We start from the raw sequence: 101,719 nt of genomic DNA on the forward strand, positions 1-101,719 counted from the left end.
CGTCCTCAGTTGGAGATTTATTCTGCATCTGGAGTCGGAATCGCCAGCTTCCCTGTAGGTTCTACTTGTCTGTCTGTAAACTGTCTGTCTGTCTCTCACCTGTCTGTTAACCTGTCTGTCTAACTTGTCTGTCTCTCACCTGTCTGTCTGTCTCTCATCTGTCTGTCTAAACTGTCAGTCTCTCACCTGTCTGTCTGTCTCTCATCTGTCTCTAACCCGTCTGTCACTAACCTGTCTGTCACTAACCTGTCTGTCTCTAACCTCTCTCTCTCTAACCCCGTCTGTTCTCTAGCCCGTCTGTCTGTAAGCAGTCCTGTCTCTAACCTCTCTGTCTCTAACCCGCTCTGTCTCTAACCCGTCTGTCTGTCTCTAACCCGTCTGTCTCTAACCCCGTTCTGTCTGATCTTTAACCCGTCTGTCTGGTCTCTAACGACCGTCCTGGGGTCACTACCTGTCTGTCACTACAGCTGTCTGTGTATCTAACCTGTCCCTGTCTGTAACCTGTGCCTCTCCTGTCTCCAGTGGAAGAGTGGTCCTGTGGTCCATCTGGGTTGGACGGTCAGTGATGAGCTGTTGTGCATTCAGGAGGACGGATCTGTTCTGATCTACGACCTGTTCGGGTCCTTCAAGAGACACTTCAGTATGGGACAGGTCAGTCTAGTCTCTAAGTCAACTAATCTGTTAACTAGTAACTAGTCTGTTATCATTAACTAACCACTAATTAGTCGTTGACTTGGTTAACGAACCACTAGTTAGTTGTTGACTTGTTAACTAACCACATCACTAGTCGTTGACTCATTAACTAACCACTAGTAAGTCGTTGACTTGTTAACTAACCACTAATTAGTCGTTTACTTGTTAACTAACCACTAGTTAGTTGTTGACTTGTTAACTAACCACTTGCTAGTCGTTTGACTCGTTAACTAACCACTCGCTAGTCGTTGATCATTAACTAACCCCTATTTAGTCGTTGACACGTTAACTAATCACTCGCTAGTCGTTGACTCGTTAACTACTTGTTAAACCTTGTCACATGCTAGTCGTTGACACTCGTTAACTAACCACTAGTTAGTTGTTGACTTGTTAACTAACCACTCGCTAGTCATTGACTTGTTAACTAACCACTCGCTAGTCGTTGACTTGTTAACTAACCACTCACGAGTCGTTGACTCGTTAACTAACCACTAGTTAGTCATTGACTCGTTAACTAACTACTAATTAGTCGTTTACTTGTTAACTAACCACTAGTTAGTTGTAACCACTAGTTTAGTTGTTGACTTGTTAACTAACCACTCGCCTAGTTGTTGACTCGTTAACTAAACCACTCGCCAGTCGTTGACTCATTAACTAACCACTATTTAGTCGTTGACGTCGTTAACTAATCACTCGCTAGTCGTTGACTCGTTAACTACTTGTTAACTAGTCACATGCTAGTCGTTGATCGTTAACTAACCACTAGTTAGTTGTTGACCTTTTAACTAACCACTCGCTAGTCGTTTGACTATGTTAACTAACCACTAGTTGTTGACTTGTTAACTAGCCACATGCTAGTCGTTGACTCCGTTAACTAACCACTCACTCGATCGTTGACTTGTTAACTAACCACAAGTTAGTTGTTGACTTGTTAACTAACCACTAGTTAGTCGTTGACTCATTAACTAATCCTCGCTAGTCGTTGACTCGTTAACTACTTGTTAACTACCACATGCTAGTCGTTGACTCGTTAACTTACCACTCGCTAGTCGTTGACTCGTGTCGTGTTCCAAACAGGAAGTGGTCCAGTCCCAGGTGTTGGAGGCCAAGGTGTTCCACTCTCCTTATGGCACAGGTGTCGCCATAGTAACAGGCTCCTCCCGCTTCACCTTGGCAACCAACATTGATGACTGAAGCTCCGCAGGTTACCTGGAAGTCCCAGGTAACACCTGTCTGTCTCTCCTACCTGTCTGTCTGTCTCTCCTATCTGTCTGTCTGTCTGTCTGTTCTCTCCTACTAACCTAGCTGTCTCTCCTACCTGTCTTTCTGTCTGTCTCTCCTACCTGTCTGTCTGTCCGTCTCTCCTACCTGTCTGTCTGTCCGTCTCTCCTACCTACCTGTCTGTCTGTCCGTCTCTCCTACCTACCTGTCTGTCTGTCTCCCTCCCAGGTCTCCAGGGGAAGCCATCCTGCTGGGTGGTCCTGACTCAGAGGACAGACAGACCAAAGTCCTGCTGTCCAACGGTCTGGACCTCTACATCCTGGACAACATGTCCTGCACCCGCTGTGGTGAGACACTTAGCGACAGAACAGGTGATAGGTGAGGCTGGTGTGGTCACCTGACTGCCCACCTGTCTGAACCACCTGTCTGTCTGTCCTCAGGTCCCTCCAGGTCTCAGTCCTCAGGCTGGCAGTGTGGTCCACCATGTCCGTGTCTTTCAGTTACAAGTACCTGGCCCTCTTCACTGACTCGGGACACCTGTGGACAGGTACCTCCAACCTGCAGGTGAGCAGCTGCTGCCCATCTAATCAGACCTTAGGTGTCTTAGCTGAGGGGGTGGGGCAAGATGACTTACAGGTTGATGGTGTGTCTGCAGGAGAAACTGAGTGAAGTGGACACCAAGAAGACGACGCCCCCCAAACAGATGGTCTGGTAGGTCCACCTGTCTGTCTGTCTACCTGTCTGTCTACCTGTCTATCTACCTGTCTGCCTGTTTGCCTGTCTGTCTGCCTGTCTGTCTGTCTACCTGTCTATCTACCTGTCTGTCTGTGTGTCTCCCTCTTTACCTGTCTGTCTGTCTACTTGTCTATCTACCTGTCTGTCTGTTTGCCTGTCTGTCTGCCCATCTGTCTACCTGTCTGTCTGTCTGTCTACCTGTCCAGGTGTCGCAGACCAAAGAGTCAGCAGCCATCTGTGGTTCTGATGTGGGATAGACTGCTCCTGGTGGCTGGAGTTTGTAATGACACCATCCAGTATCCTTCAGACCAGCCTGTTGGGGTTCTCCTGGAGATCTTTGCGGTTCTCCTGGAGATCTTTAGGGTTCTCTTGCAGATCTTTAGGGTTCTCCTGGTGATCCTTAAGGTTCGCTTGGAGCTTCTGATGGTTCTCCAAGATTTAATCATGGTAGTTTTGGTACCTGTCAATTAGGGGTGGGCGATTTGGTCTAAAAAAAAAATCTCCGATTTTTTAAAGAAAAATTCGAGTTTCGATTCGATTTTCGATTTTTTCTTTCAATGCACTTAAAAATTACTGCAGACATCAGATATACTGTCAAAAGTAACTTTATTGCTGTAATTGTCCTCAGAATAAAAAAACGCATGTAAACAATTTAATGAACAAGTTAATGACGCAAGTTAATGAGGCTCTGTAATTCAACAATTTCCCCAGGAACTGAGAGCATCTGTTAATCCGTGGGCAATTATTTCACCGGTGTGGTAATCGGGGAAATATGCTGTCTGGAGGCAGATGCTGTGCATGGTCCAGCTGTCGTTGCGCTGTGAGACTCATGTACGGCTGTATTGTCCGGCCACCTCCTCCAGCTCGTTGCGGATCTTTTGCAGAGTGGTATTCTACAGGTGAGGCAGCGCCACATCGGCGAAATACTTGTGACTGCGTACAACGTACCTTGCATCTAACGATTTCAACAGCTGCAGTCAATTCCAGCCATTTTCAGTACAAAAAATCGCTAATATTCTATTTGTAAATAAAAAATATGACGAGAAATACAGGGAATATTGGACGCGCACCGCGAGGTGCATTTCCTTGAAAAGAATCGATTCGTGGATTTTATAGCGACTTCAGGACATGTTTTGGACAAAATAGTTTACTGGCTTGTGTTGTCTGGATGTAAAAGGTTGGATTATGGCCGTTTTTTGTGGAATATTTTCATCTGTGTGTAATAATGAACCCGGAAATGTGAGTCTCGCTGTGTGCTTTGAAGCCGTGTACAGAGAACGGATGGATGGATATTCGTTGTTTGTTGGACAAATGTGTTTTTCTCACCCGCTGTGGTAATCGCATCTGAAAGTGGTTTATACCGGCGGATTCATGAGAATCTAAGCTTTCCATCAACGTATAGTGTTTGTATAATCGCGTTTGGAGCCTTCGGACATTCTTGAAATTCCTATGCAAATTAGTAGGTGTACCGCCGGCGGTACACTGAAGTTTTAAAAATACTTTGCAGCGAGGCTTTTTCTGTTGTTCGTCTGAAGCAGCAAAACCGAACCAGTTCCAAATGATTGTGTTAGCTGTGCCTTTCTTTTGAATGAGTTCTCTGTTACATGTTGCCGCTGCCACGGGGAAGGGGGCTGTGTTACACCGCGCTACGGAAGCCCACGAGGAATGGGCGGACGGAAAGCGAAAGATGCCGGAAAACTGCGGGGGAAAAACTCGAGTTTGCAAAATAAAAATCTTTTTTAGCAACAAATTCGATAAATCGATTAAATCGATTTTTTGCCCAGCCCTACTGTTAATGTTTTTCTGGAGCTCTCAAAGGGTTTTCTTTAGGGGTGTAACGGTACACTAAAATGTAATTTCAGTATTCGGTTCGGTTAATTTTCGGTACAAAAAAGGCAGAAAAAGAACGTGAATAAGAACGTAGTCCCGTGGCAATAAAAACTCCAATGCTATGTGTTATTGCTTTGGCCCGGTCCGAGTCGTGTGTTAGAGGTTGTTTAAAAGCAGACGTTATCGGTGTTTGCACCAAGCTGGTTTTCTTTCTTGTTGATGTAACATTTACTGTCGGGTGATGCCGTTTTAAGTGCGTTAACATATTAGACGTGTTTCCTGTAGCATACCCGATCTCCGTGGAACAGTGCCAACACACAACTTTGGTTTTATCCACTTGTCTTTGTCCATTGGTAACTGTAAAAGGAAAACCAAAATGTTCCCAAACAGGAGAGCGTAGTGAGCTTGGAGGGTCTTCCAGCTCAGGTTTGATAGTGGAAGAAGTGGTGTCCGACCAAGAAGTGGTGTCCGACACTCTAAAGCGTCCGTGTGAAAACACGTTAAGGGCTTTAGTTCCCGACGGAGCGCTTAGATCACTCTAGTCATAAATTTGAAGAGAAAATAATATGAAATATGAACCGAAACGATGCGCAAGTGGACCGAACCGAACATGCCGTACCGAAACGGTTGAATACAACCACATGAACTGTTACACCCCTAGTTTTCTTGGATCCTGTTCAGGTTCTCTTGGATCCAGTTCAGGTTCTCTGGGATCCTGTCGGGGTTCTCTTGAAGTCTGTTCAGGTTCTCTGGGATCCTGTCGGGGTTCTCTTGGAGTCTGTTCAGGTTCTCTTGCATCCTGTTGGGGTTCTTTTGGAGTCTGTTCAGGTTCTCTCAGATCCTGTCAGGGTTCTCCTGGGTTAAACTCCAGGTTCTTGTTGAGTCTTGCTCAGGTTCCACTCCTCTTCAGCAGGTAGAGTTTGATCCTTGACCCTGACCTCAGGTTTCCCATCGAGGATCCGTGTGTTCTGATTGGAGAACTGGACGGAGTTCGCATCATCAGCTCGACCAATCAGGAGCTGCTGCAAGAGGTTCCTCTGGTCTGTCAGGACATCTTCAAGATCGCATCCATGGCTCCTGGAGCTCTGCTGCTGGAGGCCCACCGGGAGTATGAGGTGACCTGTCTGTCTGTCTGACCACCTGTCTGTCTGACCACCTGTCTGTCTGATTACCTGTCTGTCTGTCTAATCACCTGTCTGTCTGACTACCTGTCTGTCTGTCTGACCACCTGTCTGTCTGATTACCTGTCTGTCTAATCACCTGTCTGTCTGTCTGACCACCTGTCTGTCTGTCTGTCCACCTGTCTGTCTGACAACCTGTCTGTCTGTCTGACCACCTGTCTGTCTGATTACCTGTCTGTCTGTCTGACCACCTGTCTGTCTGATTACCTGTCTGTCTGTCTGACCACCTGTCTGTCTGTCCACCTGTCTGTCTGACTACCTGTCTGTCTGTCTGACCACCTGTCTGTCTAATCACCTGTCTGTCTGTCTGACCACCTGTCTGTCTGTCTGTCCACCTGTCTGTCTGACTACCTGTCTGTCTGTCTGACCACCTGTCTGTCTGATTACCTGTCTGTCTAATCACCTGTCTTTCTGTATGATCACCTGTCTGTCTGATTACCTGTCTGTCTGTCTAATCACCTGTCTGTCTGACTACCTGTCTGTCTGTCTGACCACCTGTCTGTCTAATCACCTGTCTGTCTGACCACCTGTCTGTCTAATCACCTGTCTGTCTGACCACCTGTCTGTCTGTCTGTCCACCTGTCTGTCTGACTACCTGTCTGTCTGTCTGTCTGACCACCTGTCTGTCTGATTACCTGTCTGTCTGATTACCTGTCTGTCTGTCTGTCCACCTGTCTGTCTGATCACCTGTCTGTCTGATCACCTGTCTGTCTGATCACCTGTCTGTCTGATTACCTGTCTGTCTGTCTGTCCACCTGTCTGTCTGACTACCTGTCTGTCTGTCTGACCACCTGTCTGTCTGATTACCTGTCTGTCTAATCACCTGTCTTTCTGTATGATCACCTGTCTGTCTGTCTGACCACCTGTCTGTCTGTCTGTCTGAGCAGAAGCTGAGTCAGAAGGCTGATGAGTACCTGAGGGAGATAAAGGAGCAAAGCATGCTGGGAGAAGCAGTCAAACAGTGTGTGGAGGCAGCGGGTCATGAGTACGACACCAACACGCAGAAATCCCTGATGAGGGTGAGAACACGGAACCAGAACCACCAGCTGTGGGCCACATGTATGACTTGGCGTGTGCTGCGTGTATGACTTGACGTGTGCTGCGTGTATGACCTGACGTGTGCTGCGTGTATGACCTGACGTGTGCTGCGTGTATGACCTGTGTGTGACCTGACGTGTGCTGTGTGTATGACCTGACGTGTGCTGTGTGTATGACCTGACGTGTGCTGCGTGTATGACCTGTGTGTGACCTGACGTGTGCTGTGTGTATGACCTGTGTGTGACCTGACGTGTGCTGCGTGTATGACCTGACGTGTGCTGTGTGTATGACCTGACGTGTGCTGCGTGTATGACCTGACGTGTGCTGCGTGTATGACTTGACGTGTGCTATGTGTATGACTTGACGTGACCTGACGTGTGCTGCGTGTATGACCTGACGTGTGCTGTGTGTATGACTTGACGTGACCTGACGTGTGCTGCGTGTATGACCTGACGTGTGCTGCGTGTATGACCTGACGTGTGCTGCGTGTATGACTTGACGTGTGCTATGTGTATGACTTGACGTGACCTGACGTGTGCTGCGTGTAAGAGCTGACGTGTGCTGCGTGTAAGAGCTGACGTGTGCTGCGTGTAAGAGCTGACGTGTGCTGCGTGTATGACCTGACGTGTGCTGCGTGTATGACCTGTGTATGACCTGACGTGTGCTATGTGTATGACTTGACGTGTGCTGCGAGTACAGCCTGGCGTGTACAGCCTGGCGTGTGCGTGGCGTGTCAGCAAGTGTCTCGTCCTCCAGGCGGCGTCCTTCGGGAAGTGCTTCCTGACAGACTTCAGTCCCGACCAGTTCGTGTCGACCTGCAGAGAGCTGCGTGTGCTGAATGCCGTCAGAGAGAGCAGCGTGGGGCTGCCGCTCACACACGCTCAGTATCCTCCACGCTGCCCCGGGGCATCCTGGGAAACGTAGTGTAGCTGTGTTCAGTGTTACCATAGAAACCATTCCTTGACCTGTGACCTCAGATTCAAACAGATGACTTTACAGGTGCTTATCGACAGGTGAGTCATTTCATTTGACCTGTCTGTCTCTATCTGTACCTGTCTCTCTCTCACCTGTCTCTGTCTGTACCTGTCTCTCTCTCAGGTTGGTGTATCGACAGTTTTATCCGCTAGCGATTGAAATCTGTCGTTACCTGAAGATTCCTGATTATCAGGGAGTCAGCAGAGTCCTCAAGCACTGGGCGTCATGCAAGGTAACCTGTCTACCCGCCTGTCTCTCCACCTGTCTTACCTCCTCTCTCACCTGTCTGTCTCTCTCTTGTCTGTTGCCACGTGACCGGCTCACCTGTGTGCGTGTTTATGGGCGTGTCCAGGTGCAGCAAAAGGACCTATCAGACGAGGCCATTGCCCGGGCGGTGTGTGTGAAGGTGGGAGACTCGCCTGGCGTCTCGTACTCGGACATCGCAGCCAAAGCGTACGAATGTGGACGCACCGAGCTCGCCATCAAGGTAGGGATGTGACATCACACAGGTACGTTGGGTGACATCACAGGAGGTCATGTGACACGCTGCCTCTGTGCCCAGCTGCTGGACTTCGAGGCTCGGTCCGGAGAGCAGGTTCCTCTGCTGCTGAAGATGAAGAGGAGTCAGCTGGCTCTCAGCAAGGCCGTGGAGAGCGGAGACACCGACCTGGGTGAGTGTGGTAGCTCCGCCCCCTACCTGCCCACCATGCGCATGATGTCACACTGATCCTGATGTGTGTGTTGTCAGTGTACACGGTGGTGAACTACCTGAAGAACGAAATGAACAGAGGAGACTTCTTCATGACTCTAAGGAACCAGCCGGTCGCCTTGAGCCTCTACAGACAGGTAGACACACCTTTATCATAGCTCCTCCCCCTCTACAGACAGGTAGACACACCTTTATCATAGCTCCTCCCCTTCTACAGACAGGTAGACACACCTTTATCATAGCTCTTCCCCCTCTACAGACAGGTAGACACACCTTTATCATAGCTCCTCCCCCTCTACAGACAGGTAGACACACCTTTATCATAGCTCCTCCCCTTCTACAGACAGGTAGACACACCTTTATCATAGCTCCTCCCCCTCTACAGACAGGTAGACACACCTTTATCATAGCTCCTCCCCTTCTACAGACAGGTAGACACACCTTTATCATAGCTCTTCCCCCTCTACAGACAGGTAGACACACCTTTATCATAGCTCCTCCCCCTCTACAGACAGGTAGACACACCTTTATCATAGCTCCTCCCCCTCTACAGACAGGTAGACACACCTTTATCATAGCTCTTCCCCCTCTACAGACAGGTAGACACACCTTTATCATAGCTCCTCCCCTTCTACAGACAGGTAGACACACCTTTATCATAGCTCTTCCCCCTCTACAGACAGGTAGACACACCTTTATCATAGCTCCTCCCCCTCTACAGACAGGTAGACACACCTTTATCATAGCTCTTCCCCCTCTACAGACAGGTAGACACACCTTTATCATAGCTCCTCCCCTTCTACAGACAGGTAGACACACCTTTATCATAGCTCCTCCCCCTCTACAGACAGGTAGACACACCTTTATCATAGCTCTTCCCCCTCTACAGACAGGTAGACACACCTTTATCATAGCTCTTCCCCCTCTACAGACAGGTAGACACACCTTTATCATAGCTCCTCCCCCTCTACAGACAGGTAGACACACCTTTATCATAGCTCCTCCCCTTCTACAGACAGGTAGACAGACATTTATCATAGCTCCTCCCCCTCTACAGACAGGTAGACACACCTTTATCATAGCTCCTCCCCCTCTACAGACAGGTAGACACACCTTTATCATAGCTCTTCCCCCTCTACAGACAGGTAGACACACCTTTATCATAGCTCCTCCCCCTCTACAGACAGGTAGACACACCTTTATCATAGCTCCTCCCCTTCTACAGACAGGTAGACACACCTTTATCATAACTCCTCCCCTTCTACAGACAGGTAGACACACCTTTATCATAGCTCCTCCCCTTCTACAGACAGGTAGACACACCTTTATCATAGCTCCTCCCCCTCTACAGACAGGTAGACACACCTTCATCATAGCTCCTCCCCCTCTACAGACAGGTAGACAGACATTTATCATAGCTCCTCCCCCTCTACAGACAGGTAGACACACCTTTATCATAGCTCCTCCCTCTCAACAGACAGGGAGACACACCTTTATCATAGCTTCTCCCCCATACAGTCCTTCGGAGGAGCCCACGATGTCCTGATAAACTGTTGAAACATGGACACGTGAACACTTCTGGATTGTCCCCCCAACATGTTATTTTTTTGTTTATCTGTTTGTTTATTTATCCGTTTGTTTGTTTGTCAGTTCTGTAAGCTGCAGGAACAAGAAACTCTGAAGGATCTCTACAACCAGGACGACAACCATCAGGAGCTGGCCAACTACTACGTAACCGCCAGCTATAAGGAGAAGGTAACACCTGACTGTCTCTACCTGTCTGTCTCTACCTGTCTGTCTGTCTGTCTCACCTGACTGTCTCTACCTGTCTGTCTCTACCTGTCTGTCTGTCTGTCTCACCTGTCTGTCTCTACCTGTCTGTCTGTCTCACCTGTCTGTCTCACCTGTCTGTCTGTCTCACCTGTCTGTCTGTCTCTACCTGTCTGTCTGTCTCTACCTGTCTGTCTCTACCTGTCTGTCTGTCTCACCTGTCTGTCTCACCTGTCTGTCTGTCTCACCTGTCTGTCTCACCTGTCTGTCTGTCTCTACCTGTCTGTCTCTACCTGTCTGTCTCTACCTGTCTGTCTGTCTGTCTCACCTGTCTGTCTCACCTGTCTGTCTCTACCTGTCTGTCTGTCTCTACCTGTCTGTCTCTACCTGTCTGTCTGTCTCTACCTGTCTGTCTGTCTCACCTGTCTGTCTCACCTGTCTGTCTCACCTGTCTGTCTCACCTGTCTGTCTGTGTCGACCTGTCTGTCTCTACCTGTCTGTCTGTCTCACCTGTCTGTCTCACCTGTCTGTCTGTCTCTACCTGTCTGTCTGTCTCACCTGTCTGTCTCACCTGTCTGTCTGTCTCTACCTGTCTGTCTCTACCTGTCTGTCTCTACCTGTCTGTCTGTCTCACCTGTCTGTCTGTCTCACCTGTCTGCCTGTCTCTACCTGTCTGTATGTCTCACCTGTCTGTCTCTACCTGTCTGTCTGTCTCACCTGTCTGTCTCTACCTGTCTGTCTGTCTCTCCTGTCTGTCTGTCTCTACTTGTCTGTCTCTCCTGTCTGTCTTTACCTGTCTGTGTGTCTCTACCTGTCTGTCTTTACCTGTCTGTGTGTCTCTACCTGTCTGTCTGTCTGTCTGTCTCACCTGTCTGTCTCTACCTGTCTCCCTGCAGAGGTTAGAGAGCCGTCTGTCTCTCCTCCAGAGTGCAGTAGACGAGTACAACAAGGCCAAGAATGAGTTTGCTGCCAAGGTAACGTCCAGGAAACGTCACTGATCCCTAGAAGTACAAGTACACTCATGTACTACAACAGGACTGAGGACTACACTCATGTACAACGTACGCAGTAGAAGTACTCAGGAAATTAAACATCAAGTACTGAAGTAGTCCTCAGGCCTGTTGCTGCCAGCAGGAGTACGAGAACCTCAGCAGGTTATGAAGTACTGCATTCACTAGTAGTACAGACTGTGTACCACATTGACCTGCAGTATACAGTATGTACTGTGTACTACATTTACCTTTTTAGTACTTTGTCAGTAGTATTTTAGTACTTTGTCAGTAGTATTTTTAGTATACTGACAGTCAATATAAACTTTGAGGTAGAAATGTAGGCAGAATTCTACTTGTAGGGGGGTTGTAATGATTCCTTGTGGATTTACTGATGATCTAGTGCCCTGGTAGTGGAGATAATGATGAGTTGTCATTTTGTCATGATTCATTGCACATGGGTTGGTCACTTTGCAAAAGTGAACCAAATACACACCAAACAATACTCAGTGAGTATCTGCACAATGTGAGAATGGGTTTGAAGGCCTATATAAAGGCCCAAAAAAGGCCACCATTGTTAGTCCAGTGAACAGCATCATGTTGCGTCTATCACATGAACAACGTCTCCGGGCACTGGGTATGGTGGAGGCCGCTTTGGGCTACAGTGATGTATCCAGGCGTATGGGCTGTTCCCAACCCACAATCAGAAGCCTGGTCCAAAGCATGCGCCGACGGATTGCTGCCTGCATCCAAGCAAATGGAGGCCATACTCGGTATTGACTGTTGTGACTTTGTGTTTGGCAGGTGCCGTTTTCTTTTGTGAAATTCTTTGTTTTGAAATCATTCTTGAAACTTTAGATTTTTGTTTCTGTATGCCAATATGCTAAACAAATGATTCATATGAAGAAAATCCAGTTTGGGGCTTCAGAATAAAAATTATGTTGAAAAATATGGTCTCAAAGTTTTTAATGACTGTCAGTGTACTTTGTCAGTAGTATTTTTAGTACTTTGTCAGTAGTATTTCTGGTACTTTGTCAGTAGTATTTGTGGTTTGTATCGTCGGTTGTTTGAACACCTGGTGGACAGGTGAGGACGTCCTGTGACATCACTGTCTGAGCTTCTGTCTGATTGGTCCTCAGGCCACCGAGGACGAGATGCGTCTCCTCCGCTTCCAACGCAAACTGGACGACGAGAAAGGGGCGGGGCTTCTGGGACTGTCTCTACAGGTAAGGTCAGGTGTCGTCCTGGTGGCAACCAATTAGAGGCCTCCAGCGGTGGAGCGTCAGCTCGGCCATTCTCAGTTCTAAGTTCTAAGCAAGTTTGTTCTCTTGTACTTGGTGAGAACGCATCAAGGTTAAAGTCCATTTGGAACATCACCACCTCGGTTCATCCATAGACAGTCTCTGGATTCATCTGCTCCGGTTATTTTTACCGTGAAAAACAACGACATGGAACCGATATAATAACACTCCCCTGCATGTTCACATTTTAATATTAAAACAGTTACTGTGTGATGTCCCCTCGTGATGTCCCCTCGTGACGTCCCCTCGTGACGTCCCCTCGTGACGTCCCCTCGTGACGTCCCCTCGTGATGTCCCCTCGTGACGTCCCCTCATGACGTCCCCTCATGCTGTCCCCTCATGCTGTCCCCTCATGCTGTCCCCTCATGGCGTCCCCTCCTGACGTCCCCTCGTGACGTCCCCTCGTGACGTCCCCTCGTGACGTCCCCTCATGCTGTCCCCTCATGGCGTCCCCTCATGACGTCCCCTCATGATGTCCGCTCTTGACGTCCCCTCATGACGTCCCCTCATGATGTTCCCTCGTGATGTCCCCTCATGACGTCCCCTCATGCTGTCCCCTCATGGCGTCCCCTCATGATGTTCCCTCGTGATGTCCGCTCTTGACGTCCCCTCATGCTATCCCTTGATGTCCCCTGTGTCTTTAGGCCACCATGGAGGCTCTGCTGGCATTGGGGCTCCACAAACAGGCTGAGCAGCTCTACAGAGACTTCAGAGTTCCTGACAAGAGGTGAGACGATGACGTCACCGCTCTGCTCTGATTGGCTGACATCACGCTCTCATTTTAAACCGGAAACTCACCTGTTTCACCTCATTCCGCTGTCCACCTGTCTATCTGTTACCTGTCCTACTTGTCTATCTGTCCTACCTGTCTACCTGTCTACCTGTCTACCTGTCTAAATATCCAACCTGTCTAAATGTCCTACCTGTCTAAATGTCCAACTGTCTAAATGTCCTACCTGTCCTACCTGCCCTACCTGTCTATATGTCCTACTTGTCCTACCTGCCTCAATGTCCTACCTGTCCAACCTGCCCACCTGTCCTACCTGTCAAAATGTCTTACCTGTCCACCTGTCCTACCTGTGCAGATATTGGTGGCTGAAGCTGAAGTCTCTGGCAGAGAAGGAGGAGTGGGAGGAGTTAGAGAAGTTCTCAAAGAGCAAAAAGTCTCCTATTGGCTACCTGGTAAGGATTAGCCCTGCCCCCTCCAGACATTGTGCATAAACTACATTTCCCATGAGTCTTAGCTCCGTCTCCTCCCCAGGCCTTCGTTGAAGTTTGCATAAAGTGTAACAACAAGTATGAAGCTAAGAAGTACGTTTCCAAGGTGACACCTGAGCAGAAGGTCAAAGCTCACCTGGCCGTCAGGTAACACACCTCACCTGTGACATCACCTGTGACATCATGGGGCTGTTGAGCCAGTCAGGTAACTCTGCGTTTCCTCTTCCTGTCAGTGACCTGGAGGGGGCAGCAGACGCCGCCATCGAGCGCCGGAACGAGGCGGAGATGGGCGCGGTCCTCTCCAGATGCTCCGCCTCCGACCGCCTGGTGATTGACAGGTTGAACAGGGCCAGAGCTGGAGCTGCCAAAAAGTGATCCCCATTCAGAGTGTATGGAGGCAGACTGCTGCCAAAAGTGATCCTCAGTTCAATTAGTCATCGATACAACATGTTACCATAGCAACAAGACTGTCAGCACTGTTATTTATCAGCTGGTTGATGAATAATCAGTGGTTATCGATCAGTAGTTATTGATCAGTGCTTATTGATCAGTAGTTATCGATCAGTGCTTATTGATCAGTAGTTATTGATCAGCTGATTGATCTGTGGTTATCGATCAGTGCTTATTGATCAGTAGTTATTGATCAGCTGATTGATCTGTGGTTATCGATCAGTGCTTATTGATCTGTGGTTATCGATCAGTGCTTATTGATCAGTAGTTATCGATCAGTGCTTATTGATCAGTAGTTATCGATCAGTACTTATTGATCACGTGTTCCTGAATAAAGCCGTGCTCTGCTTCTCGTTCTGCATCTTGTGTTCAAAGTTTACATTTTAAATGTTTATTATTAAATTTTATTTCACATTATTTGTTGTTTGGTTTCTGTTTATTCTTTGTTTTTGCCCTGTGTTTCTCTGTCATGGCAGTTGCCATGGTGACAGTATGAAGCTTCTGTTGAGCAGATTTCTGCAGTTTTTAATGAGTCTGAAAATTGAATTGAATGTTTCCAGTTTAATAACTGGAATATTTACAGTTGATGCACACGGCTGGTCAAAAGTCTTAGAGCAACCCAGTTTGTCCATTTTTTTGTTGTAAATTCTGCATGTCGATGTCTATTTGTTTTCTGATATTAAAGCAGAGAACAAATAAACAAGTATCACTTTATAAACCAAATATATTCTAAACTTTTGACTCATCAGAGTACCACCTTTGGCAGATCTAACAGCTGAACTCATTCTTTCCACAACAGAAACCAGATGTTCTTCAGAAAGTTCTTCCAGCTCTGCAGCAGAAGTTCCATAAATGTGAGGCTCTTGTAGGTTCTTTGCTTTCTGTCTTCTGTGCAGTTCATCCAAACCAGCTCCATGGACTTTAAGTCTGGAGGCTGTGCTGCTACTCCCATGTTTTCAAGCTTTGAACGCTGATGTCACACAAAAGATGCAGAAATGACACTCAAAGATCCATTGTTGAGCAGTTTTTATTGAATTTTCCGTTTTCTTCATTGTAATATACTTACTTTTTTATGCGCCACGCACTACAGGTAGCAGAATAGGAAACAGAATAGAAGAATATATTTTCTAGCCTCCTTCAACTCCACCTTCAGCTGGACCAGGCGGAGCCCAGCACAGGAGGAGGGGTTTATTAGTTAATTCATTGGCTTTATTTCTCTGCCAAGGTCACCTTCACAAGGTCCCCTGATTTCCTGAATGATTGAGGAACACATTTACCTAAATAAGACAGAGGTCAGAGGTTTACAGTGTGGACATGAAGACAGAATGTCATCTGTTGTCTTTGTTTGGAGATCAGGGAAAGATGTCCAAAAGGTGCAGCGTTGGGTGGATTAAATGACAGAGAGAGCTGGTAAATGATCCAGATTCACCATGAACGTACAGCTTTGAGGTAGATTTAATACCATGCCTTAGAGGTTCCGTCTGTCAGGGAGGGTTGGAAGTTCTAATGGTTCTAATAAATGATCTGCAGATTGAACCGTCTCTTACTGGGACCAGATTCTAACAGTGATAAACCACCGGGTTAAGGTTCACTCTGTTCCTGCTTTTACACTTCGTAGCTCTGAAATATGGTCTCATTTTGGTGATTTTAAAAGTAAACGTGTCTTTCAGACATGCTGGAGGTCTTTTACAGATCCATAAATCAGGCTAAATTTTAATCTTTAAATCTAGATTTGTATAATTTTCCTGATAAAGTGACATGTGACAGATTATTAGTTCAGAGGCTGTTTATAAGGTAGAAATCAGAAGAATTTTTCTGTTTTCACAGTTTCTAGCTCTAAAATAGGGTGTAATTTTGGTGATTTTAAGAGTAAACGTGTATTTCACATGTCTTCCTGGAGGTCTTTTAGAGAGCCATAAACAGGCCAAATTTTAATCTTTAAGTCTAGATTTGTAGAATTTTCCTGATGGAGTCACATGTTATAGATTATTAGTTCAGAGGCCGTTTAAAGGGTATAAATTTGCAGAATTTTTCTGTTGTTACAATTCGTAGCTCCAAAAAAATGCTGTGATTTTAGTTGGATTTTAATTTTCTTTGTAAAATCATTAGTGTCGATACACTTTTCGGATGCGTTTGGTGGGAGTGATCCTCCGGGAGGGGCGGAGCTATCTCCCCAATAACAGCAGGCGCACCGAGAAATACTTCGGAGTACTTCAAAGTACTGCGATCCGTCCTTCGCTGCTTCAGGTAGGTCTGCTTTAAAGTTTATTTGTGCACAAAGTACACAGTTCGGTGAGTTCTACTGCGTAGACATGTAGTTTAACTCCAAACACAGTACTCTGCTACTTGAAGTTATACTCTGTTTTCTGCAGAAGCCTCAACGCGCGGGAGTCCATTAAAAGGAACAACAAAAAAACTACTACTTTAAACTTTAAGATGTGTGTACTGCGTGGACAAATCGTGCACTTGATGTATTCCTGCAAACCAAACTCTGTTTAACTTTCATCTGATTTTATGCGACTTTCTGCGGTCTTTCAGCGACAGACATCAGCCTGGTTTGCTCCTAAAACAGCTATTTAGGTATTTATGAGTGAAATGTGTGTGCCGAATGCAGCAGGGCAGCCTTTAGACCTGTAGTTAGAGTCCAGCTGCTCCGCCCGTTGCCGCTGAGCAAGGCAGCAGCACAAAATGGCCGAATGTCAACGGAGTGTGGTGGCAGAAAAACCTGCTGCGTCAACAGTTTAAACTTTAACTGACCTTGTTAATTAACAACAGGTCAGAAAAGTGCAGAGTCATGGAGTACTTCTACTGCATTATAGAGTATTTACACTGTCAATATGTAGTACTACTTTATATACTACTATATTAAGTAGTATTTATACTTTTAGTGTGTAGCATTACTTTATGTACTACTGTATTATGTAGTTTTTATACTATCAGTGGGTAGTACTACTTTATATGCTACTATATTATGTAGTATTTATACTTTCAGTGTGTAGCACTACTTTATGTACTACTCTATTATGTAGTTTTTATACTATCAGTACTGTATAATACTGTGTAGTATTCTGTTTTAATGTTCAGTAGTATTCCGTGTACTGTGATACGACATGTTTTACTCTGTTACTACCACAGTACAGCTTGAAGGATCTTGTATTTGTACACAGTGTAGTACTGCAACACACTATGCAGTACTATCTTGTATATGTTGTATAATATGAAGTACACAGACTAGTACTGGAACATAGTGAAGTATTTTGTTGTATATTGTGTAGTAGTACTATAATGTAGTACTTGTACATACTGTTTAGTATCACGTTGTGTCGTACCAGAATAATATGTAGTTTCCATGGTAACAGTGTGACAGTTTGTGAGGAGCTTCCTGCGCTGTGATTGGTCCAGACAGACGGCAGTGATGTCATCGGTGAAGGTGGAGAGTGTGGTGAAGACGAGCGCTCTGGTTGGTGAAGGGCCAGTGTGGGAGGAGTCAGACAAGACGCTGCTATTCGTCGACATCCCAGGTCGTAAGATCCACCGCTGGAACTCAGTGACCAATCAGATCCAGTCTGTGGAGACAGGTTGGCCAATCAGCTTCTTCCCTTGCCCCACCTCTCTGTCTGACTCCTCCCCCCTCTCTCACCTGTCTGTCTGACTCCTCCCTCGTGTCTCACCTGTCTGTCTCTCACCTGTCTGTCTCTCACCTGTCTCTCTCACCTGTCTGTCTGACTCCTCCCCCCTCTCTCACCTGTCTGTCTCTCACCTGTCTGTCTCTCACCTGTCTCTCTAACCTGTCTGTCTGACTCCTCCCCCCTCTCTCACCTGTCTGTCTGACTCCTCCCCCTCTCTCGCCTGTCTGTCTCTCACCTGTCTGTCTCTTACCTGTCTGTCTGACTCCTCCCTCCTCTCTCACCTGCCTGTCTCTCACCTGTCTCTCTTACCTGTCTGTCTGACTCCTCCCTCCTCTCTCACCTGTCTGTCTGACTCCTCCCTCCTCTCTCACCTGTCTGTCTCTCACCTGTCTCTCTCACCTGTCTGTCTGACTCCTCCCCCCTCTCTCACCTGTCTGTCTCTCACCTGTCTGTCTCTTACCTGTCTGTCTGACTCCTCCCTCCTCTCTCACCTGTCTGTCTCTCACCTGTCTCTCTCACCTGTCTGTCTGACTCCTCCCCCCTCTCTCACCTGTCTGTCTGACTCCTCCCCCTCTCTCACCTGTCTGTCTCTTACCTGTCTGTCTCTCACCTGTCTGCCTCTTACCTGTCTGTCTGACTCCTCCCCCCTCTCTCACCTGTCTGTCTCTCACCTGTCTGTCTCTTACCTGTCTGTCTGACTCCTTCCCCCTCTCTCACCTGTCTGTCTCTTACCTGTCTGTCTGACTCCTCCCTCCTGTCTCCCCTCAGCTGACTCGGTTGGCTTCGCGATTCCTCGGAAGTCAGGTGGTTACATAGCAGGTGTGGGCTGCAGCATTGTGGCTGTTGATTGGTCGACTAAGGTGATGACATCACTGGCCAGAGTTGATGAAGACAAACGGAACACCCGCCTGAACGATGGGAAGGTGGATCCCATTGGACGCCTTTGGGCAGGTCAGTCTGCTACCTACCTGTCCAGGTACCACCTGGTTACCTGTTCCTGTCCTCACCTGTGTTGCTATGGTAACGCTGTGTTGTGTCTCAGGTACGATGTTGGCTGAGGGCCAACCGGAAGAAAGGAAGCAGGGATCTCTGTTCTCTGTGACCGCTGACCACACTGTGACCAAGCACCTGAGCCAGGTATCCTCAACCTCTACCTGTAAATGTTCCTATCCCTGTGCCAGTACTTTAACCTCTACCTGTACTTCACCTGTCCCTGTCCCCTCCAGGTGGACATCTCTAACGGGCTGGACTGGTCTCTGGACCAGAAGACGTTTTTCTACATCGACAGTTTGGCTCTGACTGTTGACGCCTTCGACTATGATGCTACCACTGGAAAGATCGGTACTGCAGTACAACTGTACTATTACTGTAGTACAAGTGTACTATTACTGTAGTACAAGTGTACTATTACTGCAGTACAAGTGTACTATTACTGTAGTACAGGTGTACTATTACTGTAGTACAAGTGTACTATTAATGTAGTACAGGTGTATTATTACTGTAGTACAACTGTACTATTACTGTAGTACAACTGTACTATTACTGTAGTACAGGTGTACTATTAATGTAGTACAGGTGTACTATTACTGTAGTACAACTGTACTATTACTGTAGTACAGGTGTACTATTAATGTAGTACAGGTGTACTATTACTGTAGTACAACTGTACTATTACTGTAGTACAGGTGTACTATTAATGTAGTACAGGTGTACTATTACTGTAGTACAACTGTACTATTACTGTAGTACAACTGTACTATTACTGTAGTACAGGTGTACTATTAATGTAGTACAGGTGTACTATTACTGTAGTACAACTGTACTATTACTGTAGTACAACTGTACTATTACTGTAGTACAGGTGTACTATTAATGTAGTACAGGTGTACTATTACTGTAGTACAACTGTACTATTACTGTAGTACAACTGTACTATTACTGTAGTACAGGTGTACTATTAATGTAGTACAGGTGTACTATTACTGTAGTACAACTGTACTATTACTGTAGTACAGGTGTACTATTAATGTAGTACAGGTGTACTATTACTGTAGTACAACTGTACTATTACTGTAGTACAACTGTACTATTACTGTAGTACAGGTGTACTATTAATGTAGTACAGGTGTACTATTACTGTAGTACAACTGTACTATTACTGTAGTACAAGTGTACTATTACTGTAGTACAACTGTACTATTACTGTAGTACAGGTGTACTATTAATGTAGTACAGGTGTACTATTACTGTAGTACAACTGTACTATTACTGTAGTACAGGTGTACTATTAATGTAGTACAGGTGTACTATTACTGTAGTACAACTGTACTATTAATGTAGTACAGGTGTACTATTACTGTAGTACAGCTGTACTATTAATGTAGTACAGGTGTACTATTACTGTAGTACAGCTGTACTATTAATGTAGTACAGGTGTACTATTAATGTAGTACAAGTGTACTATTAATGTAGTACAAGTGTACTATTAATGTAGTACAGGTGTACTATTACTGTAGTACAGCTGTACTATTAATGTAGTACAGGTGTACTATTAATGTAGTACAAGTGTAGTAGTTCAGTTCAGTTCAGTAAATTTATTTCAAACCTGCACACAGCTCTTTTGACAACAGACATAAAATTATATCTTGGTTTGAAAAGGGGATAGATGAAGCAAAGGCTTTTAAATTTCCAACCCCCCACTCACCATCACAAAAACATTACAATACAACAAAACAAGAGAAAAAAAACTAACTACAGAGATAAACATACAAAGACAGACGGGCCCACCTTCGCTGACTCTAACCCCCACCCAACTCATCATCAACATCATCATCACCATCATCATCCAATGTGTGTAAGCACTTTTCCAGTGCCCACACACATCCACACAGCCAAAGGCATCAGTCTCTCTGTTGCAAATATTTCAACATAACATTCCTTTTAAATGCAGTACAAGTGTACTATTACTGTAGTACAGGTGTAGTAGTACTGCAGTTCAGGTGTACTAGTACTGTAGTACAGGTGTATTAATACTGTAGTACAGGTGTGTTCATACTGTATGTTGTGTTGTGTGTGTGTTGCCTAGGTAACCGTCGTGTGGTGTACCGGTTGGAGGAGGAGGAGGGGCTTCCTGATGGGATGACGCTGGACGCTGGAGGTCGACTCTGGGTGGCGTGTTATGATGGAGGACGGGTCCTCAACATAGACCCTGCTACTGGTGGGTTAGACTGGTTAGACTGGTTAGACTGGTTGGACTGGATAGTCCTACTGGTCCTAATGGTTATACTGGTTAGTCCAACTGGTTATACTGGATAGTCCTACTGGTCCAAATGGTTATACTGGTTAGTCCAACTGGTTATACTGGATAGTCCTACTGGTTCTACTGGTCCTGGTTCCTGTGTGTTCTGTGGTTCTCTGATCGACCTGTCGGTTGTCCAGGTGTGCGTCTCCAGACCATCCCCCTTCCTGCCACTAAGACCACCTCAGTCTGCTTCGGGGGTCCAGACTACACTGACCTCTACGTGACCTCAGCCAGTATGGGCCTCGACCAATCAGAGCTCAAGAAGCAGCCGCAGGCAGGACACACCTTCAGGGTGAGTCAGACGCTCACTTGTCAGCTACCTGAGGTTACTATGGCAACACCTATTGACCGGTCTGTGTGTGTGTGTGTGTGTGTGTGTGTGTGTGTGTGTGTGTACAGGTGACAGGACTCGGGGTCAAAGGTCGACCTCCACACTTCTTCTCTGGGTGACGTCCAGGAGGCGGAGACTCGACCCGTCATTGATCTCCATCCATCCAATCACAGCACAGATCACCTGCACTACAGGACCAATCAATAACTGGATCAATAGCTAGATCAATAACTAGATCAATAAGTTCATTAATGAGGGCTTCACCTGCTGTATGGGAAGCTAATGAGCCAATCAGAAACATGGAAAATCTGACATGATAGTGGACCAATCAGTGTCTGAGAACGGTTGGAACTTGATTCTGAAACTTTTACTGTGGAGGATTGTGGGTAATGTAGTGCCTCAATTAATAATAAACAGTCATGGAGGATTGTGGGTAATGTAGTGCCTCAATTAATAATGAAGTCATGGAGGATTGTGGGTAATGTAGTACCTCAATTAATAATGAAGTCATGGAGGATTGTGGGTAATGTAGTGCATCACTTAATAATAAAGAGTCATGGAGGATTGTGGGTAATGTAGTGCCTCAATTAATAATGAAGTCATGGAGGATTGTGGGTAATGTAGTGCATCACTTAATAATAAAGAGTCATGGAGGATTGTGGGTAATGTAGTGCCTCAATTAATAATGAAGTCATGGAGGATTGTGGGTAATGTAGTACCTCAATTAATAATGAAGTCATGGAGGATTGTGGGTAATGTAGTGCCTCAATTAATAATGAAGTCATGGAGGATTGTGGGTAATGTAGTGCCTCAATTAATAATGAAGTCATGGAGGATTGTGGGTAATGTAGTGCATCACTTAATAATAAAGAGTCATGGAGGATTGTGGGTAATGTAGTGCCTCAATTAATAATTGTCATGGAGGATTGTGGGTAATGTAGTGCACCAGTTATTGAGGCTTGTGGGTAATGTAGTGCATCACTTATAATTAATAAACAGTCATGGAGGATTGTGGGTAATGTCGTGCATCAGTTAATAACACACGCTCGTGTCGACAGGGTGCGCTTTATTTACACACCAAGTGCAGAATCACCACCAACATCCAACAAACACCAGACAGGACGAGCATGACTACACAGCTTCCTAGAAAACATCTGTACACGTAGAAAACTTTGTGCTGAGGATTCTTTTCTCGTTTCCATTTAAAATAAAGGGGTGAGGGTTGGGGTTTAAGGACGGGGAGGGTGGTGTCGACCCCTCGGACCGGACAGCTCCACAGCTCTGTCCTCCACGTGTTTTTACAGGTGAGTCCAGAGCCTCACCAGCAGACCCGCCTCCACACAGCCACACAGCGCCACCTCAGTGTGACGCCTCAAACTGCAGCTCTGGGCTTCAGCCTTCCAAACACAGTGATGAAGAACCCGACGTTCTGTATGCTGAAGTGTCTCGTCGTCAGTTTGTAGGTTTCTGCTGGTGCCGTTCTGCTGCTGACGGGTGCAGAGACGTTCTGAAGGGACTGAGAGTCACAGATATACAGAGTTTGGCTTGAAGAACATGCTGATGTGGTTCCATCAGTCACACGTGGTTCTGTCAGTCTGTCAGTGTTTCGTCAGTCTGGCACAGTTCCACCGGTTGGCCAAGGTTCAGTCAGTAGGACTTACAGTCGTGGTCAAACGTTTACATACACTTGTAAAGAACATAATGTCATGGCTCTCTTGAGTTTCCAGTTATTTCTACAACTCTGATTTTTCTGTGATAGAGAGATTGGAACAGATACTTCTTTGTCACAAAAACATTCATGAAGTTTGGTTCTTTTATGACTTTATTAAGGGTTAACAGAAAAAGTGACCAAATCTGCTGGGTCAAACATATACATACAGCAACATAAATTAGCAATTTTGGTAACTTAGAAAGTTGTGTCATTGAAATGAGCTTCATAGCATTGCGTCTTGACTTCTAATGAGTGATTATGAGTGACTACAGCTGGCTACTTCTGAGGCCATTTAAATAGGGCTCAGTGGATACAAATGCCCACAAACACTACAACAGGAAAGTCAAAGGAGCTCAGCACGGATCTGAAAAAGTGAATCATTGACTTGAACAAGTCAGGAAAGTCACTTGGAGCCATTTCAAAGCAGCTGCAGGTCCCAAGAGCAACAGTGCAAACAATTGTTTGTAAGAATAAAGTGCATGGCACTGTTTTGTCACTGCCGCGATCAGGAAGAAAATGCAAGCTATCATCTGCTGCTGAGCGAAAATTGGTCAGGAGGGTTAAGAGTCAACCGAGAACCACCAAAAAGCAGATCTGCAAAGAATAAGAAGCTGCTGGAACACAGGTGTCAGTGTCCATGGTCAAGCGTGTTTTGCATTGCCATGGACTGAGAGGCTGCCGTGCAAGAAGTCCTTGCTCCAAAAGCGACACCTTAAGGCTCAACTGAAGTTTGCTGCTGATCACATGGACAAAGATAAGACTTTCTGGAGGAAAGTTCTGTGGTCAGACGAAACAAAAATCAAGCTGTTTGGCCACAATGCCGAGCAATATGTTTGGAGGAGAAAAGGTGAGGCCTTTGACCCCAAGAACACCATGCCTACCGTCAAGCACAGTGGTGGTAGTATTATGCTGTGGGGCTGTTTTGCTGCCCATGGAAATGGTGCTTTAAAGAGAGTAAATGGGATAATGAAGAAGGAGGATTACCTTCAAATTCTTCAAGATAACCTAAAATGATCAGCCTGAAGGTTGGGTCTTGGCCACAGTTGGGTGTTCCAACAGGACAATGACCCCAAACACACATCAAAAGTGGTAATAGAATGGCTAAATCAGGCTAGAATTAAGGTTTTAGAATGGCCTTACCAAAGTCCTGACTTAAACCCCATTGAAAACATGTGGACAATGCTGAAGAAACAAGTCCATATCAGAAAGCCAACAAATTTAACTGAACTGCACCGATTCTGTCAAGAGGAGCGGTCAAAGATTCAATCAGAAGCTTGTGGATGGCTACCAAAAGCATCTAATTGAAGTGAAAATGGCCAAGGGACGTGTAACCAAATATTAGCATGGTAGTGTCTACAGATACGGACCCGTACCCGTAGCCTGTGGGCTACGGATACGGCACTTTCCATTTGCCAGACAGATACGGACCCGTACGCGAGTCTCGCGAGTCAAGAAGCTGCTAACCACTGCAAACTGTTGAAAGGTAAGCAAAGGTTAAGGTTAGGGTTAGTGTTAGGGTCAGGTTTAGGGTCCGTACCTGTAGTACCAATGCTATGGGTCCGTACCGCTAACGTCTACCGGGAGTCACGTGACCAGATCTCGCGTATCTGATTGGCAAATGGCAAGTGCCGTATCCGTAGTCCACAGGCTACGGGTACGGGTCCGTATCTCTAACAACAACCTATTAGCATTGCTATATGTATATTTTTGACCCAGCAGATTTGGTCACTTTTTCTGTTAACCCATAATAAAATCATAAAAGAACCAAACTTCATGAATGTTTTTGTGACAAAGAAGTATCTGTTCCAATCTCTCTATCCGAGAAAAATCAGAGTTGTAGAAATAACTGGAACCTCAAGAGAGCCATGACATTATGTTCTTTACTAATGTATGTAAACGTTTGACCACGACTGTAGTTCCGTCAATCTGTCTTTGTTTCGTCAGTCGGATACAGTTCTGTTAGTCAGATATGTTTAAGCCAGTCACACACGGTTCCATCAGTAAGACTTGGTTTCGTCAGTCGTACATAATTCTGTCAGGAGGGCCTAGTTCAATCAGCTGGACAAGGTCTGTCGGACGTGGTTCTATCGGTCAGACGTGGTTCCGTCGGTCAGACGTGGTTCCGTCGGTCAGACGTGGTTCTCTCTGTCAGAAGTGGTTCCGTCTGTCAGACATGGTTCCGTCAGTCAGGCGTGGTTCTCTCTGTCAGACGTGGTTCCGTCGGTCAGACGTGATTCTGTCTGTCAGAAGTGGTTCCGTCTGTCAGACGTGGTTCTGTCGGTCAGACGTGGTTCCGTCAGTCAGACGTAGTTCCGTGAATCCGAATGCTTTGTGTTAACACTGTTCTTGGTTTGTAAACTGCCAGACTCTGTGTATCCTGGCTCCATAAGGCGAAAAAAATACAGTAGAACACAGTAAAACACAATGTAGTGAAAGGAGTAGAACCCTGTACAAGATCCAGTTAAAGACACAGACCAAAGGAACCCAGAACAACAGGAGAACCGCAGATCTGCTGACCCAGAAACAGGACTCTGAAGCTGAAGTTTAGCCGCTGTTAGCCCTCATGTGGTTTAAAAAGGCGCGTCCGGGTTCTGGTCCAACATAGAACACCAGAACCCGACTCATGGGGATGCTGTTCTACGGCGCCACCAGTGGTGGGCTTTAAAAAACGAGGCACGATTTGGGCGCTGTAAGGAACGTCAGGGGTTTTAGCACCGTGATGTCTGAAGTTTCTCTTCACAGCTATCCTCAATTTACTGGTTGGTTAATTTCTATTATGTCAGAGATTTTTAAGAACCTGGGCTTTTGACCATGGACCACATAGTGTTCCTCAGAGGTCCGGTTGTGTTCCAGCTGGAGGTGTTCATGTTCCCCTTTCTTTCATTTAACGATGAACTTCTGTTTCTTTAAAGTGCTCTGAAAACTGGAAACCTGAACACCAGGAAGTCAAGAACAAACGGCACCTCTGAGTACAGAGGAAGATCATGTGGTCCGGTCAAAAGCTCCAGATGTTCAGCTTCAGAACTTCGGTTCTCAGCTAAGACACTTTATGTGGTTTGGATGGAGGGAGAGGTTCTGACCCGGGGCCCCGAGGTCCGCTGGTGTCTGGGTGCCTGGTCTGTGCACCAACTGACCAATAGAATAAGAGAGAAGACATGATGTCATCAGTTCACATCAATCATCAGAAAGTGCTAATTGGTCCCATCGATTTGAAGTGGGCATGGCCTCCCGCCGCTCTCAGTGATGTCATCAGTAGTGCTCCTCGGAGTGGGCGGGGTCACAGAAGAAGCGCGAGCTGCGTTTGGCCGACCGAGCCGTGAAGGGGACGGTTTTCAGAGCTGGAGACACAAGAACCAGTCAGCAGATACACAAATATACACACAAATATACACAACTACACACATAAATGCACACAAATACACATTAAAAGCTGTCTACAGTAGCATACAGAATGAGCCAACCCCCTATGAGGCTGTATCTTCAGGTTCTATGAGGCCGTATCTTCAGGTCCTATGAGGCTGTATCTTCAGGTCCTATGAGGTTGTATCTTCAGGTCCTATGAGGCCGTATCTTCAGGTCCTATGAGGTTGTATCTTCAGGTCCTATGAGGCTGTATCTTCAGGTCCTATGAGGTTGTATCTTCAGGTCCTATGAGGCTGTATCTTCAGGTTCTATGAGGCCGTATCTTCAGGTCCTATGAGGCCGTATCTTCAGGTCCTATGAGGCCGTATTTTCAGGTCCTATGAGGTTGTATCTTCAGGTCCTATGAGGTTGTATCTTCAGGTCCTATGAGGTTGTATCTTCAGGTCCTATGAGGCTGTATCTTCAGGTCCTATGAGGCCGTATCTTCAGGTCCTATGGGGCTGTATCTTCAGGTCCTATGAGGTTGTATCTTCAGGTCCTATGAGGCTGTATCTTCAGGTCCTATGAGGCCGTATCTTCAGGTCCTATGAGGTTGTATCTTCAGGTCCTATGCGGCTGTATTTTCAGGTCCTATGAGGCTGTATCTTCAGGTCCTATGAGGCTGTATCTTCAGGTCCTATGAGGCCGTATCTTCAGGTCCTATGGGGCTGTAGCTTCTGGTCCTATGAGGCCGTATCTTCAGGTCCTATGAGGCTGTATCTTCAGCAGCTTTTAGCTCCAATGACCTGCTGTAGATGGAGGTATCGTCTCTAACAAGCTTCTGGCAGCTCCTTGGGAATTTTAGTCCATTCCTCGTGGGCGATGGTCTCCAGCTCAGCGATGTTCTCAGGTTCACGTTTTGCAGCAGCTTTCTTCAGATCCACCACAGGTTCTCCATTGGATTTCAGTCTGGAGGTTGTGATGTCCACTCTAGAACCTTCCAGGCTTTCTTCTCTAACCAGCCTTTGTTGGTTCTGATGTGTGTTTGGGGTCGTTGTCTTCCTGGAACGTCCAATTAGCTTCAACTTTAGTCACAGTACCGGTGGATTTGAACTGACCAATGATGCTTCCAACAGCGTCTCTGAGAACATTCGAGAGCGTGGAGATCTTCTTGGACCCATTTCAAAGCGACTGTCTCCTCTCTAAACTTCAGGACATCTCTCTGGTCTGAACCATAGAGCTTATTGGCCCAAAGTGTCCCCATTTTATAGACATGGGTTTTACTCAATGTTCAGCATGTGTCCCCGTTGGATTCACTTCCAGATGTATTCATACAGGTGGATGGCATTTGAGTTTTTCTGCAGTTAACATTGTTTATAGGGGGCTGGATCATTCTGCAACCTGCTTTTTGTAAAAATGTCTACCTTTTGGATGGATCTTGGCTGTAACTCTACCTGTGATGATGTCCTCGATGGCGCCGTCCTTCCCCTCGTAAACGTGCCGGCTGTCCTTTCCTTGCCGTCGTCGGAGCTCCGTGATTAGCTCCTGCTGCTGCCGCTTCCCCCTGTGGGACGGAGACTGGAGGGGGCGGGGCTTTGCTTTAGTCCGACCAATCAGAGGCCGCATTGGCGATGATATAACGGGTGTGTGGGGACTCACCTTGGTCTCCTCCTCCTGCTGCTGCTCCTCCTGCTCCAGCTTCTCCAACAACATCTGCTCCTGACGCCGACGCTGCTCGTTCTCCTCCTCCGCCAGCTAAAAGTTACAACATCGTTATTCCTTGACCTGTTTTAAGTTCGATGATTGTGTTAAAAATGAATGCTGTGATCAGGATGTGGGAGGAGCCTCTGCTGTACAGGCCACGCCCCTTCTGGAAGGGGCGTGGCCTGTCTGTCACTCACCCTGTAGGCTTTGATGAACCGGACAAAGATGGGGAAGAAGACGGACGGTGGCATCGTCTTGGAGCTCTCTCCGAAAAACTTCACTGCATCCTCGAAGGCGTCCTGAGGTTCGTCAAAAACACAAAAACACTTTACGTGTGACCTGAGCTCACCTGTCTGGATGGAACAGGTGAGCTCAGGTGTGCCGTCTCACCTGAGCAATGCGGGCATCCTCCTGCAGTTTGCTGAGCCGTGATTCATTTCTGCTGATGAAGTCTTTGAGTGTGGCGTTGTGTGACACGCTGAACTCTCTCCAGGTGAGCTCCATCCCTCGTTGCAGCTCCTTCACGTCACACAGAACGTTCTCCAGACTCACTGAGCACAGGTAAACACAGGTAAGCACACAGGTAAACACACAGGTAAACACTGGTAAACACAGGTAAGCACACAGGTAAACACAGGTAAGCACACAGGTAAACACTGGTAAACACAGGTAAACACACAGGTAAACACAGGTAAACACAGGTAAGCACACAGGTAAACACTGGTAAACACAGGTAAACACACAGGTAAACACAGGTAAGCACACAGGTAAACACTGGTAAACACACAGGTAAACACACAGGTAAACACTGGTAAACACACAGGTAAACACACAGGTAAACACTGGTAAACACACAGGTAAGCACACAGGTAAACACTGGTAAACACACAGGTAAACACAGGTAAACACAGGTAAGCACACAGGTAAACACTGGTAAACACAGGTAAACACACAGGTAAACACTGGTAAACACAGGTAAGCACACAGGTAAACACTGGTAAACACACAGGTAAACACACAGGTAAACACTGGTAAACACAGGTAAACACACAGGTAAACACTGGTAAACACACAGGTAAACACACAGGTAAACACACAGGTAAACACTGGTAAACACAGGTAAACACACAGGTAAACACTGGTAAACACACAGGTAAACACACAGGTAAACACTGGTAAACACAGGTAAGCACACAGGTAAACACTGGTAAACACACAGGTAAACACACAGGTGGCTAGACAGCGATCTGTTTGGCCCACGGACTCACCTGCAGCAGCCTTGTCCACGTAGTGCAGCTCGTTGTAGAACAGAGACACGGACGAATATTTCTCTCTGACCACGTTGGCGATGTAATGAAGCAACGTCTGCTTTCTGTCAGTCGACTTGGTCTCCAGGAGCTACACACACACACACACACACACACACACACACACACACACACACACACACACAAACTAGTCAATCAGTGCTGTGCTGACAAGCCGAACCAATCATGGATCAATATCTGACAAGTGTGTGTGTTACCAGGTCTAAGCTCTGCAGTTTGAATCCGTACACAGCTCCTCTCTTGCTGCTGTTCATGTAGTTTCCCAGAGCCAAGATGATCTGCAGCAACAACACATAGAGTCAGACCACATAGATGTGGATCAATAAAACATAGAACCAGATCACATAGATGTGGATCAATAAAACATAGAACCAGGCTTCATAGATGTATCTGTGTGTTCCATGGCAGCACACTGACCTCCAGGATCTTCTTGAGCTTCTGGGACGATTTTATGGAAACTGAAGCAGCGATGATGGCGTGGAGTTGCTGTAAGGAAACACAGCATGGTGAGAAGGCTCACATCTGTCTGCCTGTCTGTCTGCCTGTCTGTCTTACCGGGGTTAACATCTGGACGTTGCTCTTTCTTACCGGGGTTAACATCTGGACGTTTCTCTGTCTTACCGGGGTTAACATCTGGACGTTTCTCTGTCTTACCGGGGTTAACATCTGGACGTTTCTCTGTCTTACCGGGGTTAACATCTGGACGTTTCTCTGTCTTACCGGGGTTAACATCTGGACGTTGCTCTTTCTTACCGGGGTTAACATCTGGACGTTTCTCTGTCTTACCGGGGTTAACATCTGGACGTTTCTCTGTCTTACCGGGGTTAACATCTGGACGTTGCTCTTTCTTACCGGGGTTAACATCTGGACGTTGCTCTTTCTTACCGGGGTTAACATCTGGACGTTTCTCTGTCTTACCGGGGTTAACATCTGGACGTTTCTCTGTCTTACCGGGGTTAACATCTGGACGTTGCTCTTTCTTACCGGGGTTAACATCTGGACGTTGCTCTTTCTTACCGGGGTTAACATCTGGACGTTGCTCTTTCTTACCGGGGTTAACATCTGGACGTTGTCGGTGAAGTTGCCCATGAAGGTCATGATGCTCATGCGCTGGCTGAGCCTCTCGATGCGGCTGAACTGCATCATGAAGCGGTCCTCGTCGCTCAGAGCCTCCAGAGGTTTCCTGTCTCTCTCATACTGTCGCAGCAGCTTCACCTCAGAGTCCGTCGGCAGGAAACGCATAAGACACTCTACAAAGTCCACCCGGACCGTCCGGAGGTCGAACCTGCAGCGAACACATGGACCGCCGGGATCAGGTTCACCATAAAGACTCTGTCTGATGGGACAGTGTCTGGTACTGGTGCTATTGGTGTTGTTAAGGTGTCTGGTACTGGTGTTACTGGTGTTGTTAAGGTGTCTGGTACTGGTGCTACTGGTGTTGGTAAGGTGTCTGGTACTGGTGCTACTGGTGTTGTTAAGGTGTCTGGTACTGGTGTTACTGGTGTTGTTAAGGTGTCTGGTACTGGTGCTACTGGTGTTGTTAAGGTGTCTGGTACTGGTGCTACTGGTGTTGGTAAGGTGTCTGGTACTGGTGCTACTGGTGTTGGTAAGGTGTCTGGTACTGGTGCTACTGGTGTTGTTAAGGTGTCTGGTACTGGTGTTACTGGTGTTGGTAAGGTGTTTCTACTGGTGTTACTGGTGTTGTTAAGGTGTCTGGTACTGGTGTTACTGGTGTTGTTAAGGTGTCTGGTACTGGTGCTACTGGTGTTGTTAAGGTGTCTGGTACTGGTGCTACTGGTGTTGTTAAGGTGTCTGGTACTGGTGCTACTGGTGTTGTTAAGGTGTCTGGTACTGGTGTTACTGGTGTTGTTAAGGTGTCTGGTACTGGTGCTACTGGTGTTGTTAAGGTGTCTGGTACTGGTGTTACTGGTGTTGGTAAGGTGTCTGGTACTGGTGCTACTGGTGTTGTTAAGGTGTCTGGTACTGGTGCTACTGGTGTTGGTAAGGTGTCTGGTACTGGTGTTACTGGTGTTGGTAAGGTGTCTGGTACTGGTGTTACTGGTGTTGGTAAGGTGTCTGGTACTGGTGTTACTGGTGTTGTTAAGGTGTCTGGTACTGGTGTTACTGGTGTTGTTAAGGTGTCTGGTACTGGTGCTACTGGTGTTGGTAAGGTGTCTGGTACTGGTGCTACTGGTGTTGTTAAGGTGTCTGGTACTGGTGCTACTGGTGTTGGTAAGGTGTCTGGTACTGGTGCTACTGGTGTTGGTAAGGTGTCTGGTACTGGTGCTACTGGTGTTGTTAAGGTGTCTGGTACTGGTGCTACTGGTGTTGTTAAGGTGTCTGGTACTGGTGTTACTGGTGTTGGTAAGGTGTCTGGTACTGGTGTTACTGGTGTTGGTAAGGTGTCTGGTACTGGTGCTACTGGTGTTGTTAAGGTGTCTGGTACTGGTGCTACTGGTGTTGTTAAGGTGTCTGGTACTGGTGTTACTGGTGTTGTTAAGATGTTTGGTACTGGTGTTACTGGTGTTGGTAAGGTGTCTGGTACTGGTGTTACTGGTGTTGGTAAGGTGTCTGGTACTGGTGTTACTGGTGTCGGTAAGGTGTTTCTACTGGTGTTACTGGTGTTTTGTGGCTGTACCGGTGCAGGTTGACCTACGTGTGAATGGCCCGGCAGATGACCTCTGACCCCTGGCCGGCCTTCCTCAGGGTGATGGCCAGGTTCTTGGCCCTGTTGGCCTCCAGCAGGGAGACTTTGGATGGAGCTTTCTGAGGAAGCTTCTGTCTGGACAGAGTCAGGTCCACAGCCGGACCCTGAGCCTTCGTCTTAAACATCTCCTCAAATTCCTCGACGTCCAGGTCCTGAGAGACAGACAGGTGGGAGTCAGACAGGTGAGAGTCAGACAGGAGGGAGACAGACAGGTGGGAGACAGTTCTTCAGCCCTGGTTTCAGTCTAAAGCATCCTTCACCTGCAAGATGGATTCGTCGTCGATGTCGTTGAAGACGGTTCCATTGATCTGACTGGGCTTCAGAGCGACCCAGTTCAACACCGGCATCCTGAACTTGGTCTGGATTGGCTTCTTGATCTTCACAGCTGCAGGGGACAGGTGTACAGGTGAGCAGACAGACAGGTGGACAGGTGAGCAGACCGACAGGTGTACAGGTGAGCAGACAGACAGGTGGACAGGTGAGCAGACAGACAGGTGGACAGGTGAGCAGACAGACAGGTGGACAGGTGAGCAGACAGACAGATGAACAGGTGAGCAGACAGACAGGTGTACAGGTGAGCAGACAGACAGATGAACAGGTGAGCAGACAGACAGGTGTACAGGTGAGCAGACAGACAGGTGGACAGGTGAGCAGACAGACAGATGAACAGGTGAGCAGACAGACAGGTGAGCAGACAGACAGGTGGACAGGTGAGCAGACAGACAGGTGAGCAGACAGACAGGTGGACAGGTGAGCAGACAGACAGGTGGACAGGTGAGCAGACAGACAGATGGACAGGTGAGCAGACAGACAGATGGACAGGTGAGCAGACAGACAGGTGTACAGGTGAGCAGACAGACAGGTGGACAGGTGAGCAGACAGACAGGTGTACAGGTGTGAATGGATGGACCTCAAAAACGTTAATTATGTCTTCTTATTAGTACATTGGTTTTGAGTTCTTTTGTTCAGACATAGAATAATTGGGTAGATGTTGACTACCTTGCTTCCTTGACAAATGCCGGCCGTCAAAATCTGCCGGCTGACATGTCACAGGCTGTCAGTGAGACGCCTCTGAGGAAGACGAGAGTGTTTGCCGAAACTGTCAAGAAGGTAAGGTAATCGACATCTACCTAATTATTCTGTGTCTGAACAAAAGAACTCAAAACCTGTGTGAATGGATGGAGCTGTGTGTTCAGGCTGACGGCAAACATCGTCGCTCTGTGTTCGACCTGTCAGTCTGAACAGGCATTTGACCCTGGTACCTGGACACCAGCCAATCAGAGCTGGCTTCCAGGTAGCAGGTGATGGAGGAGGTAGAGGAACGTGGACGTACAGAATAGCTTGAGTGGACCCTCTGTCAGCAGCAGGAGGAAACAGAACACACATTAGAATCACAACAACAGCAAGTTTCTTTGCAGGATTCTGGGATTTCCACGCCGCCCCTGAACACACCGCAGTAACTCACCTGCCAGTCCGGAGGTGAAGATCACTGTTGGTGACCCCCCCGACCCTGGAAGGGGTGGGGCCACGGGGGGAGGAGGAGGGGGCATGGGAACGGAGGAGAGCTCACTGGTCCGACAGGGTGGGGGAGGGGGAGGAGGGGGGGGAGGGGGACCCGGAGGGGGAGGGGCGGGGTAAGGTCCATTGGACACTTTAGAGATGAGAGAAGAAGAAAACTACCAATTAGTACACACATTTAGCAGTACTCAGTACTAGGAGCAGTATTTGCAGTGTGTAGTACTCGTTGTATGTAGTAGTACTACTCCATACTGCAGTACTCGCGGTATCATCAGCTTGTACTGCAGTTCAAACTAGAAATTGATCTGATTGGTCGAGCAGAAACTCACCTGAGCCTGGCATTGGTGGAGGAGGAGGAGGGGGGGGAGGGGGCGGCATATCTGGAGCTCCGCCCATCCCCGGTCCCATGCCGTGATAGGCTACCGTCTCCGGGCTGCAGATGTTAATCAACAACAGACCAGTCAGTGACGGTTACTGGTTTAACTGGTTTAAGTGGTTTGACTGGTTTAACTGGTTTAACTGGTTTACCCCTCTGAGAATGTGATGGTTTAACTGGTTTGACAGTTTACCCCTCTGAGAATCTGATGATTTAACTGGTTTAACTGGTTTAGCCCTGTGAGGGTCAGATCACTCACCTGGGGGACAGGGTGGGGATGGGTGGAGGTGAGGGGGAGGCAGAGTCAGCCACGCCTCCGTCCCCCTCCCCTCTCTGGGGCTGAGGGGCTCCAGGACCTCCGGACTGCTGGGCCTCCTGGGCCTGGCGCTCCAGGCGGCTCTGGCGTCGGATGGTCTGGTCCTTCTCGCGGACCATCCTCCTCAGGGTGTGCACCTGAGAGTTGGCGCTGGCGTACACGTCCTGCAGGGGTGAAGGGGCGGGGCTTATTAACAGCCTATCCGTCTCCATGGTAACCCTTTGTGTTGACGGTAACTAACCCGCATCTGGTCCAGCTCCTTGTTGGTCTGCATCAGCTGCTTCTCCAGTTCCACGATCTTCAGCATCGCTTCGTTCTCTACATCCAGGAGACGCTCGGACATCTGAGGACAGGGAGACAGGTCAGTATCTGTCTGTCTGTCTGCAGCTGGTTGGTCTGCTGAGAGACAGACAGCTGTCTTACCGTCCCCAGGTTCTCCTCCAGTTCCTCCACTCTCTCCAGAGCAGCGGTTTTGGTCTCAGCGTCCTCCAGCAACGTCCCAACGTCAAACACGTTGTCCAGGTAGGCCTGGATCTGGACCTGCAGCCTGTCGCTCTCTGTGTGCTTCAACCGCTGAGGGGAGACAGGTGGAGAGACAGGTGAGGAGACAGAAGGAGAGACAGGTGGGGAGACAGGTGGGGAGACAGAAGGAGACACAGGAGGGGAGACAGGTAGTGCGACAGGTCAGCTTGCTATCAGTAAACATCACTTTAAATGTTGGGGACATCAGACGTGTTGTGTGATTGGCTGAGAGCCCTCCAGGTGAGCAGGTTACCTCCAGGTGGTCGTCCAGGTTGAGTTTGGTGAAGTCGTACTGCAGATGGACTCTGAAGTTCATGTCCTCTACAGAGTGCACCACAATGTTGATGAACTGCATGCAGGCCACCTGACCACCGTTTCCACGGCAACAGAAAGCTCGTTAGCAACCAGGTGTGGACCTTAATTATGCAAATTAACTAAAATTAAATAAACGTTACCAAGAAGTCGATGTTGTCGTCTTCATTCTTAAAATGTTCCATCAGCTTTTCAAAACGCATCGACTCAGAACACACCTGCAACCAATCAATCAATCACTCAATCAATCAATATGTATGTATAGTATTGTATCAGTGTGTTGTTTACAGTATGTTGTCATAGTTGTTTACAGTGTGTTGTTTTTGTTTACAGTGTGTTGTTGTTTACAGTGTGTTGTTTACAGTATGCTGTTGTTGTTTGCAGTGTGTTGTTGTTTACAGTATGTTGTTGTTTACAGTGTGTTGTTGTTTAGAGTATGTTGTTGTTGTTTGCAGTGTGTTGTCATTTACAGCATGCTGTTGTTGTTTACAGTGTGTTGTTGTTGTTTACAGTTTTAAAGTGGTCGAAGGCTGACAGGATGATCTCATGTCCTCCTCTGACCAAACAAACGGCCGCCAACAACTCCAAGACCAGAGCCTTCGTCCTGAAGAGAGGACAGACAGGACAGACAGGTGTAGTGTCAATATGTTCAAAATATGTTTCTATTTCTCAGGTGTACTTTCAGCAGTAGTTTGTAGTTTTATATCTAGTAGATTTGTGTCTGCCGTTGTGGTTGTAGTAGCAGTAGTAGTATTTGAAGTAGTAGTAGTAGTATTTGTGACAGCAGTAGTATTATCATTGGTTGTATTAGTAGATGTACTATTAGTAAGTAACACCATTTGCAGCAGTAGTAGTAGTATTTTTGGTAGTACCTGGGGTTGCGGTTGTTGAGGCTCAGAGCAATCTCGTTGACGGCGTGTGGATGAGACATCACCATGTTGAATCCATACTGAGGATGACAAGGACACGTTTCAGTACTAGTACTAGTCACAGTACTGACCAGATGTATTAGTACTAGATAAAGTACTAACCAGGCAAGTCAGTACTAGTTAGAGTACTAACTAGGTGAGTCAGTACTAGTTATAGTACTAACCAGGTGAGTCAGTACTAGTTAGAGTACTAACCAGGTGAGTCAGTACTAGTTACAGTACTAGTCAGAGTACTATCCAGATGAGTCTGTACTAGTCAGAGTACTAGTTGGAGTACTAGTTAGTACTAACCAGGTGAGCCAGTACTAGTTAGTACTAGCCAGGTGAGTACTGTGTTGTGGGGTACCTGGTAGTTCATGATGGCTCTCAGACACATGACGCAGACGTGGACGTCGTCCTTCTTACAGACGAGTCTCGAGTTCTTCAGTGTGCGGCGACTCGGCAGCGTGTTCGATCGAGTCACCAGAGTGGAGCTGAGGACAGACAGACGGATCAGAGATCACCTGAGCGGGTCAACAGGTGAGCTTACCTGGTTCTCCTCTACTTCCTGCTACCTGATGGAGTGTCGAGCTGCTCGCGGCGCCGAGGAGGACGGGGAGGGGAGACTGCAGTCGCCATGGAGATCCTCTATGGAGCGGCTCCAGGGGGAGTCGATGGACGACACCTCTGATCCGGCCTCCGACGGTTCTCCATCAAACCTGAACATCACACAGGTTCTAGAAACACCTAGTGGAGGTTCTAGAAACATCTAATGCAGGTTCTAGAAACATCTAATTCAGGTTCTAGAAATATCTAGTGGAGCTTCTAGAAACATCTAATGCAGGTTCTAGAAGCATCTATTGCAGGTTCCTACAGGTTCCTACAACAGCTGATCATTAGAGTCTGTCTGTAACCATGGAAACAACATTCTGGACTCACGTGACGGCGTACTGAGCGAACGACAAATACTCCACCAGAACATCAAGACCTCGGTTCTCCTCATTCAGGAACTCCCTGACCCACCTGCAGACAGACAGGTAGAGAGATAGACAGGTTAGGGACAGACAGGGTAGAGACACACAGGTTAGAGACAGATAGGTTAGAGACAGACAGGTTACAGACAGACAGGTTAGAGACAGACAGGTAAAAGACAGGTAGAGACAGACAGATTAGAGACAGATAGGTTAGCGACAGATGGGGTAGAAACGGACAGGTTAGAGACAGACAGGTGAGCGATAGGTGAATCATTGGGGTCAGGTGCTGGTTTTTGGGGCATTTCTGGTGCAGGAGGTGATGGAATCAATCAGATCTAGTTGGGTCGACATCAACACATTTCAGAGGTTCTCTAACCAGAATCCTGGAGAGGCGTTCTCCTCCTGACCCATGCTGAAGAGAACATGACTGAGTGCTGCCATGATGGAGACCTCCCTGGAAAACCTGATGGTCTCCTCACGGTTCAGAGGGAAAACGTCCGACTGATTGTTGGAGTGGGATTGGATTGTCCTTTGGCTCTTGGTCTCCTGAAGCAGCAGATGGGACCAAGAAGAACCACAGGAACTGCAGCTGTGGTTGAAGGATGGCCTTGGAGAAGTATTAGGTGTCCTGTCCTCAGCACAAAGTCTTACACATTTGTAGTCCTAGACGTTACTGCATTCATTTACCCTCTACCTGTAAGGACCTGTTGCTGAGGAACACCATGAACACCACCAGGCTCCACCATTGTTGACCCTCGTCTCCAGTATCATTCGTGATATTCACTGACGGGTTCACAGGGCACAATCGGGGTGAGGAGGACGTCCATATCTAGATCTTCCCAGTCTGAAATCCTGGTTCTCTGACAGAAACCAGTGGATTGCTGCTCTAGGTTGGGGTTGAAGTGCTGCTTCAAGAGAAGGAGTATAAATATCTTGTGATTCTGTTCACAAATGTCAGGAAGTCATCTGTGAGATGGACAGGGGTCAAGGGCTGGCCCGAATAGTGGCGTCTGGCTTCTGAATATTTATGCTTTCGTTTTGTGTTGAGTTAAACTGAAGAATTCCCAAAGAGTGGAGATCTTCAGCATCTTGCCTTGTGTTTATGCAACGAACTGAAGTGTGACGTCAGAGTTGGCAGCCACCCGGCCATTCAGGTGGTGGTAACAAACATGAATGGATGAGCAGAGATGAGCCGAACACTGCGGGATGAGCCGAAGTGGACTGAAGGTGAAGGGAAGAGACGAGCTCTGAATATTTTCATCTAGGGGGAGGAGGGGGTGATCACATATGAGTTTATGTGGGCCGAAGGCAGAGGGAAGACAGTAACGCCGCATATTCTTTCCGCCCGGTAACGTCCGACCGCGGGGGTGGGGAGTGGGGGGGGTTAAGGAAGGAATATTCTGATATCGGATATGTGGGATATTCGGGTCCAGCCCTACAGGGGTCATTGGGTGACATAGCAGTGATGCAGGTGTTGTACCAAACTGTTGCAGCTGAGCTGGAGGTCAAAGCTCTATATCTCCTAGTCCATGTTCCAGTGCTCATCGATGGTCTTCAGCTCCGAGTGACGACCAAACAATGAGACCTGGGATTAAAGTAGCTGATCCATTGTACTAAAAGAAGCCAGTTAAACGGTTCAACATCTGATCAGGATTGACGACTTCCTGTGGAGGTTGTCCAGGTTGGTCCAACTAGGAGGAGACAACCTGAGGGGGATGGAGGGATCACATATCTCATCTGACCTGGGAATGCTCCAGGATCCCTCAGGAGGAACTGAAGGTGTTGAGGAGAAGAACATACCACAACCCGAGCCCGGATAAGAAGAAAAGGATTGATGAGGGGTGGAGAGAGAGACAGACAGAGAGAGACAGACAGGTGTTCAGGCAGACAGATACCCGATGTGGTTTGTGCGAAGAGAAATCTCCAACTCTCTGAGCATCTGAGTCGACTCCTGAACTCTCCGTCTGAACTTCTGTGGACAGACAAATAGACAGGTTAATACCAGACAGACAGGTTGATGAAAGACAGACAGGTTAATGAAAGACAGACAGACAGACAGATAGACATGTCAGTAACAGACAGACAGGTTAATGAAAGACAGACAGACAGACAGATAGACATGTCAGTAACAGACAGACAGGTTAATAACAAACAGACAGACAGACAGACAGACAGACAGACAGGTTAATGAAAGACAGACAGACAGATAGACAGATAGACAGACAGGTAAATGAAGGACAGACAGACAGACAGGTTAATAACAGACAGACAGGTAAAGGACAGACAGACGGGTCACCTTGCGGGTCACGGCCGGGTCTAGGAACCCTCTCAGCTTCTGGATGTAGGTATGAGGAGGATTCTTCACCTGGAACCTCTCCTGCATCACACACAGACACACAACGTGATTGGACGGTGTCAGACACGAGGACCCACCCCCCTGCACCTGCAGGTGTGGACAGGTTGAAACAGCGACCTCATCAACACCACCCACCTGGTCACAGATCAGCTCCCACTTCTTCTCGTTGTCATAGGAACGCAGCAGACGCACCTTATCAGGAGGCAGGTTCATGGAGTTCTACGAACACAAACAGAACAAAGAAATGGAAGAACATAGAACCTGAATACATCTGAGACTAGTGAGGGAGGCCACCAAGACTCCTATGACTCCTCTGAAGGAGAAAGAGACGAGAGAGGGAGGCCACCAAGACTCCTATGACTCCTCTGAAGGAGAAAGAGACCAGAGAGGGAGGTCACCAAGACTCCTATGACTCCTCTGAAGGAGAAAGAGACTAGAGAGGGAGGTCACCAAGACTCCTATGACTCCTCTGAAGGAGAAAGAGACTAGAGAGGGAGGTCACCAAGACTCCTATGACTCCTCTGAAGGAGAAAGAGACTAGAGAGGGAGGTCACCAAGACTCCTATGACTCCTCTGAAGGAGAAAGAGACTAGTGAGGGAGGCCACGAAGACTCCTATGACTCCTCTGAAGAAGGAAGTGACTAGTGAGGGAGGCCACCAAGATTTGTAGACACTAGCTATGATGAGTGCATCACTTCATCCACCTCTCTTTTTACCCTAATGCCCCCATCTTCTGGTTTCTCTTTAACTCCTCTGGACTCTATACCTACCATCAGGCATGGAAGTGGCAGTATCATTACACTATCAATTTAATTGACTCAAGTCTGAGACAGAAAGACGACAAATGTATTGGAACCAGTTCTGGTGTCGTTCATCTACATTTGTTGTATTACTGACTTGGTTCTTCAGGTTCTTGATGGTTTAAGTCACTTTGGGGAGACCAGTCTAGAACCTTCATTGTATCCTGATGGAACCATTTCTTTACCACATCTGATCTGTGTTTGGACTCATTGTCTGGTTGAAACATCCAACTGTGTCCAAGATCAACCTTCTGCTGATGGTTTTAGGTTCTCCTGAAGAACGTGGAGGTGATCCTCTTTCTTCATTATTCCATTTACTTTGTGTAAAGCTCCAGTTCCACAGAGCATGATACTGCCACCTCCATGGCTGATGGTAGGTTTGGTGTTCTTGGGGTTAAAAAAAGTCCAAGACCTGCCTAAGACAGTCTGAAACCAGTCCTCACAAAGTTATAAACCAGGACCAAGCTCAAACATAAACTACTCCTAAAACTGTCCAAGACATTGTAAAACCAGTCCGAAACCACTTTTAAACCAGTCCTAAACCAGTCCTAAACCAGCTCTAAACCAGTCCTAAACCAGCTCTAAACAGTCCTAAACCAGCTCTTAACCGGGTCTAAACCAGTCCTAAACCAGTAATTAACCAGTATTAAACCAGTCCTAAACCAGTCCTAAACAGTCCTAAACCAGCTCTTAACCAGGTCTAAACCAGCTCTAAACCAGTCCTAAACCAGCCCTAAACAGTCCTAAACCAGCTCTTAACCAGGTCTAAACCAGTCCTAAACCAATATTAAACCAGTATTAAACCAGTCCTAAACCAGTCCTAAACCAGTATTAAACTAGTCATTAACCAGTCCTAAATCAGTCCTAAACCAGCTCTTAACCAGCTCTAAACCAGTCCTAAACCAGTCCTAAACCAGTATTAAATCAGTATTAAACCAGTCCTAAACCAGTATTAAACCAGTGTTAAACCAGTCCTAAACCAGTATTAAACTAGTCATTAACCAGTCCTAAATTAGTCCTAAACCACTTTTAAACTAGTCCTAAACCACTTTTAAACCAGTCTTAAGCCAGCATTAAACCAGTCCTAAACTTAAAATGTTCCTTCAATCATCTCAGAGTTTGTTCCTGAAGATGAAGGTTCTCCACCATCCTTCAGGTTCTAATGATTGTTGGATGGCTCTTAACCTGGTTTTCGTCGTTTCATCTCCTTAGTTGTTTCTTTGCCTGAAGCAGTCCAATCATGTGACCACTCTGAGATGATTAACATCCCTTATGACCACAGGACATGTCTACAACACGGTGGCTTAGAAATGAGAATCAGCTACAGTTAAAGAAGATGTTTCATCACTGCAGTCATTATTCAATGGGAGGATCTCACCTGTAGGCTCAGGTAAATCCAGGTGTGTGTATGTTGTGTGTATTTATTGTGTCTATTGTGATGTGCTAGGACTACAGAGGACTCGTCCTGTGTGTATAGTGTATATATAATGTATATATTGTTTATTTATAGTGTATTTCTACCTACCAGGCCTATGGAGAACCTCTCTTGTCTATATTGTGTATATATTGTGTGTTTGTTGTGTTTATTGTGTATTTGTTGTGTATTTTTACCTACCAGCGCCATGGAGAACATCTCCTGTGTGTGTGTTGTGTATCTGTTGTGTATTTGTTGTGTGTTTGGACCTACCAGCGCCATGGAGAACCTCTCCTGTGTGTGTGTTGTGTATTTGTTGTGTGTTTGGACCTACCAGCGCCATGGAGAACCTCTCCTGTGTGTGTGTTGTGTATTTGTTGTGTGTTTGGACCTACCAGCGCCATGGAGAACCTCTCCTGTGTGTGTGTTGTGTATTTGTTGTGTGTTTGGACCTACCAGCGCCATGGAGAACCTCTCCTGTGTGTGTGTTGTGTATTTGTTGTGTGTTTGGACCTACCAGCGCCATGGAGAACCTCTCCTGTGTGTGTGTTGTGTATTTGTTGTGTGTTTGGACCTACCAGCGCCATGGAGAACCTCTCCTGTGTGTGTGTTGTGTATTTGTTGTGTGTTTGGACCTACCAGCGCCATGGAGAACCTCTCCTGTGTGTGTGTGTTGTGTATCTGTTGTGTATTTGTTGTGTGTTTGGACCTACCAGCGCCATGGAGAACCTCTCCTGTGTGTGTGTTGTGTATCTGTTGTGTATCTGTTGTGTATTTGTTGTGTGTTTGGACCTACCAGCGCCATGGAGAACCTCTCCTGTGTGTGTGTTGTGTATTTGTTGTGTGTTTGGACCTACCAGCGCCATGGAGAACCTCTTCTGTGTGTGTGTTGTGTATTTGTTGTGTATTTGTTGTGTGTTTGGACCTACCAGCGCCATGGAGAACCTCTTCTGTGTGTGTGTTGTGTATTTGTTGTGTATTTGTTGTGTGTTTGGACCTACCAGCGCCATGGAGAACCTCTTCTGTGTGTGTGTTGTGTATTTGTTGTGTATTTGTTGTGTATTTGTTGTGTGTTTGGACCTACCAGCGCCATGGAGAACCTCTTCTGTGTGTGTGTTGTGTATTTGTTGTGTATTTGTTGTGTGTTTGGACCTACCAGCGCCATGGAGAACCTCTTCTGTGTGTGTGTTGTGTATTTGTTGTGTATTTGTTGTGTGTTTGGACCTACCAGCGCTATGGAGAACCTCTCCTGTGTGTGTGTGTTGTGTATTTGTTGTGTATTTGTTGTGTGTTTGTACCTACCAGCGCTATGGAGAACCTCTTCTGTGTGTGTGTGTTGTGTATTTGTTGTGTGTTTGGACCTACCAGCGCCATGGAGAACCTCTTCTGTGTGTGTGTTGTGTATTTGTTGTGTATTTGTTGTGTGTTTGGACCTACCAGCGCTATGGAGAACCTCTCCTGTGTGTGTGTGTTGTGTATTTGTTGTGTATTTGTTGTGTGTTTGGACCTACCAGCGCTATGGAGAACCTCTCCTCCAGCTCCGCCGGGTCGGGCATCGGGAGTCGGACCGGGGCGGCTCTGGACCGGATCACGGCCAGCTGGCTCTCCATGCTCTCCGCGTTCCCCATCACACACACGCGGACACACACGCCGACACACAGGGACACACACACAGCGAACACACCCACCAGCAGCGCACACACACACACTCAGACACACAAGCAGCGGAACATGTGGTCGGCCATGACGGAGAGAGAAGGCCTGTCTGTCTGCCTGCCTGCCTGCCTGTCTGTCTGTCTGTCTGTCTCTTTGTCTCCTCCGGTGCCGGTCCTGGTTTCGGTTCTGGTTCAGGTCCCAGTCCTGCTGCTGCTGGTCCCGGTCCTGGTCCTGATGCTGATTCCGGTCCTGGTCCTGATGCTGGTCCAGATGATGCTCCGCTCCGCCGCCGTGTTGTTGTGTGTCCGCGTGTGTGTCCGTGTGTTGTGTGCGTGTGTGTGTGTTAGCATGAGATGTGCGTGTAGCCGGTCTAATCCTCCCCCCTCTCCTCCCCCACACGAAGAAAGAAAGCGAGTCTGCCTCCCCCCTCTTTGTCTCTCTCTGCAGCGATGCTCGGCTCAGCTAGACCAGACCAGACCCTCCCTCAGACAATGGAGGAGCTGCTGGAGCTGGCCCCGCCCCCAACACATAATACACACTATAATAAACACACACTACAGTGCACACTCTGTAATACACACTCTGTATAACACACTACAGCATAGGTTACATGCTGGAGTCTTCTGGACAAACTCAGGTGGTTTCAGCTTAAACTTCAGCCTTCCTGGACAAATTTGTTCCATTTATGACATTTTCATCTTATTTTGGACACATTTTAAATGTTTTTGGACAAACTTAAAAGTCATTGTGGGTAAAGATTGAATCTTCTTGGACATTTTTGACTCTTATGATCAGGTTTATGTCATTTTGGACAACAATTCAGTTATTTAAGGTCTTTTTGTGCGTTTTTGAGTCTTTTCGTCAACTTTCAGTCTTTTTAGGACAATTTAGACTCATTTAGGCCGGTCTCAAGTCATCTTGGACAATCTTTATCTCATTGTGAACAGGCTTAAAGTCATTGTGGGTCAAGTTTGAGTCATTTTAGACAATTTTCATCTCATTTTGGTCAAATCTTGAGTCATTATGGGCAACAATTCTGAGCTATTTCGGTTCTTTTAGGACATCTTTGAGTCTTTCTGGACAATTTTAAGTCTTTGGGGGTGAGTCATGTTGGACATCTTTTAAACTCCTAATTTGGTCGAATCTGGAATCATTGAGGACAATTTTTATCCTGTATTGGACATCTTTAGAGTCATTTTGGACATATCTTGAGTGTTTGTGGTAAATTTTTGAGTCATTTTGGACAGTTTAGACTCCTTTAGGACGTTTCAAGGCATCTTGTACGATCTTTATCTCATTGTAGACAAGCTGAAAGTCATTTTGGGTAAATTTGAGACTTCTTGGACATTACTGCCTCTTTTGGTAAAGCTTATGTCATTTTGGGCAACAATTCTGAGTTATTTAGGTTCTTTTTGAACATTTTTAAGTCTTTTGGACAGTTTAGACTCCTTTAGGACAGTCTCAAGTCATCTTGGACAGTCTTCGTCTTCTTGTGGACAAATTGAAAATCATTTTTGGGGCTCTTTCGGACAAATTTTGAGTCTTTTTGGGCAATTTTAAGTTTTTGAGGTTAATTTGGAGTCTTTGCGAACAGTTTGGACACATTTAAGACGATGTCAAGTCATCTTAGACTATCTTTATCTTACTTTGGACAAATTGAAAATCATTGTGAGTAAATTTTGCTTTTTGGGACCATTTTAAAAATCTTATTTGAATAAATTTGGACTCTTTTGGACATTTTGGAGTCTTTTTTGACAGTTTAGAGTCCTTTAGGATGCTCTCAAGTCATCTTGGACAAGCTTTATCTCATTATGGACAAGCTTCAAGTTAATGTGAGTAAAATTTGAGTCTTCTTGGACATAATGGACTCTTATTGTCAGGTTTATGTCATTTTAGACTGCAATTCTGAGTTATTTAGGGTCTTTTTTGGACAATTCTGAGTCATTTTGGACAAATCTTGGGACACTGAGGACAGGTTTAAGTCTTTTGGATAATTCTGTCTCACTTTCAGCTGGTTCCAGGTCAACTCAGGGAAGAACCAGTGATGGTTTGAAGCAGGTAAAAGGCTTCTTCATCTTCTTCACCATCAGGCTCCCTCTGGTGGACGCTGCAGCTCAGAACATCATCTGACCACGTTAAAGAAACCTGAGGAGACATTTTATACCTCCAGAATGAAACCAGCGGTCATGAGAGGTGGACCAGGGTGGTCTAGTGTCTCCATGAAGGTCCTGCCAGTGTCTGGTGCTATTGAGAGTCAGTTTGACTCATTTTGAGTCATGTTGAGCAAGTTTCAGGAGATTTTGATCAAGATTTGAGTCATGTTGACCTAATCTGAGTCACTCCACACTGATTTTGAGTCAAATTGGTCAACTTTACAGTAATTTCAGACACATTTCGAGTCCCGTTGACCTATTCTGAGTCTTTATTTACTAATACTGAGTCATGATGAGCAAATTTCCAGTCATTTTAATCTAATATTGAGCCATTTCTGACAGATTGTATGTGATTTTGATTTAGATTTCAGTCATGTTGGGCTAATTTGAGTTATGAGTTATTTTTGGATAATTCTGAGCCATTTTATGCTGTTTTTTTTTTTTTGTGATTTCTCACAAAATTTGAGTCAGTTTGGACACATTTAGAGTAATGTTGGACTCATTTGAATCATTTTAGACTAATATTGAGTCATGCTGAGCAGAAATTTTCTATCAAGATTTGAGCAGTTTAGGACATTTGAGTCATATTGACCTTATCTGAGTTTTTTTTTTTTTTTTAACAAATATCAGATCATGATGGACAAATTTTGAGTCATTTTGGAAACATTTAGAGTAATTTTGGGCTAATTTGAATCATCTGAGACTCATTTGGAGTCATGCTGAGCAGGTTTCAAGACATTTTTTATCAAGATTTGAGTTGGAGTCACACTGACCTAATCTAACTTGTTATTTCACTAATTTTGTTTCATGATGAGCAGCATTCAAGACATTTTGGTCAAATATTGAGTCATTTCTGACAGATTTTGTGTCATTTGGGTCCAGATTTGAGATTGTTTGGGTGAGTTTTAAGTCATGTCGGACTAATTTGAGCTATTTTTCAATAATTTTGACTCACTTTGTTCAATTTTTAGTAATTTTTCACAAAATTTGAGTCATGCTGACCTAATCTGTGTCTTTCTTTGACTAATGTCAGGTCAGATAGACAGATTTTGAGTGTTTAGGTCTAATCTGAGTGTTAACTGACAGGTTGTGAGTCATGTTGGTGTATCAGAACGACAGACAGGTGAAGATGCAGACAGACAGGTGGACAGCCTCCCCCTCCCCTCCTTCCCTTCCTCCCCCCTCCCTCCTCTTCCTCCTCCGTTGCTGCTGCAGAGGCTCGCGCCGCTCGGTCCGGTTGTCGTCATGGGAACGGTGCTGTCTCTGTCTCCGGGCTCGCGGAAAGCCGCGGCTCGTGGACCGGAGAAGCTCTCGGTGCAGGAGCCGCCGGAGGAGGAAGAGGAGGATGCTGAGGATGAAGAGGAGGAGAAGAAGAAGAAGAAGAAGAAGCGGCACGCGCTGCTGCTGCACGCGCTCACCTGGAAGAAGCGCCTCGTGGCCGCGCGAGCCAAGAGGAAGGGCGGCAAGAAGGTGAAGCCGGTGACCGAGCAGCAGCGGCGGGAGCAGCCCGACGCCGACGCCCGGCACAGAGCGCCCAAGGCCGGACTCAGGCACGGACCCATCCCGGTGCCCGTCCCCACCGTCCCGGAGCGAGGACACCGGCAGAGGCAGGGCCGGCCGGAGCTCCCCGTGTCCCCGCGGAGGGTGGTGGTCCAGGTTGGTGCTGCATGGTCCGGTTCAGAGAGTCAGGATGAGAACCAGATAGAACCAGAGAAACCCAGTTAAAACCAGATGGAACCAGTTACAAGGATTTAAAGTTTAAAACATCTGAAAGAATTTAATTGATTCTGTTCATGAAACATCTTTACTGTCTGTCCTCTTCCCTCCTTGTCTCCTTTTCTCCTCCCTCCCTGTATCCTCACTTGTTGCCACCTTGCCTCCTCTCTCCTTGTCTCCTCCCTCCTTCCCTCTTTGCCTCCTTGTCTCCTCCCTCCTCGTCTCTTTGTCTCCTTCCCTCCTTCCTTGTCTCCTCCCTCCTTACTTCCTTGTCCCATTGTCTCCTCCCTCCTTGTCTCCTTGTCTCCTCGTTTCCTCCTTGTCTCCTTGGCTCCTCCCTCCTTGTCTCCTTGTCTCCTCCCTCCGTATTTCTGTCTCCTTGTCCCCTCTTCTCCTCCCTTCTTGTCTCCTTGTCTCCTCCCTGTCTCCTCCCTCCTTCCTTCCTTGTCCCCTCATCTCCTCCCTCCTTGTCTCCTCCCTCCTCATCTCCTCCCTCCTTGTCTCCTCCCTCCTTGCCTCCTTGTCTCCTCCCTCCTTGTCTCCTTGTCTCCTCATCTCCTTGTCTACTTCCCTCCTCCCTTCCTTGTCTCCTCCCTCCTTGCCTCATTGTCTCCTCCATCCTTGTCTCTTTGTCTCCTTGTCTCCTCATCTCCTCCTTCTTTGTCTCCTCCCTCCTTGTCTTCTCCCTCCTTACTTCCTTGTCTCCTTCCTCCTTGTCTCCTTGTCTCCTCCCTGTCTCCTTGCCTCCTCCTTCCTTGTGTCCTTGTCTCCTGTCCTCCTTGTCTCCTTGCCTCCTTGTCTCATCCCTCCTCATCTCCTTGTCTCTTTGTCTCCTCCCTCCTTGTCTCCTTGTCTCTTCCGTCCTTGTCTCCTCCCTCCTTGTCTTCTTGTCTCCTTCTTTCCTTGTCTCCTCCTTCTTTGCCTCCTTGTATTCTCGTCTCCTCGTGTCCTCCTCAGGCGTCCACAGGTGAGCTCCTCCGATGTCTCTCAGATTTCCTGGTTCGTCGTTGTGTCAAGCTGAAGGAGTTTTCGTCCAATCAGATTGTGGTTTGGTTCCGGACCGTGGACCGGGCGCTGCTGGTTCAGGGCTGGCAGGTAACGTGTTGTTGTTGCTGTTGTTGTTTTTGTTTGTCTGTTTGTTTTATGGCTGAAGGTCACATGACCATATGTTGGTGTAGAATCCTGATTTATTCTGATCAGGTCAGTATTGACCCCCACAGAGTAGAATGGTAGAATGAATGAAGGAATGAATGAATGAAGGAATATATTTTATTTAAGTGTCATGACCCTATATAAGTGCCCAGCCTGTATGGGCTTATATGACCCTGGTCATCAAACAGAGAAGATGGCATACGGTTCAATGAATCACTATAAACATCAGGTTGTATACATGGTTTTCAGTCTCAAAGTCCATGCCTTCTCTATGTAGGTTGCAACGGAAAATATTTTGTTTTCAAATAACCATTTTAACATTTCTCCCTCGGACATCCAAAACAATCAGGATTAACATTCTGGATTTTTGCAAACAAAACAGTTCTCAAATTCATATACAAAGGACAGTCAAACATAAAATGAAATTCATCTTCAACCAAAGACACACCACACCCAATACATAGTCTTTTATCCTCGGGGATCCCTTTGTAACGACCTACCTCAGTCTGTAGAGGCAGAACTCCAGCTCTGAGCTGAGCACACACAGACCTCTGTCCTCTTTTTAAGTAACAATTTACATAAGGCTCTACAGAAAAACAGTCCTTCAACTGAATGTACGTTCGTAGTTTTGGTTTACAAAGCAAATCAAAGTGCCACTTCTCTTTATAGATCTCAAACAATATCTTTCTCTGGTCTCGTAATTTACACTGCAAATTATTTTGAAACAAGGACTGCAAATTCATACTAACAAAGATTTCAAGGACACCCTTAGTCCAGGGATATTTATGAATTCTATCCCAGCTGAATACCCTCTTGGTGAGCCTGTCCTCAGGGAAGCATACAAGGCGGTTCCAGAGTCTTAAGACTTCAATCCTCTGCTTCACCACACAAGGCTCCCAGCCCATGTCTCCCTCTATGGCTGCCCGAGGGGTACATTTGTGAACTCCTAGGAAGTATCTTATAGCCCTTTGCTGAACAGTGTTACACTCGGTGTCCTCCCCCGATCCCCATACTCCTGCTGCATAAAACAGTATAGGTGCAACCATGGAGTCAAACAGCTGAGTGAACGTAACAGAAGTCAGATCCGGGCAAGCTTTCATCTTATTACTTACAGCACCTAGGGCCCTCCCAGCAGAGTCTGCTAGAGCTCTTTTGCCCGTACAGTAACTCATATTTTCATGAAACATAAAACCAAGATACTTATAAGTTACGGAATATAACAACAATGTTTGCCCACAATAAAATTTATAGTCACTTAAGGCACCAAAGGTTTTCTGAAATGAAATATTTGAGTTTTTCTTGATTAATAGCAAGTCTCCGTTTTATACACCAGTCATTCATCATATTCAGCATATTTTCTAACTTATTTTCTTCCTCTGCAATCAAAAGAATATCATCAGCATATAATAAAATACTGAGATTAAACCCCTCAATGTCTATTCCACAGTTAGCCCTCTTTATTTCCTGAGCCAAATCATTAACGTAAAGAGCAAACAAAGTAGGAGAGAGGACATCTCCTTGTTTTACCCCAAATGGAGTAGGGAACCAGTCCGTCCTCAGACTGTTCACCTGCACACATGCTTCTGGTGCTTTGTATAAGGCTTTGATTGAATTATAAAAAATACCATTAATACCATGCTTAATTAATTTATATTCCAGGAGATCTCTATGTATCCAATCAAATGCTTTTTTAAAATCGACAAAGCAAGCAAAAGTGCTCTTTCCCTCTTGCAGTCTGGCTTTCACGACAGAGGATAGAACATAAATGTGGTCAATACAGGCTCTGTTTTTCCTAAATCCATTCTGCTCATCTACCAAAATATTATTTACGTAAATAAATTCACAGAGACGATTATTCAGAAGAAAATATTTTGTAAACCGTACTCAATAAACTTAAGTAGAAGTAGTCCTATCTGTCCTGTCCTCTCCTGTCCTGTCCTCTAGTCATACCTGTCCCTCTAGTCCTACCTGTCCTGTCCCTGTAGTCCTACCTGTCCTGTCCTTCTAGTCCTACCTGTCCTGTCCCTGTAGTCCTACCTGTCCTGTCCCTGTAGTCATACCTGTCCTGTCCTGTCCCTGTAGTCCTACCTGTCCTGTCCTTCTAGTCCTACCTGTCCTGTCCCTCTAGTCCTACCTGTCCTGTCCCTGTAGTCATACCTGTCCTGTCCCTCTAGTTCTACTTGTCCTGTCCCTCTAGTCCTACCTGTCCTGTCCTGTCCCTGTAGTCATACCTGTCCTGTCCCTCTAGTTCTACTTGTCCTGTCCCTGTAGTCATACCTGTCCTGTCCTGTCCCTGTAGTCATACCTGTCCTGTCCCTCTAGTCCTACCTGTCCTGTCCCTGTAGTCATACCTGTCCTGTCCTGTCCCTCTAGTCCTACCTGTCCTGTCCTTCTAGTCCTACCTGTCCTGTCCCTCTAGTCCTACCTGTCCTGTCCCTGTAGTCATACCTGTCCTGTCCTGTCCCTGTAGTCATACCTGTCCTGTCCCTCTAGTTCTACTTGTCCTGTCCCTCTAGTCCTACCTGTCCTGTCCTGTCCCCTCCAGGATCAGTGCTTCATCAGTCCTGCCAGTCTGGTCTTCGTGTACCTGCTGTGCAGGGACGTGGTGGACGAGGACACGTCTTCAGAGCAGGAGCTCCATGCCACCTTCCTGACATGTCTCTACCTTTCCTACTCGTACCTGGGCAACGAGATCTCGTACCCTCTGAAGCCCTTCCTGGTGGAGTCGAGTCGTGATGCATTCTGGGACCGAGCGTTGGAGACGATCGAGCGTCTGAGTGGCGACATGCTGCGCCTCAACGCCGACCCGCACTTCTTCACGGAGGTGTTCCAGGACCTGAAGAGACAGGGGACGAGGGAGGAGGACGAGGACAAAGACGCCCAGGAGGGAGGAGGCCGAGACGACCTGGACCGCTGAGAGAGAGAGAGGAGACGCCAGTGTTCGTCAATGAGACTCGCCCGGCGGCAATGCTGAATGTAAACCGGTGGCTGGTCGCTGCCGTTACCATGGCAACCGACGAGCGGCAAACCCCGAGACGTGGACGCCCACTCGCCCTAACTGCATGCTGTCAATCAAAGCTAACACACCATTGTGGAAGTGTTACCATGGCAACCGCACACGCGACCAACCGCCAGCCTTATTTTTAGTTGACTTCGTTCCTGAACTTTAATTCACATGACATGTTGGATTTCCTGCCTGAATGTAAATGGTTCCTTTCAGAATAAAAGTCTGAACAGTTGGTCATGATGTAGAGTCAGTCAGAATGAGAGTCTGTCCTCTATTTCCTGTTCTGTTGTCCTCGGAGACGCATTACGACTGTAGTTCTGACTGTAGTTCTGTATGTTATGAATTAATAAATGTCATATTCATGATTGAAGCTGGAAGTTCTCATCCTGATCCATGAATCTGGAGAATAAAATAGAATATTTTGTATTTTTATGATGACATTATGGTAAAAAACATTCACATTTCAAACGGTGTAACCACAGTAAAATACAACATAAAATACCAATTATTTTAAAGATATATTAATGGTCTAACAACATTTTTTAAAAATTAATTTCTTTAATGGTGATTCTTGTAAAAAATTTATTTTACGCTTTTAAACAGAATATATAAATAGTAAAACTAACAAAGTATTTTCTAAAATAAAACAATAAAATCAACAAAAAACAGAATTTTCTGTATTTTAATCTTCACTTTATGTTTAAAAAATACTTTTTCAGTGTTTTAATGTTGCACAAATGGTAAAAAAAAAAAAAAGCACCAGTAAAAGTTCAATAAATGGATAAGAAGTGATAAACAATAATATCCTGACAGCTGGTTATGGACCAGAACTGACCAACAGTAAAAACTAAACCAAAAGGGACACTTTCTAGTGTTTTATGAAGCATCTAGGTGGTGGACCAAGGGCAAAAAAAATATGTAAAATACATTTTTTAAATAAGTAAATGTTGAATAATCTCTAAAATACTAAATAATAATGGTGACATTTTCTGCTATTTGTGGTTGGTCTGCTGGTGAGTAAAACTGCAGCTTTCCGTGAATAATAACGGAGCTGCAGTGATAATACAGTTCTTTAAACATGAGGACATGCTGATCTCCCTGTGATGAGAGCGGCTCCTGTCCAGATGTTGCAGCTGTAATCCTGCGCTGACTCTCTGCTGCATCGCTGCTCCGCTGCATGGGAACAGCTCAGATCGGTCACATGGTGCGGCGCTGCTCGCTGCTCATTGGTCCAGATTTGCTGCAGAGAGAGAGAGATGACGGATATGAAAAATCAAAGTTTGAACAGAAACCTGGCGATGCTCCAGATGTTCCAGATGTTTTCAGGCGTGAGGTTTATCTCCTGACTCCAGAGGATGGCTTTATTTCCCAGGTATCTACTAGAAAATGTCCAGAGGTTCCACGAAACAGCAGAAATCAAATGTTTCACAATAAATCCTCTTTAGAACGTTAATATTCTTCCATCATGTTCTGATCTAAGTCAGCTCACACAGAGAACCTCCTTACAGGTCCAGCAGACAGGTGGTGCTGTTCTCCAGCCACCAGAACCAGACTTCTGACTGAGGAGAACCAGGCTAACATCTGGATCAGGAAGAAAACAGAAACAAGCAGCAGAATGATGATGAGGGACATTCAGACCATTCTGCACCGGAACCTGAACCAGAATCTGAACCTGAACCTGAAGCTGGACCAGAACCAGAACCTAAACCAGAACCAGAACCTGAAGCTGAACCTGAACCTAAACCAGAACCAGAACCAGAACCTGAAGCTGAACCTGAACCTCGACCTGAACCAGAACTTGAAACTGAAGCAGAACCTGAACCACATCCAGAATCTGAAATAGTATAGTATAGTATAGTATAGTATAGTATAGTATAGTATAGTATAGCATGGGATAGTATAGTATAGTATAGTACAGTATAGTACAGTATAGTATAATACACAGTTGTTGTTTTACAGCAGTAATTTAAACGCAGTTAATAACAGTCAGGATGTTTATAAGTCCAGAGAAGAAGCATGATGCGCAGTACACTCCTGCGCAGCAGCGGTCGGTATCTAGCTTCCAGCTGCTCGAAGCTCAGAAGAGAAGAAGAAGCGTTGCTAATGCTAACAATGGCAGCTTCCCCGGAGTTACGGATGGACGAGCTGCCCTCAGACCCTCTGCTGCACATCCTGTCCTACCTGGGCTTCAGGGACCTGGTCCGGTACGTACCCCGGGACTCACGGTGCGAACGCCGCTGTTACCTGGAGAACAGAGAATCGGAGAGGAATGGGAGGAGGCTGCGCAGCTAGCAGTCGGCTAACAGCCCCAAACTCCAGCAGCTAGTTAGCTCAGTTAGCTGCTGTGTTTGTTGTCATTTCTAATAAAGACAGAGAAAAGAGCTGCTGACAGCTGTTTACAGAGAGTGCTGGTTAGATGGAGACTCTGCCGGTGGCTGTCAGGGAGCATCGAGCTAACATGGCGACTTTAAACCCAGATAGAGATCTTGTTTACAGTTAGCCGCATGCTAAAAGCTGCTAGCAGCTTGTTTGTTTGGCTGCAGTGCAGCTGGTTTGTTCCTTTAAACTCAGAGTGTTCTGTAACTGCTGATCAAAGTGGTGGTCTGAGGTACGTGTACTGTCATTATGTAGACCTTTGAAGGGTATACTGCATGTCTTGTAGAAATACTGCATCATCTACTACCAGTCCTGCATGTTTTTACTTCATATAGTTTGAAGTGTACAAACTGGTTTTACATGTAGTGTACCAGTGGCTGGTTTGTGTCTCTGGTTTTCTGGTTGTTTTGGAACTTTTTATCATTTCTTTTTGTGAAACTTAAAGTTGAATTTATTTCATTGTTTATTTTTCAACAATTCTGGAATCAACATGTTACTGGATAAATACCAAGTTTATCAGATAGCCATCATTCCACCATCAGCTGTAGATGTTTCACCATCAGCTGTAGATGTTCCTCCATCAGCTGTAGATGTTCCACCATCAGCTGTAGATGTTCCACCTTCACCTGTAGATGTTCCACCTTCACCTGTAGATGTTCCACCATCAGCTGTAGATGTTCCACCATCAGCTGTAGATGTTCCACCGTCACCTGTAGATGTTCCACCATCAGCTGTAGATGTTCCTCCATCACCTGTAGATGTTTCACCATCAGCTGTAGATGTTCCACCATCAGCTGTAGATGTTCCACCGTCACCTGTAGATGTTCCACCATCAGCTGTAGATGTTCCACCATCAGCTGTAGATGTTCCTCCATCAGCTGTAGATGTTCCTCCATCAGCTGTAGATGTTCCTCCATCAGCTGTAGATGTTCCACCGTCACCTGTAGATGTTCCACCATCAGCTGTAGATGTTCCTCCATCAGCTGTAGATGTTCCACCATCAGCTGTAGATGTTCCACCGTCACCTGTAGATGTTCCACCATCAGCTGTAGATGTTCCTCCATCAGCTGTAGATGTTCCACCATCAGCTGTAGATGTTCCACCGTCACCTGTAGATGTTCCACCATCAGCTGTAGATGTTCCACCTTCACCTGTAGATGTTCCACCTTCACCTGTAGATGTTCCACCTTCACCTGTAGATGGTCCACCTTCACCTGTAGATGTTCCACCATCAGCTGTAGATGTTCCTCCATCAGCTGTAGATGGTCCACCTTCACCTGTAGATGGTCCACCTTCACCTGTAGATGTTCCTCCATCAGCTGTAGATGTTCCTCCATCAGCTGTAGATGTTCCACCTTCACCTGTAGATGTTCCACCATCAGCTGTAGATGTTCCACCTTCACCTGTAGATGTTCCTCCATCAGCTGTAGATGTTCCACCTTCACCTGTAGATGTTCCTCCATCAGCTGTAGATGGTCCACCTTCACCTGTAGATGGTCCACCTTCACCTGTAGATGTTCCTCCATCAGCTGTAGATGTTCCTCCATCAGCTGTAGATGTTCCACCATCACCTGTAGATGGTCCACCATCAGCTGTAGATGTTCCACCATCAGCTGTAGATGTTCCTCCATCAGCTGTAGATGTTCCTCCATCACCTGTAGATGTTCCTCCATCACCTGTAGATGTTCCACCATCAGCTGTAGATGTTCCTCCATCAGCTGTAGATGTTCCACCATCAGCTGTAGATGTTCCACCTTCACCTGTAGATGTTCCACCTTCACCTGTAGATGTTCCACCATCAGCTGTAGATGTTCCACCTTCACCTGTAGATGGTCCACCTTCACCTGTAGATGTTCCTCCATCAGCTGTAGATGTTCCTCCATCAGCTGTAGATGTTCCACCATCACCTGTAGATGGTCCACCATCAGCTGTAGATGTTCCACCATCAGCTGTAGATGTTCCTCCATCAGCTGTAGATGTTCCTCCATCACCTGTAGATGTTCCTCCATCACCTGTAGATGTTCCACCATCAGCTGTAGATGTTCCTCCATCAGCTGTAGATGTTCCACCATCAGCTGTAGATGTTCCACCTTCACCTGTAGATGTTCCACCTTCACCTGTAGATGTTCCACCATCAGCTGTAGATGTTCCTCCATCACCTGTAGATGTTCCTCCATCACCTGTAGATGTTCCACCATCAGCTGTAGATGTTCCTCCATCAGCTGTAGATGTTCCTCCATCAGCTGTAGATGTTCCACCTTCACCTGTAGATGTTCCACCTTCACCTGTAGATGTTCCACCATCAGCTGTAGATGTTCCACTGTCATTTTTTTAAATGTTCCACCATCAGCTGTAGATGTTCCACCATCAAACTGAGTAATTTGGGAGAATTTCTTCATAGTTTCTGACAAATTTGTCATTTTGGAACAATTTCAATTATTTTGGTTGACTTCTATTATTGTTTCGGTAGGGCTGGGAAAAAAATCGGTTTTGTTTTAAAATCGAGTTTGGAGGCCGAATCGATTCATATTTTCACAAAATCGAGTTTTTCAAGTTTTTTCCCCCCACCCCACACATTTTGCAATCGCCAACTGGCTTTCCGTAGTTTTGCGGAGCGGGAATCTTGAGCGGCCCCCTCCCCCTGCGCGCGCAGCACTTGTAATGACAACAAACAAAATGGCAGAACAACCCGGTGCAAAAGAGCAGCTTCTCCCCAAAAAGGGTACAACGACGTCGATAATCTGGAATTGGTTTGGATTTACGGCTTCAGATGAGGGCCAAACAACGCCTCGCTGTAAAATATGCCAGAAAGCTGTTGTTGTGGCGTGCAGCAGCACCACGAATTTATTTCAGCATCTGAAGAGAAAACATGCTCCGGAGTGGGAGAAGTGTCGTCTTCTTCGACGTGAGAATCAGTCAAGCACGAGCAGCACAGACAGCACCCAGGCTGTAAAGCAAAGTACTCTTGAGCAAAGTTTTTCACGCGGTGTCCCATACGAGAAGAGCGGAGCCAGGTGGAAAGCAATTACGGAGGCAATAACTTTTTATATAGCCACGGACATGCTCCCAGTGTACAGTGTGGAGAAGAGAGGGTTTAACCACATGCTTAGTGTTTTGGACGCTCGATATACTGTACCCAGTCGCAAGTACTTTTCTGATGTTGCACTTCCACAACTCTACAATACGACTCGGCAGAAGATAAACCGTGAGTTGAAGGACATTGACTTTTATGCAGCAACCACTGATCTTTGGTCAAGTCGAACCATGCAACCGTACATGTGCCTTACTGTTCATTATATCAATGAAAGTTGGAATCTACGAAGCGTGTGTCTCCAAACGTCATATTTCCCCGAGGACCACACTGGCGATACGATTGGTCAAGAGCTAAAGGATGCTCTCAACTCGTGGGGCCTTTCAGAAGAGCGTCTAACATGTATGACAACTGACAGTGGCACCAATGTAATCAAGGCTATGAAGGACAATAACTGGCCAAACCTCAAGTGCTTTGGGCATCGACTACACAATGCCATAGGTACGTTTTTGAGAAGATAAACAAACATGTATGTACTGTAGTATGATCATTATGAGGTGTTGCAAGTATTAAATTTATAGTAGACTTCACTTTTATTAATAATATGATTCTGGTAAAACAGGGTTTTATGAGTTATTGTGTTGTAGTGTTTGTTTTGTAACACAATTAGATTTAAAACTAGATGTATTTGTTAAAAAATGGGGGTTTAGTTGTCACCATCTAAATTTAGAGAGCATATTTATGGATATATGTAGTTGTAAATTTAAGGGGTAACTTTTTTTCAGTTCAGTTAACCTAAGCTGTAAAATGCAAATACAATTATGTTTTTTTGTTTTGTTTCATCTTTTACAGTTAATGGTGTGAAAGATGAACGCATAGACCGGGCGATAGGAGTGTGCAAAAAGGCAGTTTCAGCCTTTTCCTACAGCTGGAAGAAAAGAAGGGACATGGCTGAAGTTCAGGCAGAGCTCGGTCTTCCTCCTCATCAGCTGGTTACAGAATCCTTAACAAGATGGGGATCACGCCAAAAAATGATTGACCGTTTCCTGGAACAAGAAAAGGCGATCGTCCGGGTTCTTGGTGCAGATAAGAAAAGCAGGCATCTTGTACCAACGTGGCAAGATCTTGAAGTGCTGGAAGCAACAAATAAGGCGGTCAAGCCCCTTCAAGACTTCACAGATGCACTGAGTGGGGAGGCTTACGTTAGTGTTAGCTATATTAAACCTGTCCTCCATTTATTTAGAACTAGCCTCCTGCAGCCACAAGAAGAAGATGTAGCTCTTACTGCTACAATAAAAAGAAACATCATGAGCTATCTTGACAAAAAATACAGTGACCCTGAAAATGATGAGTTATTAGACATGGCGTCGCTTATGGATCCACGTTTTCGCAGCACCTACATTGACCCTAGCAAACTAGACCTCATTAAAAAAAGAGCTGTGACTGAACTCTCTGCTCTCTACTCACAGAATAGTTCTGAAACATCAGTGTGTGAAAATCAACGCTCAGACTCTCCACCAAAGAAGAAAACTTTAGCTGCCTTCTTCAAAAAAGCAGTACCAACCTCACTACCCCACCAGACAGAAAGTGACAAAATTGAAGCAGAGCTCAACTCCTATCTTTTGAGTCCTGTGGTGGATCCAGACACTGACCCACTAGAGTGGTGGAGGCAGCACCAACCCAACTTCACAAGACTCAGTCGTCTTGCAAGAAAGTACTTGGCCATTCCTGCAACCAGTGCCCCGTCGGAGAGAGTCTTTAGTGTAGGTGGGGGTATTGTCACCTGTCACCGAGCTTGCCTTAAGCCTGCTGTTGTTGATCGGCTAATTTTTTAGCAAAGAATGTTTAATGGAACTTTTCATGTTTAATGATGTTGTTCACATTTTGAACAGTGGTATCTCAGGAAATGATTTTGCTTTATTTGCTGATAATCAGTCCAGATCATTTTTAGTTACTTACTAAAATGTTTCACTTATTTTCCCTCAGTTGCGAGGATGCACAAACAAGATACTATTCAGTGTCACTTTGTTTAGCTGCTGTTTTCAAATGATGACCTTTCCTTGGTCTTGTTCAAGGTTTGTTGTTGCACTTTAACAAAAACAATAAATTTATGTATTTTTCATATTTTTGCTGTCAGCACTTGTTTTTCTGTGATCGAAAAAAAAAATCGAATCGTGAATCGTGAATCGAGTTTTTTTGTAAAAAATCGAAGATTTTTTTTTTAGGCAAAATCGCCCAGCTCTATGTTTCGGGTATTTTGTGATTCGTTTTGAATGTTAACAATGAGACACAAAACAACCGCAGAGACATAAAATGACCACAAAGAGACACAAAATGACCAGAAAGGGACACAAAATGACCGCGAAGACACACAAAATGACCAGAAAGGGACACAAAATGACCGCGAAGACACACAAAACAATCAAAAAGAGACACAAAACAGCCAAAAAGACACACAAAACTGTAAACATCCTCTTCAGAAGGTCAGAGTGATGTCATCATTTCAATGTTTTGATTTGATCTGTGTGTCTGGCCCCGCCCCTCCACCTGACGTCGCCCCCTCCAGGTGCAGCTACGTGAGCCGCAGGTTGAACGATCTGTCCAAACACAACCCGCTGTGGAAGTCTCTGTGCTGCAAACACTGGCTGCTGTCAGAGTGAGTGGAGCTCATTTACCACACCTGGAAGCACACAATGCTGCAGATTAACTGTGTGTGTGTGTGTGTCTCTGTGTGTCTCTGTGTGTCTCTGTGTGTCTCTGTGTGTCTCTGTGTGCAGTGCTGACCGACTGCAGAGTGGGGTGTCCTGGTACTGTCTGTTCAGGCAGTACTACGGGGATCTGGGCCGGTACATCCAGTACTACCCAGTACTGAAGAGAGCCTGGGAGCAGCTGAAGGATTTCCTCCAGCAGAGATGTCCTCGCATGATCGCATCTCTGAAAGGTGACGACGGCTAATTTTTACTCACTGTTAGCTCATTTTAACTCACTGTTAGCTCATTTTAACTCACTGCTAGCTCATTTTAACTCACTGCTGGCTCATTTTTACTCACTGTTAGCTCATTATTAATCACTGTTAGCTCATTTTACTCACTGTTAGCTCATTTTACTCACTGTTAGCTCATTTTAACTCACTGTTGGCTCATTTTTACTCACTGCTAGCTCATTTTTCACTTACTGTTAGCTCATTTTTCACTTACTGTTAGCTCATTTTAACTCGCTGTTAGCTCATTTTAACTCACTGCTAGCTCATTTTAACTCGCTGTTAGCTCATTTTAACTCACCGCTAGCTCATTTTAACTCACCGCTAGCTCATTTTAACTCACCGCTAGCTCAGTTTAACTCAGTTAGCTCAGTTTAACTCACTCTTAGCTAATGTTAACTCACCGCTAGCTCAGTTTAACTCAGTTAGCTCATTTTAACTCAGCTCATTTGAACTCACTGTTAGCTCATTTGAACTCACTGTTAGCTCATTTGAATTCACTGTTAGCACGTTTTAGCTCACTGTTAGCACGTTTTAGCTCACTGTTAGCTCGTTTTAACTCACTGTTAACTGATTTTTCCTCACTAATGGCTCGTTTTTTTCTCATTGTCTGCTCAGACGGAGCATCGGAGGTGGAGCTGAACGACATCGAGGCCCAGATCGGCTGCAGACTTCCAGACGACTACCGCTGCTCGTACCGGATCCACAACGGCCAGAAGCTGGTGATCCCGGGGTGAGTACCGGCGAAGGGACCGGGTTCCTCCGGTCCTTCCTGGTCTCACCTCCTGTTGTGTCCTCAGGCTGATGGGCAGCATGTCTCTGTCCAACCACTACCGGTCCGAGGTGCTGCTGGACGTGGAGACGGCGGCTGGAGGCTTCCAGCAGAGGAAGGGCATGAGGCGCTGCCTGCCGCTGACCTTCTGCTTCCACACCGGCCTGAGCCAGTACATGGCTCTGGAGCCGGCCGAGGGACGCCGCATGTTCGAGAGCTTCTACCCCTGCCCCGTACGTACCCCACCGCTGCACAAAGTAGGACAACAGCACAGCCAGGAGGGAGCAGAGAGAAGTAGGAAATCATGTAAACATCAAGGAAAAATATCGCATACTGCACAATTAAACATGCAGTATGACAAACATTAGAGAGAAAACAGCAGAAATGAGACACAAAACTACTAAAAGGAGACAGAAAACAACATAAATGAGATAAAACGACTTAATCGAGACAGGAAACCACTAAAACATGACAGAAAATGACAAAAATGAGATAGAAAACAATGAAAGTGAGCTACAAAACAAATAAAATGAGACACAAATTTACAAAAACTATACAGAAAACAACTAAAATGAAAAACAAAACTACTAACATTTGACAGAAAACACAAATTAACGAAACGAAACACAAAATGACAAACATTTCACTGAACACAACACAAATGAGACAAAACCACTAATTCAATACAGAAAGTAAACAAATTGGACACAAAACTACTAAAATTGACAGAAAACAACATAAATGAGATAAAACAACTTAATCGAGACAGGAAATGAGTAAAACAAGACAGAAAATGACAAAAAATGGATAGAAAACAACACAAATGATAGAAAACTACTCAAGTTAGAAAATGACAAAATTAGGCAAAACTTAGCTTTGGTCTACATTCAGAGTCCTTGTAGGCTCCTGGATCGTTCCTAGAGGGTTCCTGCTAGGTTTCTAGACTTGATGTTCAAGTTTCATTATGACAGATCTACAGCGCCTCAGTAAACATCACAGACTACACCACACACATCAGTGATACAGTTCTGATAGAAGTCTTCATGAGGACGCTGTTTTGTGCCCCGCTGGAGGCAAAGTGTACAGGTGAGGACATTTTCACTGAAGCTGACACAGACTGAAAGAAGAGGGGCTGTCCTGGGATCAGGGATGGGCAAGGGCGTCAGTTTGTTTTTGAAAGTGGGGGGGATGGAGACCACAGCACTTTGAGAAAATGTCGAAGAACGGCGGCAAAATGCCACAAGCTGGGCTCGATCTCACAACCACTGCACCAAAGGCGGAGGCTCAACCTGTTGAGCTATCGGTACATGCAGGTAGAGGGGTCTGTGGGCCGCTATAGTACTAATTCTTCCGGGCCGAAATTTTGCCCCTGTACGCCTCTGGTCGGAGCTTCCACTTGGCACGGGCACAAATTTAGCATCTGCGCATTTTTTTTTAACCTCACGAAGGTGTGCTGCGTGTCTGCGCAACTCTCAGCCGAGTGCGGATGGTGCGTTCAGGAGCGTCGGAATTTTCTATACTACTGAAAATAACTGGGTTTGCAACGGCTTACATGTGAAGAATTTGAATGTGTTGGAGACAAAATGACCCCTGACAAAAAGTGGGGGGACACATCCCCACCGTCCCCCCCTAAACTGACGCCTATGGTGATGGGTGTACAGACGATGCTGCTGCAATGCTGGGGGAAAAGAAAGGAGTGAAAGCCAGAGTTGCCACACCTTATGGCTGTTACTCTGACTGCTTCCATGGAAGTTAAAGTGTATAAATCAGTAAGTTTGCACATGACAGCAGCAGTGTTCTCTGATGAACTCCATGGAAATGACTCTGACTGACGTGTTCTGCTGTCATCATGGAGTAAACCGTTAGATGTAAAATCATATCACGGTGGTCAGGCTGTTCTCTTCCTTCTTTTTGTTCAGCCTGTGTTTATTCATGCCCATCAGTATGTGTGTCGTGTGCACGTTTTGTTGGGTTTCTGTCACTGAGGAGGACAGTGTGGGTCACCAGGCTCAGGAACCGTTATTTTGGGGGTCGGGCTGAAAGGTTTGGGAAGCCCTGCTCTAATGAAGCCGTTTATTGATCCTTCAGGGTGAAAGCTGCTTCTCCTTGTAGCTCTGATGGTGAACTGTTCTGTGACGGGGAGTTTATTGTTGAAGATCAGGGTCTCAGTGAGACATCTGACAAGTTCTTCTGTCTTTCAGGATCAGACGGCTCAAGATCCGTCTGCCATCGACATGTTCATCACAGGTCTGTTTGTTTCTGCCACACATGATGAAGACTTCAGTGGAAAACCTGTAAACCTGACCCCAGTGTGCGTGTCTGTGTTCAGGCTCCTGTTTCCTGGAGTGGTTCACGACTTACGTCCACAACGTGGTCACCGGAGAATATCCAATCATCAGAGACCAGATTTTCAGGTAACGCACACTCCCGTCATTACACAATTACACAAAACTGGTTTTTAGTCTGTTAGGGTTGTTATTTAAAAATATATAGAAGATCAGCTGCTGTTTAAAAAGTTATTCATGAAAGACACAAAATCACCACAAAGAGACACAAAACCACCAAAAACAGACACAAAACCACCAAAAACAGACACAAAACCACCACAAAGCGACACAAAGCGACACAAAACCACCACAAAGCGACACAAAACCACCACAAACCATCAACAAAGGCCCCTCATCACTCTTCCTGTGTGTATTTCAGTGATTCCACCTGTTCTTCTGTCTCCAGGTACGTACACGACAAAGGTTGTGTGGCGACCACCGGTGACATCACCGTCTCTGTTTCTACCTCCTTCCTGCCTGAGCTTTCGTCCGTCCACCCGCCACACTTCTTCTTCACCTACCGGATCAGGTACGTGTCCGTCTGGCCTTAGGGTTCCACCTCATCGTTCTGTTCTAACCGCTGAAATGTGCTTTTACAGAATAGAGATGTCCAGCAGCGCCTCACCTGAAGCCGCCTGCCAGCTGGACAGCCGCTACTGGAAGATCACCACCTCTGACGGCAACGTGGAGGAGGTCCAGGGGCCTGGGGTGGTCGGTACGTCACACAGAGACACCAGAAAGACACACAACATGGCCATAAAGACACACAACATGGCCATAAAGACACACAACATGGCTGTAAAGAGATGCAAAACCACTGGGGACTGCAGATGTGTGTGTTTGTGTGTCTGCAGGAGAGTTTCCGGTCATGACACCTGGAAAGGTGCATGAATACGCCAGCTGCACCACCTTCTCCACCCCATCAGAGTACATGGAGGGTCACTACACCTTCCACAGATTGGGTAACAGTAACACAGACACACACACAACGCCTTTCAAACCACACCTCCATGTTTGGTCGATGCTCTGATGTCATTCTCTCCTGCAGCCAATAAGGAGGAGGAGGTTTTCCAGGTTGCCATCCCTCGCTTCCACATGGTGTGTCCTCCCTTCAGAGAGCCGGTGACTCGAACGGTAAGAGTACAAAGAGACACGAAACGACCACTGAGAGACACGAAACGACCACAGAGAGACACGAAACGACCACAGAGAGAGACGAAATGACCACAGAGAGACACGAAACGACCACAGAGAGAGACGAAACGACCACAGAGAGAGACGAAACGACCACAGAGAGAGACGAAACGACCACAAAGAGACACGAAACGACCACAGAGAGAGAGACGAAACGACCACAGAGAGAGACGAAACGACCACAGAGAGAGACGAAACGCCCACAGAGAGAGACGAAACGCCCACAGAGAGAGACGAAACGCCCACAGAGAGAGACGAAACGCCCACAGAGAGAGACGAAACGCCCACAGAGAGAGACGAAACGCCCACAGAGAGAGACGAAACGCCCACAGAGAGAGACGAAACGCCCACAGAGAGAGACGAAACGCCCACAGAGAGAGACGAAACGACCACAGAGACAGACGAAACGACCACAGAGACAGACGAAACGACCACAGAGAGACACGAAACGACCACAGAGAGAGACGAAACGCCCACAGAGAGAGACGAAACGACCACAGAGAGAGAGACGAAACGACCACAGAGAGAGAGACGAAACGACCACAGAGAGAGAGACGAAACGACCACAGAGAGAGAGACGAAACGACCACAGAGAGAGAGACGAAACGACCACAGAGAGAGAGACGAAACGACCACAGAGAGAGAGACGAAACGACCACAGAGAGAGAGACGAAACGACCACAGAGAGAGAGACGAAACGACCACAGAGAGAGAGACGAAACGACCACAGAGAGAGAGACGAAACGACCACAGAGAGAGAGACGAAACGACCACAGAGAGAGACGAAACGACCACAGAGAGAGAGACGAAACGACCACAGAGAGAGAGACGAAACGACCACAGAGAGAGACGAAACGACCACAGAGAGAGACGAAACGACCACAGAGAGAGAGACGAAACGACCACAGAGAGAGAGACGAAACGACCACAGAGAGAGAGACGAAACGACCACAGAGAGAGAGACGAAACGACCACAGAGAGAGAGACGAAACGACCACAGAGAGACACGAAACGACCACAGAGAGACACGAAACGACCACACAGAGAGACGAAACGACCACAGAGAGAGAGACGAAACGACCACAGAGAGAGAGACGAAACGACCAGAGAGAGACGAAACGACCACAGAGAGAGAGACGAAACGACCACAGAGAGAGAGACGAAACGACCACAGAGAGCGACGAAACGACCACAGAGAGAGACGAAACGACCAGAGAGAGAGACGAAACGACCAGAGAGAGAGACGAAACGACCACAGAGAGAGAGACGAAACGACCACAGAGAGAGAGACGAAACGACCACAGAGAGCGACGAAACGACCACAGAGAGCGACGAAACGACCAGAGAGAGAGACGAAACGACCAGAGAGAGAGACGAAACGACCACAGAGAGAGAGACGAAACGACCACAGAGAGAGAGACGAAACGACCACAGAGAGCGAAACGACCACAGAGAGAGAGACGAAACGACCACAGAGAGAGACGAAACGACCACACAGAGAGAGACGAAACGACCACAGAGAGAGACGACCACAGAGAGAGAGACGAAACGACCACAGAGAGAGAGACGAAACGACCACAGAGAGAGACGAAACGACCACAGAGAGACGAAACGACCACAGAGAGAGACGAAACGACCACAGAGAGAGAGACGAAACGACCACAGAGAGAGACGAAACGACCACAGAGACGAAACGACCACAGAGAGAGAGACGAAACGACCACAGAGAGAGACGAAACGACCACAGAGAGAGACGAAACGACCACAGAGAGAGACGAAACGACCACAGAGAGAGACGAAACGACCACAGAGAGAGACGAAACGACCACAGAGAGAGAGACGAAACGACCACAGAGAGAGAGACGAAACGACCACAGAGACAAAACGACCACAGAGAGAGAGACGAAACGACCACAGAGAGAGACGAAACGACCACAGAGAGAGAGACGAAACGACCACAGAGAGAGACGAAACGACCACAGAGAGAGACGAAACGACCAGAGAGAGAGAGACGAAACGACCACAGAGAGAGACGAAACGACCACAGAGAGCGAAACGAAACGACCACAGAGAGAGAGACGAAACGACCACAGAGAGAGACGAAACGACCACAGAGAGAGAGACGAAACGACCACAGAGAGAGACGAAACGACCACAGAGAGAGAGACGAAACGACCACAGAGAGAGACGCGAAACGACCACAGAGAGAGAGACGAAACGACCACAGAGAGAGACGAAACGACCACAGAGAGAGACGCGAAACGACCACAGAGAGAGAGACGAAACGACCACAGAGAGAGACGAAACGACCACAGAGACGCAAAACGACCAGAGAGAGACGCGAAACGACCAGAGAGAGAGGGGAAACGACAATCGAGACGCGAAACGACAATCGAGACGCGAAACAACCACAGAGAGACTATTATTTCAGACTGTATTTTCAGGTCTTGCGACGTTTACATCCTCTAAAGTCGTACTGTCGGTTGTGTCTCTGCAGCAGAAGGCTTCGTCCTCCAGCTACAGCGCTCGGTTCGACGACCACGACGATGACGGCGAGTACTGCGACGGAGACGGAGACGACTTTGGCGACCTGAGAGGAATCAACATGGCCGCCCTGGAGGGGGCGTGGTGCCCTCGACACATCTGACCTCTGACCCCCGCAACAGGGGATTATGGGACGGACAGGGACCCAATCACCTTCCAGCTGCCCAGGACACAAACTATCGGGGTGCAGTTTTATAGGAAACGTCTTTTTTGTTTGGTGTTTTTGTGGGACGGCGGTGCTCCAGTTTTCAGTTTTATAGAACACAGAGGAAGCTCCGCCCACTGCTCAGGCTTCAGAGGAAGCAGGAGGGTAGACGGTGTTTAGTGGAAGGTCTGCAGACCACCTCGCTGTGTTTTCAGGACGGACTCACTCTTCATGGCGTCCGTTAGCATCTAAACAGTGATGAGATCATTTCCATTCCACAGATTACAGACTACAGGCCTGTGCAGTAACACTTGAATGTCAAATGATTCTCACCTGTAGCAGCTCACAGTAATCAGATTACTACTAAGTGGAGTAGTATAGTAAGTAAAGTAAGAGACAGAAAATGGCCGTAAAGTGAATTAAAAGTAGTAGCTTGTCGTCACACACCCTCTTCTGTTGTTCGTTGTCAGGCCTATGCATTCATTGTGGTTTCATGGAACCAGACTCCTCCTCTACCTGCAGCTCTGATTAGTGCTGCTATGGTGGGTCCTACTGATCTTCTTGGATCTTTTTCCATCTTTGTTGAGTCTCACAGATTTTTCACTTCCTGTGTTCAAGCCTTTTTGTAGAAAATTCGAGCTTTTTTTTCATATTTTGGATCATTTTTACTCGATTTGTTCAGATTTTGAGTCACTTTTGACGAGTTTTGAGTCGTTTCGGACAACCTTTAAGTAATCTTGGGTGGATTTTGAGCCGTTTGGGGACTGATGTCATCAATGTTTGACCAGTTCTAGTCTGTGGTTGCTTTGGGTTTCTACTTGGGCTCCTGAGTTATAAACATAGGGTTTGTTTTTGATTGTCTGCTGATACAGTTTCGGATCATTTGACATGAAGCTGATGTTCCACAGGGCTGTACGTTTGTTAATCAGATATGTGATTTAATGAAACATTCTCGGTTTGTTCAAGAACAGCCTGAAGATCTCGTCAGATGCTGAAATCCATGAGGGATTTCTGCTTAAAGATTAATTATCTCAATTATTTAATATGTTTTTCATCAGGACTCAGTTGTTAGCGCCCCCTGGTGGACAAACGTGGCGCTGCAATTGTTGGAAAAGAGTTTACATTTGACCAGCAGGTTTCTTCAAGCTAAAGTCGAACTACTTCTATGGTTTTGTGGTTTCTGTGATGGACAAAGTGACTAAAACTGTTGTAAAGATGCAAAGTGGCCACATAAAGACAGAAAACAAAAGTTCTGGTCCTCATGAACATCTGAAGAAACCTGCTGGTCTGAAACAACTCCAAACCTGAAGTTCACCACCAGAAGAACGTCCGTAGCTTCCAGAGGATCCGAGGACGTCTTAAAGACACGACGGAGACGCTAACGGAGTGAGCGATGGTGGGTTAGTGGTGGTGTTAGTTCATTAAAGTGCAACGGCTAACATTGTGTTGTTTTGTGGTCTTTGTGTTGCACCAGAGTGTGGACTTCTGGAAGGACTCTGGGTTTATATAGCTTCCAGCGTTTAAGTGTTTTCCTAAACTTAGCATCATGGCGCGGGTTTGTTTTGTAAGTTTGGACTAAATAAACAGATGTTCATGCAGACGCTCTGTTTCCTGTTGTGTTGAAGGTTCTGGATCTAGTTGGTTTGTTTAAGATCTCTGTCAGGTTCCAGCAGAACCGACGGACTTTCACCTGCTGGAGCTCCGAGGTCTCAGTCGACTGCATGAAGGTGAGTTTCAGCATCAAACGCGTGACATTTAGACAGAGGAGACGTTTCACCTCCGATCAAACTATAACCGACTAGTTCAAGCTGCTGTACGGCATCAGTGATGACAGACACGCAAAACTACTTCAGGGAGACACAAAATGAGACCAGGACACCACAAAACGACTGAAAGATGCACAAAGACACAAACTCTGCCAGAACGTTTGGTTTTTATTTTAAAAAAAGTTTGTAATTGAATCTTTGGGTCCCATCGCTGACAATAAAAACACAGTTCAGTTTAGCTCCTGGATGTGGTCTACTTCCTGGATGTGGTCTACTTCCTGGCTGTCCCCCGTCAGTCTTCGTCGTCCTCATCGTCCTCCTCCACCTCCTCCACCAGCCTCTCTGTCCTCTTTCGTTTCCTGGCTCCTCTGGTCTGCTTGGCGTCTTCGTCGTCGTGCTCCTCCTCCTCCTCCCCTGCTCCTCCTCCTGCTGTTTCTGCTGCTCCTCTTTCATCCTCCCCCTCCTCCCGGGCGTTGCAGCGGCTGCAGTGCCTCATGAATCCTCCCAGGAAGTGGGACCTGAAGCAGCAGAAGGGACAGGCGTAGCGTCCGGGCCGGTGGGACGCCCTGACATGCTGCTGCAGCCGGCTGGGCAGGAAGAAGCTGCGATTGCAATCCTTGCAGCCGTAGGGACGCTCAACGTCATGGTAACGCACCACATGACTGATGGCGAAACCTAAAACAAACGCACACTGCGGTGAGGACCACAGGAACAACAACAACAAACTGTCGCAAGAAGAGCTAAAAGAAACGACAAAATGGAGACAAACATACAGCCAACACAAAGAGACACAAAACGACCTGAAAAAGACGCAAAACAACGACAAAGAGACACAAAAATATGCAAAACAACGACAAAGAGACACAAAAAGACGCAAACCAACCACAAAGAGACAAAGACTGGTACCTCTGAGTTTGGTCTTCCAGCCACAGATCAGGCAGACGAAGCGGTTGGAGGTGAATCTTATAACTTTGGCCATGGCCTCCATCTCTTCCTTCAGCAGCTCGCCACTCAGCCCAGCCACCTCGTCATCCTCTGGCAGCTGCATCTGATTGGCTGCGGCGGCGTCCCGTGTGACAGCCTGGGAGGCGTAGGCTTTGGGGATGTCGTGTTTGCGGACCACGTGGTTGACGCCCAGCGCCTTCAGCTTGTTCCTGCGGCCACAGATCAGGCAGCGGTAGCCGCCGCCGTCGAACATCAGCACGTCCTTCTTCACCTCTTCCTTTGCCTCCTCTTCCTCCTCCTCCACCTCCACCTCCTCCACCTCTACGCTGCTCTTCCTGTCAGCGGCATCCTTCCCCCTGTCGTCCCCTCCATCTCCTCCGTCCTCGGGAATGCAGTGCTTGGTGACCAGGTGCTTGTAGAGCTTGGTGAAGTCGCGGCTGGTGTAGAAGCAGTCACAGCAGTGGAACAGCCGGGCACTGCTCTGGTACATCAGGATGTTGCCGAGGCGACCGACCACCACGGAGTCCAGGCAGGCGGGGTGGGTCGCCGCCATGTGGGTCAGCTGGTGGGCGTGGCTTCTGGAGAAGTGTCCACAGTGGGGGCACTGGAGGTGGGCAGCGACGCCACCGCCAGCCTCACCGCGAGTGTGTATGAAGACCGACATCCTGAAGAAAAACAGAGACAATCGCATCATGAGACAGCTGCTGCACAAAACTAACACAAAGAAACATAAAAGTACAACCACAACCAACCTGCTCCTCCTCCTGCTCCTGCAACCACAAAGAGACACAGAGACACAAAAAAACCCCACAAAGAGACATCCATCCATCTATTCTCTATACACCGCTTTATCCTCACTAGGGTCATGGGGGGTGCTGGAGTCTATCCCAGCTGACTCGGGTGAAGACAGGGGACACCCTGGACAGGTCACCAGTCTGTCACAGGGCTACATATACAGACACACAATCACACCTACGGACAATTCAGAGTAACCAATTAACCTCAGCATGTTTTTGGACTGTGGGAAGAAGCCGGAGTACCCGGAGAAAACCCACGCATGCACAGGGAGAACATGCAAACTCCATGCAGAAAGATCCCGACCCACTCCGGGATTTGAACTGTGGATCTTCTTACTGCAAGGCGAAGGGGCTAACTGCTACACCACTGTGCAGCCCCCACAAAGAGACACGTGATGTTTTGTTTTGTTTTTTACTAAATTGATTTAAAAATAATACACAAGAACAAACAGACTCCGGACTGTCCTCTAACTTTTTATTTCAGGTGTAAATTACCGGTTTCGGTCGTTACAAACCTGCTCAGATGCAGTAACGGACCGCAGCTAACAGGCTAAAGGGCTAATAGCCGCAGGTGTAATGCTCCGGTTCCGCCTCCTACCGGCTGGACTGATCCGTCCCGGAGCTCCCGGACCTGCGGACCTCAGCGGCGGCTCCGGCGGAGGAATGTGACCCGGTTTAAAGCTCCATGTTAGGACTGACCACACCGAACAGCCTCCACCGAACTACAGACACACGCTGACTTCCGTGTTTTCCTCCAGCACAGCCAGTCAGCTCGCTGCAGCCTCCCGCCACAGACCAATCACAGTCGTTATTCTGTTCTCGCCCGGTCTTTTTTTATCGCGAGATTTCAGGTTCACTTAGTTTTCAGCGGTTTCTTTGTGTTATTCGGAGCGAAACGAAAAGATGAAACAAACAGAACTGTAAATATTTAATATATTAATTTAATTCACTTCCTGTCTGCCTTAATTTTCAACAATGAAATAGTTTCTGTCAGAAGCAGAGCAGATCCATGACCCAGATATCTACCAGCCAACATCCAGCCCGAAAAATATCTGAAAAACACAATAAGACACAAAACAACCACAGAAATACAGAAAGACCACGAAAACGAGCATAATGACCACAAATAAGACTAAACAACCACAAAACACACAAACTGGCCACAGAGACACAAAACCACAAGAAAAACACACAAAATGACCACAACATGATCATAAAACACACCAAATAACCACAAAAGACACAAACCGACCATAAAAAAACAAGCACAAAAGAGACAAAAATGACCAGGAAAAGACAAAAACACCACAACAACACAAAACAGACACAAAATTACCGCAAAGACACAAACCAAACATTCAAAAAAACAAAACAACCACAGGATTACCACAAAAGACACAAAATGACCAGAAAAAAACACAAAACCACCCCACAAACACGTAAACTAATACAAAACAACCACAAAGACTCCGAAAATGTCAACAAAAACACAAAATGACGATAAAATATCACAAAAACACACAAATGACCACAAGCAGACACAAACTCATTATAAAAACAAACAAAACAAGCACAAAAGAGACAAAATGACCAGGAAAAGACAAAAACACCACAAAAATCCAAAAATGACAACAAAGAGACATAAAACAACCACAAACATTCAGAAAATGTCAACAAAAACAAGCAAAATGACTGTTTTTTTTCTTCAGACTGCTGGATTAGTTTTGTTGTGTGTTTTACTTTGTGTTCATTAATTGTTTATCAGCATGTGTTAGTTTGTGTGAATCAGTGTGTGTTTTCCTCAGTGACCACCAGGGAGCTCCATGTCATCATAGTCCATCCAGACAAACAATCACACTCACATTCACACCTATGGACAATTTAGAGTAACCAATTAACCTCAGCATGTTTGTGGACTGTGGGAGGAAGCCGGAGAACCCGGAGAAAACCCACGCATGCACAGGGAGAACATGCAAACTCCATGCAGAAAGATCCCAGGCCCACCCTGGGATTTGAACCGGGGATCTTCTTGCTGCAAGGCCAAAGGGCTAACGACTAGACCACTGATCATCATAGTTATACGAGTAAACTTCCTGATCCAGCTCCTGTTGACGTCTATAAACACAGCTACTAAACCACTACTGAATGGTGACAGGTTTTAGACGTTCTCTCTGCTGTCTGGTTGTTTTCCTCACACTGCTGGGTTGTCGGTCAGATGAGGAGATTGTGTGCGGCTCAGAAACTGGGTGACACTGAGGTGATTAATGAAGCTATTTCTGTCTGCAGAGACAAATACCTGCTGAGGAGATGCCAAACTACATCTCCCATCATCCCCTGCTGAAGCCGGTGTTCCATCACAGCATCCAAAGATAGAAAATACAACAAACAACCACAAAGAGACACAAAACAACCACAGAGACACAAAACAGCCACACAGAGGCACAAAACAACCACAGAGACACAAAACAGCCACACAGAGACACAAAACAACCACAAAGAGACACAAAACAGCCACAAAGAGACACAAAACGGCCACAAAGAGACACAAAACGGCCACAAAGAGACACAAAACGGCCACACAGAGACACAAAACAGCCACAAAGAGACGCACAACAATGCCAAGCCGAGGGGAAGGATAAATGAGGATTGGTCTGAGATGAGAGAGGGAGGGGAGACCCAGAGAGGAATCTGGAGTTACTTCAGTCTGTGGACTCACAACAGACACACAACAGACTCACAACAGACACACAAACATGTCGATGGACAGTGGGCGAGCGAGGGCAGCATGCTGTATGTAAAAGGTGAGAGAATTCATGCAGACGTTCTACGTTCTCTGTGTGTGTGTGTGTGTGTGTGTGTGTGTGTGTGTGTGTGTGTGTGTGTGTGTGTGTGTGTGTGTGTGTGTGTGTGTGTGTGTCGTCCTGATGCAGTGTTTTCAGATTACAGCTGTTGCCGTCTCTTCATGCAGCCGTTGCTATGGTTACTGCTCCTAGTGCTGGGCAATGACTGAAATATTTAATTGTGATTAGTCTCACTGTTAGAAGCTTAATGAATCCAATAATTACAGCTGGATCAAAAAAGGAAACATCGAGTTTAAAAACATAAAGTCCTTTAAACCAGCAGCAATCTGTCAGGATCAGCTAAATGTTTGTGGTTGTTTAGTGTCTCTTTGTGGTGGTTTTGTGTCTATTTGTGGTTGTTTTGTTTCTCATTTTGGTCGTTTTGTTTCTCATTTTGGTCGTTTTGTGTCTCTTTGTGGTCGCTTTGTGTCTCTATGTGGTCATTTTGTGTCTCTGTGGTGGTTTTGTGTCTATTTGTGGTTGTTTTGTGTCTCTGTGATCGTTTTGTGTCTCTGTGGTCGTTTTGTGTCTCTTTGTGGTCGCTTTGTGTCTCTTTGTGGTCATTTTGTGTCTCTGTGATGGTTTTGTGTCTATTTGTGGTTGTTTTGTGTCTCTGTGATGGTTTTGTGTCTATTTGTGGTTGTTTTGTGTCTCTGTGATCGTTTTGTGTCTCTGTGGTCGTTTTGTGTCTCTTTGTGGTCGCTTTGTGTCTCTTTGTGGTCATTTTGTGTCTCTGTGATGGTTTTGTGTCTATTTGTGGTTGTTTTGTGTCTCTGTGATGGTTTTGTGTCTATTTGTGGTTGTTTTGTGTCTCTGTGATCGTTTTGTGTCTCTGTGGTCGTTTTGTGTCTCTTTGTGGTCGCTTTGTGTCTCTATGTGGTCATTTTGTGTCTCTGTGGTGGTTTTGTGTCTATTTGTGGTTGTTTTGTGTCTCTTTGTGGTTGTTTTGTTTCTCATTTTGGTCGTTTTGTGTCTCTTTGTGGTCGCTTTGTGTCTCTTTGTGGTCATTTTGTGTCTCTGTGGTGGTTTTGTGTCTATTTGTGGTTGTTTTGTGTCTCTTTGTGGTTGTTTTGTTTCTCATTTTGGTTGTTTTGTGTCTCTTTGTGGTCACTTTGTGTCTCTTTGTGGTTGTTTTGTGCCTCATTGTGGTTGTTTTGTGTCTTTGTGGTTGTTTTGTCTCTTTGTGGTTGTTTTGTGTCTTCTTGTAGCCTCTGGTGACTTCTTTCTCATAAACTTTTTAGAATGTTGAATTTATCACCTAAACGGGAAGTAGCGGTGTGTTTCCTGGGGTCTATTTTCAGTGGCGTATGAATCCACCTGTCGGCTGCTACCTGGTTTGTTTCCAGCAGCAGAATGTGAGCAGCTGTTCAGGTGAAGTTTAATTAAGCTGCGACCTTCTGTAGTTAGAATCCTCCTCCTGACAGAGTGGGAGGCAGCATGTGGTGTAAATACCTGCCATCTGCAGACCTGGATAATCCCGTAGATTAGAATCCCACAGAGGAGACGCAGCGCCACAGAAACATCCTCAACCAGGAGCAGCTCCGGGTCTGGATCAGTTTACTGTTTTAATGTGGAGAAAGGGGAGCAGCAGGAATCTGGCTTCGTGGAGTCTTTTATGCCATGTGGAGGTTCTTTTATTGTGAAATGTTTGGAGCTTTGGGTGAAGATGTGTGAGGTTGGTTTGTGAAGGACCACAAAGGTGCAAAATGTCTCCAGAAGTTTAGAAAAATGTCTTTTTGTGGAGTTCCTCTGAAGGACGTCTGAGAAGGAGACACAGGAAGTGTTTTTATTTTATACAAGTCAGACATTTTTGGAGTTTTACTGCAAGAGTTTGATCTTTTGCAGATATGTTGTGAAAGTCTTGACATTTTTGGGATTTAATTTTAAAAGTCTGACCTTTTGGGGCAAAATGTCTGATGCTTTTTCGGCATTTTAATGTGAAAGTGTAAACATTTTATTGGGAAAATCTGATCTTTCAGGGACCATTGTTGTAAAAGACTGACATTTTGGGAATTTTATTTTGAAAATCTGACCTTTAGGGATGTTATTGGGAGATTCTGATGTTTTGAGGGATTTTTTTTGTGAAGGTCTGATGTTTGGAGCAGTTTTATTGTGAAATTCTGACATTTTGGATTTTTATTATTGTGACTGTATGAGGATTTAATGTGAAAAACTGACCTTCATGGGATAATTTTGTGAAAGCCTGACATTTTGGATGTTTTATTGTGAAAGTCTGACAATTTGGATGTTTTATTGTGAAAGTCTGATATTTTGGATGTTTCATTCCGAGAACCTTGCCTTTTGGGGATTTTATCAAGTTTATTTTATTTTGAAGTGAAAAAACGTCATTTCCTCTAAAGGACAGTATAACTAAAGTCTCTCCAAACATTTATTTTGAAAAGTCTGGGCTTTTATTGTGAAGTGAGTTTTTTTTGAGTGACCAGCAAAGATTTAACACTATTCGAACTTTTATTGTGAAGGGAAAGAAAATGAGAAAAGTTAGAAATCTTCCAAGGGTTTTATTGTGAAAGATGACGATACAAAGGAGAAAGTAGCAGATCATCTCCCAGCCAATCAGCTCTCAGGACAGGATGATTTCGTATGTGGAGTGTCTGGGCGGTGAGGGGTGGGGCCTGGCGTGGCGTCTCGCTGCTGGAACACGAGTCCCGACGACGAGCGCGATGAGCTCCTCCCACGTAAGATGGCTGCTCTGCAGCCGAAGACAGAGGGCAGTCTGCGGCGGCGCCTCCTCAGCGCCAAAATCCACCAGCACCACGACGCCATCTGGGGGGACAGGAAGCCCCTTCCACCGCATTTGCAGTCCAACAGCTCCTGGTATCGCCCCCAGCACCTGCCCCCGCGGCCCCACGTCCACCCATCCTTTGCCCCAGAGACTCATGGGAAGCTGTTCCTGGCCTCAGAGGCTCATGGGAAGCCGCCTCCGCCTCCGCCGCCGCCCCTCCAGCTGCAGCGCCCCTCCTGCCCCGTCCTCGGTCAGCGCGCCGGACCAGCTCTTGCCCCCCGACACCAGAGCCTCGCCCCGGGTACGCCCTTCCGGTCCCGTCCCCGCTCAGCATCCCGCCGGGCTTCAGGGAACCAGAAGTACCGCCACAGTACCACTACCGACCCAGCAGGCGGCACCGCACCGGCTTCTTCTGCTTCAAACGTCAACGAGGGCAGAGCTCCGGACAGGAGGCCCGGCAGACCACGCCCCTTCTGCTGAGAGGTACTGCTAGGAATTTTGGGTAGTTGAACGGTTTCTAGTAGAACCTTCACGAGAATAATCTGCTGCTGATTGGCCAGGTTTGGTCCAGAATAGGTGGTCTGGCTGGGCCATATGTTCTATGGTCCAGGGTTTGGTCCCAGATGTCCTGGTTCTGGTGCCAGCTGTCAGGGTTTTGACCCAGTTTGGTCCTAGACGGTGCCATATATGGTGTTGGTGCCAAATGTTGGAGTTTTGGCGCCAGATGTCAAGGTTTTAGTTCAGTTTGGCCCAAGATGGTGACAATTATCTAGATTTTGGTGCCAGATATTAAAGCGTTTCATTTCATTTCATTTATTTATTTAGTTGACAGGGACAGTGTACATTAGTGAACATTTCTGTCAATGCACCAGAATTAGCCAAAAGGCTATTTTTCATCCGTAGTCCCTGGACAGATGTAAAATAGTCATCCTAAAAAACAAACAAAACATGTCAAATGATAAAACATACAGTTCAAAGTTTACAATAACACAATACATTAAAAGCATATAGTAAAACTGTGAGTACATTTCATAAGACCAGAATAATCTATAGAAAAATAAGGTAATTAATACACATTTAGAAGATAGTACACAATAGAGACAACATAACAAAATGTCATAAATGACACAGGCAGGTAAGACAGATCCTTAATGGTTACAAGTCTGTTGTGTTAATAACCAGTTATTGAGATATTTGACTAAGCTTGGTCCTAGATGGTGCCAGATGTCCTGGCATAGGCACTATATGTCCTGGTTCTTGTGCCAGATATGGTGTTGGTACCAGTTGTCAGGATTTTGACTCAGTTTGGTCCTTGTTGGACACATCTACATTTTGGCACCAGATATTAAAACTTTGGCTTAGTTTGGTCCCAGATGGTGCCAGATGTCATGGTGTTGGTGCCAAATGTTGTCGTTTTGGTGACAGATATCAAGGTTTTAGCTCAGTTCAGCCCGAGATGGTGCCAAATGTCAGGGTTTTAACTCAGTTTGGCCCGAGATGGTGCCAATTATCTGGATTTTGGTGTCAGACAATGAAGCTTTGGCTCAGTTTGGTCCGGAATGGTGACAGATGTCATGGTACAGGCACCATATGTCCTGATTTTGGTGCCAGATAGGATGTTGGTGCCAAATGTTGTTGTTTTGGTGCCAGATCTTAAAGTTTTGGCCTAGCTTGGTCCTCAATGGTGCCAGAAGTCACCGTGTTGGCTCCATTTGGTCCTAGATGGTGACAGTTGTCCTGGTTTTTGTGCCATATATCAAGGTTTTAGCTCAATTTGGCCCGAGATGGTGATGGTGCCAGATGTCATGGTAAATGTCCTGGTTTTCGTGCCAAATACTGCAGTTTTGGCTTAGTTTAGTCCTAGATGGTGTCATATATGGTGTTGGTGCCAAATATTGTGATTTAAGTGCCAAATAGCAATGCTTTGGTTTGGTCTTGGTGCCAGATGTCCTGGTTTTGGTCCCAGATGTTAAGGTGTTGGCTTAGCTGGGTCCAAGATGGTGACAGATGTCATGGTACAGGCACCATATGTCATGGTTTTAGTGCCAGGTTTGGTGTTGCTGCCAAATGTTGTTGTTTTTGTGGCAAATATCAACATTTTAACTCAGTTTGGTTCTGGTTGGTGACAGATGTCAATGTTTTAGCTCAGTTTAGCCCAAGAGGGTGCCAGATATCTGGATTTTGGTGCAAGTTTATCAGTTGAGCTCATAGGACTAGATGGTACAATCCCTTAGATTAATCAGCACTTGGTATTGAGTAGGGGGAGTAGGGGTGCAAAGGGACCATCCAGGGGTAAACACTTCACTGTGGTCTTCAGGTGGGCACCCCTCTTGACTGGCGTTTCTTTAATTTAAGCCCACGACACCTCCAAAGGGCTTAACGGCGACACCCAGCGTCCCAGATGTGCCCCCCTCCTCAGTTACCCCTGGATGGTCACTTCGCAGCCCAATTGTTGTCCTTTCTCTTGATCCATATCCATCTGCTGCTTCGTTCGGCAGCCTCTGATATGGACTTGACAGCTCGTCGGAAGGCCTGTCCTCACACTCCCATTCCCTTCAGAAGCTTGGTTGTAGACGTAGCATATGCTTCACCAACTGCTGCCTCCCATGGTACAGTTAGTTCCACAATGTGTACAGACTTCTGGGAGGATGACCAGAAGTCTGTATTAAAGATATTAAAGTTTTGACTTAGTTAGGTTCTAGATGATGCCATATACACACGTGGACAAAATTGTTGGTACCCCTCAGTTAAAGAAGGAAAAACCCACAATTCTCACTGAAATCACTTGAAACTCACAAAAGTTACAATAAATAAAAATTTATTGAAAATTAAATAATCAAAATCAGCCATCACTTTTGAATTGTTGATTAACATAATTATTTAAAAAAACAAACTAATGAAATAGGGCTGGACAAAAATGATGGTACCCATAACTTAATATTTTGTTGCACAACCTTTTGAGGCAATCACTGCAATTAAACGATTTCTGTATTTGTCAATGAGCATTCTGCAGCTGTCAACAGGTATTTTGGCCCACTCCTCATGAGCAAACAGCTCCAGTTGTCTCAGGTTTGATGGGTGTCTTCTCCAAATGGCATGTTTCAGCTCCTTCCACATATGTTCAATGGGATTCAGATCTGGGCTCATAGAAGGCCACTTTAGAATAGTCCAACGCTTTTCTCTCAGCCATTCTTGGGTGTTTTTGGCTGTGTGTTTTGGATCGTTGTCCTGTTGGAAGACCCATGACCTGCGACTGAGACCAAGCTTTCTGACACTAGGCAGCACATTTCTCTCCAGAATGCCTTGATAGTCTTCAGATGTCATCGTACCTTGCACACTTTCAAGACACCCTGTGCCAGATGCAGCAAAGCAGCCCCAAAACATTACTGAGCCTCCTCCATGTTTCACCGTAGGGACAGTGTTCTTTTCTTCGTATGCTTGGTTTTTGAGTCTATGAACATAGAGTTGATGTGCCTTACCAAAAAGCTCCAGTTTGGTCTCATCTGTCCAAAGGACATTCTCCCAGAAGCTTTGTGGCTTGTCAACATGCATTTTTGCAAATTCCAGTCTGGCTTTTTTATGAGTTTTTTTCAGCAGTGGTGTCCTCCTTGGTCGTCTCCCATGAAGTCCACTTTGGCTCAAACAACGACGAATGGTGCGATCTGACACTGATGTACCTTGGCCTTGGAGTTCACCTTTAATTTCTTTGGAGGTTGCTCTGGGCTCTTTGGATACAATTCCAACGATCCGTCTCTTCAATTTGTCATCAATTTTCCTCTTGCGGCCACGTCCAGGGAGGTTGGCTACTGTCCCGTGGGTCTTGAACTTCTGAATAATATGAGCCACTGTTGTCACAGGAACTTCAAACTGTTTAGAGATGGTCTTATAGCCTTTACCTTTAAGATGTTTGTCTATAATTTTTTTCGGATGTCCTGGGACAATTCTCTCCTTCGCTTTCTGTTGTCCATGTTCAGTGTGGTACACACCTTTTCACCAAACAGCAGGGTGACTACTTGTCTCCCTTTAAATAGGCAGACTGACTGATTATGAGTTTGGAAACACCTGTGATGTCAATTAAATGACACACCTGAGTTAATCATGTCACTCTGGTCAAATAGTTTTCAATCTTTTATAGAGGTACCATCATTTTTGTCCAGGCCTGTTTCATTAGTTTGTTTTTTAAATAATTATGTTAATCAACAATTCAAAAGTAATGGCTGTTTTTGATTATTTAATTTTCAATAAATTTTTATTTATTGTTACTTTTGTGAGTTTCAAGTGATTTCAGTGAGAATTGTGCGTTTTTCCTTCTTTAACTGAGGGGTACCAACAATTTTGTCCACGTGTGTATGGTGTTGGTGCCAAACATTGTAATTTTGGTGCCAGATGTCTGGATTTCGGTGCCAGATTTGGTGTTGGTGCCAAATGTTATGATGGTTCTGATGCCAGATATTAAAGTTTTGGCTCAGTTCAGTCCCACATGGTGACAGATATCAAGAATTTGATTTGATATGAGTTGAGTCATGAACAGAGCCAGATGTGGTGGTTCTGATGCCAGATGTGGTGGTTCTGATGCCAGATGTGGTGGGTCTGATGCCAGATCTGGTGGTTCTGATGCCAGATGTGGTGGTTCTGATGCCAGAAGGAGTGTTTCTGGTGCCAGATGTGTTGGGTCTGATGCCAGATGTGGTGGTTCTGATGCCAGAAGGACTGGTGGTTCTGATGCCAGATGTGGTGGTTCTGATGCCAGAAGGAGTGTTTCTGGTGCCAGATGTGGTGGTTCTGATGCCAGATGTGGTGGTTCTGGTGCCAGATCGGGTGGTTCTGATGCCAGAAGGAGTGGTTCTGATGCCAGAAGGAGTGGTGCTGGTGCCAGATGTGGTGGTTCTGGTGCCAGATGTGAGGGTGCTGGTGCCAGATGTGGTGATTCTGATGCCAGAAGGAGTGGTTCTGATGCCAGATGTGGTGGTGCTGGTGCCAGATGTGCTGATTCTGATGCCAGATGTGATGGTTCTGATGCCAGATGTGGTGGTTCTGGTGCCAGATCTGGTGGTTCTGGTGCCAGATCGGGTGGTTCTGATGCCAGAAGGAGTGGTTGTGATGCCAGAAGGAGTGGTGCTGGTGCCAGATGTGGTGGTTCTGGTGCCAGATGTGAGGGTGCTGGTGCCAGATGTGGTGATTCTGATGCCAGATCTGGTGGTTCTGATGCCAGAAGGAGTGGTTCTGGTGCCAGATGTGGTGGTTCTGGTGCCATATGTGGTGGTTTTGGTCCGGACGTGGTGGTTTTGGCTCAGTTTGGTGTCATCGATCAGTGATGTTATTGTCTGATCAGAGACTAAACAGAAACACAGCAGCTCTCCTCAGTCTGTCTTAATTAGCATAATCTCCTGTGTGTGTGTGTGTGTGTGTGTGTGTGTGTGTGTGTGTGTGTGTGTGTGTGTGTGTGTGTGTGTGTGTGTGCGCAAGGATTAGCAGCCGCTCCATACGCTAGGCTAATGGCTAATTCCTGCATTAGCAGATGAACAGGCTTTGGAGTGGCAGCAGCTGCTACCTATTGGCTTCACCTGTCACCTGCAGCTAAATGTTGGCCAGGTGAAGCACACCTGGAGTGGTCTGTTAGCCCCCATTAGCTTCCGTTAGCCTCCGTTAGCCGCTCCTCCTGTGTGGATAACAGCATGAAATAATGATGGCCTACTTTCTGTCTAATTACTGGAGCTAATTATGAGCGTTGTAAGGTGGAGGCAGTCAGACTGATGGTAATTAGCTGCTCCACTGGCCCACATAGTCGACACACTTTCACTTTCACTTTCACCATGAAGGTCACATGTCACCTCCATCAACTATCAGCGTTCTACATTCAGGAGATCCAAGGCCACGATCCAGACCCTCATTTAGATATGGAACGACCACAAAGAGGCACAAAACCACCACAAAGAGATACAAAGCAACCACAAAAAGATACAAAACGACCACAAAGAGGCACAAAACCACCACAAAGAGGCACAAAATGACCACAAAGAGACACAAAACGACCGCAAAGATACACAAAATGACCGCAAAGCGACACAAAATTACCTCAAAAAGACACAAAATGACCGCAAAGAGACAAAATGAGACACAAAATGACCGCAAAGATACACAAAATGACAGCAAAGAGACACAAAATGACCGCAAAGATACACGAAATGACCGCAGAGACACAAAATGACCGCAAAGAGACACAAAATGACGGCAAAGAGACACAAAATGACCGCAGAGACACAAAATGACCGCAAAGACACACAAAATGACGGCAAAGAGACACAAAATGACGACAAAGAGACACAAAATGACTGCAAAGATACACAAAATGATGGGAAAGAGACACAAAATGACCGCAAAGATACACGAAATGACCGCAGAGACACAAAATGACTGCAAAGAGACCCAAAATGACCACAAAGATACACAAAATGACCGCAAAGAGACACAAATTGACCACAAAGAGACATAAAACAACCACAAAGAGACACAAAAACAACCACAAAGAGACATAAAATGACCGCAAAGATACACAAAATGACCGCAAAGATACACAAAATGACCGCAAAGAGACACAAAATGACCGCAAAGATACACAAAATGACCGCAAAGAACACAAAATGACCGCAAAGAGACACAAAATGACCACAAAGAGACAAATTGTCATGTGTAACTCTGCTGAATGTTATTTTCATGGAGTTAAACCTGTCGTTGGTTTAGTCCTCAGAAATACAGAAACGTGTAGATGAAGAGTGGACACACACACTTATACAGACACAGTGTGTGTTCATTCAGTGTTTTTTGTGTCACCTTCATCACCTGAAGACACACACGAAGGACACACGTGTGCTGGCAGGATGCCAACATAGTGTGTGTGTGTGTGTGTGTGTGTGTGTGTGTGTGTGTGTGTGTGTGTGTGTGTGTGTGTGTGTGTGTGTGTGTAGATTTAAGGAGGAGGATGGAGGGGGGGCGAGCGACACCGTCAGAGAGCAGAGAGAGAGCAGTGGGAGGAGAGCAGCAGCAGCAGCAGCAGCAGCGTTGCAGAGAGTCGAGCTGCATTACTGCTGCTGTCTGCTGCAGCGGCAGGACTGTGGGTCTGCTGTGTGTCTGTTGTGTGTCGGTTGTGGGTCTGTTGTGTGTCTGTTGTGGGTCTGCTGTGGGTCTGAGCAGCATCGTCATGGTTCTGATCGGAGCAGCCATCAAGTCCGTCCTCAGACTCCTCAGCCAGAGTCGCGGTGAGTCTAAAACCCACAGATGACCTCATTGTCTGCCGCTCTGTGATTGGCCGTCAGCTGCATGTTTCGCTGTTCAGGTCGCCGCGGTTACCTGTATGAGAGCCATCCTGTTGTTCACTGCATGTTACCATGGCAACATGCTTTCAAGGACCCTCCTCAAGGACTCCAGGACCCTCCAAAACCCTGGAACACCTGCAGAGCACTAACGGTACCTCTGGCACATGCTCAAGCACCCTGGAACCTATTTAAGGACCTCTGGAGTCTCCTTAAGGACCCTGGCACCATTTTCGAGACTCCCACAACCTCCAAAGGTACCATTTAAGCCCAATTAAGGAACCCATTACCAGTCAAGGACTCCTGGAATCTTCCTTTGGACACCAGGACCCTCTTCAAGGCTTCATAAGTCTCACAGCCTCCTTAAGAACCATTTAAGCTTCTCTAAGGAAACATCACTTCTCAAGGATGGCTGAAATCTCCTCAAGGACCCCTGGGGTCTCCTTAAGGACTCTGGCATCCTCTTCAAGACTCTCAAAACTTCCTCAGGTACCATTTAAGCTTTTCTGTGAACCCTGTTACTTCTCAAAGACCCCTGGAATTTCTTCACGAGACCAGGAATATTCTCAAGGATACCTGGAATCTCTTCAAGGACCCAAAAAATGTCCTTGGCAACCCCTGGAATCTCTTTCAGGACCCCTGGAGTCTCCATGGACTCCAAGACCCAATTCAAGAGCTTTCTACCTCTCAGAACCTTCTCAAGGACCCTTGGAATCTCTTCAGAGGCCCCTTGAATCTCCTCAAATACCCCTAAGGATCTCCTTTTCTTCTCAAACACTCCTGGGAAACACTGAAGGATCTGTGGTAACTTCTCAGTGCCCACTGGACTTCTTAAGGGGACTTCAAGACTTCCCTCAAGGACCTTGACATGTCTTTGTAATGCCCAGAATCTCTTAAATATCAATTTAGGCTTCTGACTTTTCTACCTTCTGAATGGTCCCTGGAAACCAAGGAACACTCTTTGGACATGTCAAAGGACATGTGGTACCGCCTTCATGGTTCTAGAACCCCTTCAAGGTCTCCTGGAGCCATTTCAAAGGTTCTTGTATTTCACTGTGGCCCTAGAACCATTGAAGGACCATTTTGGCCTCTTTAAGGACCTTCAGTATCTGCTCAAGGACAACTTCAAGCTTCTCAATGCCCCCTGGATTCACCTCAAGGACTCTTTAAGGACATGTACCTGTTCTTAAAGGTCCTTCAAAACTTCTGATCGACACTTACTGCATACTTAACAACTTGAGGTACCTTCTTCATGACCCAGAATTCCTTAAAGAACTTCAAGACCTTAACTGAGAAGCTGTGTGATTTCAGAACCTCCTACAGAACCATCTAAACCTCTTTAAGAACTCATATTACCTGCTGACAGACAAATGGAGGCATCTCAAAGGTTTTTTATACCTGCTTGATGATTTCTACAAAACTTTCATCTAATTTTTAGACGTCACCAAAGTGACGTCAAAGTAACCTCCTCAAGGACAAACTACAGCTTCTCAAACATCTATTTCATGCTACTGATGATTACAGAGAATATTTAGATAACTTTGACACTTCTACAAGTGCCATTTCAGTGAAAAGTACTCAAAAAATCACCTCAAGACTCTGAAAGGACTCCTCAAGGACATGTACAGTTCTCAAGGACCTCCAGAAGCTCTTTGGGGACTCCTGTTCAGAAACTTGTGTTACCTTCTCCTTGGCTCCATCACTGATTTTTGACAGTGTTTCAGATACCTTAAGGATCATCTCAGCATGTTTTCAGGACCTGTGGTACCATGGCCCCTAGAATTCCTTTATGGAATTCAGTATCTTCTTGCTTGTGACCCCAGAACCTCCTCTAGAACCATTTTAGGCTCTTCAGGAACTTGTAGTGCCTGGTGAAGGACAAACTGTGGTTTCACAACATGAAGGATCATCTCAGCTTCTTTAAGGCTTTGTGCCACCTTCTTTAGAACCGTGTCACAAACTATAAACCTGCAGTACCTGCTCAAGGACATAATGAGGCTTGTCAAGGACCTACTATACCTTTTTGGTGGTTTCCTGAAAACTTTCCAGTCCTTGAGGATCATTTCAGGCTCAAAGAATCAGAACCACCTCAAGACTCTGCATGGACTCCTTAAGGATCTACATTTTAAGGACCTATTCAAGGTCTTGTGGTATCTTTTCTTTGGCTCCTGGAAGTCCTTCATGGACCCCAGGACCTTCCTCAAGACCTTTGTATATCATATTGTGATGTATATCCTTTGCTGACCCAGAATGAGCTCTAGAACCATTTTAGGCTCTTTAAGAACTTCTGGTACCTGGTGAAGGACTAACTGTGGCTTCTCAAAGATCTATTAGACCTTCTTGATAATCCGTAGAAATATCTTGTACTTGTAGAACCTCTTCAAGGACCTCAGGTTTTTCTAAAGAACCACTTAAAGCCTCATCTTTGATCTCTAACCCTGTATGTGGACCCTTAAGGTTCGTTTTAACCTCTTTAGGAGCCTGTGGTACCTGCTCAAGACCAAATCAGGGCTTTAGGAACCTGTTCAAGCAGCACTCGTACACTCTCAAGGATGGTTTCAATCTCTCTAAGGACCTCAGGTTCTTCTCAAGAACCACCTCATGCCTCATCAGACATGTCTGACACGTGATCAAGCACCTGAAGGACCACCCGAGCCTCTTCAAGGACCTGTGGTACCCCTTGAGGATCCCAGGAACCTCCTGGAGTCCAGTTCTAGTCTCTGTAGCTGGTATTTGTTTGTGTGTGATGAACTTAAAAGCAAATACAATGTGTTTTTGTTGTTGCTTTGTTAAAGTTTTTGCAGAAGATGAAGTAAAAGTGTATGAATTTGAGAGTATTGTGAGTATTTCTGAGTATAGCTACCTGCAGCGAGGTGACGTCTAAGGGGCAAATGATCTAGAGTCAGAATGCTGTGTGTTAATGAGATGCCTGTCTCCTTCACAATAAAGGCCCTGTAGAGGTAACCTTGAGGAGTGCCGAGGCTGCTGCTGGATGGATTCACGAACTCTTCTTCTTCTTTGTGCTGCAGGAGATGGTGAAAGCAGGTGGTCTGTTCACTACACTACCCAGAAGCCCCGGCAGGGTCTACGCTTCATCGCCGGGAAGAAACGAGCAGGAAGCGCCGATGACCTGCGAGGTGAGCATCAAAAATTTACCTAATCTGACCGATCCTGTCAGAGCAATAAGTAAAAACTATCTTTTGCTACAAGGTTTAAAGCAGGAATATCCGACGAAACATTTCTGGTTGGGAGATTTCTCATGAACCCCAAAATGTATGACCAAAAAAGTGACTAAACATTGGAAGTGTTAACAGTATTCTGTGGTCATTTCGTGTATTTTTGTTCATCATATTTTGTGTTTCTGTTTTAGTTTTGAGTGATTTGTTTAGATTTTGTGTCTGTTTTTTGCTTTTTTTGTGGCTGTTATGGCTCTTTTTATTATGGTTTTGTGTCCTTTTGTGGCCGTTTAGCAGCTTTTTGTGTGTGTTTTTTGTCTCCGTGCTTATTTTGTGTCATTTTGCATCTTTTTGTTCATTTTCAATGTTTCTTTGTGGCTGTTTTGTGCCTCCTTGTCACCATTTTGCATAATTTTCTCATTGTTTTGTGTCACTTTGAGGACATTCTGTGGTTGTTTGTAGTTGTTTTCTCTCTTTTTCTATTTTTTGGTGGTTGCTTTTGTCTCTTTGTGGATGTTTTGTGTCTCTTTGTGGTTGTTTTGCGGTTGTTTTGTGCCTCTTTGTGGCTGTTTTGTGTCTCTTTGTGGTTGTTTTGTGTCTCTGTGGTTGTTCTGTGTGTCTTTGTGGTTATTTTGTGTCTCTTTGTGGTTGGTTTGCGGTTGTTTTGTGCCTCTTTGTGGTTTTTTTTGTCCCTTTTTGTGGTTGTTTTGTGTCTCTGTGGTCATTTTGAGTCACTTTGTAGTCATTTTCTGCCTCTTTGTGGTTGTTGTGTGTTTCTTTGTCGTCATTTTATGTCTCTTTGTGGTTGTTTTGTAACTTTCTGGTTGTCTTGTGTTTCTTCATGGTGGTTTTTTCATCTTTCTGTGGTAATTTTGTCTATTTTTGTCCATTTTCTATGTTTCTTTGTGGTTGTTTTGTATCTCGTCATCATTTTTGACCTTTTTTCTCATAATTTTGTGTCTCTTTGTGGTCTTTTACCATGCTTTTGTAGTACTTTAATATCTCTGTGGTCATTTTGTGTTTGTCTGTGGTTGTTTTGCTTCTTTTTGGGTGATTTGACTGTTTGTGTTAGCTCCGTGTGTTTTTATTGTTTGTTTCTTTGTGGCCATTTTGTGGTTGTCTGTGGTTCTGTTGTGTGTTTTTGTGGTTGTTTTGTCTGTTTTTATTCATTTTCTTTGTTTCTTTGTGATCGTTTTATGCCTTTTTGTCACCATTTAGCATATTTTTCTCGTTCTTGTGTGTCTGTTTGTGTCCATTTTGTGTTTGTGGTCGTTTGGTCTGTTTGTGCTCATTTTCCGTGACGTTTTGGAGGTTGTTTTGTGTCTCATTTGGTTGTTTTGCATCTTTCTGGAGTAATTTTGTCTCTTTGTGTTAGTTTTTTGTGTTTTTACCATCCCTTTGTGTCTCTGTGTGTCTCCATTTTGTGTTTCTCCATAGTGGTTTTTCATCTTTTCGTGGTCGTTTTGGCTCTTTATGTTCATTTTCTATGTTTTTTTGTGGTTGTTTTGTGCCTCTTTGTCACCATTTTGCTCATTCTTGTCATAATATGTTCCAGCCACCTTCTGCAACACACTGTGGATGTGATGATCAGATTTCCAACATTGTGTTTGTTTTCTGATGTTCTCCGTAGAACTGACTGAAGGCAGCAGACTGCAGCGCTGCAGGGTTGTGCATGCAGCACTGCAGCTGCATGTCGCCGCAGTAGAACCCAGTCTGATCGATGGTAACCTCTGGTTCTCTCTCTGCAGCATGTCCCGGACTAGCTCGGCCCCGCCCACAGAGCCCAGGCCTCGACCAATCAGAGGACAGCTCTCGGCGGCGCTTGAGGGACAAAGGCAGGAGTATGGTGAGACGCAGTGCTGCTGCCTCATGAATATTAATGAGCCCCCACGGACTGCACAGCCAATCAGGACGTCTGGAAGGCCCCGACCATTCAGAGCACTCATTTAGTCTCTTTAAAGTCCCTTTCTCATCTTCTTGTGATCATTTTGTGTCTCTGTAGTTGTCTTACTTCATTTTTTTGTCTTTTCAACCTAATTTTGTCCCTTTCTGATTGTTTCGAGTCTTTTTCTGATCCTTGTGTTTCTTTACGTCGTCACTTTTAGTTTTTCTGTGGTTCAGCTTTTGTTTGTTGTGCATCTCTTTGTGTTTGTTTTGTGTTTATTTAAGATAATTTTGTCATTTTTGTCTGTTTTTACTCATTTTCTGCTTTTTTGTCGTTGTCTTGTGTTATTTTTTGTTTGTTTTGTGTGTCTTTAGCCTCGTTTGATCTCCTTGTAGTCACTTTGTTTTCTTCTTCTCGTCGTCATTTTTTGACTCGTCATTTTTACACCTTTTCTTGGTTGTTTTAGTCTGTTTGTGCTAATTTAGTCTCTTTCTTGTCACTTTGCATGTTATTGTTTGACTTTCCATCATAAAATGAATATAAATGAGAAGAAAAACTATTTATTAATCGATCCACGTTATTGGCAGCGTATTGATTAAGTGTTTCTAAAAAAGGGACAGTCATAAATACTCCATGGTTTCAGATTCCAAAATCAGATGATGATTATTCCATGACTTTATTCTTTATATTTATTATCTAAACAAACAGATGTGCCGCTTTAAGTCCGTTTGGCTCAGTTCTGGTTCTGGTTTTGGAGAATCGATGTGTTTTAGTGCCACCTGCTGGTCAAACTGGAGAACTGACACCATTGCTTTTCTTCTTTATTCTGTTTCTCACCCTTCCTGCCTTCATTCATGTCTCTTCTCAGAGGTCCAGGGTCTTGGACTTTCTCTCTCAGTCTTGTTTTTCAGTTTGTTTCAAGTTTTCAGTTTGGAGGAGGAAGGTAAACATCGATCGAACCTCTCTAAAATAGATTAGAACCCCCTGAAGTAGAGTTGTAATGCCCACCTGACTAACTAGACTACTGAGGTACTAGAACTCTTCATGCTAAGCTAATGAGGCTAAAGGTGACTCTACATAAAGTTTGAACCCAACCAGTCCAGACTAGATCAGAGTCCAGGTAGTTTAATTTTAACTGAGCTGTATCTGGACTTTACCTGGTTTAACGAAGCTTTTTTTCTGTTTGTCAGTCGTCGGCATCCTCAGATGAAGACGAGAGGTTCATCTTGAACAACACGCGCCCTCTGACTCCGCTGGTCCTGAACCCTGTCCAGCTCACCTCTTGCTGGGACGTCTTCTCGCCAGCCTACGAGCCGACGGTGGGCATGGAGATGGAGCTGCCGCCTCGACTGCCGACGCCAGAGGAGAGGATGAGGCAGCAGGCGAAGGCGGTCGCTGCTGATGTTGTCCCCATCAACGTAACGGGTACAGCTGGACTTCAAAGCTCCGACTCAAGATTAAACTCAGAATTCAAGATTAAAGTTAGGATTCAACTTTAAACTTGACATGGAACTCTCAGTTCATACTCAACCCAACTTGAGATTTGATCCAGGCTTTTAATATAACTTTAAATTAAGACTGAATTTGGACTTGGACATGACTTTCAACTGAGATTTGACTTTGGTTTAAGATGTGAATCTGACTCAGGATTAATCTCAGACATAAAACCTGCTGCAAAACTGAGACTTGATTACGACTCGTTATCTCTACTTGAACCTGAATTCAGGGCTCATACTTTGGGCTCAAGACAAGCTTGAGTTTTGATCCAAAACTGGGGTTTAACTCGTACTTCTGAATCATCTTGACCTACACTTTGACTTGGTTTGTGACTTGCGGTAAACTGGGATTTGACCTGGACTTGGGACAATACTTGAAACTAAACTTGAATCTGGGACAAGACTTGGATCTGAGCTTTAACTCAGACTTTTACCTTCAAACTCGACCCTAGCATTTGACTCAACTCGGTTCCAAGGCTAAACTTAGAGCTGGATTTAGAACTTGTCATGGCTCAGTTGCTCATGCTGTATTTTCATCTGTTTACAATTCAGGTGAGAGTTTTGATCGTCAGGCCAGTTTTCGAAGAACTCTTTCCAACGCTGACTCGCTAACCAGGCGACCCCGTAACCTCAACCGCCGAAAGACGGTTACTGGGATACCAAATGATGTCAGCCCCAAAACTTCAGTCTCTACGGTTCTTCCCGGTCAGTTCTCCACCGTGGGTCGACCTGCTTCCGCCTCCTGCAGCTCCTCCAACCAATCAGAGGCCACAGAGGTGGAGGAGAATGGAGGAATCCGGAAGGACGGACAGTCGAGGAGGATCCGAGCCCCTCGAGGAGAGGGGATGTCCAGCCTCATGGCCTCCCTTACTTCCTCCCCCCGTGTCCAAAACCACTCCTCGGAGTTCCACAGTCTCCCCCGTCCAGCAACCAACTCCTCTCTGAACTCTGAGGCCAGCTGTACCAGCGCCTCCTACAGGATGCTCAGCGCCTCCTCGTCCTGCTACCAGGTCAGTGAAGTGGAATTCAGTAAAGTTGATTGAAATAAAAAATGACAAAAGTTCACTTACCGTTGTTCTTCTCGTCTCCAGTCACAAGATCTCCAGGGTTTCCCCAGCGACCTCCAGCCCCTGCTGCCATTTGACTCCACAGCCAGAGTCTTGCCGCAGTCTCCTTTCTCCTCTTCGTCCGTCCACGGTTCGCCCCCAACATCAGAGTGGTCTTACTCAAGAAATAAGCCCCTGAATGAGGGTCCTTCCTCCACCCACTACCTCTCCTGCTCCTCCATCACTGATTCAGAGTCTCAGTTTAGCTACCAGGCTCTGGATGAGCAGACCCAGACCCACCAGAGCACTCAGCATTTCTACGATTGTGACTCTTACAGTGGGGACAGATGGAGCCACCAGCCCCTGTCCCCCAGCTCCAGTGTCCACAGCAGTGCTGTCCAGGACACAACATGTGTTTCTGAGGAAAGTTGGAACTGCAACCCCCTGCTCTCCTCTGGTCGCTCCACCCCCTCTTGCACTGACAGCAACTCCTTGTGCTCTGAGAAGATGACCTCCTCTCCCTCGCTAAGCCGAGAGAAAAGGAGGTCCAGCACTTCTTCCTCCACCTCCTACTATCGCACTGCCACCCGCAGCATTTCCCTCCGCAAGTCCAAGCGACCACCTCCTCCGCCGCTACGCTCGGACTCTCTGAGACGACGATCTGGTCGGAGCAAACCCTCCCGCTATTCGACCAGTCCCCGCCTGGAGCACACCACCAAGTGCAAGTCATCTTCCCAGACCTACCACGATCCCTGGGTGCCCCGGATCAAAAGACGCCAGAGTGGATTGAACTGTGGGACCGTCACAACCTTTGAACCTCTAAGTCCAGACTGCCAGGCATCTGCTGAGTCTCCTACTCCTGATCACCAACCAACCACCCCGGACCACCCTCCTGTCCGCACCCCGGCATCTCCACATTCAGGAGAGGGAGGCCTCAGACTTACTCTCAATCCCCAACCTGCTGGCTCCTCTGTGTCTGGGCTCCAGCGCCTCGCTTCGCCCTCCAGTGGTTACTCCAGCCAGTCCAACACCCCAACTCCTGGCACTCCACTGTCTTCCCCCCTCACCCCTTCCTCCCCTCTCACAGCCAGTCCTGGAGCCTTTTCCCTCCCCCCAACCTCCCCTTTCTCCACTTCATCCTCTGTCCCCCTTTCACCCGTCGCCTCCTCCTTGCCCAGGACAAGGTCTCGGGCCGATGGGAAGCCGAAGCCACTGGTGCCAGAAAGGAAGTCATCACTCCTGTCCTCCTTGTCGTCCTCCTTTTCCTCCACCTCCTCCCTCTCATCCTGCACCTCCTTAGAGTCTTCGGCCAAACTTCCTCTCCTGCCGCCTCCTCCTCCTCCTCCTCCTCCTCCTACTCCTCTGCCAGAATCGTCCTCCTCTTTGCCTCTTGCTCCTCCTCTTCTCACCAAACTCTCTGTAGCTCCTCCTCCACTTTCATCTCTTCCTCCTCCTCCTACTCTTCCTCCTCCCCCTCCTCCTCCTCCTCTACCTCCTTTCTCCCGACCTCCTCCTCCCCCCTACTCCTTTGCTGTGAGACACAGCAGCTACCCTCCTCCTCCAGCTTCTCCACCTCCTCCACCATCTTTAGAACTCCCAGACATGCCAATCGCTGACCTTCCTCCTCCACCGCCACCTCCTCCGCTTCCTCCTCTCTCTATGCCCTCTGCCTCCCCCCTCCCCTCTCTAAATGCTTGTGCTAAAGTGGCCACGCCTCCCTGCCCTCTGGTCACCGCCAAAGCTCTGCAGGGCGTCAAGCTTCGCTCTGTGAAGAACCTGGATGCCCTGCAGGCCAATGCTGCATCTTCTGATGGTGCAGTCCAAACCCATGCTGACATGTCATCAGCTAATTCTAACCATGCTAATGCTAACCAGGACCAACCATCTGCTATGTCCGATAAAGTAAATCGTGATTGCCTGGCCAACACCGATGTGGGACTTGCTGGACCGGGATCACAACATGCTTTCTGTGATGTAGCTCCCAATGAAGCTAACATATCTAGTGCGTTAATGGGTAATGCTAGCCCTAAAGACCCAGCCGATGCTGACGCAAAGCACCCGGAACTCAAATCAAATCACAATGATTACAGACAAGCAGGAAGTGAGATGGCAACACCCAACAGTGAGTCAGCTTATTCTCATCTTCAGAACTTAAAAGGCATTATTTGTAGCCCTGCTAATCAGAGAAGCTCTGGGCCTCAGACAAGCAGTGATGAAACTCCTCAAAACATCCAGTCTGATGAACGGGGAAGTGAAGACTCACACATGTATGCTACACATACGAAATACACATACGTAAGCAATCAAGTCATCAGTCCTGACAGTCCTTGGGTAAAAATGCCTGATGATGAAAATCACATTGACACAATTATCCAACATGCGCATTTACAACAGCAGGTAAAAGATACAGTGCTAACAGATGCTAAGCTAACAGAGCATGCAGAGACACATAGAGTAAGCAAAACGGTACCATCAGTAGAGAAAAATGACAAGATCAAATCTCGAATGCAGAATCTTGGTGCTGCTGATCTGGCCTACGCTGATATGAAAACCATTAACAGTAACTTCAGGACAAGCAGCCCCAAGAAGCTCTGCTCACCAGAGAAGCCAGTTCCACCAAAGAAGCCTGATCTTTGTATCCTGGGTGTCATGGGTTCCCCCAAGACCAGGCGAGGACAAAGTGGAGGAAAGAGCAGGGAAAAAGTTTCAGCTCTTTCTTCGGAGCCCCCTGTGGACTCATTGGACATTTGTTTGCATACACATGTGACCCATGATGCACCTTCACCGAAGCACTCCACGTGCACCGCTGACAACTCGGTGAGGCCTGCACATTTGATGGATGCAACAACTGCAGACATTGCCACACTTTCACCTGCCAGCTCCCCTCAATGGCAGAAACCACCAATTTTGCACAAGAAGCCAGATCTCTTATTGACCTCACCCCAAACAACCGAACCTCTCTTTGCATCTAAGAATAAAAAAAGGGCCTTCAAAGGAACCTCCAAGACCAGTAGTATTTCACAGACTCAGACCACCACAGGGACCAGTAGCACCCTAGAAATAGTGGGCACCGCTGGGTCCATGGGCACCGCTGGGTCCATGGGCACTGCTGGGATCATGAGCACCACTGAGTCCATGTGCACTTCTGGGTCCATGGGCCCCTCGGGGATCATGGGCACTTCTGGGTCCATGGGTACCTCGGGAATGATAGGCACATTGGGAATCATTGGTACCATGGGGATGATGGGCACCTCGGAAATCATGGCTACTACAGGGGCCAGAAACACTGAGACCAGTAGCACCTTCAAAACCATCTATGGAACCCATCACCCATCAGGGATTATAGGTCATGGTACCTACAGCAGCTTGGGGAGCTCAGGGTCCCATGCAGCTGCTTACACCTGGACAGGGGGCTCCCAAACTGGGGTAACGAGGATCACCAAGACAAGACTTTATCAGGGTGATGAGAAAACATTTCAAAGGAGGATGATGAGGTCATCACTGGCTGAAGATGATGAGGAAGATGAGAAGGAAAGGGCATTAGAGAGAGGGATGAAGGCAATGATGATGATGACGGCATCATCCAGTACAAAGATAAAAGACAAAGCAAGGAAGAGGAGAAAGAGGAGACCAGGCAGGCAACTGCTGATGATGTCATCAACAATGGCACCCTCTCCCTCATCATCATCCTCATCATCATCGTCGTCGTCCTCTTCGTCCTCATCTGGAGATGAACGAGACGTGACAAAAGACAGGATAATGCAAGCGATTCAGAAGAGAGCAACGAAAATGTGCGATCAAGAGACGAGTGACTCTGAAAGCTCCTGCGTTCTGATTGGTCAGAGCAGGTACTCGCTCAGCAGCGCACTGTCCACTGACAGCCTGCGGGGGGAGCTGTCACTTCCAGACCTCCTGATCCAGGAACCAGATGAGGGAGAGGTGGAGCGAGGAAATGAAGAAACCCAGAGGAAAGGGAAGCAGACAAAGGAGGGCAGTGGATCTTCAGATGGCAAGTCGGGTTAGTAGTAGCTCTGGAACTGGTTCTGTTGTCTGGAACCAGGTAGAACCACCAAGTGAACCGGCCAGCATTTTAGAATCGTTACCACTGGCTTTCAAAAAATAAAAAATAATAAAAGATAAGACAGTTGATAATGGAGCTCCAAAAGGCCAATTCATGCTTTCCACAAGCATACCTGAGACATAAATTTGGTCATCCTCACCTCAGTGCTTCACTCTAGTTGGTGACTGTTGTTGTGTTTAGTGTTGTTGTTTTTTAAGTGTTCAACATAACAAGCAACATGTAACTGTAGCAGACCGACGTCCACATATTGTAGACCGAATAGGATGTTTACTGTTTGCTTCAAGAGTCCACAGTGGTCCATGAGCAGTGACTTGAACGCATGGCAGGCATAGATGACTACATGAATAATATTACGTTTGTTTTCCACTGCAATATGTTGTAGACCAAAGACTTTATCCAGCAACTATTTGTTGTTGTTTTGTTGTTGATTAAGAGCAGACTTGTACTTAAGCACTATTTACAGCCTGAGTTTGGCACCTTTTCCATGGGGGTCAAGATGTTTATGCAGGTGTTTTCTGTAGCTGTACCTTAAAAGTACCAGCTGTCCTTAAACTGGGCTCCTCTGCTGCCTTCAGGGCCACCGTGATAAATGTCAGTAGGCCTGATGTATTTGCAGGTGTGTGATAAAGTAGGCCAAGTTTCTGCTCAAACAAGCTGTAAGAGGAAATAAGATATCCAGCATGGTCCAGTTGAGTCAGAAAGCTGCTGAATAAGAGCTTATATTCCTGCTATAAATGGTCTGTGGACTAAAAATCAGTTTAAGAATGTATTATACACGCTGACTTCACAGTCTGGTACTAGATTTGGAAAGAAGTGCTAGTTTAATCACCTCTCTGACTCCATTTGAGGACAATTTAAGACAAATACTTCAATTGTTGAAATGACAGTGATCAATCTTCAGTTTTCTCTTTGGTTGTTTCCCAGCCGAGCTGTTCATCAATGTGTCGGCAGATCAGATGTTCGTCCCCGTTCGGCCCCGAACCACAGAGGATCTATTCGCTGTCATCCACAGGTAGAAACACACAAATATTAACGGACACTGTTACTGAACCAAACCTTAAAACACATCCTCACATGTCTGCTTGGTTCCTCTGTCTGTGGAGCAGTGCAGTATGGGAAGGAACGGCGTGAAAGCTCTGCTAGTTGGGGTTTGGCTGCAGGTAAAGCTGTAAATGAAGTTGTAGCAAGTGGAGTTTAAGTCCTTCACCAGTATCCTTGGTTTTCTCCTCTTAGATCTAGAATCTGTCCCCGGTTTATTGTAGCCTAGATGGAAGATTCTGGTCTTTAAATGTTCCCCAACGAGCTACTGTCTCCTTTTCAACAGGAACCTTCTCCGTTTAGAGCCTGTAGGGTCCTTCTCCACCTTCTAGTAGCTCAGTGGATGCTTTATCTTTCATTCTGATCAGTGATGAACAGGAAATAATCGCAATGATGTCCATGTAAAGTCTTTGGTGGAGTTGCTACCCTAGAAATAAACAAAATGGAGGCTTGTAACATAAATACTGTATTTTAACCAAACCATGAAGATTTTAACAAAGTAGTTTTAGTCACTAAACTTAACCAAGCAGTTTCAAGACCTAAAATTAACCAAGTAATTTTGGTTCTTAAAATATACTGGGTGGTGTCAGTGCCTAAACCTCACCAAGCAGCTTTGGATCCACAAACAAACCAAGAAGTTTTGGTTCCCAAACTTAATCGAGTAGCTTCAATGCCTAAATTCCATTAAGGCCCTGTGTTGCCTAAATCTAGCCAAGTAGTTTTGGTTCTTGAACTTAACTGAGTAGTTTTAGCACCTAAACTGTTTAAGGACTTTTGATGCCATAACTAAACCAAATAGTTTTGATTCTTGAGCTTAACTGAGTGGTATCAGTGCCTAAATCTAACCAAGCAGCTTTAGTTCCACAACAGAATCAAGTAGTTTTGGTTCTTAAATGCAACCAAGCACCATCCTAAAACCAATGAGTAAAAATGTAAGTCAAAACTATTGGCTCTTGAAGTCACGACGGTAAAAGTACGCTAGCTTTTGCCTCTTCCAACCAACAAATCACCACAGTTTTTCCTCTTTATAGGTGTAAATCGCACCATTAAATATTAAGATAACTGAGCTCCATCAATGGGCTGATGATGTCCGAATGAGGAGGCGGAGCCTGATGTACGAAGCCTCTGCCTGAATGTTTTGACATCTTGTCTTTGTGCCTCAGGTCTAAGAGGAAGATGTTCGGTCGAAAGGATTCAAAAGACGTCAGAAACCATTCATCGTCCTCCTCTTCGTCCTCTCCGATGACCCCTACCGACCCCCTGACTCGCCCGACTCGACCTGCTGCCCTCCGAGGCCAAAGGTGTCAGAGAAGTGAAAGCTTTAAGGCTCTCCTGCTAAGGAAGGGGAGTCGGACTGATGCGTCGTCTCGGGTCTCGGCCGTCGAGCAGCTTCGTAAAGTTGCAACTTCGTCTATCGCTGAGCTCCAGACGAAGCCTCCAGACCCAGTCCAACCCTTCATCCTGCCGCCCAGGTCTCCGAGTGTTCAGGACTTCTCCACGATGTTCAGCGATGATCTGACTCGCCTCCTCCTCACCTCCTCGTCCTCGCCCTTCTACTTCCTCACCTCCCCCTCCCCCGTGCGACCTCGCTCCCTCACCCCTCCCTGCTCGGCGAGCCGACGCTTCGCTGCCCGCCGACGCCTCTTCGCCACTCCCATGACAGCCATCTCTGAAGGGGATGGCGAGGAGGAGGAGGAGGAGGAGGTTTTCAGAGGTGCCAGAGAATCGAACCTGAGATCGGTTGAGATTTCATGATGGACCGGGAGAAAAATCTCACCTGAATGTATTCAAACGGACCAACTTGCACCTGAAGCATCAAACTGAATGTACCGAAGCACATCTGGTCAAGCAGCCGGAAAAAGACGTGAACAGTGAGCCGATTTAACATCCAGACGGGATCTGTACTGCCGATATCTGTCATTTATCTGGTCACAAAAGAACATTTGAGGTCTGCACAGCGTTTTCCACCTATCCATGTTCTGCAGGACCAATAGGAAACCTCGCATGATCATCATAGCTAGTCACAATGACGTCTGAGATTTGACTGGTCACGGCGTAATTAATCAAAACAATGCCGCTGATATCCGTAACTGTAATTCAAGGCTGTACTCTGTGCATCTGGTAAGTGGAATCTGTGATTATCAACACAGAGCTCTCTAACCGGGATCTGGACTCTTTAGAGTTACGTTGAGATATTTGTAATAAAACTCTTAGTCATGGTGTAATTAGTCAAAACAATGCTGTTGATATCTGTAACTTTAATCATGGGAATTTAAACTCGCATATAAAATGTTAAAACTGCAGTTGTAGTGTTAAAATGTCTGACGATGACTGTCAGGATTGACCTATAAGCATCTGATAAGTAGCGTCTACAACTATCATCCAAAACTAAACTGAAAAGATCTTGAACTGTGGTTCTATGGGTCAAAACGACATTGCTGATATCTGTAACTATAATTGAAGGCTGCATTCTAAGTGTCTGATAAGTGGCATCTCAAACTTTCATCCAAAAACTAAGTTACAAAGCTCTTTAACTGTGGTTCTTACGGGTCAAAATGATGTTGACGTCAGACTCAACTATAAAACATTCTAACTGCTGGTATTGTGTTGAGAGAAGTCTAACGAGGGACGTCAGGACTTAACTATAAGTGTCTGATAAGTGGTGTCTATCAACTTGGAAGAAATGTAAAACTAAACTAAAAAGATCTTGAACTGTGGTTTCTGTGGGGTCAAAAAGACATTGTTGATATCTGTAACTTTAATTCAAAGCTGTATTCTGTGCGTATGGTCAGTGGTATCTGCGATTATCAACCGGAGCTACAGAGATCTCTAACTGGGATCTGGACTGTTCAGAGTTACGTTGAGATATCTGGAATACAGACTCTTAGTCATGTGGTAATTAGTCAAAACAATGCTGTTTATATCTGTAACTGTAATCCCTGGTAGGTAAACTCGTCTAAAACGTCCTGACAAAGGACATCAGGATTGAACTATAAATGTCAATGATAAGTGGTGTCTTTAACTGTCCATTGGAACAAACCCCAAAACTAAACTAAAAACATCTTGAACTGTGGTTCTTAAGGATCAAAACAATGTTGCTGACGTCAAACTCAACTCGAAAATGGTTAAAACAGCTTGTCACACCTGTTTTTCTACTTTTTCCTCATGTTTTCTTTCTAATGGTTGAGGAACTAATTTGTTTTAATCCCAAAAAAACAACTTTAAACACCAAATTAATTAAATTTGTATTGTGTTCACCTGTCAGAGGATCTTGTAGTTCATTAAAAATTATTTTAGTTTTTGACCAGAAATTGATGTTTTTTCATTCTCATGAGGGGCTTTGTGTTTTTTTCTTGGGATCGCATTTTAGAATGTAACAGTATAATTATAAAGAAATGCAGCAGTTAAGTGTTAAAGATCCCCCGAACAGTTCCTCTGAGGATCATTTTAACGAGCAATAATTAAAGATTTAATGTAACTGAATATCTATAGCCTATAGAGACGCTTTGAGTGTGTTGGTGAAATGCTCGCCTCTGAGTCATTATTATGGAGTTTTTGATTCTATTCCCTGTTTATATCCTGCTGAGCTCATTTCACTCGTGTTTTGTTTGACTTTAACGATATAAAAGTCACATTTTTCTTTTTCTCACCAGGCTACACTGCCTGTAGTTGTCCTAAGCTGTAAATACTCCTGGTTCATCCTTCTCTCTCATGTTTTCTTCTACGGGTTGTTTTTTCTGTAGCGTTTTCAGACGTTTTCTTCTCTATGAATTAAGAGGCTCTGATCCACTGTATTAACCCTAATATGAATAAAATGTAAGTTGGAATCGTGAAACTGCAGAGGAAAGAAAAGGAAAGCCAACCAGTCAGAGAGAAACAGGACAGAGTCCGAAAGGAATGGAAATGTTCTTTGTAAAAAAATAAAGTTGAAACATGAAAATGAAGCAATAAAGGACAAAAAGACGACTGGATGTTTATTCTGTCTGTTAACTGGGATATTTATAATGTGTGTCTTTTTGTGGTCGTTTGTGTCTCTTTGTGGTCGTTTTGTGTCTCTTTGTGTTGTTTGCCATCTCTTTTGGTTGGTTTGTCTCTTTGTGGGTGTTGTGTCTTTGTGGGTGTTTGTGTCTCTTTGTAGCTGGTTTGTGTTCCTTTTTTAGTGTTTGGTCATCTTTTTGTGGTTATTGTTTTGCATCTCTTTGTGGTCGTTTTGTTGTCCTTTGTGGTTGTTTTGTGCCTCTTTGTGGTTGTTTGTCTCTTTGTGGTTGTTTTGCAATCTCTTTGTGGTTGTTTTGTCTCTTTGTGGTTGTTTTGTGTCTCTTGTGGTTGTTTTGTGTCTCTTTGTGGTTGTTTTGCATCTTTTGTGTTGTTTTGTTCTCTTTGTTGGTTGTTTGTGTCTCTTTGTGGTTGTTTGTCTCTTTGTGGTTGTTTTGCATCTCTTTGTGGTCGTTTTGTGTCTCTTGTGGTGTTTGTGCCTCTTTGTGGTTGTTTTGTCTCTTTGTGGTTGTTTTGCATCTCTTTGTGTTGTTTGTCTCTTTGTGGTTGTTTTGTGTCTCTTTGTGGTGTTTTGTGTCTCTTTGTGGTTGTTTTGCATCTTTTTGTGGTTGTTTTGTCTCTTTGTGGTTGTTTTGCATCTCTTTGTGGTGTTTTGTCTCTTTGTGGTTGTTTTGCATCTCTTTGTGGTTGTTTGTCTCTTTGTGGTTGTTTGTGTCTCTTTGTGGTTGTTTTGTGTCTCTTTGTGGTTGTTTTGCATCTTTTTGTGGTTGTTTTGTCTCTTTGTGGTTGTTTGTGTCTCTTTGTGGTTGTTTTTGTGTCTCTTTGTAGCTGGTTTGTGTCCTTTTTAGTTGTTTGTGTCATCTTTTGTGGTTGTTTTGCATCTCTTTGTGGTCGTTTTGTGTCTCTTTGTGGTTGTTTGTGCCTCTTTGTGGTCATTTTGTGTCTTTTGTGGTTTTTTAGTGTGTCTTTGTGGTTGTTTTGTGCCTCTTTGTGGTCATTTTGTGTCTCTTGTGGTTGTTTAGTGTGTCTTTGTGGTTGTTTTGTGTCTCTTTTGTGGTTGTTTTGTGTCTCTTTGTAGCTGGTTTGTGTCTCTTTGTAGTTGGTTTGTGTCCTTTTTTAGTTGTTTTGTGTTTTAAAATCTTAATTTCATGCTTTGTAGTAGTTTTGAATCATGTTTTAAAACCAATTTCTTGCCTCGTTGTCGTCTGAGAACTGAGAATGTGGAACTTCCAGGTCTGAATGAAGCCACAGCAGGTGTTTCCCATGGAAACAAGGAGAACCTGAGAACCTCAGGAGAACCTCTAGCAGGTAAGTGTGTCTGTAATGGAGGACATCAACCAGTCCGTTTGTAACGGTCTTTACTGGTTTCTGTCCACTGTAGGATCCTGGTCTTGGTTCAGGACTTTTATCTGATTACTCGTCAGTAGTTGTGTCTGAATCGAGAGTACTATTCTGAGTGGAAGAACTATTTGAAAACTCCAAGTTCTTGGACAGAAAGTAGTATTTTGGCTGGCATAAAAATATAAAAACCATAACTTTTTAGTTGGAAAGTACTATTTTGGGTAGCAAACCTTTAGAAGCACAAGTTAATGGACCAGAAGTATTATTTTAGAATAGAATAACCAATAAATCTACAAGTATGTGGACAGAATGTTGTATTTTGGATTGAACAAACCTCTAAAAATATATATTATTGATCAGAATGTAGTATTTTGGCTGAAAAAAATACTTTAAAACTACAAGCACTTAGACAGACTGTAGTATTTTGTCTGGAAGAAATCTTTTAACCCATAACATATTAGTTAGAGAGTAATATTTGGACGTAGCAATCCTTTCAAACCACAAGCACTGAGAAAAGATAGAAATTTTGGCCATAAAAACCATTTAA

At 46.0% G+C, this 101,719-nt stretch overlaps 7 protein-coding genes and 3 long non-coding RNA genes across 23 annotated transcripts; 6 read left to right on the forward strand and 4 right to left on the reverse strand.

Moving 5' to 3' along the window:
• On the forward strand, positions 1-14,527 carry LOC110971647 (VPS16 core subunit of CORVET and HOPS complexes; the record flags this gene model as incomplete). The annotated part of the gene is given in 24 exon segments (XM_051942326.1): positions 1-54; positions 523-651; positions 1,771-1,915; positions 2,143-2,183; positions 2,186-2,253; positions 2,339-2,396; positions 2,398-2,478; positions 2,570-2,625; positions 2,856-2,945; positions 5,423-5,594; positions 6,548-6,679; positions 7,455-7,582; positions 7,676-7,711; positions 7,797-7,905; positions 8,026-8,160; positions 8,236-8,344; positions 8,422-8,519; positions 10,033-10,137; positions 11,049-11,126; positions 12,281-12,367; positions 13,087-13,169; positions 13,528-13,624; positions 13,704-13,807; positions 13,894-14,527. Coding segments are annotated over 24 exon segments (2,337 nt in total), but the record flags the coding sequence as incomplete, so codon positions are not given.
• Positions 8,846-10,021, forward strand: LOC127532096 (uncharacterized). The gene is made up of 5 exons (XR_007939350.1): positions 8,846-8,939; positions 9,318-9,401; positions 9,528-9,611; positions 9,654-9,737; positions 9,822-10,021. It is a non-coding gene; the product is annotated as an uncharacterized LOC127532096 (long non-coding RNA).
• A 1,417-nt stretch (positions 14,528-15,944) lies between the features above and the next one.
• Positions 15,945-22,259, forward strand: LOC127532030 (regucalcin-like). Of its 3 annotated transcripts, none has more exons than XM_051943042.1 (8): positions 15,945-16,357; positions 17,513-17,688; positions 18,508-18,690; positions 18,782-18,876; positions 18,966-19,080; positions 20,825-20,956; positions 21,178-21,332; positions 21,440-21,803. In XM_051943042.1, exons 2-8 carry the CDS (start codon positions 17,526-17,528, stop codon positions 21,488-21,490), a joined length of 894 nt encoding a protein of 297 aa, XP_051799002.1. In that variant the 5' UTR covers positions 15,945-16,357; positions 17,513-17,525; the 3' UTR covers positions 21,491-21,803. The 3 variants fall into 3 exon arrangements, with proteins under 3 accessions (XP_051799002.1, XP_051799004.1, XP_051799005.1); XM_051943044.1 differs by having other exon boundaries at positions 15,946-16,357; positions 17,470-17,688; positions 21,440-22,259; XM_051943045.1 differs by lacking the exon at positions 15,945-16,357 and having other exon boundaries at positions 17,453-17,688.
• A 161-nt stretch (positions 22,260-22,420) lies between these two features.
• Positions 22,421-44,468, reverse strand: LOC110971650 (formin-like protein 2). Of its 2 annotated transcripts, none has more exons than XM_051942542.1 (28): positions 43,171-44,468; positions 39,581-39,664; positions 39,386-39,466; positions 38,985-39,061; positions 37,055-37,138; positions 36,691-36,834; positions 36,483-36,609; positions 36,080-36,156; positions 35,718-35,811; positions 35,351-35,425; positions 35,149-35,259; positions 34,797-34,946; positions 34,615-34,716; positions 34,317-34,537; positions 34,011-34,114; positions 33,629-33,814; positions 33,497-33,517; positions 32,424-32,548; positions 32,113-32,315; positions 30,507-30,741; positions 29,874-29,942; positions 29,654-29,734; positions 29,397-29,526; positions 28,519-28,679; positions 28,326-28,427; positions 28,084-28,179; positions 27,879-28,002; positions 22,421-26,420 (listed from the first exon to the last, which is right to left on the reverse strand). In XM_051942542.1, exons 1-28 carry the CDS (start codon positions 43,285-43,287, stop codon positions 26,332-26,334), a joined length of 3,270 nt encoding a protein of 1,089 aa, XP_051798502.1. In that variant the 5' UTR covers positions 43,288-44,468; the 3' UTR covers positions 22,421-26,331. The 2 variants fall into 2 exon arrangements, with proteins under 2 accessions (XP_051798502.1, XP_051798501.1); XM_051942541.1 differs by lacking the exon at positions 43,171-44,468 and adding an exon at positions 42,888-42,905.
• On the reverse strand, positions 39,692-43,160 carry LOC127532047 (uncharacterized). Of its 4 annotated transcripts, none has more exons than XR_007939255.1 (3): positions 43,021-43,158; positions 41,990-42,883; positions 39,692-41,856 (listed from the first exon to the last, which is right to left on the reverse strand). It is a non-coding gene; the product is annotated as an uncharacterized LOC127532047 (long non-coding RNA). The 4 variants fall into 4 exon arrangements; XR_007939252.1 differs by having other exon boundaries at positions 39,693-41,856; positions 41,929-42,883; positions 43,021-43,157; XR_007939253.1 differs by lacking the exon at positions 39,692-41,856 and having other exon boundaries at positions 41,910-42,294; positions 42,452-42,883; positions 43,021-43,160.
• Positions 44,469-46,638: 2,170 nt separating the features above from the next.
• Positions 46,639-51,713, forward strand: LOC127532028 (cyclin-dependent kinase 5 activator 2-like). The gene is made up of 3 exons (XM_051943040.1): positions 46,639-47,124; positions 48,142-48,279; positions 50,882-51,713. Exons 1-3 carry the CDS (start codon positions 46,714-46,716, stop codon positions 51,251-51,253), a joined length of 921 nt encoding a protein of 306 aa, XP_051799000.1. The 5' UTR covers positions 46,639-46,713; the 3' UTR covers positions 51,254-51,713.
• On the reverse strand, positions 50,213-50,851 carry LOC127532053 (uncharacterized). Of its 3 annotated transcripts, none has more exons than XR_007939296.1 (4): positions 50,739-50,851; positions 50,614-50,687; positions 50,374-50,493; positions 50,213-50,304 (listed from the first exon to the last, which is right to left on the reverse strand). It is a non-coding gene; the product is annotated as an uncharacterized LOC127532053 (long non-coding RNA). The 3 variants fall into 3 exon arrangements; XR_007939297.1 differs by having other exon boundaries at positions 50,762-50,801; XR_007939295.1 differs by having other exon boundaries at positions 50,220-50,304; positions 50,614-50,692; positions 50,762-50,833.
• A 1,459-nt stretch (positions 51,714-53,172) lies between the features above and the next one.
• Positions 53,173-68,312, forward strand: LOC127532002 (F-box only protein 3-like). The gene is made up of 12 exons (XM_051942934.1): positions 53,173-53,547; positions 59,317-59,406; positions 59,528-59,691; positions 60,349-60,463; positions 60,531-60,735; positions 62,704-62,749; positions 62,832-62,916; positions 63,236-63,358; positions 63,429-63,544; positions 63,684-63,791; positions 63,878-63,963; positions 66,521-68,312. The coding sequence occupies exons 1-12, from the start codon at positions 53,360-53,362 to the stop codon at positions 66,668-66,670; spliced, it is 1,476 nt and encodes a 491-aa protein (XP_051798894.1). The 5' UTR covers positions 53,173-53,359; the 3' UTR covers positions 66,671-68,312.
• A 314-nt stretch (positions 68,313-68,626) lies between these two features.
• Positions 68,627-70,992, reverse strand: LOC110962544 (chromosome alignment-maintaining phosphoprotein 1-like). Of its 2 annotated transcripts, none has more exons than XM_022210541.2 (3): positions 70,819-70,992; positions 69,385-70,088; positions 68,627-69,153 (listed from the first exon to the last, which is right to left on the reverse strand). In XM_022210541.2, the coding sequence occupies exons 2-3, from the start codon at positions 70,085-70,087 to the stop codon at positions 68,771-68,773; spliced, it is 1,086 nt and encodes a 361-aa protein (XP_022066233.1). In that variant the 5' UTR covers position 70,088; positions 70,819-70,992; the 3' UTR covers positions 68,627-68,770. The 2 variants fall into 2 exon arrangements, with proteins under 2 accessions (XP_022066233.1, XP_022066232.1); XM_022210540.2 differs by having other exon boundaries at positions 70,736-70,992.
• A 1,869-nt stretch (positions 70,993-72,861) lies between these two features.
• LOC127531937 (NHS-like protein 1) lies at positions 72,862-97,761 on the forward strand. 5 transcript variants are annotated; one of them, XM_051942407.1, is made up of 8 exons: positions 72,862-73,021; positions 86,143-86,250; positions 88,038-88,135; positions 89,365-89,599; positions 90,223-90,680; positions 90,762-94,734; positions 95,722-95,809; positions 96,999-97,761. In XM_051942407.1, the coding sequence occupies exons 1-8, from the start codon at positions 72,877-72,879 to the stop codon at positions 97,588-97,590; spliced, it is 5,697 nt and encodes a 1,898-aa protein (XP_051798367.1). In that variant the 5' UTR covers positions 72,862-72,876; the 3' UTR covers positions 97,591-97,761. The 5 variants fall into 5 exon arrangements, with proteins under 5 accessions (XP_051798367.1, XP_051798368.1, XP_051798365.1 ...); XM_051942405.1 differs by lacking the exon at positions 72,862-73,021 and adding an exon at positions 82,802-83,059; XM_051942406.1 differs by lacking the exon at positions 72,862-73,021 and adding an exon at positions 83,166-83,370.
• Positions 97,762-101,719: the final 3,958 nt, after the last annotated feature.

The sequence above is a fragment of the Acanthochromis polyacanthus genome, chromosome 22 (genome assembly GCF_021347895.1).
Source record: "Acanthochromis polyacanthus isolate Apoly-LR-REF ecotype Palm Island chromosome 22, KAUST_Apoly_ChrSc, whole genome shotgun sequence".
Lineage (NCBI taxonomy): Eukaryota > Metazoa > Chordata > Actinopteri > Pomacentridae > Acanthochromis > Acanthochromis polyacanthus.

Excerpts from the sequence above, each read along its gene's own strand:
- LOC127532030 (XM_051943042.1), top strand. The coding sequence starts at position 17,526 with ATGTCATCGGTGAAGGTGGAGAGTGTGGTGAAGACGAGCGCTCTGGTT. Across the intron at positions 19,081-20,824 it reads TGCTACCACTGGAAAGATCG|GTAACCGTCGTGTGGTGTAC; the intron begins GTACTGCAGTAC and ends TGTGTTGCCTAG. Across the intron at positions 20,957-21,177 it reads CAACATAGACCCTGCTACTG|GTGTGCGTCTCCAGACCATC; the intron begins GTGGGTTAGACT and ends TCGGTTGTCCAG.
- LOC110971650 (XM_051942542.1), bottom strand. The coding sequence starts at position 43,287 with ATGGGGAACGCGGAGAGCATGGAGAGCCAGCTGGCCGTGATCCGGTCC. Across the intron at positions 35,812-36,079 it reads CTCAACAACCGCAACCCCAG|GACGAAGGCTCTGGTCTTGG; the intron begins GTACTACCAAAA and ends TCCTCTCTTCAG. Across the intron at positions 35,260-35,350 it reads ACGACAACATCGACTTCTTG|GTGGCCTGCATGCAGTTCAT; the intron begins GTAACGTTTATT and ends AACGGTGGTCAG.
- LOC127532028 (XM_051943040.1), top strand. The coding sequence starts at position 46,714 with ATGGGAACGGTGCTGTCTCTGTCTCCGGGCTCGCGGAAAGCCGCGGCT. Across the intron at positions 47,125-48,141 it reads CGCGGAGGGTGGTGGTCCAG|GCGTCCACAGGTGAGCTCCT; the intron begins GTTGGTGCTGCA and ends TGTCCTCCTCAG. Across the intron at positions 48,280-50,881 it reads TGCTGGTTCAGGGCTGGCAG|GATCAGTGCTTCATCAGTCC; the intron begins GTAACGTGTTGT and ends TGTCCCCTCCAG.
- LOC127532002 (XM_051942934.1), top strand. The coding sequence starts at position 53,360 with ATGATGCGCAGTACACTCCTGCGCAGCAGCGGTCGGTATCTAGCTTCC. Across the intron at positions 60,736-62,703 it reads AGAGCTTCTACCCCTGCCCC|GATCAGACGGCTCAAGATCC; the intron begins GTACGTACCCCA and ends TCTGTCTTTCAG. Across the intron at positions 62,917-63,235 it reads ATCAGAGACCAGATTTTCAG|GTACGTACACGACAAAGGTT; the intron begins GTAACGCACACT and ends TTCTGTCTCCAG.
- LOC110962544 (XM_022210541.2), bottom strand. The coding sequence starts at position 70,087 with ATGTCGGTCTTCATACACACTCGCGGTGAGGCTGGCGGTGGCGTCGCT. Across the intron at positions 69,154-69,384 it reads CTGGAAGACCAAACTCAGAG|GTTTCGCCATCAGTCATGTG; the intron begins GTACCAGTCTTT and ends CGTTTGTTTTAG.
- LOC127531937 (XM_051942406.1), top strand. The coding sequence starts at position 83,181 with ATGTTACCATGGCAACATGCTTTCAAGGACCCTCCTCAAGGACTCCAG. Across the intron at positions 88,136-89,364 it reads GGGACAAAGGCAGGAGTATG|TCGTCGGCATCCTCAGATGA; the intron begins GTGAGACGCAGT and ends TCTGTTTGTCAG. Across the intron at positions 94,735-95,721 it reads ATCTTCAGATGGCAAGTCGG|CCGAGCTGTTCATCAATGTG; the intron begins GTTAGTAGTAGC and ends GTTGTTTCCCAG.